Consider the following 131,269-nt stretch of genomic DNA (forward strand, 5'->3'; position numbering starts at 1 on the left):
CATCACTACTATATTGTGATCTGAGTCCATATCTGCTCCTGGGTACGCCTTACAATCCAGTATCTGATTTCGGAATCTCTGTCTGACCATGATGTAATCTAATTGAAATCTTCCCGTATCTCCCAGCCTTTTCCAAGTATACCTCCTCCTCTTGTGATTCTTGAACAGGGTATTCGCTGTTACTAGCTGAAACTTGTTACAGAACTCAATTAGTCTTTCTCCTCTTTCATTCCTTGTCCCAAGCCTATATTCTCCTGTAACCTTTTCTTCTACTCCTTCCCCTACAACTGCATTCCAGTCGCCCATGACTATTAGATTTTCATCCCCCTTTACATACTGCATTACCCTTTCAATATCCTCATACACTTCCTCTATCTGTTCATCTTCAGCTTGCGACGTCGGTATGTATACCTGAACTATCGTCGGTGTTGGTCTGCTGTCGATTCTGATTAGAACAACCCGGTCACTGAACTGTTCACAGTAACACACCCTCTGCCCTACCTTCCTATTCATAACGAATCCTACACCTGTTATACCATTTTCTGCTGCTGTTGATATTACCCGATACTCATCTGACCAGAAATCCTTGTCTTCCTTCCACTTCACTTCACTGACCCCTACTATATCTAGATTGAGCCTTTTCATTTCCCTTTTCAGATTTTCTAGTTTCCCTACCACGTTCAAGCTTCTGACATTCCACGCCCCGACTCGTAGAACATTATCCTTTCGTTGATTATTCAATCTTTTTCTCATGGTAACCTCCCCCTTGGCAGTCCCCTCCCGGAGATCCGAATGGGGGACTATTCCGGAATCTTTTGCCAATGGAGAGATCATCATGACACTTCTTCAATTATAGGCCACATGTCCTGTGGATACACATTACGTGTCTATAATGCAGTGGTTTCCATTGCCTTCTGCATCCTCATGTCGTTGATCATTGCTGATTCTTCCGCCTTTAGGGGCAATTTCCCACCCCTAGGACAAGAGAGTGCCCTGAACCTCTATCCGCTCCTCTGCCCTCTTTGACAAGGCCGTTGGCAGAATGAGGCTGACTTCTTATGCCGGAAGTCTTCGGTCGCCAATGCTGATTATTTATCAAAATTTAGGCAGTGGCGGGGATCGAACCTGGGACCAAAGACGTTTTGATTATGAATCAAAGACGCTACCCCTAGACCACGTGCAAACATGTAACTCTTTTGTATCGGTTGTGAATAAATAGTTGGCACTATTTAAGTTCCAACCCTTGCACAAATAAACTATTAATGTTCTTTGGATGTCTCCTCCATGTTCCCTATACTTTTCTTGGTTCCTGGGCAGAGGGAATGGGACATAGTCGCCAAGCCTCAGGTTACTGCCCTTGCCCACTTTGCCCCCGAGCATCCCTTTGGACACCAGGAAGTTAAGATTCGGGGGGGATAAAAACGCGGGTTGTGTCTTTGATATGTAATCAGAATGTCCTCAGTCCCAGGTTCGAACCACAGTACTGCTTAAATTTTGAATAAAAATCAGCATTGGCAGCCGAAGACATCTCGCAGAAAAAAATCACCCTAATTCAACGACCTTGTCAAAGATGACTGATGACTGAACAGGGTTTCAGAGCACGCTCTTGTCCATGAAGTGGGAAACTGCCCCATAAAGGCGGGAGAATCAGCAATGATCAACGCCCCCATTCAGATCACCAGAAGGGGACTGCCAAAGGCGAAGTGACCATGAGAAAAAAATTAAATAACCAACGAAAGGATAGCATTCTATGAGTTGGGGAGTGGATTACTAGAAGCTTGATCATGGTAAGGAAGCCAGAAAGTCTGGAAAGGGAAACTCAGATGCTTAATCTAGATACCGTGGGGGTCAGTGAGGTGAAATGGAAAGAAGACAAGGCTTTCTGGTCAGATGAGTGTAGTGTTGTATCAACAGCAGAAGAAAAAATACCGTGTAATGGACTAGGATTCATTATAAACAGGACAGTGAGGCAGGGAGTGTGTTACCATGAACACTTCAGTGATCGAGTTGTTCTCAGTTGTTCTCATCAGAATCTACAGAAAACCAACATGCCGAAGATGATGAGACAGACAAAGTATATGAGGATACTGAACTGGTAAATCAGTATATAAAGAGAGATGAAAATCTAATCATCATGGCTGACCAGAATGTGGCTGTAGGGGAAGGAGTAGGAAAAAGGGTTGCAAGAGAATATGGAGTTGGTGCTAGGAAAGAGAGAGGAGAAAGACTACTTGATTTCTGTAATAAAGCAAATACTCTGTTCAAGTACCGCTAGAGGACGAGGTAGGAAACGGCCAGGTCATGCAGGAAGATTTCAGTTAGATTACATCATGGTCAGACAGACATTGTGAAATCAGATATTAGATTGCAAGGCATATCAAGAGAAGATATAGACTCAGATAATAATGTAGTAGTGATGAAGAGTAGGAAAGGTCTAAAAGATTAGTCAGGAAGAATCAATGTGCAAAGAAGTGGGATACAGAAGTATTAAGGAATGAAGAGATATGCTTGAAGTTCCCTAAGGCTATAGATGCTGCAATAAGGAGTAACTCAATAGGCAGTGCAGTTGAAGAATAGAATCTAGAAGTTGGAAAGAAAAACACAGGTACAAAAAAGGTAACTGCAAAGAAACGATAGGTAACAGAAGAAATACTTCAGTTGATAGATGAAAGAATGAAGTACAAGAATGTTCATGGAAATTCAGGAATATAGAAGTACAAGTCACTTAGGAATGAAATAAGTTGGTGTTGCAGGGAAGCTAGCACAAAATGACTGTATGAAAAATGTGAAGAAGAAATCTAAAAAAAAAAAAAAATGACTGTCGGAGTGACCAAATTAAAAGCAAGGGTGGTAACATCAAGACACGCAACGAGAATTCCCATGTTAAATGCAGAGGAGGGAGTGGATGGGTGGTAAGAGTACACTGAAGGCCTCTACAAGGGGAGAGATTTGTCTGATGTGATAGAAGAAATGATTGGAAGACTAATAAGGTAGAATGGATACATAACATTCCGTCAGAATTTCTAAAATCATTGAATGAAGTGGCAACAAACGATCGTTCACGTTGGTGTGTAGGGTGTATGAGTCCGGCGATATACCATCTGACTTTCGGAAAAATATCACCCACACAACTCTGAAGACTGCAAAAGCTGACAAGTGCAAGAATGATCGCATAATCAGCTTAACAGCTCACGCATCCAAGATGCTGACAAAAGTAATATACAGAAGAATGGAAAAGAAAATCGAGGATGAGTTAGATGACAATTACCTTGGCTTTAGGAAGGTTAGGCCACCAGAGAGGCAATTCTGACTTTGTCATTGATAATGAAAGCCAGACTAAAGAAAGATCAAGACATGATTATAGGATTTATCAACCTGTAAAAAGTGTTCGACCGTGTCAAATGGTACCAGATGTTTGAAATTTTGAGGAAAATAAGGGTTAGCTATAGGGAAATACTGGTAATATACAACATGTACAAGAACCAAGAGGAAATAAAAAGAGTGGAAGACCAAGAACGAAGTGCTTTGATTAAGACCAATGAGCAAAATAACTAATGACGGACGGAGCAAGGAGGGCATCAAACGTAGACTGGCACTAGCAAAAAGGGCATTTCTAGCCAAGAGAAGTCGACTAGTATCAAACATAAGCCTTAATTTCAGGAAGAAATTTCCGAGTATGTACATTTGGGGCACAACCCTTTATGATAGTGAAAGACTGACTCTGGGAAAGCCGGAACACAAGAGAATAGAAGCATTTGAGATGAGGTACTATAGACAAATGTTGAAAATTAGTTGGACTGATAAGGTAAAGAGTGAGGAGGTTCTGCACAGAACCAGAGAGGAAAGGAATATGTGGCAAACACTTACAAGAAGAAGTGTTAGGATGGTAGGACATTTGTTAAGACATCAGAGTCATCTCCCGTGGAACTAAAGAGAGCTGTAAAGGGAGCATGGCATGAATGATTGTTTGAATGCCTCTGTGCATGCACTAATTATTCTAATCGTATCCTTACAATCCCTATGTGAGCAATATGTAGGGGGTTGCCAATTCCTGAAACTTTATTAATAGACATTCTTGGAAAAGTTTATGTCTATCTTCAAGAGTCTTCCAGTTTAGTTCCTTTAGTATCCCTGTGACACTCTCTCACTGAGTAAAGAAACCTGTGACCATTTGTGCTGCCCTTCAGTCTATCCCTTGTTAGTCTGATCTGGTACAAGTCCCACATATTTGAGTAATTTCTAGAATTGGTCACATGAGTGATTTGTAAGGAATCTCCTTTGTAGAGTGATTGCACTTCTCCAGTATTCTACCAATAAGCTGAAGCCTACCATTTGCTTTAGGGGCCTACCCACAACTGAAACTATGTGGTCATTCCATTTCATATCCCTACATACTGTTAAGGCCAGGTATCTGTATGAGTTGACCAATTCCAGCAGTGACACATTGATACTACAGTGATAAGATACTATGTTTTTCGTTTTGTGAAACGCAAAATATTACATTTCTGAAAATTTAGAGGAAGTTGCCAATCTTTTGTACCACATTAAAATCTTATCAAGATCTAACGTAATATTAATGCAGCTTCTTCGTTATAGATAACTGCATCTCTTGCAAAAAGCCTGATTCTACTACACTACCGGCCATTAAAATTGCTACACTATGAAGATGACATGCTACAGACATGAAATTTAACCGACAGGAAGAAGATGCTGTGATATGCAAATGATTAGCTTTTCAGAGCATTCACACGAGGTTGGCACCAGTGGTGACATCTACAACGTGCTGACATGAGGAAAGTTTCCAACCGATTTCTCATACACAGACAGCAGTTGACCAGCGTTGCCTGATGAAATGTTGTTGTGATGCCTCGTGTAAGGAGGAGAAATGTGTACCATCACATTTCCAACTTTGATAAAGGTCGGATTGTAGCCTATAGGAATTGCGGTTTATCTTTTCGCGACACTCCTGCTCGCGTTGGTCGAGATCCAATGACTGTTAGCAGAATATGGAATCGGTGGGTTCAGGAGGGTAATACGGAACAACGTGCTGGATCCCAACGGCCTCATATCACTAGCAGTCGAGATGACAGGCATCTTATCTGCATGGCTGTAACAGGTCGTGCAGCCACATCTCGATCCCTGAGTCAACAGATGGGGACATTTGCAAGACAACAACCATCTGCATGAACAGTCCGACGACATTTGCAGCAGCATGGACTGTCAGCTCTGAGACCATGGCTGCGGTTGCCCTTGACGCTGCATCACAGACAGGAGTGCCTGCGATGGTGTACTCAACAATGACCTGGGTGCACGAATGGCAAAACGTCATTGTTTCCGATGAATCCAAGTTCTGTTTAGAGCATCACGATGGTCACATCCATGTTTGGCGACATCGTGGTGAACGCACATTGGAAGCATGTATTCGTCATCGCCATACTGGCGTATCACCTGGCGTGATGGTATGGGGTGCCATTGGTTACATGTCTCGGTCACCTCTTGTTCGCATTGACGGCACTTTGAAGAGTGGCATTACATTTCAGATGTGTTATGACCTGTGGCTCTACCCTTCATTCGATCCCTGCGAAACCCTACATTTCAGCAGGATAATGCACGACCGCATGTTTCAGGTCCTGTATGGGCCTCTCTAGATACAGAAAATGTTTGACTGCTGCCCTGGCCAGCAAATTCTCCAGGTCTCTCACCAATTGAAAACGTCTGGTCAATGGTGGCCGAGAAACTGGCTCGTCACAATACACCAGTCACTACTCTTGATGAACTGTGATATCGTGTTGAAGCTGCATGGGCAGCTGTACCTGTACACACCATGCAAGCTCTGTTCGACTCAATGACCAGGCATATCAAGGCCATTATTACGGCCAGAGGTGGTTGTTCTAAGTACTGATTTCTCAGGATCTATGCACCCAAATTGTGTGAAAATGTAATCACATGTCAGTTCTAATATAATATATTTGTCCAGTGAATACCCGTTTATCATCTGCATTTCTTCTTGGTGTAGCAATTTTAATGGCCAGTAGTGCATTAATATTGTCTGCAAGGTCATTAATATATAACATGAAGAGCAAGGGTCTCAACACAATCCCTGGGGCACACCAGAAATTACTTCTACATCTCACAATGGCTCCCCATTGGAGACAACATGCTATGTCCTCACTATCAGAAAGTCCTCATTCCAGTCACAAATTTTCACTTGATACTCCATATGATCATCCTTTTGACAATCAGTGTAGGTGAGGCATTGAGTCAAATTCTTTTCAAAAATCAAGAGATACTGCATCTAACTGACTGCCTTGTTACAAAGCTTTCAGTATGTCATGTGAGAAAAGTGAGAGTTGGTTTTCACATGATTGATGTCTTCAGAATTCTTGCTGGTTGGCATGGAGGAGGTCATTCGGTTCAAGATACCTCATTTATCTTTGAGCTCAGAATGAGTTCTAAGCTTCTGCAACGAGTTGATGTCGAGGGTAATGAAGGGCAGTTTTATGTATCACTTCTACTACCCCTGTTAAACAAGTGTGACCCGTGCTTTCACTCAAGAACTGGGCATGGTTTTTTGTTCAAGGGACCTACAGTAGATTATAGTTAGAACAGGAGCTAACTCAGTCGAAAATTCAGTGTAGAATCTGACAGGTATTCCATCGGGCCCTGGAACTTTGCTCAATTTTAATGATTTCAGTTGTTTCTCAACACTACTGACCTAATAGTTATTTCATTCATCTTTTCAGTGTTGCAAGGATTATATTGGGACAGTTCTGCTGGGTTTTCCTTTGTAAAGGAACATTTGAAAACACATATAAGAATTCCAGCTTTTGCTTTGCTACCCTCAATTACAGTTCCTGTCTCATTCAGTAGGGACTGGCCACTAACATTGGTGCCACTAAAGCCTTTATATACAATCAGAATTTCTTTGGGTTTTGTGGAATATCATGTTACAGTAGTCATTAAAGGCTTCATGCATTACTCTCTTGACAACCAAACACATTTCATTCGGCATATCTCAGTATATAGTCCCATATGTTGTTTTACACCTGTTATGCAGTAATCTCCATTTCTTTAGAAGTATCTTTGCAGTGACTGTAAACCATGGAGGTTCCCTCCCGTTATGAACTGTTCTACTGGATAGATATCTATCCAGTGTATGGTCAACTATTCTTTTAAACTTGAGCCAGAGTTCCTCTACATGCTCCTGCTCTCTGCTGGAAGTTTCAAGTTCCTCATTGAGATATGACACCAATGATTATTTATCTAGTTTACTAAGCATATATATCTTTCTGTTTGGTTTAGTTGTACTTTGGTAATCATTGTAGTCACAACTGCATCGAGGTCACTGATATCAGTTTCAATGTGTACATCCTCAAAGAGGCCAGGTCTATTTGTTGCCATTGGATCCAACATACAGGGTATTTCAAAAAGAATATATGTATTACAAAGTATTATTTTGTCCAAACTATCAATCACTGCACCTCAGCTCAGCTATTGGAAAAACAAATGCATAGTCTAGTTTATATTAATAGCCACTAGATGTCAGTTGTCTTCTGTTTTGCTTGGTAACTGTCATACATTTAAAATGGCTTCTCCACAGCAGGCAATGATAAAACTTTTGCACGACGCATCGTGTTCAGTGATGAAGCAACTTTCCATGTTAGTGGTCAGGTAAACAAACATAATATTCGAATTCAGGGCCTAAAAAACCCCCATGCAGCCATTGAACACGTATGAGATTCACCCAAAGTCAATGTGTTTTGTGCGATTTCCTGATCATTTGTTTACAGCCCATCCTTCCTTGATGGAAACACAGTTAACGGTCAGCAGTACCTTGCTATGTTACGAAATTGGATGTTTCCGAGGCTGCATGAAGACAACTTCATTTTTCAACAAGATAGGGTACGCTTCAAGTGTGTGAATATCTGAATGAAACCCTACCGACCATTGGATTGGTCATCAAGGAGCTAGCGACTTAGCATCTCTCAGTTGAGCTCCATGGTTACCGGATTTGACACCTTCTGCTTTATTCCTGTGGGGTTTTGTTAAAGACAACATTTATGTACTACCACTCCCACAGAACCTGGAAGAGTTGAAGAACCAGATCTGCACTGCCATAAAATCAGTGATGAAGGACATGCTTGCCCAAGTATGGGAGGAATTTGAGTATCAATGTGATACTGTTCATGTCGCTGATGGAGGACATACTGAACATCTTCAATCTGAACTTGAGAGGTTCATAAATATGGGTGTAAAGTTTCATATCCATATGTCTTAAAGTTCAATAAATATATCCATTTGAAATACACATATTCTTTTTGAAACACCCTGTATTTCCATCATTAGAGGGGTTTCTAACTGTCTGTTCTAGATAGTTTTCAGAGAAGGCATTTACTAAAGTTTCACGAGATGTCTTATCATGCCCACCACCAACAAACTTGTAATTTTCCCAATTAATTGTTTGATGATTGAAATCTCCACCAATAATTACAGTATGATTGGGGAACTTCCTTATAAATCCTTATAAATCACGGGCACCGGCAGATTTTGAGACAGAGCCCAAACATGAATCTGCCCTGGGCTCACACAGAGAGAGCGGTTATAAAGAATTGTTGTGAAGCTGCTGTCCTAACAGCCTCACAATGCAGGAAAACATCTTAAGAATGTGAAATTCTGAGAAAGACGCCAATTCACGAGGCACATGCTAGCGCACACCAGATAGGAAATTTTCACCCCACATGGAGAGGCATGGTGATGAAACAGTGATCTGTCACTGGGCTGCATTGAAAACTTTGTCTGCCAATGACAATGCTGAAAATAAGAGTATTTTGAAGAGGAGTTGAGCTGGGAGATGGAGGAGAAGAGAGGAGAGGGAGTCGTGGAGACACTGCAGAAGTGAGAGGACATGGGCGCTCCTCCACTCATCTTCAACATCTGCATTCCAATTCCGCGATAGCACAGCTTCAGCCATGTGACCGACAACTGTCAGACAACATTGAGATTGTACCTGGCCCCCGCCGCAATTGCTGATGAGGGCAGTAGACTTGCACAGCAACACTCCGAGGTGACACGCCATACTGGCACAGCACCTGCCACCGACAGCAGTACACAACAAATGATAACGAAGAACGGCAAGACGATTTGTTCCCTCCTCCTTCCCCTTAATAACTGAGTCATGTCCATGCCCAGTCAAACCAACCATGAGATTTGTAGTTTTGTTTTGGCTTGTGTAAACGGCATGAAAATAAATACATTTCTCTCATGGTTTGATCATATAAGCAATCTTTTACATTCATACGGGAAGCCCTTAATTTTGTGCCCTTTGTGTTTGATTTCATTTAATTTCTAGAGATCACTACATTTTTGGCACCCAACGTGGGGCCACCTCATTGGTAATTCTCATGGTATCTGATTTCACAAAATAGTTTCTCGGGATCACTACAGTACCTTGCCATTATCTTCAGGTGATACCTGGAGAACGAGCATCTTTGCTACATCCTGCCTCCTTCATATGCTTATCATCCTCCACCACTTCCTCCACTGCTGGTCACATTCCACAATGGGTGGAGTAGTGGTCGGACCAGCACCACAGGATGCGAGGAGTGAACTCCTGTGGCTTGTATTGGGTGTGGAAGTCACTTTCAGCCAACACTGTAATTTTATTTGGCTGAGCGCTGTGTCCTGAGCTTTGTTGAGAGTGAGCCCAGTGTCTCTGTTGATGAGCCTGTCAGCCACTTGTATTTCAATAGCCTCCTTCAGAACACAGTCCCAAAACGACATGGTCTGTCTCTGCACGTTCATATTTTCATACCTCATGAAGTCTCCTGTAGCCATGCAGTGTTCTGCAGCTGCAGATGTCAGTTGCTTAAGTTTGATGTGTCTTCTGTGTTCCTTGCACCTTTCTTCCATTGTCTGTACAGTCTCCTTGATATACACCTTACCGTAGATACATAAAATATGGTACACTTGGTCTACAGCACCCAAGTCACCTTTCACTGTACCTAATGGGGCACAAACTTTTGGAAGTAGACAGAAAATGCATTTAATGTTATTTCAAGCCAGGATTCTGCTGATTTTGTTTGATACTTTGCTGGCATGTGGCATATGCATCATTGTCTTCTTCTTCTTCTTCTCCTCATTCTCTATCTGTTTAGCTTGACTTTTCTGCCTGAAAGGACATTGGATTTGTCTCTCATTGTAGCCATTCTTCTTGAAAAAGTGCTTAAGGTGGTTAACCTCCCTTGGTAGGCTTTCTTCATATGATGCCAGCATATGTAGCACACTCTTATGTTGTGAAGGATGGCTTCATTCAGATGTCCAACAAGGGGAGTTCGCCATTCTCTTCCACCTCCATGGTGAATTTTATAGTGGGTTACAGAGAGTTCAGATATTGGAGGAACACCTGAAGTCTTTCACTCCCATGTGACCACATCATAAACATGTCATCAACATATCTGAAAAAGCATATAGGCTTCAGTGCAGCTGTTTCCAGAGCTTTCTCTTTTTAGTTCCCCATAAAAAAGTTTACCACAACTGGTGACAGGACACTCCACAACACCATCATCCATTTATTCACAATAGTTGCCACTGAAGAGAAAGACTGTTGATGTGAGGACAAATTTGAAGAGATTAGTCATTGTTGGGTTGAATTACTCCATGATCAACTTGAAGTAATCAGCAAGTGGCATTCTGGTAATGAGAGACACCACATCAAAGCTCACCTTAAGGTCCTGGTCATAGAGTATTAGTATTTGCACCTGTTGAATGAAATGTACAGAGCTGCTGATGCAGTGCTGACATTTACCAATGTTGGGACTTATTACTGCCTTTAGATGTTTGGCCAGCTGGTACATTGGTGTGGCTATGTTGCTTACAATAGGATGTAGAGGGACAATATTTTTGTGAATATTTCGCAAGCCATAGTGCATTGGAGGGGCAGCAGCTGGTGGTCAAAGCTTCTTGATGATTTCCTTCGGCAGGGACTAGCGCAGAAGCTGAACAGTCTTCTTCTTCTTCATTCTGCTCGTCAGGTCTCCCTTCAGTTTTCTGTATGGTAGATCCTTGAGTAAGTCATACATTCTGCTATTGTACTCTGACAGCAGTTGTAGTACACTGGCATTTTCCTTGTCCACAGGTAGAATGACTATTTCAGGATCTTTCTGTAGTTCTCGAATGGCAGCATTTTCTGCTTTCACAATGGGTCTAATGAGCATGTATCAGATTTACCAATTTATCTCCTACGCATCATCACTACGGAGGGTTGAAATTACTTGTTCTATACCACCGATGAAATCTGCAACAGGAATAGCGGTCGGTGTTGGTGCGATGATAAGTCCCTTTCCCAGAACAGATTTTTCTGCATCTTCAATCTCTTTTCCATGAGGCTGATTAGGGTTCATCGTTGCTCTTCTTGTGGCTGTTGTTGTCTTACTGCCACATGTTTGAACTTGGAGACTTGTTTGTCAGTACCACTGCATCAAGATCAGTCAGCATGCACCCAAGAAACAGCACCAGCCCACTCCCAAGAATCAGGCAAGAGAAACAGGCCATCTCTAAGTGGAGTGCAAGTGGTTCCTTAGATGTTGTATCCAGTTCCCGACATGTGTACTAGATTTTTTCCCTTGCAAGTACCAGACTAGCTCTTTTTGTGATCCAGTGGGCTGCCATAGTTTTTATATGGTGGGCAATCCTCATGAATGTTGGTATTCACTGTAGTCATGGCACCTCATCAGGAAAATGAGAGAACTGAGTAGACACTCTTTTCAGTTGTGAAATTTATCTAGCTTCTTAAGGCTCTGATGCCTCTCCTCCCCATACAGGAATCTGATGTGTGATCTTAGACTTTAGCAAATCAGCTGTTTGTACTGTTGTTGGGTGTCCAGTCAGGTGCAGTTTTTTCATAACATGATGTTTTGACGGTATACCTTGCTATATCATCTTCAGAGTTCATGCTCAGAATCCAGGGGCGCTGGTCTCCCCACCACTCCATCCATTGCAGCAGCATGCGACCAGCATTGGAGAGAGGGTGGGGAGGGGGGGGGGGGGCTATAAAAGTTAAAGGAGGAAGGATATAGCAAATATGCTCGTTCTACAAGCATCACCTGAAGATGACAGCATGGTACACTATTGAAATATTGTGTTACAAAAAGAACTGCACCCAGCTGGACACAAGACAACAGTACAGACAGTTGATTCACTGGGAAAGCCTAAGCTCACACATATTTCATATACATTTCACATATTTCACACATATCTATATGCAGATTTTACCTGTATCTAGAGTGAATTTTGTCTAGCTGTTTCCTTTCCACACAGCTCAATGTTTATGAGAGTCATAAAAAAATTAGACGTCATGCTTCATCTGGCAGTTTTACAGCATGAACAGTGAAAAGGTAGTACGGAATAAAAATTTTTCCTTTCATCACTTTGTTGGGGTTGTCAGTGAGAAAAAGTTTTGTAAAAGTTTTAAATTATGTTTAAAGTTTGTTGCAACACCCTAAATGCTCTCATTCTCAAATACTGGATGACTAATGTATGAATTGATATCCACGCATCATGGGCTACACTGCTTTTTCACCCTCATCTCCACCCCCCACCACTTTGATAGGTAGATGAATCTTATCCCCACAGGCACTCTTTCCAGACAAAAAGTGGTATGTGTACCAAGTTTTATTGAAATTGGTCCAGTGGTTTAGGAGATATGGAACATATATATACACATTTTATAATGTGTATAGATTGTTCAGGCTTCTCTGGCCATCTGTTGAAATCTCGAGATGTTGGGTGTTCTGCCATATATCAGTGTTGTCCATGCACAATATTTTGACAAAGCGACTACTTGTCTTCATCAGGTGCTACCTGAGACTGCTAGTCGAGTGGAACGGGTCCAGTATTTATACCTACCACCTTCCCCCTCCATGGTCCATTGTAGGTGCCCCATCTGCAGTCTGGAGAAATGTCCTGAGATATCCTTCCTTTGGTCCATTGCAAATGGTTCAAATGGCTCTGAGCACTATGGGACTGGTCCATTACACCTGACAATGAATTCACATTCTGTTCTCAGTACAGTACTTATGGTGTATCATCTCCACATTCTCAGTCCTTCTTTTTGTTGAGTTTTGCTGCTGCTACCATTGCATTTTAGCAACTCCAGTGCAGAATCCCAGGCTTTGCCTGCAGCAGGCCGATTATGATGAGAAAGTCCGTCAACTTCTGGTAGATCCAGCATACAGACTTTACAAACGTGACCCTATGTCCAAAGTGAACAAGAAGACCAGGTCTCTCTTGAAGGCAACAGGCATATCTGACAAGATCATCACCAGTTATGATCTAGAGCACCCGTTCCACCTAGAATGTATGGAATGCCAAAAATGCGGGTGTGCAGCTATGCTCAGTTGTGCATCAACATACCCAGCAACTAAATATTAGAAGAAATTGCTGTTTGCCCCTATGAGGAAAAGTGTTTTCATCACATCTAAAAGTCAGAGGATTTTTTGCTGTGTCTCTTGCAACTATATACAATGGAATCTGATATAATGGTCTGTTTTGATGTTGTCTCCCTGGTTATCAAGGTACTACTGATAGACTCATTAGAACTGATTGCAGAAATCTGACAATGCCCTGATGGACCTGTTCAGGCATATACTGACTTCAACATATTTTCTGTATAGGAACCAATATTACGAGCAGACATGGGCAGTCCCCTATCACCAGTGGTTGCCAATCTCTTTATAGGGAAATTTAAGCAGGAAAAATTAGAGAAGGCTAGATACAAACCCACACGCTTATTCAGGTATGTGAGTGATACCATTGTGATCTTACCTCATGGTCGGGAGAGACTCAGTGAGTTTTTGGAACATCTTAACTCATGCCACCCAAATATAAATTTCACCATGGAACGGGAAAATGCTGGTCAGCTATCATTCCTGGATGTACTTGTCAAAAGGAGAGTAGATGGGTCACTTGGGTACAGTGTGTACTGAGTTATATGTATAAGCTAGGTGCTGTCATCATCCAGTGCAAAAGAATGGAGTTCTAAAGACATTGGTCCCCAGGACACACACCTTTTCCAACCAAAATTGTTTGACATCAGAACTAGCCTCAGTCTTCTATGCTCAGTCTTTGCAGAAATGGATACACAATAAAACATATTCAGAAGAGCTTTCAACTAGCCAGTCAGCCACATGATAGTGAAGAAGAGCAAGATGAAGACTGATACTGCCTTATGCATGATTTATTTCAACCAAGGCATATACTGACTTCAACATATTTTCTGTATAGGAACCAATATTACGAGCAGACATGGGCAGTCCCCTATCACCAGTGGTTGCCAATCTCTTTATAGGGAAATTTAAGCAGGAAAAATTAGAGAAGGCTAGATACAAACCCACATGCTTATTCAGGTATGACATCATGTCTTTAGTGTGCCCATCTACCAAAATAAAAGGACTACTGGAAAATGTGAAAGATGACAAGATCCACACAAACCAGTAATTTATAATATATCATGCTAATGTGGCATCTCGTACACTGACTTTGTATGCAAAGAGTATCACAGGCTCACCTGGATGAGACAGGCAACTAAATCAGCCAGTGTGAGCACTTTCTGGAACTTAATAACAACATGAACTATGATAAACAAGGGTTCTGGAATAGACATCTAGATACTGGGTCAGTGTTCCAAGAGAGTCAATAGAGATGAAGGTGGTGGAAAACCTCATGAATTGTGACACTGTGTATCAACTCAGCAAACTGGGGTTCTGCACTCAAGTTGCGAAAAATGCAACAATGGCCACATCAGAACTCAACAAAAAGAAGAACTGCGAATAAACAGAGTGCCAGATTACTGTCTGGCATGCCAGATTAAAATGGAATGCCAACTGGCTGGCAGATGCACTGGATCAAAGATGACATGTCTCTGGACATTTCTAATGGGAATGGAGAAAAGATGGAATGCCTAGAAACAATCATGGAGACACACCAGACCAAAAATGGAATGCCAGTTTGCTTCTGTGCTCACCAGACTGAAGACTAAATATCTCAGAATGCTTCTAGTGGGAATGGACCACAGATGGAACACCTAGACCCGACCATGGAGCAGGGAGGCAGAAGATATAAACTCTGGACCCTTCCCACTCAATTAGCAGTCTCAGCTAGCACCTGATGGCAATAAGACACGTTGATGAAATATTACATCTTTTTATTGTCACTATATTCAATGTTCTCTAAATTTCATAAACAACATTCTGAAGAAGATTCTTTACATTTAAAACAAAAGCTTCAGTCACTAGTTTGAAACACTTTTTAAAAATATTTCTCTAAATATGAATTATCTTAACTATGTAGATCCAGTTCTTGACATGAGTAAGGTAACTGCAAAATATTTTCTCTCTGTACTACAGGTGGGCTACCAGTGGCCCATAGGCCATATATAGCCTGCGATTGGCTTCAGTCTGACCTGCAGAAAAAGTTCATGGGACAGAAAGTGAGGCACTGTAGAGTTTTGCAGTGTTAAACACAGCTACTGCAAAGCATCATTAGTAAACAAACAATGTACATGATGTGTCAATAAATATAAGCATCCGAAGATGGGGTGAACATAAAATGAACATATTCTCCATGTTTCGAGGCATAATTTTTTGGCATGACATGTTGGGAAATGGGTTCCCTTTGTATTGGTGCATTACCCCATAAACATTAATGTCATAGATGATATAGTTTTGAACACTGCTGTTACACCACTTGACAAGTTGGCTCACTAGCTTGATTAAGTGTGTGAACCAGGTCCACAAGTCACCAAAGGTTTCCCATGCCTGATCTATACCAATAGTAAGCCAAATCACACAAAATATATTTGCTAACATAAAATGTTGACAGACTTTGGAAACTTTGTTTAAAGTCACACTTACTTCTGATTGACTTGTACATCATTGTGTAGCTTTATTTTTTGATTTCTAAAATCCACATTCATAACTGATTATATGGAATAGTTGTACTGGCATTCATTCAAGCAATACACTTTTGCATACTCAATCTTTGAGTATTTTATCCATCTTCAGCAACTGCAGTCATACATAATGAAATAATAGGCAACCAGTTGCATAAAAGAAATTCAATTTCTTTACCAGTTTTGGGCATTTAATGCCCTTCTTCGGAAGGTTATGCCTATCACATTATTTGCAAGTGTCAATAATAAAGTGGATACAGCACAATGTCATGAACCCAAAAAATATATGCAGGAGCAATAAGTAATAGAATACTGAATCCATTAATGCAATAAGAACTCTTAGATTCCCTTGTGTAGTTCACAGTGTCTGCATAAAACTAGTGGCTGATGGGCTCATGTTCTGGTGTGATATCTGCACTTACTGTATTACTGGATTCAGTATTCTATTACTTATTGCTCCTGCATATATTTTTTGCCATCATGGCATTGTGCTGTATGCACTTTATTATTGACACAAATAATGGGATAGGCATAAACTTATGAAGAAGTGCCCTAAGTGCCAAAACCGATCAAGAAATAAAATTTATTTTGTGCAACTGGCTGCTTATTATTTCATTCAATATTTGAATTAACTGAATGCTCATCTCAAAACTTTACATTTGCTTTGTATGTCAGATAAGCACTCTGCATCTTCTGTTTATGAGTTCACCTTTAGTCAAGTCTATGTATGATGATAACTTTCATCTGGCAGTGTTGTTAGCAACTTGCAACTGCAAAGCACACAATGCGACATGTGAAGACAATACCCATATATAGAACTAATGCATTGTCGTAGAGACATATGTGAAATTGTGTTATGCAATTAGTTGAGGTAGACATGCAAAGTGGCGACACCCAGCCCAATGCAACTATTAGGAATCTTCTTCCGTCTATTTGACTATAGCAACCCTCGCATACCTCCACAGCAGTGCTGCCATTGGCAGCTTGGTTAGATTGACCAAATATAAGAAATAAGTGAGGTGTTTTTAAAATTACCATAAATTTAAAGAAAAGTGGTGCTCACTTTCATACAACAGATCACTTTCAATGAGCACAGGGATAATAGTAAAACTGCTGTACTTCCTAATCACATGTGTCACACTCGATGAACAATTGCTAGCTAACAACACTCAAGGGTGTGTATCCAGGGTGGCTACTCTGAGAATTTCAGATGTGAGGAGAAAGGAGGAAGATTGTGTCAAGAATCTCCTGATAAACTTATGGTGAGCAGAGGGAGAGGGGAGGGGCAGCATGCCATAGTAATGACTTTTATTTCCTATTGGCTGAGCTACATACCAGGCATAAGCAATAGTTTAAACACAGTTTTTAAATCAATAATTTATATGGAATAATATTTATATAATTAACACACTTTGAAATATTAAGTATTTTAAAATTTGTGATTTATAAAACTCAGTAAAATTTGTTGTTAACATTAGGTTAAAAATGCAGAATTCCGAGATTTTATAGAATTCCTGAAATTCCCTGAGACTTCCCTGGTTTTCACATATAAAATGCAATTCTCTGCAAATATCCAGAAGAATCGCCACTCTGGTATCACACAGATGCCAGTTTCCACATTTCTAAAAGGCAGCAAAAAGAGGACTGCACTGCTGCTGCAGTAAGTCAAATGGAAATGAAGAGTAGAAGCTTTCAAAGAAGAACCAACAAAGGTGGGTTCTGAAGAAAGGTCTAGTAAAAATCTAATAGAAGTGGTGAGACAATGCAGTGGAATAGTATCAATATTATGATAAATGAAGCAACATATGAGGTTATTTATAAGAAAATCAAAGCCCTTCAGTAAAAAAAAAAAAAAAGAAAAATTCTAGAAGAAAATCTGTAGTAATAAAAAATAAAGAGGGAATATTACTGATAGACAAGATGAGGTATGTGCATGTTGAAAAGAATTCATAGTAACTATATGATAAGGCCTTCAAGAATGAAAATAATCCAACTGTTGACATCAGACAGTCTAACCACAACCACGAAATCCAGCAGGTGAACTAGCAGTAGCAGCAATTTCTGCTTATTACACAAGATTTAGTTTAGTTTTTACTTCATATATTTGTATGAAGATGTGAATTGTATCTGTGTTTTACTGTTTTGATCAGTGTATACTAACTTATTCTCGAATAAATTTTAGTGCATTTGGATTAAGTGGGTGACTGGAGTGTAGTGAAAACCAGTAATAGTAGAGCAGCAGAACTTAGATTGCAACCAACGACTCTTGGGTTAATGTTATATCACTTGTGATATAGAAGAAAACTTATTAAAGATGATTAGGAACTGGAGCTGTTGTGTATGGTTGCAGGAGGAATTGGCCACCCCCTGTAAAAACTTGGATAATGCTGCTCTGGGGTGTGGTGGCATTTGTGTACCTGAGATGAAAGTGCTGGCATCACTGGAGCCTCTTATGTCACCTGGGATTCCTGATGTCACAGTATCTTTCAATTTGCATGTCCCACCCAGTCAACATTTACTTGATGGTGAATAGCAAGGTCGTGAATCTGTAGCCTGAAGATGAAAGTGAGTACCAGCTGCACAACTCTCCTGTGCCTTAAAACAGGTTTGAGGTATTGCTCATTGCCAAAAGTACATCAGAGCCAGCACAGGACTCATCATTGGGACTGGGGCTGATCTTCCGAAAGGTCTCAACAACTGTAAAAGGTGGGATTCCTTGTTTCTGGGAGCTCCAATGTTAGGTGTGTGGGTAGTTGTGCCCCTTAGGCAAATACCAGACAGGTCAGCATCCACTGTTTGCTTGCTGAGAAGATCATGTCTGAGATGTGGAGGAGGCTTTTCTGGCAGCAATTGAACACACTGGATGAACCAGCTGCAAATCACATTCCATGACAGCACGAATCACACCTAATGACTGTATGTGGAGGCCTTCCTCTGACCCCAAAAGACGCTAGTTGCTTTGGTAAACACAGCTATCCTCCCTCATGGAGTGGAAGCAGAGCTAATATTTTCCTCTATTGTTCCCAGAACCGATCACAGTCCTCTGCTTTGACGATTTTGGACATGGATTTCTCAACTTCCGCTATCAAGTGGAGGATTGTAGGACTTCCCCTTAGAAGGTTGGACATGCATTAAGGTTAGCCAAGTACATCTGGAGTGTACACTCAACAGCAAAAAAAGTGGGTCACGCCTGAATTCCAACGTGTAGGCTGCACCTGAATGTATGCAACCAACATAGCATATCTGTGTTGCACATCGTCGCAACCCTGCACAGTACAATCGTTGTAAGATACCCAATGGGTACCGCTAGAGACTACTAGAGAACACCGGTCTTTATGACAGTCCATCCAGATGTAAAGTAACACCATGATAGTACAGAAGAAATAAGACAGTCCTTAACGTTTTTAAACTAAACTTAATTACAATAAGTGACATTTCAAACGTTATGGGACAACTAATTTTGTCACATAAATCGTTCAGTAATCCTTAGGCACAATTAAATATTTGAGACAGTATATGGATTTATAAAGTTGTATGGCTATTGGAAACAAGTTCTTTGCTGTCTAAAAGGTTTACCCAACACGTGCTGAACGTTGTTCAACGTTCAACGGGGAGGGATTTCGCATCAACTTTATGTAATACTAAGCAGTTAAAAGAAAACGTGATTAACGGCGGCAAGCATTCTACGGAAATCCCAACATTAACAGCAAATCACAAGTAATACGAGGGCAGTTCAATAAGTAATGCAACACATTTTTTTTCTGAAACAGGGGTTGTTTTATTCAGCATTGAAATACACCAGGTTATTCCCCAATCGTTTAGCTACACAACACTATTTTTCAACGTAATCTCCATTCAATGCTACGGCCTTACGCCACCTTGAAATGAGGGCCTGTATGCCTGCACAGTACCATTCCACTGGTCGATGTAGGAGCCAACGTCGTACTGCATCAATAACTTCTTCATCATCCGCGTAGTGCCTCCCACGGATTGCGTCCTTCATTGGGCCAAACATGTGGAAATCCGATGGTGCGAGATCGGGGCTGTAGGGTGCATGAGGAAGAACAGTCCACTGAAGTTTTGTGAGCTCCTCTCGGGTGCGAAGACTTGTGTGAGGTCTTGCGTTGTCATGAAGAAGGAGAAGTTCGTTCAGATTTTTGTGCCTACGAACACGCTGAAGTTGTTTATTCAATTTCTGAAGAGTAGCACAATACACTTCAGAGTTGATCGTTTGACCATGGGGAAGGACATCAAACAGAATAACCCCTTCAGCGTCCCAGAATACTGTAACCATGACTTTACCGGCTGAGGGTATGGCTTTAAACTTTTTCTTGGTAGGGGAGTGGGTGTGGCGCCACTCCATTGATTGCTGTTTTGTTTCAGGTTCGAAGTGATGAACCCATGTTTCATCGCCTGTAACAATCTTTGACAAGAAATTGTCACCCTCAGCCACATGACGAGCAAGCAATTCCACACAGATGGTTCTCCTTTGCTCTTTATGGTGTTCGGTTAGACAACGAGGGACCCAGCGGGAACAAACCTTTGAATATCCCAACTGGTGAACAATTGTGACTGCACTACCAACAGAGATGTCAAGTTGAGCACTGAGTTGTTTGATGGTGATCCGTCGATCATCTCGAACGAGTGTGTTCGCACGCTCCGCCATTGCAGGAGTCACAGCTGTGCTCGGCCGGCCCGCACGCGGGAGATCAGACAGTCTTGCTTGACCTTGCGGCGATGATGACACACGCTTTGCCCAATGACTCACCATGCTTTTGTCCACTGCCAGATCACCGTAGACATTCTGCAAGCGCCTATGAATATCTGAGATGCCCTGGTTTTCCGCCAAAAGAAACTCGATCACTGCCCGTTGTTTGCAACGCACATCCGTTACAGACGCCATTTTAACAGCTCCGTACAGCGCTGCCACCTGTCGGAAGTCAATGAAACTATATGAGATGAAGCGGGAATGTTTGAAAATATTCCACAAGAAATTTCCGGTTTTTTCAACCAAAATTGGCCGAGAAAAAAAAGTGTTGCATTACTTATTGAACTGCCCTCGTATCATTGGTCACAGTACTCATCAACAGTTACTTGTACACAAAGTTGTACTTTAAATGACATGACCATCGTCTTCATTCTCGATCCGGATGCAAACCCAGAACGTATAACCATCGTTAACCAAGCAAAGCTTTGTGCCTTATCAAAACTCGATCACTAGGCAGAAAGAGACATCAAATATTGATGTTTGCACCAGTATCAGTTATCAGTTCTATACTTGAATCTAAATGAAGATGCTGTTTGAACGAAACCAGGAACCCTAACATGACAATTACCTTCTTGGTAATTAACCTCAAAAGACGTTGTATATGCACAGGTATTGAAATGCCATCATGTAATGCTGGTGACAAGGATGTGAACCCAGCACCTAATCGGATTGTTGAATAAGTACGTAAAAATCAGAATGTAGATATCACAGTTTGTCACCAGTAGTGAGGCTTAAATGATGACTGAAGTTGTATTGTCTGACCGGAATTCGAACCCAGTGCCTACCTCCTTTGTTGTCTAACCAGGAACAGATGCGAAATGTCTAATGTTGGTCCACCATTAGCGAGATGTGCGCACGTTTAACTAGAAATAAGACGCCGAAAATGTCTAAGCTGACTGAGAGTCGAATGCCGCACACATGGTTATGAAAACACATTAATAATCAAATTCTTATTCAGTAGTAGCATGTTTAGTTGCAAACCTTAAGTCCTTTCTCATCCCTAGTAACGTGTTGCCTAATATCTGTGATATCATGGTGTTAATTTACAAGTGGATTGACTGCCGTAAAGACCAATGTTCTCTAGTAGTCGTGTGTCATTGAGATGCAAATGATGTGCCTCAGCAGAAAGTAATTTCCGTCATGCAGCACGTATTGTTTCAGAGACACTGAGTACATGTTATAAGTGCACAAAATGTGTATTATATACTACATATATACTATTATTTGGAGAAGCTGCCGCCAAACCTTTTTACTTTTACATTCCGCTTAGTTGTCATGGTTGAATACACGTTTTCTTAAGGCTACATCTAATGCAGAGCGCTTACAAGAAAGAATAGTTTCCTGCGTCATGCTATTGCTAGCTAGGTGAAATATTTTGTGGTAGCTATGTATAAAATGAATGTATTTTTGAATGCATTGTTTGTCAAATATTTGAATGAATCGTCAACTGTAGGTGTGCCTGCATATGTTATTGCATAATAGCTGTAGCTGCGTTAGTTTATACTACAGACTTGGGTAGGTTAAGTGTAACTTTTGATCATTCAAGGGGTGGTTGTGGCTTTGCAGCCATGGCTCACGAGCTACAGGCCAGGCAGGCTGGCCTAGGCGAGACGGAAGTGAGCAAGCTGGCGGTGGCATTGGTGGGCCAACAGACCGGGACGAGCCAGCACGACTGCGCCACATGCCTCTGCCTCTGCCTCTGCTGCTCCGTTTGACGTAAATACGTTTACCTCCTCTCCTGGCATCAGTATAAGAGCGGCAAGCATAAATACACATCAGGCTGTCTGCTGTAATGGTTCACTGGGAGAGGTCTCTTCAAGATAGAGTCGTCGCTCTCATTGGAGAAGGAGGATGTTCCATCAGAGAAGCTGGCAGATGGTATGGCGTACCACGTACCACTGCAACGAGATGGTGGAGGATCTGCCTTGAAAGAGGCACCACCAACAGGGCTCCTGGCTCAAGCAGGAAGAGGGTGAGCTCACAGCAGGAAGACCTAGTGTCTAGGAGCAGAGAAAATCCCTTTCTGAACGCGAAGCAGTTGCGGTGGGTTTCAACTTCCCCGGCTCCAGTGACACGATTCACCGAAGGCTGAGGGACGCTGGACTGCATGCACAACGATCTGCCGTGAAACAAGAGCTCAGTGAAGACAACATTTTATACCAGCTAGCATTTGTGGAGCTCCATCTGAGAGCGTCGTGGGACACCATCATTTTCACTGATGAGAAGGCGTCTTCCACCCGCGACGGGCCACAAATTGTTTACAGGCTGCAAGGGACTTGCCATCAACGTGAATATGTAACCATGACGAGAAGAACTGGCCGGCTATCTGTTACCTGCTAGGGTTGGATTTCTGCGAGAGGGGCGGGAATTCTTCACAGGATAGAAGGAACTCTGGACAGCGTGCACTATGCCCACATATTGGAAAATGTGATGCTTCCATCAGTGAAAATGCTGTACGCAGAAGGGAACATCACATTGCAAGAGGACCATTCTCCCATTCACAAGTCTGCATTTGTTCAGCAGCGGCTCTCCACAATTGGCGTCAACGTCATGGACTGGCCACCACGGGCTGCTGATATGAACCCCATGGAAAACATGTGGGCTGAGGTTGCCAGAACATTAACAGAGAACTGGCCACAAAACCAACCAACTACTGTGGATGCTCTTTGGGACTGCGTCCTGGAAGCCTGGGAGGAAGTTGCTTCTTCAGGCTGTTACGTCCGTCTTATACATTCTATGCCAAGATGCATGATAGAAGTACAAAATAATGAAGGATTCTGGACAAAATATTAAAGTTCTTAAAATGTTTTGTTATGTCTTCTTTTTAATCATTTTTCCTCATTGGGAGCTAGTGGAAGATCACGTGGCAACAGAAAAGATACAATATGGGTTAGTTTTCCTTTGAGTTGCCTTTTTAATTCAAGTTGGTTTCTTTTGAATACACAATTTGTTAAATATTCTATTTTGATTTCATTTATACCCTGTCTAGATACTTACAAACTAATCAGCGTAGATGGCCTCTGTCACAGTTGTTTTTGTTATTTCAAATACATCTCTCTCTTCCCCTCCATCCATGAGTATACCCTCCGTCCTCCACACAATACACAAACAATTTCATATTATGTTTACTCATTGATAATATCTCTTCTATTCTCTCACACACTCTCTCTCTCTCCGACACTATTGCCGCAAGTGCCCTTCTATTCCATTCCCCCAAAACTTTATAAACAAATCTAGCGGTTTCCATTGACGCTACATTTTCACTTTAAATTGCTGCTGTCTTTACTATCATCCCTCTCAACACCTACGAAACCGTATTCTTTGATCTCCCCTTCCCTGAAACCCATTCTTCATTCTGAAAACAGTCTTTACTTATCTCTTGGTCCTAAGATAAAACAAACTGTGGCACACATCTAAGTAAGCAATACTTTGCAAGCATTTCACGCTTATATTTTGCACTTCTGCACTTCTATCCATTCCCAGATCCCGCCCTCCTTCCTGTTACCCATCCCTTGACATCTGCATCTACATCTAAATGAATGCTCTGCAATTCATAATTATGTGCTTGGCAAGGGGCTCTGTGGTCCGGTGGATTAATCTTGTATTGATGTGTAAAACGTGTAGGTTCACATCTCACGTCAGGCATAGATTTTTAACACACACAAGTAACTCTCCTTCAACCCTAGTAATGCCAAGTGCAGAACGCCAGTAAGCTCCATAGTTCAATATCCGCAGTAAAAATAACATCCCTTCACTGCCGACTGGGGCAGAGCAGCATTCGTTTGAGCTGTGAGAGATGAAGAAACCCCGGAAGGCAGAGACTCTGTCACCAGCAAGCCGTCATAAACTAGAAAACGTATTTCATTTAATGAACCAATGGCCATGTAAGTTCACAAGGCTCTTACTTTATCTGAAACTGAGACGTTGAAAATTGTGGTGCTGGACTGGGATTCGAATTCGATTTCACTGTGTTCCCTAAGATTGCAAACTCTTCTAGGCCTCCTCAAAAGGCACCTATCTGGTTTTGAATCCTGATCAGCACAAAATATTCATTATTTCATTTCAAGCCCTAGCGTGTGCACTCTGAACTACCAGTGAAAAATAGTTGCATTTTCAACGTCTCTTCATGCATTGTCAGCTGTAACGTGTTCGTTTCAACTCACAGCCACATGATGAGCTTTTTATCACAACATTACAAGATCAAACGTTTCCTTACATCTTTTCAAGTTCAAACATTCCTCTCCATCCTACTGGCGAAAACGGATTTGGGTTTGACGTTGTGATCACCGACGACGATATGTTGTGGATTCAACTTCTAGCCAGCAGAGTATTTTCCATCACATCATTGAAAGTAAAAACATGCCACTTCTAGCTATTATTGGACAAGAATTTGATAGTTAAAGTGTCTTCATGACCACGTGTGCACGGTCTGAATTCCATTCAGCACAGAACTTTTCGTCGCCTGATGTCTAGCTAAACATGCACACATCTTGCTACTGGTGAACCAACAATAGCTATTTATCATCTGTTCCTGGCTAGAAAACGACAGCACTAGATGTTGGGGTCGAATCACAGTCAGGCAAAAACAAATCTATCGTCATTTAAGGTTACAACATCTCGCTATTGGTGAAAACATTTGATATTTAACTTCTGTTTTTACATACTTCGTTAAAAATCCGATTAGGTGCTGGGTTCGCATCCGTGTCACAAGCTTTACATGATGGCATTTCAATTTGAAACATGAGCATACCTTGTTCCTTGTGAATGACACCATATTAAACATCGTTGGGGGTAACTCCCAGGAAGGTAACTATTATGACAGGATTCCCAGTTCAGTATAAACATTTTCGTCATTTATTTTCAGGATCTGAATTGCTAACTGATACTGGAGCAAACGTCTATACTTCATGTCTCTTTATGCTTAGTCATCGCATCTCAATAAGGCACAAACAAAGCTTAGTTTAGTTAGTAATGGCTATAGGTGCTGGGTTTGAATCCAGGTCCAGAACGACGACGTTGGTCATGTCATTTAAAGTTCAAATTTGTGTACACGTAGCTGTTGATGTGTTATGAGAACTATGATATTAATGGTGATTCGCTGTTAATGTTGAGACTTCCATAGAGTGCTTGTTGTCATTAATCGTGTTTTTTTACTGGCTCTTCCAATACCCAGTTTCTAGAGCCACTCATTGTTGAGCGACGTTCAGCACATGGATGGAAAACCTTTTCAAGAGCGAAAAACTTTTCTCCAATTGCTGCACAGCTTTGTAACTCCATATATTGTCTAAAGTATTTAATTTTGACTAAGGATTGTTGTACGACATATGTAAAATAATATATTTTCTCAGAAATTTTGGAATGTCACTTGTTGTAATTAAGGTTAGTTTATGAATGTTATGGGGTGTCTCATCGCTAAGAACGTGTTTCCTAATATGTTTTGTATGACAATATTAGTTGACGCTTAGACTGACTCTAGTAGTCTCTTGCGGTACCCACTGTGTGTAGTCCAACGACTGTACCCCACAGGGTTTTGGTGTTTAGAGGACCTGCAACACAGCTACGTTATGTTGGTTGTATTCGGCAATGATCCACTTTTTTTTGCTGTCAAGTGTACATATTGATTTTGTAGAATAAAGAAATCCATCCAGAGGTCCAGTAAGATACATTCTGATTTCAGGCAGGGAAGAATACATCCCCCATTAATTAAAGAGAGTAGTTTTCATCATGACAAATCAGAGAAAGAAACCAGAAAGCTGGTTGAAACCAGATGTCACTAGCAATGAAATTCTACTGAAATTCTATGAAACTGGAATGTACATCGCAAAGATGGGTTGAACACCAGTGGTGGAGGACATGGAAAACAGTGCAGTCATTGTTGTAATCAGAAATGGAGCAATTTACCTGACATCTAAAAGGGCACAATAACTGGCTTTCGGGCCAAGGAGAGAAGCATTTCTGAAATGGCTAAGTTTGTAAACTGTTCAAGTGCTACCGTGCTCACATTAAACAGTGCATGGCAAAATGGAGCTAACCAAAATCGGCAACGAGGCAATTCTGGTGCACTACAATCCATAGATGACAGGAGAACGACAACTGCAGAGATACTTACAGGCAAATGGACATGCAACTGTTGAGCAACTGACCACCCAGATGTACTAAAGGGCTACCAACAGTGTCTCCTCAATGACTGTTCGGTGAACGTAGTTGGGTATGGGCCTCTGCAACAGGTGCCTGATTCATGCACTCATGCAGACTGTATTCATATGCAATGGAGGCAGGAATTTGCATGCCAATATTGCAACTTGACATCCACCGAGTAGTGACAGGTGGCCTTTTCAGATGAATCACATGATATGCTCCATCGAACAGATGGCTGGTTGCATGTACAGCATGAAATGTCTGAAAGCAAACACTTTGTCACAATCATCAGGTGATTTATAGTCTGGGGAATGTTTTTGTAGCATTCCATGGGTGATCTCTTCTTTCTGCAAGCATGATGGATCAACATAAGTATGCACCTACTCTTAGGGACCATGTCCACCTCTACATGAAGTTTGGTTTTCATCGAGATGATGACACTTACCAGCAGATCATTGCAACATATCACACAGCTCACAATATGTGTTTGTGTGGTGTGAAGGGCACCAGCATGATTTTACCGTACTCACCTGGCCACCCAACTCCTCAGATTTAAACCTAGTCGAGAATCTGTGGGACCACCTTGATCAGGATGCTCCCAGCTGAGAAACCTAGCACAGGTGGCCATGGTACTGGAGTCAGCATGACTCCATATCCCTGTCATCACTTTCCAGAACCTCACTCTCTCCCTGTGTGTCTGTCAACAGTCCGTGCTGCATTCAGGACTTTTACAGGTGGTCACATTAATATGGCTGGGCAGTGTATAAACAGTGTAGAGGATACACTCAGAAGTTCCATGAGGTTTCTCGTGGATGATGCTGGTTTGTATATAGAAATCATAATGCTAGGAAATTGTAACAAAATGCAAGAAGCCCTGCAGAGTATCAGTGCTTTATGCAGGGATTTGCAATTAAGCCTCAACAAGAACAAATGAAACATATTGCATGTACATCATCAGAAAGATGCATTACTGTATGATTATATAATTGCCATTGCTAGAAACAGTCCCACCCATAAAATAACTAAGAGTGTGTGTAAGGAGTGATTAAAGTGGAATGACCCCATGAAACTTATCACAGATAAGGCAAATACCCGATTCATTGAAAGAATGCTCAAGAAGCTTAGTACTCCTGCAAAGGAGATAGCTTTCAAAACACTCATTTGGACAATCACTATAAGACTTCATGTCAGTCTGGAATCTGTACAAGATAGGATTGGCACAGGAAAGGTGGAAGATCAAAGAAAAGCAGCAGGTATCAAAACAGATTTATTCAGTAAGCATGCAAGTGTCACAGAGATGCTCAGACAGCACCAATGGCAAACACTGGAAGGGAGGTGTTCTGCACCATAGGATGCAGATCCAAGAGCATCAATCCCTAGAAGAGTCAGTCAATTTATTCCTTCCTCCTACGTATATTTTGAGGAGATTATTCAGATAAAATCAGAGAGATTCGAGCTCACAGAGGCTTACAATCAATCATTCTTGAACAAACCATTCATGACTGAAACAATGCAAGGGGGAAGTGACAGTTGTGTATAAGTACCCTCCATCGCACATCGTAACATGGATTGCAGAGTATAGATGTAATACAAATGAGTGGAAAATGAAAGTAATGTCCCGCAGTCATGAGACATTAATTTGCACATGCCCTTAGAAAGAAAATCAGCCAGTGTTGTTGACATCCCTGCAGAGTTGCTGAAAATTTAGGTACCAACTAGAAACATGACTTACTTCGTAATCTCATAAGTAAGCTTTTGGAGCCCACAGCTGTTGAACTTCGTAATCAGGGAAATATACTACCACAAAGTAAATAAATTGGTAATGATTCAATTTTTCCTTGGTGAAAATGTAGAATTATGATTATGGTGATTTTGGAGGCAGGGGGCTCAACATCATGGTGATCAGTGCCCTGACGAAAAGTCAGCAATTCATTCTCACGGGGGGAACGAAGACTTTCCCCATGTGTGGAGTAGTTTACAATGCATTAAAGTGTGCCTCTCTGTCCCGGCACTTTAAGGATGAGGCCCAACAGTTCATGAAATTTCATAGTCCATACACCACAGGTGTCAGTATCAGTGAGGATGGTGGGCACATCCTAGTCAAACCTATGGCTGCCTTGATGTCAGTATACAAACAACATGTAGAAAAAAAAATATGCTGAACTGAAAGGGGCACACCACAAACTTCACAGAGTGGTGGATCTTACTGCTGGAGGAGGAAACCATCTGTTAAAGAGTTATAGTCTGTGCCCTGTCTTGAGAGCAGCACTTCCTTACATCGGTGGAGTTGGCATAAAGTCTGCCATGCCTGTAAGGTTGATTTGCGTGACGTCATTTTGTTTTCAGGCACTTCCAAGCATTCAGTTTCCTACTGACACATGATTTGTCTATCACATAATGAGATGACAAGGTGTACGGAGCTGGCACATTGAAGTATAACACCATCCTGACAAGTTTCTTTGGATGCTTTGTCAGCTATGTAATTTTCCTGTATCCTTATGTGCGCAGATATCCAGCAAAAGGTCACCTCCTTGCCACAGTGCTAGAGAAGCGCTAGATCAGCTGGTCTACCTGATACATTTGGTAGACCACTTGTAGCACAGAGAATGATTGAAAACAGACAAGAAACCATGAACTTTGATTCTTATCAATCCACTCCAGTGCCACATGACTCTGCATCAGAATTAGTAAATTGTTCCAGAAGGCACACTTTAAAAACCCTACCAGGGAAAACAGATGAACAACTGTGGGCATTCTCTTGCTGGGATCCATCTGTATAAACAACAATGAAACTGTGGTACATATTTAAAAAGGAAGAAAACAGTTTTGTAGCAACTTAATCTGGAGTAGAAATTTTCTTGAACTGTTCAAGCTTAAAACCACTTTGGGCCTCTGAATAAGCCAGGGTGGCAATCTGTTCCATTCATGGCTGTGTATTCGGAGGTCTGATATATCCGGATTCTTGACAAACTCAGCAGCACTTACCCTGAGTGACTATATAGCTAAACAAATTTGGAGTGAACTGTCACACTAAATGCCAATGAGTGAGACAATGCTGAGATTTTCAGGTCCTGTCAATACAGAATGACGCATCACTGAATCCAGAGTTGTGATTCACCAGCCTCAGCAAACAGATTCTGGGCTGGTCCGATAGGCTCCAGACGATAGCCAAATGCCCTCCTGGTTGACAGTGCCTAATATTTTTGGGTAAATAATATGAGCTGATCCATAAACCAAGTTGTTGTAATCTAACCATGGTTTGACAGACACCCTATAAAGCTGCAGAAGATGGAATTTGTCACCTCCTGTCACCTTTTTGCTGAAGCATTTCAAAATATTCGATGATTTGGAGCCCTTTAATTGCAGATCTCTCAAGTTAATTTCAGGTATTCCAAAAAAGTGCACTGTCCTTAAAATGTAAAATACTGTCCCCCACTGTGAGTTCCCCATAATTGAAACTTCGAAGAGCATGGTTAAAATTGACACACAGAGTATTCTGCAGTGAGAAGATAAAACCAGTTCCATTAGTCCAAGGTTCCACCTTCCTGAAGGCTAGCCATAGTTGCCTTGGGGTGGTGTTGTAAAATCAGAGGAGAAATAGAAGACAGCAATGTCACCCACAAAGAATATAATCATTCATATGGAACACACATGCAGCTCATTCATAATGTGTGATGAATGTTATTGCATAAAATGACAAAAAATTAATATCTACATTCCTAATCCATTTCCCTGCTGTGGCATTGGCATTCCTAAAATCATTCCACGTGCCCTTACGGCATCGTTTGACACGCTCCTCTCTTATATGTCTGGTAGATTTTTCAGTGCACCACAGTCACAACTTGAAGACTCCACAATACAGCATTTATAGATTGAGTCAGAGCACTGTCCAAATCCAGTGATGATTCTATTTAATCTGATGTACAGCTTTCTGTCAAATTCAACATTAACAGTATCACAGTTATATTTTTCCAACCATTCCCATTCTTGGTAATTTCTGATGTATTGATAGTTCTTGTTCCAGAGGTCTCTTACTTCACTGTTACTTGTAGCTAGCTGTCCTACATCTGTACTCTGCAAACATCTGTGAAGTGCATGGCAGAAGGTACGTCCCATTGTACCAGTTGCAGCATTACGGTTTCTTTGAGTTACATTCATGTATGGAGCATGGGAAGAATGATTGATTGAATGCCTCTGTGTGTGCTATACTTATTCTAATCTTACTCGTACTGTCCGTGTGTGAGCGACATTTAGGGGATTGTAGTATATTTCTAGAGTTATCATTTAAAGCCAGTTTTTGAAACTTTGTTAGTAGACCTTCTCAGGATATTTTACATCTATCTTCAAGAGCCTGTCAGTTCAGTTTCTTCAGTATCTATGTGATACTTTCCCATGGATCAAACAAGCCTGTGACCATTCATGCTGCCCTTCTCCGTATACGTTCATTATCCCGTTAGCCCTGTTCGGTACGGGTCCCACACATTTGAGCAATATTCTAAAACAGTCGGCACAAGTGATTTGTAAGCAATCTCCTTTGTACACTGACTGCACTTCCCCAGTATTCTACCAATAAACCAAAGTCTGCCACCTGTTTTACTGCAACTGACTCCATTTTATATCCCTAAAAAGCAATATATCCAGGTATTTGAGTGAGTTGATGATACTGACAGTGACTCATTGATATTACAGTCATAGGATACTATGTTTTTTTGTTTTGTGAAGTGCACAAATTTACATTTTTGAACATTTAAGCAAGTTGCTAATCTTTGCACCAGCTTGAAATCTTATCAAGAGCTGACTAAATATTTATGCAGCTTCTTTCAGACAGAACTTCATTATAAGTAACTGCATCATCTGCAAAAATCCTGAGGTTACTATTAATATTGTCTGCATGGTCAATTTACAGACAACATGAACAGCAGGGATCCCAACACACTTCCCTAGGGCTCAGCCAATGTTACTTCCTCATCTAACAATGACTCTCCATCCTCCATCCAAGATAACACGCTGCATCCGCTCCCTACCAATAACTCCTCAATTCAATCACAAATTTCACTTGATACTCCATATGATCACACTTTTAACAATCAGTGTAGGTGTGGTACTGAGTCAAATGCTATTTGGAAATCAAGAAATACTGTATCTACCTAACTGCCTTGATCCACAGCTTTCAGTATGTCATGTTACAAAAGTGAGAGTTGGTTTTCACATGATTCCTGTCTTCAGAACTCTTGCTGGTTGGCATGGAGGAGGTCATTCAGTTCAAGATACCTCATTATGTTTAAGCTCAGAATGAGTTCTAAGATTCTACAACAAGTCAATGTCAAGGTAATGGAAGGCAGTTTTGTGGATCACTTCTACTACCTTTGTCAAACAAGTTTTACTCAAGACCTGGGCATGGTTTTTTTGCTTGGGGGACCTACAATAGATTATAGTTAGAACAGGAGCTAACTCTGCCAAAGATTTAATGTAGAATCTGACAGGGATTCCATCGAGCCTTGGAACTTTACTCAATTTTAATGATTTCGGTTGTTTCTCAACACCACTGACCTAATACTTATTTCGCTCATCTTTTCAATGGTGCAAGGATTATATTTGGACAATTCTGCTGGGTTTTCCCTTGTAAAGGAACATTTGAAAACACATATAAGAATTTCAGCTTTTGCTTCACTACCCTCAATTACAGTTCTTGTCTCATGCACTAGGGACTGGACACTAACTTTGGTGCCACCAACAGCCTTTACATACAACCAGAATTTCTTTGGGTTTTGTGAAATATCATTTGACAGTATTCTGTTATGATAGTCATTGAAGGCTTCATGTATTACTCTCTTGACAACCAAACACATTTCATTCAGCATCTCTCTATCAATAGTCCTATATGTTGTTTTATACCTATTATGCAGCAATCTCTGTTTCTTTAGAAGTTTCTTTGCAGTGACTGTAACCATGGAGGTTCCCTCCCATTATGAACAGTTCTACTGGGTAGATATCTATCCAGTGAATGGTCAACTATTCTTTTAAGTCTGAGCCAGAGTTCCTCTACATGCTCCTGCCCAGTGCTAAATCTTCAAGTTCCTCATTGAGATGTGACACTACTGATTTTTTATCTGATTTTTGGAAGATATATGTCTTTCTGCTTCTTTTTGTTGTCCTTTGTTCCCTGGTAATCATGGTTGCCACAAGCACTTCATGGTGACTGATACTAGTTTCAGTGTGGATATCCTCAAAGAGGTCCGATCTGTTTATTGCCATTAGAACCAATGTATTTTCATTGTGAGTTGAATTCTTATCTATCTGTTCTAGGGAGTTTTCAGAGAATGCATTTAGTAATATTTCACAGGATGCCGTATCTCACCCATCACTAACTAAACTGTGATTTTCTCAATTGATTGTTGGATGATTAAAGTCTCCATTGATGGTTACCACACAATTGGGGGACTTACATACAAGTGAACTGAGCTTTTCTCTGAGTTTTCTGTTACACCAGGAGATGAATCTGGTGGGTGATAGAAAGATCCAATTATCATTTTATGCTCATCCCTTATCTACATCTACATCTATACTCCGTGAGCCACCTTACGGTGTGTGGCGGAGGGTACTTATTGTACCACTATCTGATCCCCCCTTCCCTGTTCCATTCATGAATTGTGCGTGGGAAGAACGACTGCTTGTAAGTCTCCGTATTTGCTCTAATTTCTCGGATCTTTTCGTTGTGATCATTACGCGAGATATATGTGGGCGGTAGTAATATGTTGCCCATCTCTTCCCGGAATGTGCTCTCTCGTAATTTCGATAATAAACCTCTCCGTATTGCGTAACGCCTTTCTTGAAGTGTCCGCCACTGGAGCTTGTTCAGCATCTCCGTAACGCTCTCGCGCTGACTAAATGTCCCCATGACGAATCGCGCTGCTTTTCGCTGGATCATGTCTATCTCTTCTATTAATCCAACCTGGTAAGGGTCCCATACTGATGAGCAATACTCAAGAATCGGACGAACAAGCGTTTTGTAAGCTACTTCTTTCGTCGATGAGTCACATTTTCTTAGAATTCTTCCTATGAATCTCAACCTGGCGCCTGCTTTTCCCACTATTTGTTTTATGTGATCATTCCACTTCAGATCGCTCCGGATAGTAACTCCTAAGTATTTTACGGTCGTTACCGCTTCCAATGATTTACCACCTATGGCATAATCGTACTGGAATGGATTTCTGCCCCTATGTATGCGCATTATATTACATTTATCTACGTTTAGGGAAAGCTGCCAGCTGTCGCACCATTCATTAATCCTCTGCAGGTCTTCCTGGAGTACGTACGAGTCTTCTGATGTTGCTACTTTCTTGTAGACAACCGTGTCATCTGCAAATAGCCTCACGGAGCTACCGATGTTGTCAACTAAGTCATTTATGTATATTGTAAACAATAAAGGTCCTATCACGCTTCCTTGCGGTACTCCCGAAATTACCTCTACATCTGCAGATTTTGAACCGTTAAGAATGACATGTTGTGTTCTTTCTTCTAGGAAATCCTGAATCCAATCACAAACCTGGTCCGATATTCCGTAAGCTCGTATTTTTTTCACTAAACGTAAGTGCGGAACCGTATCAAATGCCTTCCTGAAGTCCAGGAATACGGCATCAATCTGCTCGCCAGTGTCTACGGCACTGTGAATTTCTTGGACAAATAGGGCGAGCTGAGTTTCACATGATCTCTGTTTGCGGAATCTATGTTGGTTATGATGAAGGAGATTTGTATTATCTAAGAACGTCATAATACGAGAACATAAAACATGTTCCATTATTCTACAACAGATTGACGTAAGCGAAATAGGCCTATAATTATTCGCATCTGATTTATGACCCTTCTTGAAAATGGGAACGACCTGCGCTTTCTTCCAGTCGCTAGGTACTTTACATTCTTCCAGAGATCTACGATAAATTGCTGATAGAAAGGGGGGCATGTTCTTTAGCATAATCACTGTAGAATCTTACGGGTATCTCGTCTGGTCCGGATGCTTTTCCGCTACTAAGTGATAGCAGTTGTTTTTCAATTCCGATATCGTTTATTTCAATATTTTCCATTTTGGCGTCCGTGCGACGGCTGAAGTCAGGGACCGTGTTACGATTTTCCGCAGTGAAACAGTTTCGGAACACTGAATTCAGTATTTCTGCCTTTCTTCGGTTGTCCTCTGTTTCGGTGCCATCGTGGTCAACGAGTGACTGAATAGGGGATTTAGATCCGCTTACCGATTTTACATATGACCAAAACTTTTTAGGGTTCTTGTTTAGATTGTTTGCCAATGTTTTATGTTCGAATTCGTTGAATGCTTCTCTCATTGCTCTCTTTACGCTCTTTTCCGCTTCGTTCAGCTTTTCCTTATCAGCTATGATTCGACTACTCTTAAACCTATGATGAAGCTTTCTTTGTTTCCGTAGTACCTTTCGTACATGATTGTTATACCACGGTGGATCTTTCCCCTCGCTTTGGACCTTAGTCGGTACGAACTTATCTAAGGCGTACTGGACGATGTTTCTGAATTTTTTCCATTTTTGTTCCACATCCTCTTCCTCAGAAATGAACGTTTGATGGTGGTCACTCAGATATTCTGCGATTTGTGCCCTATCACTCTTGTTAAGCAAATATATTTTCCTTCCTTTCTTGGCATTTCTTATTACACTTGTAGTCATTGATGCAACCTTATACTGAGTCTTGCTCTAATGATCTCACCATTCTGACTCAATTTCTGTCGTGCTGCAACTGCAACATGTCGTGCTGCTGCTGCAACATAACCTCCATTTCCCATTTGCCTATCCTTTCAATATATGCTTAAAATTTCCCCAAAAATCTCAATGCTGTCAATTTCAGGTTTCAACCAGCTTTCTGTACCTAACATTACGTGAGCTTCACTGCTTTCCAGAAGCACTTGAAATTCTGGCACTTTACTGTGATCGCTTCAGCAGTTAACCATTAGTATTTTAATACAATCACCTGTGGGAGGCATTTCTTTTGATATTACCTTGATACTTTTGGGTTTCCTACAACTATTATTATCTGGACTGGTTGGAGAGTTGCCTAATCTAAAAAGTTCTTGTATGCACTCCACACACAGTCCACTATCAGAGTAAAAGCTTCGAAGTCTCTGGTTCAGTCCTTCCACTCGGCTTGGCACCAAATGGCCACAATCAGTTCCAGGGATGATGCAGCAAATTTTTGAGATTTGTTGAAACTCCATATGCTAGGCTGGTCTTCTCAACTTCCTCTGCTGGTTCTTGGAATAACCCAAGTATGACTTCAGAACCCAGATGACAGGTATCCCATGTGCGCCACAGTCTGCAGTTGGTTGTACTGTCTCCTCAATGGCTACCAGAGAGCCTCTTTAACATGTTGAATGAGTCTCCCAAGCATACTCACTGAGTGTGCCTGATGTTCTATCATGTTGCCATTTCCCTATGGGGTACCATCATTCGCATACATTTGAACTGCCAATGATTAATAGAACCCTACCTTTTGCATTTACCTCATCTTTACATTGGACAAAACATGTTTCCCCAAAACAGGTGAAGTGAGTTCCACTGCCTCAGTTTAAGTTTCAGTGAAAGACAGCACTCAAACTTCTTGGTTGAGGGAAGCAGTACAACACTCTGAGAACTCCCAGGCCCCCATCTACCCTGTACAGGATGCCTAGTTCTACCATTAAAATGCCACTCGCAGTCAAGTGAACAAATAATGATGGATCCCATACTTTCTGCAGAGGAGACAGGATCCACAGGAAATGATAGTACTGGAGGTACCTTTTGTACCGCCACCACAGGTACAGGGCTCTTGAAAGCTCTTCTAACACAACAACTCACAGCAGCTGCCAATCATTTGTTAGTAGTCAGGGCGATTTCCAGCTGCTTATGGATGTCAGCCAGCTCATTCTGTGCTCGAAAACAGCATCCACAGTGGGGCTGCATTTTAACTGGTGTGATGTATTATGGGACAGTGAACAAATAATTAAGTTAAATCCACTGATTATCTTTTAATCTCTTGAGCTACAAAGTTGCTAATTTCCTACAAGAAAGAAGCAAATACACAAAATGAGATTTCTATTAACGCAACAGAAAAGCTTGTGATAAAAATTATTGGTTTCCTAAAACCATCTGAGTTTAATTATAGTTATTAGCAAACTCAAAAATAGGGTTAATTTATAATAAATGTGTGTAATATATACCTCTCTTTAACAGAAAACTAGATGTATCACAATATGTTAGTTGGAATATTTGCTACAGTAACTGAATCACAAATGTCAGTTTACTAAAAATTATATTATGCACAGGACAATGATAGCTTCCAAAAATTCTCAAAACTTCACGTCTATTTGTGTTGATACACAATGAAATTCAGGGGTGATCTATTCTTTGGCAGTAACTACAAACCACAAATGCTGATTTACTACAATAAAAAGTTACGTATCCAAAATACTCATACTGGGAACTTACGAAAATATAATTTTGTAAGCATACAAAAATTCTCAAAAATAACCTAGTTCCTACATAACTGTACAACAAAATTAAAGAACAATTGTTCTGTAACAAGTGTCTCCAACAAAGCCTATTCTTCATAAGACAGGTATGTCATGATGAATGGCTGTTCCTTATTCTCTTGTATACGTCGGTAATCTCTGAGCAGGGTCTCAGTTCTGGAGATCTGTAGTGGGTAGATATTGCTTAGCAGGGGAAGCCAGTAGGGGAGATGGTCTGATCGTAGGAGTAATCCAGTGCATGTTGGTGGGTTGCACATCGATGAAGCTGGAATGACAAATATGCACCACTGCAGCACCTAACTCTGTAACCAAAAAAACCATTGCAAAAGCCATTGTATGCAACATTTGCATTGAAGCACCCAAGGTTGTGCCACACAGCCTCTGAATGATGTTGTTGGGAGTTTTTATCTTGGCTGACATATTTTTCAGATGTTTCTTATAAGATACAGTGCAGTCAAGTTTAATGCCAAGATACTTAGTTATTTGTGATGGAGAATATTGCCATAAAACTGCACCTTGAGCTCATTGTCAGCTTGTTTGTTGTTAGGGTGAAACACACTTGCTGCTACTGGGCTTCAGTCTCCATGTTTTGAAATATGAGATTAAGGGCTGCCGATCCTCCATTAGTATTCCTTCTGACTGACCAAGCTCTTTTGACTGACAAGCCAGACCAATGTCTTCTGCATAGCAGAATTTCCTTGAAGATATTTTTGGAAGGTCAGAAATATAGAAGTTGAAGAGGAAAGGTGTGAGAACTGAGCCCTGTGGCAGACCATTATTTAGTTTCCTTACTGAGCTATTTTCACCCAAGCAAACCTGAAAGTATCAATTGCTTATCATTATTCAGTCCCAAGCTTGTGCAGTGGACATTGACCAATTAATGGAAGTCATGACTTCCTTCCAAGAGTTCCTCTTTCGTTCGTTCATCATGTGCCTCACTTGTGCTCATGCAAATCAAAAGTTATGAAGGTTTTCTGTAGTTGTGTGGTGTTTGAATTTCTGCAAAGCTGCACACTTGGCTCTGACTGCCAAGTAACAACCATCATTTCCCAACAAGTAGGCCATCAAGGTGGTTGCTACACTGGGGAATGGAATCTGTGGCAGCTCATTGGATGTTACAGTTGACAAGGCCCACCATCTCCTGAGAACAGTCCTGATGTTTGAAGATAGTCTGCTGACTGTACTGCAACCAATTTGCCATTTCAACCATCCATTTTTGTGGACTCTTGTCAGCCACTATCCAAGTCGGCAGATGAATCCACACAAAGAGGTCTCTGGAATGCAAATCTGTGGCACTTTCCTCTAAACTGAGTCTGCAGCAGCTGGGGAGCAAAAACAGAGGCCCATTGTTAAAAATTACTCTGTAGCTATGGAAAAGTGTGTCATCTGACCAGAGTTCAAAAGGAAGATGTTCTCTGAATGGACAATAATTCCACTCCTGGAGCAAGTGGTAGTCGAGCCCCACAGCATGTTGTGTGCACTGAAGGAATTTCATGCATGGATAGAGAGAATAGCTTAGTGGGGTTCTCATGGTGTGCAGCGGTATGTGGCTGAGGTTCCATGTCTGTCAGCAACGGCTTTCAAATGATTTCAGGTTCAAGTGTTGCTCTTGTCCCACAGATACACTGGAAAGTACTCATACTTTAATCTGTTCTCTAGGTTTGTGTGTAGGCATCTCACTTGACATGTGGCTTCCTAAGGCCAATGCAAAAGTAGTAGCACACATCAGAGGTTCAATAGCTTTGAAAGCTTCCACCATAGGTTATGCGTCTTATAATTTTCAACGCGAGAATTTTCATTTCCTTGTTATACACCTCATTCTTCCTTCTCCATACCGGGCGATTCCCAGAGCAGTTCATACATTTCAGAAGAACGTACAAGAATTACCCAATTCATGAGTTAAGCTTCCATTAATTTTCACATGTAATCCTCTCGCTACATGCCATAAGAGTATGACTAAATCTTTGACATTTGAAGCATCACATTGTGTTGGGAACAAACAGACGAACCTTAAGACGAATGAAGTTTGCAAGAATACGTCCATGTAATTCTGGATTATTGACCATTAGAATAAATGCTGTAGTGTTTCCCAGTGTGCCATTGACTGTCCTCTCACAGTTTTGCACTTCTTGACACCTTTATTTGCCCTTCTTCGTGTAACTCTTAAGTTTCTGTCTCCATTATATTAGAGCAGGTAACCACTCTAACAGAATTCGAGGGTGTTATGCAACTCAGCCACTACAAGGTACTATGACCTTGCATCCCAGAAGCTTAGATATTTGGTGTGACATGACAGTTTCAATTAAAAGTGTTCCATTATGAAGTTATTTGACACTTTTAGGATGCAGCAATACCCTCCAATGCCTTTTTAATGTAGAAAGGGAAGACCTTCGCAAAGTTTCCCACTCTTGATTACAGTGAAAGATTATGGCAGACTAATGCCATGTTACTGTAATGTGACCAACGAAGATCAGTTCTGGGTTGGTGTAGCCACTACCTGACAGCAGACATATCCTGAGTGGATGTGAATTTTGGTCATTCCATATGTATTCTAAAAGCTGCTACGGAAATAAATGTCGATCCACAGAGAGATGTGCCTGAGCAAGTATCACACAACTAGGAGGCAGCAGGTGCCCCAGGGGCTGCCCACTACAGACTGCTTTACCTCGAATGCCACTCACATCATCAGCACACAGCACACCTAGAGCTTTAGGGGATCTTTACAGAACTGTGTGCATTCCTTTTGGTCCAGGCAACATAACCAAGGCCCCTATTCCCCAAGACACACATTCCACTGCCACACCTAACAGTGGTCCCTCAAGTATGTTCCAAGATTACAGTAGAAGAGATCTGGCCAGAACTCAGGAAACACAGTGTTGCCATCTCCGTACCCAACCACTGCCAGCAGAGCTCCTTGGGTGGGTAGGGAGTAAGAGCATTCCCTTTTCAGAGTTGTGGGACATTTTGTCAGCGATCCTCTGCTGAGGCCTGTCCGGTTTGGGTGACCCTGCCAGTAGCTATGCTACATCCAACACAGCCTGCAGCATCTTTGAGGCACACAAAACCTTCCACCCAGCACTGAAGATGTCTACAATTAGGTAGTGTCCCCTGGGAGGATGGAATAAGGATACAACTTTTGGGGAAATGTGAATAAATAATTATTCTAAAAGCACCTTTTTGAGAACACATTCAGTTTATATACAAGTAGCAAGAATGTTAAATACAGCGTCACTGGAAAAATCCAATGTCAGACATGTACAGTTCTATCATCAGCCAACTGGAATACAGGTAATTTAAGAGATGTGAAAGTGCAGCCTCTTGTACCCAAAATTTGGATCTGCCATGTGATGCATAAAAAATAAAAATATGCTAAAATTACCATTACTTCTTAATACAAACGTATGTCATTCATTTAGCATCTCTCCAAAAGTTAATTACCACTGATAACAGAATGGGGTCGTCAACAATCGTAATATCATAAGCCTACCTCCAGTATAATACACTAAGATATGTTGTGTAGTCCTGACTTCACAGAGGTTTTAAAAATGTAGCAATTGTTGGCTTTCATTTGTCCTAACTTCAACACTGTGTTGTCCATCTTTCATCAGATCATTGCCAATTTTTATGTACATGGCTGCATGTTCAGAGACCGTGAATAGTTACAATTTAAAGAAAATCAGCCCTCGGTCACTATTTTTAACAAATTAACCTGGTTTTGACACTGGTAGGAGTGTCTGCTTCAGAATTTCTTTGTTTTAAATTCTGAGGAAGGCACTCCTAGCAGTGTCGAAATCAGGTTAATTTGTTAAAAATAGTGACCGAGGGCTGATTTTCTTTCAATTGTCATTGTCAATTTCAACAATACTTCAATAATTTTTTATATTGTAGGAACCGGCAAAGATTCTGCTTCATCTTTATCTTCAATTTCTTCTTGTTTCTCTGGCATCTTTCCTGCAAGACTTCTGTAATTGTCACAGGTTGCCAGACAGCAACACTGTCACATTCACACACATGCAGCGAAGATAAGGTAGTCTGCCTTCTCTACTTTCCCCATAATTTGCTGTCATTGCTCAGCTACAATTCCTTTGTTTTCTGGCGTGATGCCTTCCATAAGTACGCAAAAGCAACTATGGTCATACGTGCCCAAGTCAGAACTGTAGAACACCAAGGGCAAAAAAGTGTTAAAAATAACTATTCATTAAGCCCAGTTGATGGAAGGAAAGACAGCAACAAAATGGGGACCATAATATACGCCACAAAGAAACGGAGGTCCTGAACTAAAGATTAAATGTCCTTTGCCATATTGCTACTACACATAACAAGTAAAACGCTGTTGACAGCACACGCACCATTCACTAAAATGGCTGGTAACTAATGGCAAACATAAACGAGGACATAAGTGGTTAAAAAGGGGCATTCTGCCAGAAAATGGTGAACTGTCAGAGGTTGAGGGCAATGAATACATAGTGGTGGGGGAGCACCACTTAAAAAATGGCGATGGCTAAAAAGGTAGTGCCCAATACACAACCTAGTTAAAATGATCCCCTCACAGCAAGACGGCCGAGAGGTGGTCATCCAAGCCGTTGACAGGCTTAATTCCCCAGAGCTTGTTCCCATGAAGGAAGGACCAGTGCTGATGCCTAAGTGGTACCACCTGCTGCGGAAGGCAACACACTGAGAATTAGATGGGATGGAAGAACTAGCGGGCCAAGGTACGAGGACTGCAGCCTTGGCAGCAACATCAGCAGCCTCGTTTCCCGTCAGACTGAGGTGACCAAAAACCCACATAAACATCAAAGTGGCTCCATTAAGAGTGAACAAGTGACAGCTTTCCTACACATTTTGCACTAAGGGATGGATAGTGTACAGAACACTGAGGCTCTGAAGCACATAGTCGCAGCAGATGACACAATTGAGAAGCATGTGTCACCGGATGTACTGCGTGGCCTGATGCTGGGCAAAGAGCTGTGCTGTAAATATTTAGCAGTGTTCCAGAAGCCAACACAGAAAACATCATTGTCAATGACAAACACACACCCAACACTACAGAGCCATCAGTGTACACAAAGATACTATTGCAAAGTTCCGTGCAATGGTGAGGGTGAAGCTTACAGTGATAGAGCGAGGCTGGAGTAGTGTCTTTAGGGAGTGAATGAAGGCCAAAGTTAACACAGCCCATTGCAATAAGCCAGGGTGTTGCAGCATTCACACCCACTGGAAAAGTGGCAGGTAGCATGAAGTTAAGCAGCCAGAGCCAGAGCTGAAAGTGAACTCCAGGAGGTAACAGAAGAGGGACGCACCCCATACTGGCGATCAGAGGAGAATGGGTGGCCAGGCATGGGAGACAAACAGCACGAGTATCTGCCGAGGAGAGTCACGGTGGTATGACAGCGGTAGTCGGCTGCTTCAGTATACAGACACTCAAGCAGGCTAGTGTAAAACGCGTCAATGGCCAAATGAGTGCCATGATGGTGGACAGTATTGAGACGGTGTAAGAGGAACGGACATGCAGGTGCATAAACCAAACACCCATAGTTAGTTTCAAATGGACAAGGGATTGATACAAACTGAGGAGGGTGGTCTGATCCGCTCCCCAAGAAGTACCGCTGAGGACACATACTACACTGAGTGACCGCAGGCAACAGGTGGCAAGGTAAGAAGCATGAAGGGGACCAAGTAAGTTTCCTATCGAGCATGAGCCCCAGGAGTTTTGTAGTTTAACAAGCAGAAGAGCAACAGGCCCAAGATGTGAAGACACAGGAAGAAACCAATTGCACCACCAGAAATTCATACAAACTGTTTTATCACTGGAAAAGCAAAGTCATTTTCGATGCTCCATGAGTAAATACAATCGAGACATCGCTGAAGACACTGCTCAAGGAGACAAGTCTGTGGTGCTGCAATAGATGGTAAAATCATAAACGAAGAAGGAGCCGAAGACGCCTGGCGGGAGACAGGCCATAATAGGGTTAATGGCAATAGCAAAGACGACACGCAGGACAGAACCCTGAGGCACACCGTTTTCCTGGGTAAAGATGTCTGAAAAGACAGAACCCCCACGTATGCCACCACGGAAGCCCCATGTGTAGAGAGTGTGAAGGATACCATTCCTCCAGCAGGTCTTGGACTTTCTCCAAATCGAAACACATGGTCAGTCTGGTATTTCCACACAAAACTATTCATGACATTGGTTGACAAGGTGACGAGATGGTCAACTGCAAAACAGTGTGTTTGAAATCCACACTGTGTAATGGTTAGTAAATTGCAAGATTTGAGCCACCATATCAGCCAAGTACGAATCATGCGTTTCATCACCTTTTCAAAAACAGTTGGTGAGAGAAATGGGGCAATAACTAGAAGGAAGGAGTTTGTCCTTGCCGGACTTGGGTATGAGTATGACAGTGGCTTCATGCCAGGGTCTGGGAAGCATGCTCTCTGCCCAGATGCGATTGTACTTATCAAGGAGAAATTGCTTGCCCCAAGGGAGAGGTTCTGCCACATCTAAATGTAAACATCGTTAGGCCCTGGGGCAGAGGGTTGGGATGGAGGGAGAGCACCATCTAGCTGCCTCATAGTAAAGGCGGCATTACAGCAGTCATGATTCTGAGATGAGAAGAGTATCGTCTGAGTCTCCCCACTCATTTCCAATGGAGGAAGGCAGAGTGATGGTGGGTGGAGCTCAAAATCTCCACAAAATAGCGATGCAAGGTGTTGGAGATCATAGTAGGGTCCACTATGACATCGTCTGCTACTGTCAGCCCAGGAATTGGGGAATAGACCTTGGTCCCAGACAGCTGTCAATGGGTTGCCTACATGACTGAACACGGTGTGAAACTTAACAGAAGTGGTAAATGAAATCCAGCTAGCTTTTCTGCTATCCTGAGTAATGAGACAACCGTGCATACAACTGTTTGTAACAAATGCAGTTTGCCATTGTAGGATAACTGCTAAAAATGCATGAATTGCATCACAGGATGCCTCAGTCCACCAAGGAACGGGGACACAGCACAGTAAAGAGAAGTGTGAGAAATGGAATGCTCGGCAGTGGTAAGGATAACACTGGTAACATATTCTACCTGATCATTGCAACTGGGGAAATGTTGTTCGTCGAAGGTCGCCAGTGAGGAGTAAAGCCTCCAGTCAGCCTTAGAAAGATGGCATTTGGGTGTGCATGTAGGTGGAGGTAGGAGTCAGCAATCAGATAGCACACAGGAAATGCTTGCTCGAGCGCGTATCAGAGAGAACAGACCACTTGAGATCATGGGCGTGCAGGGCAGTGCAGAAGAGGTCCAAATGGGAATAGATGTGACGAGTCTGAAAGGAACGTAAGTGCTCCCATGTTAAGGCAGATGAAGTTAAGCTGATTGAGAATGTTAGCCAAGAGGGCACCTCTCTGACAAGTTCTGGGCAAGCCCCAATGGGGATGGTGTGCATTAAAGTCACTGAGCAGCAGAAAGGGATGAAGAAGTGGCTACTAAGCTGAAGATTGTCTGCCCTGGTGACAGCAAATGATGGGGGAACGTAATGGTATTAAGGAAAAAATTCAAGTGAGAAAGGAAACTGTGGACCGTAACAGCTTGAAGCCAAGTATACAGAGGGATGGGTTCACTATGAATGTCATTCCAGATGAGCAGCATGACTCCCCCATGAGATGGGATGCCGTCCTCAATGGGGGGGAGTGGGGGTGGGGAGGGGGAGTGGGGGAGGGGGAGGGGGAGTGGGGGTGGGGTGGGGTGGGGGAGTGGGGGTGGGGGGGAGTGGGGGGGGGGTGGGAGGTGGGAGGGTATGGTCAGGTCAAAGCGGACCAGCAAGAAATGCAAGAGCTCAAAGCGGTTGTAAGGATGCAATTTTGTTTCCTGGAGGCAGAGAACAAGCAGACACTGTGATTCTAAGAGCAGCCCTACATCCTCTTTTTGGGATTGAGGGCCACAAATGTTACATTGGAGGAGAATAAGAACAAGGAAAGGGGAGCAGGGAAAAAAGGAAGGGATGTCACCTCAGCAGCTGCCGAATGCCAGCCTTCGAAGTCTCACTGCTATGCAGATGCTGGAGGATCCTGCTCCATGAGATCTACAGAGGTACTGGCATTCTCCCTCTGTCGATCCGTGGGCTCCAGGTGTAATGGAACTGACAAATAGAGGCCATTTTGTTATATTATACACTAATTAAAGTTGTTTCCAGGGCTCTCGGGTGTCCAGCCAGATGCAATCATTGAAGTCCCACGATATTTTGGCAAATAATCTTTCCGCCATCATCAGGTCGTTCTGATGGAATGGTCTGTCTGCTCATTGTCGGTGTTATTTATGTCCGTAAGTTGGGCTTCGATTCCCTGCGCCGACGGTCCAATTGCAGCTGCCGACAGTCCGATTGCGAGCGCTGACACTCCGATTGCGGCTGCCGACCCAGGTCCACACCGTCCCAAGCGTCGCGCCGCTGCTTGGGAACTGGACACAGCGCGAAATACGAAGAGACCAAGATTCTGGTCCCTACCAGGCTCTACTGGGACAGCATCTTCAAGGAGGCCATTGCACTTCGTGTAATGGACAATCTCATAAACAGAGTCACAGGTTTTCAGCTGAGCAAGGCATTGATACCCTTACTTAGCTCCATCAAGGAGTCACACCTCAAACGAACACAAGATCTTTCCATGACGGCTACCGGGGACACTCCCCAGGATTTTGCATCTTCCACCACGGCGGCCACAATCGGAGCGTCGGCGCTCACAATCAGAATGTCAGTGACCACAATTGGACCGTCAGCGCAGGGAATCGAAGCCCGACTGATGGACATAAATAACACCGACAATGAGCAGACAGACCATTCCATCAGAACCACCTGATGGTGGGAAGGTTATTTGCCGAAATATCGTGGGACTTCAACGATCACATCCGGCTGGACACTCGAGAGCCCAGAAAACAACACATAAGCCGGAAAGCCTCCGATCACATACTAATTAAAGTTGTTTTGAAAAACATTTACTTTGTATAATTTTAGGGTAGGTGTTGCGATCAATAACCGATACAAAAATTGTAAGTTCTTTGTCAATATGACTGTGATGTTTGGTCAGCAACAGGATTTCAGCCACATGCGTTTTGGCCACAATCTAGAGTAATAGTTTCAAGTTCTGGGAATAAATATGTGTTTTTCTAAACAAAAAACTGTGGAATCTTGCTTCATGATTTCGGTAGTCTGGTGATAATCAAAACCTGCACCCTTTTTCCTCCAGAGTAGCAAAGGAATCAATCATCACCTAGACAAAGAAGGCACTTGGACAACGGATACTCAGCAGCATCAAGATATGTGGCATTATGATGATCTCTACAAAGTACTTTACAGCCATTAGCCACACCGTAATGGTGTCTTTATCGAAATAACTTTGCAGCATAGTAGAGAGGGTCCATGATAAGACATTTATATATACACGGATTGATGAAATCTGTGTGTCGCAGAAGCCTTAAAAAAATTGTCTCGTGTCTAATAGCCACGTGGTGCAATGAAGTGCAAGACACAGAAGTCAAGAGAGACGAAACGAAACAGTAAAGTGGACTGACCACAGAGTGAAGACCCACTGCAAAGGTAAGTACATTTGCATAATGCTTTTTATTCTTTTATTATTTTGTTTGTCAAATTTTACGCAAATGACCGTTGTAAAAGAGGAAAGTGGTGGTGGACTCGATCAGGATTGTGAAAATTTGTTACTCTCTGGAAACTTTGACGTGCCGATAAAAGCTGACGAAGAGTCATTCAAAGAAGTAGATCAAAGTCTTACTCCATCAGAATGGGAGATGTCAGACATAAAATCAATGTTACAAATGATGGAACAATCGTTAGCTTTAAATCAAACAGTTGCAGCATGCTTACAAGCTAATGAGGAACAGTTACAAAATATGAATCAGAAGGCTGCGGACAACTTTCACGTCATAAATCAGAAAGTATCACTTCTGGAGGGAGTGATAAAAAAAATTGACAATCTTACTTTGGAGCAATAAACTTTGCAACGACATAAAGATAGACAAGAAACTTAGCAGGGCAGAAACACAGATTTTGGCGGTAGAATCTAAAGTGGGAGAAGTAAAATCTAGTCTGAGTAACAAAATTCAATCAGTAAAAAATGAACTGGTCACAGACAGACAAATGCAAAGTGTTTTGTTAATGTTAACAGACAAATACACTCATGCTCATAAATTAAGGATAATGCCGATACATGGTGAACCAATGCTCTGGTGGACGGTTTGCGGGTTTAAATCACCTCAGGGTACGACCATGCAGTGCATTTGACCTGCAGTTGTCGCACAGTGGCGCTGGCAGCAGTCCACATACGCAGAGGTGTATTGGTGCATGTCTGAGAACGGTGCAGTGAGTAAGTGTGCAGACGTTTTCAGATGTGCTAATGGTGACTGTGTGTTGAAAGTGGCTCAAAGAACACATTCTGAGGGGTAGAATACAAGGGCGACTGGAGGCTGGTCAAACAAAGCAGGTCGTAGCACAGGCCTCCGTATGCCACAGAGTGTGATCTCAAGATTATGACAACGATTCCAGCAGACAGGAAACATGTCCAGGCACTACAGTACAGGACATCCAGAGTGTACAACACCACAAGAAAACTGATATCTCACCATCAGTGCCAGCAGACGGCCACGGAGTACTGCAGGTAGCCTTGCTTGGGGCCTCACCGTAGCCACTGGAACAGTTGTCTCCAGACACACAGTCTACAGACTTCGTTTATTTGCGTGGAGACCTGCAAGGTGGATTCCACTGACCCCTGGTCACGGGAGAGGCCATAAAGCCTGGTGTCAAGAACACAGTATATGGTCACTGTAACAGTGGTCCCAGGTTACGCTCACAGACGAGTTCAGGTATAGTCTGAACAGTGATTTTCGCTTGGTCTTCATCTGGCATGAACCAGGAACCAGATACCAACCCCTTAATGTCCTTGAAAGGGACCGGTATGGAGGTCGTGGTTTGATGGTGACGAGTGGGATTATGATTGGTGCGCGTACACCCCTGCATGTCTTTGACAGAGGAACTGTAAGAGGTCAGGGGTATAGGGACCCCTTTTCAGAGGTGCAGTGGGTCCCATCTTCCTCCTGATGGATAACGCACGGCCCGACCGGGTTGCCATCGTGGAGGAGTACCTTGCAACGGAAGATATCAGGCGAATGGAGTGGTCTTCCTGTTCTCCAGACCTAAACCCCACTGAGCACGTCTGGGATGCTCTTGGTCGGCATATCGCTGCATGCCTTCAAACCCCTATGACACTTCAGGAACTCCGACAGGCACTGGTGCAAGAATGGGAGGCTATACCCCAGCAGCTGCTCGACCACGTGATCCAGAGTATGCCAACCTGTTGTGCGGCCTGTGTACATGTGCATGGTGATCATATCCCATATTGATATCGGGGTACATGCGCAAGAAACTTGTGTTTTGTAGCATGTGTTTCAGGGCGGTTTTCTCAACTTATCAACAATACTGTGGACTTCCAGATCTGTGGTGTGTGTGTTCCCTGTGTGCCTATGCTATTAGCGGTAGTTTTGTATAGTGCCACATTGTGTGGCACCACAATCTGCAATTATCCACGTGTAGATACAATTTGTGTAAATGTAAAATCTATGGCTGCAGATCGTGAAAGTAGAGTAGAGTAGAGTAGAGTAGATTCGAAACTAATTGTTGTGAATGAAAGTGGAAACAGTCAGTACCACTGTAAAACTCCATGAGGTTGAAACTAAGACAAATGTTAGTGAAGTAAAAAGTACAATATCAAAGTTAAACCATAAGTCTGAAATACTTAGCAATGATGTAGCTAACAAACTTTTCTAATGAGTGTAGTTTGTATCCTGTCTACTTTCTGCTGAGTTGTAGTGACGACTTTTTGCCTAATTTGAGTGAAAGTTTGAAGGAGGGTGAATCTCTGTGATGGACCAATCAAAATTTTCCTGTGGACATGTCTTTTGCAGAATTTGAAAGAGAGTTCTTAAAACAGTTCTGGTCTCAAACTTAACAAGCCAGGATAAAGAATGAGTTCCTGAATGGACCAAGCTGTAGGAAAACAGAAGGGACTATGAAACAGTTTTGTAAAAATCAATTGAAGAAACTTCTACATTTGAGTAAAACCTTTGATGAGCTCCCAAAAGAATATTGCCAACTGATAAGCAATGGGACCTAGTTTATGGACCTGATGACAACATTGAACAATTTCTGAACTACGTGGACAAAATAGAATTATACTACGTGGACAAAATAGAATTATAGATAAAGTGGAGAAACCACAAAACTCAATCACACACAGAGAAGTGGGGATCATAGTTGGGGAAACATTAATTTTATCAGTAATGAAAACAGTAAGTCTAACAACCATAGTTTTCATCATAGGGAACAAAATAGTCAGAATAATAATAATTTCCATTCAAGGGGAAACTATAATTTCCATTCAAGACGACAATCTGGGAACAATTAGAACAGAAATAATAACAGGGAGTTTGAAAACAGGAACACAAATGGGCATGAACATAGGGACACCAGGAGTCAAAACACTATGAGAACTCATGGAGGTAAAAAAAGTAGCATGCACTCCATTGTTGGTCCACAAGGTAGGGGCGAAAAACTTAGATCATAGATGGACCAATAACAGTGAGTACACTGTACCAAAAGATACATCTGAAGTAATGAGTAGTTATCTTACAAATGTGCACTACCCTGTAAACACACTATCCATTAAGAATGACATTTGTTCCTCATCCAACACTAACAATGCAAGTACGAGGAATGAACACATTGGTTGTAATAAAGAGCTAGAGGAAGTAATTCACTTAGTTGAATTTTATGAATGGGCAGAAACTTTTAGTTTGTCAGAGGACCAGCAGGTTAATCGTTTACAAGATTTAGGAATTGAAGCACTGATGACAGAACCAGGTGAGCAAATTGTTGACACTGACTTCGTGATCATATTAAACACACTTGGGCATGAAAGCAATGTTGTAAGTTGATGATTGTAGTATTTGGGAAAATGAAGATTTAATGGTACATGATGATAGTGAAAAATATTTTCCTTGCTTGAAAGAGGAAATGGAAGCATTAGGTGTTGTGGGAGAAACTGATATGCATGTTGTAGATATACCCAAGGATGTTGTTAACAATTTAAGTGATGTTAATGTCAGTGTCACAACCAATAGGTTCTGTAATCAAAAATCTTATGAAGAAACATGTGTAGATGATAAATATTCTCTGAATAGTAAAACAGACTCTGCAAGTAGGCTACCATTTGCAATGAACAAAGGTGAATTATTTCTATATAATATGTGGCTAAATAGTGATTCAATTGGAAATGATAGTAATTTTAGAAAAATGATTCTTAACGTGTCAAATTTTATATCCTGATTGGTGGCGAAATACTAAACATATAATTGTTGAACAACTGAAGGATAAGTACCTTAATGACGAACAATGTTATACTCATGAAAAGGTTTGGATTAATGAAATTATCGATGCAAGTGACAGCGTTAATGATGTGTATATTAATGTAATGACAGTAGGTAATAAAGGTGACAGTAATATAGGTAACTGTAATTCAGGAAGTCATTGTTTTAGTGAAATTGAAAATGATTTGTTGTGTGAATATGTTCAGTCTTAAAAAGGTGATGACATATGTAGTCCATTCATTACACTAATAGTTGGTACCTGGGATGGCAAGTGCCTTATAGGTACAGGGAATCAAGTGTCAGGAATATCTGAAATACTAAGCAAAAAGCTTAAGTGCAAGAAAGACTACATTGAAATGGCAGTCATTGGGGGTTCAACAGTAAAACACAGCAACAGAGTTAAAAGTCAAACTATGTTATCTTTTACAATTGCGGGAGTCACATTTACACATGGATGCCTAATCATACCAGGACTCAGTGAGGAATCTATTCTTGGGACGTCATGGATTAGAAGTGTAGATGCAAGATTTAGCTGTGGAGGACAAAAACTTATCATAAAAGCACCAAATGGGGGATGTATCTTCACCAAGTATGTCAGATCAAATACAGTTTCGTATAACGATAAATTTAATACTGTAAGTCTTGTAAAGGAAGAAAGATATGTTGACAAAGACATACCAGAACTAGACTTAAGTGAAGTAGATTTCAAAACACTTGTAAACATTAAGATTTCAGAAGGTAGTGGTCTAAAAGATGGACAAAAACAGGAACTAGAATCTTTGTTATGGGAATACAGTAATGTTTTTAGCAACATTTCAGGGAAAGTTAAGAGGTTACCAATGTACTTTGCTAGTGCGATGTCATGATCCATTTTTCATAAAACCATATTGTGTGCCCACTGCAAAACTTACAGTGGTTGAGAAAGAATTACACTAGATGGAAGTGTGTGGCATTATTGAAAGGCGTATCAGTGTGTATAATAACCCAGTGGTGGTTGTGTCAAAGAGATATGGGGAGTGAGAATAGTTCTTGACTTTAGGCCTTTAAACAAGATGTTATACAGGGAAACAGACCACCCTGAAAACCTTTATGATCTGTTGCACAAGTTCAAGAATATAAAATTAATGTCAAGTTTAGACTTAACCTCAGGCTTTCACCAAGTACCCCTGGCACCCAACTCTAGGAAATACACCGCTTTTCTATACAAAGGTCATTGCTATCAGTATTGTGTAGTCCCTTTCTGATTGAACCTATCAGTAGCAGAATTTATTAGAACTTTAGACCATGTACTTGGGCAGGAATGTGTATCCAAATTAGTGATTTACACAGATGGCATTTTAGTAAATGGTCAAGATTGTAATGAGTAAGTTGGGCTTTTAAGACAGGTGTGTGATAAACTTACAAGAGGAGGAATGGCACAAAAACTTGAAAAGCCCAAATTTTCAGTGCCAGAGTTAAACTTTTTGGGACATGTCTTAACAGAAAAACGAATTTTGGCAGATCCAGACAAAATTAAAGCTAGTTCAGAGTTTCCTATACCCCGTAACAGAAAACAATTGAAATCATTTTATGGGCCATTTGAATTCTACAGAAAAATTGTGAGTAAACCAATCTTAAATGCACTTTAAGTAACTTATTAAAGAAAGACACTGTTTGGATATGGAGAAAAGATTGTCAAGAGGCTTTTGACAAAATAAACAACTGAATAACCAGAACCTGTTACACAGACCAGATTTCAGTTTATCTTTCTGTTTACATACTGAGTAATGATTATGGGTTATGTGATGAATTATTTCAAGAAAAAGAAGTCAATGGGGAGACAGTTCATTCTACAATTTCATTTGCAAGCAGAATGTTATTGAAGCAGGGAAAAAAAACTATACAGTCACAGGAAGAGAGTTATCAGTCATAAAGTGGTATGTTTTCAAAATTCAGGACCTATTTACTTGGACATAAGGTAATAGCGTACTCCGATCATAAAGCCTTAAGCTATTTACAGGAATGCAAGCTCTACCATGATAGAAGATGAGCATTGTATTTACAACAATTCAACTTCGAAATCAAGTATATTAACGGTAGTGACAACATAGTTGCAGATGCTCTATAGAGGTTACCAGTAGGAGGGGAAACAAATTTATCAGAATGAAGAAAAACAGTTTAAAATGAGGTCTATTAAAGGGGCCACAGATTAAACCGCTGTTAGATCATTGCGCGAGAAAAATCAGGAGCCAGAACTGGACGCAAATTGGAAATTAATATATTAGGTATACACATGAGAGCTATGGTCATCGTGGCATTCAGAAATGTATGCAGAAATTACAAGGAAATATATACTTCCACAATATGGCCAAGAAAGTTAGAAAATAATTGTTAACTTTTAAGTTTCAATGAGTCAAACAAAGCAACAGAAAATATCGAGGCGAAAGGCAAAACATTACTCCTGCACAACCTCTAGACTTAGTCGCTGTTTATTTCTATGGGCCTCTTCCAAGGAGGAGGAGTGGCCACTGCTACATTTTTGTCATAGTGGATGTATTTTCTGACCTAATCAAGTTATATCCTGTCACAAAAGCCACAGGTGGAGAGGGGGTGGGGTGGGGTAGGGGGGGGGGGGGAAAGAGAGCGATTTTGTCGGATAACGGTTTGAGGTTTTGGCAAAAGTATAGAAAGCCTTTACTGATAAATCAGGAATCAACCATGTTCAAATATCTGTATATAATCCGTCGTCAAACCCAGCTGAGAGGTATATGCGCGAAATTTGGTCGTATGTATTGCAGTCATAAACGTCCTACAAGGTACGACCATGTACTAGACTTTGAAGATGTCATGAACAGCTAGCAACGTACTTCCACAGGATTTTCACCTTATGAAATTATGTTTCATCTAAAACCGGACAACATTGTCACTGAACTCTTAGAATTTCCAGCACGCACAATGATGACACTGCGTGAACGTGAAGCCATAGTGAAAGAAACCATGATGAAACAGGAAGACAAGAGAAAGACGTCATGATTGCAAGATCAAAACAAGCAAGTTTCAAGTTGGAGATTATGTTTTAGTAAAACCATATCAAAAATCAAAAATGTTAAGTTCTGAAATAAAGAAATTCTTTGATATCTACACGGGTCCATTCAAGACTGGAGAATTCACACTTTAATGCATACCTGTTGGTGTATCCTAAGCCCAGGAAAGTTCTCGGGCTAAGGAATATTGTTTCGTTAAAACTGTATAAGCTGAGAAAGTTAAAAGGTCACTTGACAAAAGTTTTTCACTGGAAGTTATGAAATGTTGTGTATAAAAATTGACTGATTTCGATATAGTTTTGTCCTTGAAAATGTTTATTATTTCTTTAAAATGTATTTGCTGTATGAAGTGTTTGCAATGAATTGTCCTTGTGTAATATGCTTATCGTGTTAGTTCCTGATATTTGTGTGTGTGTGCAATTTGAATGATATTTGATAATGTGTGTAATTTTAGCTTGTGTAACATTCTCACACCACACTTATTGAGACATTTAAAATGTAAACCACTAATCAGCACTAAATCTGTCTTGCAACAATTACCAGGTTTTTTTAATTTTTTGTCTTAAAGGTAGAGTCTTAATTACTACACACTTAAGTTGTTGAAATGTCCAACTACACAAGGGGGAGAATCGTTTTAAGTTAACAACATGAATTGCTGTATATTTGTTTCCCACCACTGCAAAGCATAGGCACCAATATTTTTCCAATTTTGATATATACATATCATCCTAAAACTTTCAAACAACCATGACTCTACCCTTGCACTTTTACTGTCAATATGAACCCTTGTAACAGACTGTAGCTTTACTTTTGAAAACTATTTAATTTTTTGTTTATCCTTAGTGTAAGTGTTACAGTTTGCAATAAGACATTTTACACCCAATATGTTAACGCATTTGTACTACAATGTTTATTGAATTTATTGTTAGTTAAAGGATCCTTTTTGGGCTAGTCCATACCTGTGCAGTATTACTCAGAGATCCAATTTTATGTTTTCCTTTACTTTGTGGAACACAATTTCAATGTTAAACCTAATATCATGCCAACTGCTATGGGCAGAAGGTTGGCAAAATTCAAAGAAAACAGTCCTATTAAAAATTTTAATTTATTTAAAATCATATTCTTGGCATTTCCATTATTCTGGTGTCAGAATTTTGTTCGCATGTTCATACTTACAAAATTCTTGGGGGGCTATTGTAATGGAAATGACGGAACCCATTTTGTTATATTATACACTAATTAAAGTTGTTTTGAAAAGTATTTACTTTGTACGATTTTAGGGTAGATGTTGCGATCCATAATCGATACAGAAAGTGTAAGTTCTTTGCCAATATGACTTATCTTTGGTCAGCGACATTATTTCGCCGCTTGTGCTCTGGCTGTGGTTGAGAGTTTTTTATTTTTTAAGTTCTGGCAATAAATGTGTGTTTTTTTCTAAACAAAAAACTGTGGAATCCTGCTTCATCACTTCAGTAGTCTGGTGATAGTCAAAACCTACACCTTTTTCCATTCAGAGCAGCAATAGAATCAGTCATCGCCTAGACAACGAAGCCACATGGACAATAGATATTCAGTAGCATCAAGGTAAGTGACATTATCATCTCTACAAAGTACTTTACATCCATTAGCCAGACCGTAATGGTGTCTTTATGGAAATAACTTTGTAGTGTAGTAGAGAGGGTCCATGATACAGGGCAGAAAAATGGTTGGTGGTGTACACCAGTGACACAAAGGTCAGCTGGGCGAGGGTATAACGTGACAACAACATCGAAGAGGATCTTCGAGTCAGCAAATGAGAAGACCATTTGCCTCGGTTTGACTCTTTAGAGACTTTCGGGTTGGCAGAGGAAGATTCAGTCTTTCTTTTCATACCTTTAAGACAATGAGTGGGAAACTTCAGTCCTGGAGGAATTTAAATACCATATGGCAGATTAGTAGACAGTTCCACATATGTTTGTTATGAGATACCACAGTGCATGAAGAATATTGTTAGCTACAAGACACGAGCAGAATATATTGGAGAGCACTATAGGTGATCACTTTAAAAACAATGACATGAAATAAGGAAGCCTAATACTGAAAGTGCCCCACTCATGTTTTACACTGTACCTCATATAATTAAATTTTGCACTGCTTATGGGAAGAATCTGAGAAGATTAAGATATACAAGGTATAAAGGTAGCTGAGAAGTCTTTGAAACCAGTTAAGTCACATAAAAGCTTAGTTTGAAATAGTGGATAAAAACAACAGCCGAGTAATGGAAGAGTAGAGTAATAGTAATTCCTCTGCTAAATGTAACCAGAGTAGCAGTCAATTCATTGTATACTTCATGGAGGTAGCCTTTACTGTTTGCTTCTGCATGTTAACATAAAACACTTTCCACATACCTGAGGATTCTCCATGATAGGATTTACATAACATGGTGTATGAATTACTCTATTAACAATTGTGGGTTGACTAAAATTTGTAACACAAATTTACCTTTAAAAATTTATTTTCTTGCAATTTAATTTTGTAGTTTTTTTAATCTGAATATGATCAAAATACTTATGTTGCCAAAACAATCTTGCACTTTACAATAATATACAGCATTCAGCACACAAGGTCAATTTCAGCTAACCACAAAACCAATCATTCACATTTATGTTAAACTTTACGTAAAGAACAATTACAACCAGTCTCACAAATTTTCTACCTGATGTATAAATGTATGGTAAATATAAAATGACAAACTTTGTACACATACAAAAACCACGAACAAGGCTTCACTGATAATAGGCACATGTTTCACATATGTTACTACCTTGTTTTTCAGTACAAATTTACTTTCAAACAAACAGAGCAAATAAAATCACATAGAACAGAGTGTCAACATCACCAATCACACTAATATTTATGGTTCACAATGTGTTAAAAAGTTGCACGATATGAGTATTTTTCTGTTTAAATATCACACCCTGTAAAATCTCTCTCACTAATCCAACCCTAACATTATTCATCACTTTGTTTACGCAATAGCTGAACACTTAAATCATAGAACCAAGGTGTCTTCTTCTCTCACACCACATTTCCTTACATAACAACAAATGTCTTTGTTGAATGACTGTGTACCACAAATCATAACAAAAACAGAACTTTTCCCTGCAAGTTCACTGGAAACAACTTCTGAAGTGATCCTTCCCGATGAAAGATCCTCGCCATACCATTTCTCCAAACCTGTATCATTATCTTGTGTTAATACAGTTTTTGAGGTAAAATTCCAGTTCTCTCTGAGCTTTCGAAGGGGTTGTCTGAGCAAAATGTTATTTCTAGTCCTGCACGAAAAAATAATCCTAACAAAAGTCTCATCTAATTCATTGGATGTAACATAATGAGCCAATGCGAAACATGGTGCTAGCCCTGTTCCAGCACAAAACATCACTATATGGCTGTAGCTATTGGGATTATAGTGGAAGCCAGTCTCATATGGTCCTTTCCATAGCACCACTTCATCACAATAAACCTTTTTCCAAAACTCTGACATCAGGCCACCCTCATAGAGTTTCACAATAACATTGAACTGACTTGCAGTTTTGCCAGGGAGAGGGGTGTAAGCTCTGGATATGGAAACATTTAAGTTACTTTGAGCTACCAAGTATTGCCATGGAGAAAAATTTATACTCCTGTCACATTCTGTTGATTCAAAGCAGTACACATTAACATTGACTGCCTCGTGTTCTACAGAAACACAACGAAATGGAGACCACCGCAATGGAGAAATGATTTCAGCTGTATCAGTGTTGTATTTTGAAGCTTCCAGTCTTCTGCATTCTGCTTCCCAGGCCCTCATTTGCTGCTGATAAATGTCAAATATGCAAGGTTGACAACCTTGCCCACAACAGTCTTCCACTTGTGGTTCTTCCGGTTTGGGTGGAAGAGCCAGAGAGGGACACGGCACATGTACCTTTGGATGCACAGAACTATTATTAACTTCTTGCTCACCGCTGTATTGATTCATCTTGTCAGCTTGCCTTAAATAATGTTTTATTACTGCAGTCTTGCTTGCAAAATTTGCAATTGAATGTCTTAACCACTTTCTTTGCAGCACTTTTAACAATGTTTCACAAATAAACAACTACATCTCCATGCTTGTCTCTCCAGAAGCTAATATACTAGCCCTTATAGGTCCACCATCCAAACTATTTGCTGTCATAGTTGCCTCAAGGGATGAGCGCATGCCATTTGTAGTACTTCCACTTTCCATCACAGCAGTACCATTCTCGCCACCTCCATTACTTGTTGCTCTACTGGGGTTGTCATCCCAGTCAACCTATGGAACAAAACAAACAGTGGGAACTACAGATTGGAATATCTATTATAAAAGGAAAAGGACTGATTGCTACTCATTGTAAAGATGGATCAGCAATCTCAGCTGCTGGAGATGGTGGTCGTGTGTGCATCAGGCGTGGCTGCTCGTGTGAATGAATGTGTGGGTTTCCTTTTCAGAAGAAGGCTTTGGCCAAAGCTAAATGCATGTCATTTTGTAGTGCCTGTCTGCAACTCAACTTGTCATCTTTACAGTGAGTAGCATCTGTTTTTTCCTTTTGCTAATGGAACAATAGAATTTTTTAAATTATTATAGGAGACACTGTTACAATATTAAGAACTACTGATATCAACTTAAACTACCAGAAAGTTCTGCAATTGTCCTGATTCAATCTACGACATACATTATCTTTTCAGGCTTCAGAATTACAAAATAGAATTACTATTAAACTAAATAAGGTGGAACAAAGTGACAAGAAACAGCAAAAAGTAAGTCACTGAAATGTACCATGTCCTCTATAAATTTTTGAAGTATCTACGAAATTGCAATTGAAGCACCAAAGTAATGAATATTATTGGCTAACAAAACCCTTTCAAAGCCACTTACCATCCTCCTTTTTGTTTTCAATTATGATGCAAATTTGTTTACACTAACAGCTTTACACAATATTTACAAACTTCAAAAAGTGTGAAGTTAAAATGAAACAATAAACTACTGTATACAAGTTTTAAAGTGAGGTAGGGGGAAGAAAAATACCTTGAAACGAGTTACTCGAGGATTTGTTGCGAGAATATTGCGTTGCAGTTTGTCGAACTGTGGTGTTGCTGGTGGCTGGGCCTGCAGCTCAGGGTCCGTGTAATCGTTATTTACGTAGTAACCAACACGGATGAATTCCTGGCCCCTAAACATAAATATGTCACTGAAGTAATTGCAACAATTTACAATCGACAACAAATAATGTTAAAAGATGGAAACTACTTAGTAATTCCTCACCTATATGAACATGTGAGCAACACAACAGTGACACCAACAACATCTGCCACTGGTATTTTTTTTGGATCTGGAGGTTCTGCTTGGAATACAAACATATGCCGTCCCTCTGGCACAGGTCCCACATACACAGTATCTAGTACCTGGACAAAAAGTTCATATTATTTCAAAGCAGTATTAACATCAATATCACAGAGTTCATTTCTTCAGCTTCTATGTCAAAAAGTGAGTATAGACTAGTACAGCAATTTGGCATTACATTAACAGCAGGAACTAGTGGCTGCAGAGCAACAAAACATTTTTCAGAATTTTAAATAGCTATTCTTTAGAATTACAAAATTGTATTGCACAGGACATCCCGCATAAAACCAGTACACTTCACGTACTAGTTAATCATCTCTACTCAAATCGATTGTGAAGCGGCAACACTGTCTCAAAAGTTGGCTACACTGCATTTTCTCGGAAAAATAAATGTTGCTGTGTGTTCGTGCATCAGTTGTGTGAAGCTTGTGTTGTTGAGTTGTTACAGAAATGGGGCACTTTGCATTAGAATAGCAAACTGATATTCTGGAGTGTTATATAAAGATAGGCATCATCAAGGAATGTTTCATGCGAAATATCTTGGTAGGAAACTCCCCACGATCAACACTATTCATGATATGTATGAGAAATGGAGGGTTGTAACATCCATTCAGAATGTGCAGAGGAAAAGATACGAAATTAAAAGCCTACTGTGCAAGTGTTGTGCAAGAACTAAAATTTGACGATCAGGCAAAGAGAGTACATTATTGTAAATGACTTAACATCATTTGCCAACTGTAACTTGGACCCCTTGGTTTACTTAATGTCAGATGAGACCTTGTTTCATTTGTTGTTTTTGTTTTTGGGGAAATAACTAGTCATATGCACCCATGTCAGAACCACATGTGGTGAAACAAGCACTGTATCATTTGAGAGATAGAGGCAAGCAAGTGCGCTGGTACTTACTCCAGTTCACTGCTATTAGCGCCACATCACCATAACATGTCTGTGCCTAGCACAGAAGTATTGCACCATAATTTAAGAATGAATTTAAAAATTAAGTTTTTTTTCCAAACTTTGTCAACATATGCTTCAATATATTAATGTTTAAATTGGCAAATCTCTGAGTGATTGGATATCTTTCCCTAAATACACAGTTTTAAACAGAAGAAAACAAGTGGCACAAAATAATAAAGCCAGAAATTGGTCAGAATGTGCAAATGGATGTCAAACTCAAATGTTATAAGTTTCAGCTTGATTGGAACAAAATTTTAGCCAGAATTCATGTATTTACGAAAAATAAATGGCGCTAAATGATAAAGCTAGAAGTCAAAAATTCGTATGAAGCCTCAGCTTGATATGAAAACGAAGTACCTGGCCTCATTAAGATACCTCTAATAGTTTTTGAGTAATTTACTGAACACTGAATTTGGAACAAAAATTGCCTTATTTGTAGTGGATTAAATATTATTTATATTAATGATGGAAAGTTTTGATTACAGCACCACATGACATCCATTAAATAAAGCTATACCAAGTTTCAAGACTTATGTAAATAACACTTAATACAAAGTCTCAAAGTTGTAGTTCAGAGGTCACATTCTACTGTCAGTTCCGTTCTAAAAATTCTAGATGGCAAAGTTTAAATGCAGTCGAGCTAAATCTTTTTCTGTGATTATAACCAACTTAATTCCATTCATACAAAAATTGCAAACATTCTAAATTAATACACAACAGTGTCATAAAATAATGTGTGTCCGAGGAAGTGGTCATTAACATTTTGCTACTTGGGTACAGAGCGGATGATGGCAGGTGTTTCCGTCAGCTGTCTGCTGCGCCCATATATTAATACGGCTGGAGAGGCAGTGACTTCACTTCACTTTGCACCCAGCTACCATATGGTCCTCAGTCAAACGCCGGCTTATGCGCTGTCTCGGCCGACATCACACTCATACTGCACTAAACTCATGTTTTTGGTGCAAATAGAGTTGAACTCACGAGGACTGTACACCATCCTCGATCACTTAGATTTTGCTAAAGTAACTGTTTGTGTGCTGCTCGTAATGTTAACAAATCCACGTGGCAAGCGGTGAAGATTATTTTCCACTTTTATGGTGAGCAATTATTTTGATCATTAGAAGTCAGAGCGAAACACCATTTAATGGCAACTTACCTTAAAGGTAAGTAACTGTTCCTAATGCTGTTTAGGATACACACATTTATTTAGTCTTATTGTCACAAATACTACTATGTTGTGCGTGTGAAAGCTGACTAAATGTATCAATTAAAACTCAAAATCTTCATTTATAATCATAGTCCCTGATCCCAGTGAGTAAACGGAGAATATAAATATTTCTTTCAGTGCGCTGGACAAGAATATGGATTTGCAGACTGGAAACTATGGTCAGTATGTTCACCGCTTTCTGGCTAACCAAAGAAATAGTTTTCAGGCTCTCGTAAAAGACGGCAAACAATATTCTAATATTTCCTATATTATTAACCCATCGTACCACACACAACATGAAGACTTAAAAGGATTTAAAAACGACTACTTGTGAAGCCCAAGTGACAAAAGGAGAGAGAGCTAAAAACAGGGACTTGGAGAAAGCTCCATAAAATAAACCATAGAGACACTGGAGGACCTGAAGTAAAGATTAAATGTCCTTCACCATATTGCTACAACAGATAAAACGTAAAATGTGATTGATAGCCCGCGTGTCATTTGTTAAAACAGACGGCTGAGGGCAGTGAGTACAACGGGGTTGGGGATCACTAACATGTGGCAATGGCTAAAAAGACAGTGCCCAATACGCAACCTAGCTAAAATGATCTCCTTGTGGGAAGAGGACCGAGAGGTGGTCAGCCAATATGGTGGCAGAGGTTTCATTCCCTGGAGCTTGTTCCCATGACGGGAAGACCAGTGGTGATGCAAAACTGGCACCACCTGCTGACAGATGGCAATACAGAGATCAGAGGAAGTGAAGAACTAGCGTGTCAAGGTATGAGAACTGTAGTCTTGGCATCCGCAACCTCATTTCGCTTCAGACGAAGGTAACCAGGGACCCACATAAACAACATAAGTGTTGCTCCATCAAGGGCATTCCTGGACCCGTTGCATTAAAGTGTCAGCACACAGAGGCTCTGAAGGGCACAGTGTGTTTGATCAGTGGACAACTGAAAAGCTTGTGTTGCCGGTTATACTGTGTGGCCTGATGCAGGGCAAAGAGCACGGCTGTAAACAATGAGCAGTGTTCCGGAAGCCGATACTGAAAATTGTTGCCAATGACAAAAACACACCCATCACCATGGTCAGTCCAAGAGCCATCAGTGTACACGAAGGTACTATCACGAAGTTCTGTGCGAAGGTCGAGAAACTTACAGTGATGGACTTAACTTGGTTCTGAAGGACACTACTTCAGTCTCAAAGGTTAATACAAGCCACCACACAAATCCAAGGTGGTGAAGAGTTTACACCCATCGGCAAAGTGGCAGGTAGCATGTAGTTGATCTGCAGGAGCAATAGCCGAAAGCGAACTCCAGGAGTTAACAGAAGTGGGACGCGCCCCATACTGGCAGTGAAAGGAGTCATCGACGAAGGAGATACAGGATGCGTGGCCACGCACGGCAGATAAAGGGCATGCATATCTGCTGAGCAGAAAATGACAGCAGTATGACAGTGGTAGTGCGCGCGCGCGCACACACACACACACACACACACACACACACACACACACACACACACACACACACACACACTGGGCTACTGTAGAAGGCACCAGTGGCCAAACACTCTGCAATGGTGGATAGTACTGAGACAGCGTAAGAGTGACAGACGTGCAGATGAATAAACCACACACTTAGTCTAATTTTGACTGGACAAGAGACTGATACAATCTGAGGAGGGTGGTCCGATCCACTCCCCAGGAAGTACCGCTCAGGACACGTAGGACATTCAGGAACTGTGTAAACAGGTGGCCAGGTAAGATGCATGAGAGGACCAAGAAACTATCCTATCAGGCATTTACACAAGAAATTTTGTAATTTCAATGAACAAAAAGAGCAACAGGCCCAAGATGTGAAAACGATGGAAGAAACCAATTGCACCTCCAAAATTTCATACATGCTCCACAAGTATAGACAATCAAGACACCACATAAGGCATCGCTCAAGGAGACAAGTCCGTGGAGAACTTTAATAGATGGCAAAGTCATCAACAAAAATGGAGGCTGAGATGCCCTATGGGAGACAGGCCATAATAGAGTTACTGGTGATAGCAAAGTGGACGACACTCAGGACGGACACTGGGGCACGCCATTTTCCTGGATAAAGGTGAGCAACATGGCAGAACCCACACGTTCCTTGGAAAACTGGCCATTAAAAAATTCCTGGAGGAAATGGGGCATGTGGATTCAAACCCCCATGTGTAGAGAGTACAGAGAATACCAGTCCCGTACCAGGTCTCTTAGGCTTTCTCGAAATTGAAAAACACAACTCCAGTCTGGTATTTATGTAGAGAACTGTTCATGACATGGATTGACAAGATGGTCAACTGTAGAACAGAGTGCTCAAAAACCACACTGTGCAGTGGTTAATAAACAGAGACTCTAGCCACCACAATAGATGGGCACGAGTCATACGTTCCATTCTCTTGTGAACACAGCTGGTGGGAGAAATGGAGCGATAACTAGAAGGAAAGTTTTGGTCCTTGCCAGGCTTGTGTGTGGATATGACAGTGGCTTCACGCCAGCATCTGGGAACTGTGCCCTCTGCCCAGATGCGATTATACTAATGAAGCAGAAACTGCTTGCCGGCAAGAGAAAGGTTCTGCCACATCTGAATGTGAACAGTCTGGTCCTGAGGTGGAGGATCAGGACGAAGCAAGAGCATGATCCAGCTGTCTCATGGTAAAGGCAGAATTGTAGCTCTCACATTCTGATAAGAGAAAGGTATCGCTTGAGCCCCCTCCACTCATTTCTGATTGAGAAAGACAGGGTGATAGTGCATGGAGCACACAATCTCCACAAAATAGCAGCCCAAGATGTAGGAGATAGTAGCAGATGATGTAGTGGACCCTACTATCATGCTGAAATTGGTAAATGGACCTTGGTCCCAGACAGCCATCAGAGGTTGGCCCACATGACTAAAGATGGTGTGGAAGTTAACAGAACTGGTAAAGGAAACAAAGCCGAAATATTATGGCAGGAAGTTTCAAAGATCAGGCAGTTCTCCTGAAATTTTGTGGAACAAAGCTAGCTTTTCTGCTATCCTGAAGTATGCGACTACACTGTGCACGCAACTGTTTGTAACAAATGTAGTTTGCCATTGTAGGTTGACTGCTAAATTGTGCGAATTGCGTCACGGCATGCCTCAGTGCACTAAGGAACAGGGACACAGCATGGTAAAGAGGAATTGTGAGGAATGGAACATTCTGGGGTGGTAAGGATAGCTTTGATAAGATACAACTGGGGAAATGTTCATCGAAGGTTGCCAGGGAGGAGTACAGCCTCCAGTTGGCTTTACAAAGCTGCCATTTGGGTGTGCATGTAGGTGGGGTAGGAGTCAGCAATGAGACAACACACTGGAAATGGTTGTGCAAGTCCGTGTCAGACAACGGACCACTCAAGATTATGGGCAAGCCAGGCAGTGCAGAAGAATAGGTCCAACTGGGAACAGGTTTGAGTTGAGTCTGAAAGAAATGCACATGGGGGGAGTTGCTGGTTTCAATTGCCAGGTTATGTAAACACCAATGCGCAGAATTGCGGAGACTTGTCACAAGACACTCCAGGTATTTTGCATTAACAGCTTCTCCACTCAAAGAAGGTAAGCATTTTGTGTGCATTGTCCAGCTCACACGTTACTGGCCACTTTGAACAGTGTAAGATATCTTGAGGTCTTTGACACTTTCTATACATAATTAACAGATTTAGAGAAATTTTATACTGTATTCCAACAAGATGGTGCAACTCTCCACACATCAAACCAAAGTATGGCTCACGTTACCAACATGTTACCAGAAGATAGACATCATTAGAGAAATTAACAATAAGCCTGCAGAATAATGGCTTGTTGCTGGTAATGTTACCACATGAAGTCAGAGATGACCGGATGACCGTGGCCACCCCTTCCAGTATCTCTTACAAACATAACTACATTTTTTTAAAATGTTACCATCACCTATTCTTTTTTAGGTAGTTCATTGTTACTTTAATCTTGGGCATGAGGTGTGCCAGTTTTATGTAGGATACCCTATATTTAGAAATGCCATCAGTGGGAAACCAATCTAACAGTAACCATTTCTAAATGAAATATTTACCAATAGTCACTGCAGCCATAAGATCACTCTTAGATATAAGACAGAGAGAGACAGACTCTCTCCCTCTACTGTAAATCTCCAAATTCTCAGCACCACCTTCCACAACACACATGGGACCAATTTATTACGATTACTATGACAGATTTTCTGTGGACTCTCAAATTCCAGATTAGTACTAATAAAGAGGCTGGGTTTTGAAACTGTTAGAGATGAACTCCCCTCAAAACGAAACGTTTTTATTAGCAGCCTTCCATTACTTTAGCATTACAGCCAATCATTTTGTTAAAGCCATTAATGGCAAAATATACTGAGCATTAAATCCTCCTCTATCTTGCATTACAATCCAACGGATGTTAATTTCTTCCACTTTTTTAATAATATTTTGTGACATTTACTTACCACTCATCCTTTATAGGATTGTTTAAAATCTATGGCAATATGCTTTGCCAACTAATTGGGAACCAAATGACTGGCCATGGATAGATAGTTATCATCAATTTAAAATTAGCCGCTCCTGATGAATTTTCCAAAATTGAGTTCAATGGTAAACAGCGTACCACAGTATAAAGTTGTAATTGCCTCACATGTACATCATCTGATTCACAAATAATGTTCTGTAAGGTGTATCACAATGATTACGTTAAATGGACAATACAGTCTATAATACAATTTCCACTATGGTCACACAGCTTGACCATTAATTTGTTATGCATCTGTAATCCAATTACCTTCCTCTAAACCAAATTGCCCACATGCATGAGTATGGCATATTCTCCCTCTCAGATCTTTTGACATGCTCCTTTACCTTTTGACATATATCTTTACCCACAGTGAAGTTCATTTCTAATCTTAAATGGAAATGTGTATCTTAATATCCTTAACAGTTCTATCTGCTGGGCAGATACGAGAGGTATTATGTAAACACCCTTTGGGATTTTGAGTGCAAAAGTTGCTTCTTTCTATAATCGTCTACTCCCAGTGCTCTCAGGATCACAGAGACTTCGGCAACAAAATCTAAAGTTTGGCTTTAAGTGGGTGCGGCAGAAGTAGTTAACATCCAGCAGTGTCCCTGTTTTGGCCATAGTTTATATTTAAACTCACAGTATTAAGGTTAATGTAAACATTTAAGAAATTAGTCTTCTCCAAAATCACTCTAGAACTTTTAAATAACAAGGATGGTAGATTGCTACAACCTTATACTGGCTTTTAAACTTGTTACACTTAGACTTCAGGTTGCTTCTCTGATCAGGTTGTAAATGGCTTGCATGCTCTTCTAAGCCATAAACATGCAAGCACTAGAAAGTCCAATGAATTGCTGATTGCACTTTGTACACATGCATGGTTGCAGAAGGGTGAAAGTGCGTAGATGCAGATGAAAACACAGGCCGAGTCAGGCCTACCATACAGACAATTTTTCCAAGTAACAATGCAGCCAATCTTTGTGCTGTTTTGGTCATACAATAAAAAAAATATTGGAGTTTATGAATTTAACAATTTTTTGCTATTTTAACACTTACATTACTATCTCCCTCATCTTGTGTTCCATGTCACTATTGACAATGTTTTTTCCGTGCATCATGAAAAAAAAAAAAAATCAAGAGAAGTTAAATCTGGTACTCTGGTGGCAAAAATCACTAGCTCTAGTCTAACATTTCACGAACAGTACTGTCAAGGAAGGAAAATTTGGTGAAAAGAATCATGTAGTCACAAATCCGACAATCATAAAAATAGTATTTCACCAGTATAAAATTAATGTTTGTTCTATGAAGTTGCTTAATGACAAATATTAAATGTGTGCATTACCTCTAAATACAATAGAACTGTATTAAGGGATTGTGTTCTGGTGATGTAACAGGTTGGAAGAGAGGGTAAAGACCTAAAGTAAGGTAGGCCACCAGAGTGTTGTCATTTACTTCCCTTCTTCATAATTCTGCAAACTATAGGACAAGCAAGTGATTAGTCACTCCACACCATTGCCACTTCTGCAGCGTATCTTATGAATCACTGGAGGCACAGTAGTATATTTTCCACAAAGTGCATTAACACTACTGGGATTAAAGACAAGTTACTAACAATGTAATAAAAGAAATGCATATCAGCACATTCTATGTAAATCTTGGCTAATTGTGTACACGACTGGAAGGAAATTTATTCTTAAGTCACCCTGTATCATAACTAACATTTTTCTGGGAAATACAATTTTCCAATCACAAGTGCTGCTTGCTCTTCAGTTTGCAGATTTTTTTATTCCTCCCAGCATTTCATAACCATCTTCCCATATGAGTGGACAAAAATAACTTCACTTAGCTCATATTTATATACAAGAGCTTATTCAGCTTATTGAGTGAGTAATTATTTACAGGTTTTAGAGGAGCTATTATCAACACTCTACCACAAAGAAGAGCCTGACCCAAGTGTAACATGCTGATAATATGCATTTAACAATACTGATTTCATTCTCTCCACTAACAATGGCTGATACTTTTTACAAGATGAGGGCCATCAAAAGTATCTCCCCAGCCTCAGCCCTGCCAGTATCTGAAGAGACCCACAGGCTTAAACTTGCACTCTCTGTGACAGAAGTACGTCACCTTTTGGAACTTCAGATAATTCAACCAAGTCAAGCAACATATTTCAGCAGGTTAGTGTTCTGAACTAACATGATCAGTCCGTTTCCATCAGACATTCACACCCACCTTGGAGGTACACTGTGGGCGTGTGGTAAGTGACTCCACTTAGTTCAGCCCACTCTGGAAGTGCCAGCAATTCCTAAATGGGAAAAGTTATGCAGTATATCAGTAACAATTAATGGTTTCTTTTGTTGGTTTTGTTTCAGAAAACGAAAACAAGTAAGGTCATTAGCACCTATGAATCTTGGAACACTAACACGAAAAAGAAGTTAAAACAACTACATGTTAAGCCCAATTGATAAAAGAAAAGAGCTAAAAACAAGGACTCCTCTGGGAGAAAGGTCCACAAAATACACTGGTCCACAAAATACACTGTAGAGACAGCAGAGGTCCCAAACCAAAGATTAAATGTCCTTCGCCATGTTGCTAGAGGGATAAAAAGTAAAATGTGATTGACAGCACAAGTGTCATTCACTGAAATGGCTGATAGCTGACGGCAAATGCACTAAAACGTAAAAAAAGTTCATTCGGCCAGGAAACGGCAAACTGCGAAAGGTTGACAATAGGCACTAAGTGGTGGGGGATCACCACTTAAATGACGATGGCTAATAAGACAGCGCCCAACACACAATCTAGTTAAAATAAGAGGGCCGACAGGTGATCAGCCAACCTGCTCAGAGACATTTAATTCCTTGGAGCTTGTTCCTTGACGAGAAAAACAGAGGTGATGCCAAACTGACACCATCTGCCAACAGATAGCAACACAGATTATACGAACAAACGGAAAAGCTAGCTGGCCAAGGTAGGAAGACTGCAGTCTTGGCAGCAGTGTCAGCAGCCTCATTTCCAATCAGACTAATGTGACTAGGAACTAATGAACATCACAGCAGCTCTCTCAACAGCGAGCAAATGGAAGCTTTCATGGACCCATTGCACTAAGGGATGGACTGCGTACTCTGAAGGCCACAGATAATCAGAGCATATGATGCAGTTAAAAGGCCTGTGTCACCCATTTACTGGATGGCCAGACAGAAGGTCAAGAGCTCTGCTGTAAATAGAGCAATGATCTGGAAGCAGATACAGAAAATGGATTGTGCCAATGACAAAAGCCCACCAAACACAATGGTCAGTTGTAGCACCATTGGTGCACATTAAAGAGCTATTGCTAAGTCGCATGCAAAGGTCAAAAAACTTACAACAATTTATCATATCTAGAGTAGTTTCCTTAGGAAGCGACTGAACTTCAAGATGGATACCGGACACCACACAAAGTGATGGTGATGGCAGGTACTGTGAAGTTTTATCTGCCAGAGCAACAGCTGAAAGCAAAATCTGGGATGGCAGTCAACGGGGTCACTGAAAAATGAGGCATAGGGAGGGTAGCCAGGCACAGCAGACAAACAACATGCTGATCAGCTGAGGAGACCATCATGCTGGTATGACTGGCAATGCGGCAGCTTCCACGTAGATTCTCAACCAGGATAGTATAAAAGGCACGAATTGCGGTACTGCAAGCAGACAAAGGGAACTCCACTGTCATCTTGCAGCGGGTGGATTATGATGAGAAAGTACGCCAACTTCTAGAGGACCCTGCATACAGAATTCTGGAGTGTGACCCCACGGACAAGGTGGCCAAGAAGACTAGTGCTCTCTTGAACGAAACAGGGATGCCTGATAAGATCATCAGACAACTACGGGAAAAAGCGCCAGTGCCACCTAGACAATGGTCTGCCTAAAATACACAAGGAGGGCGTGCCCCTACGTCCAATTGTCAGTAATATTGGGGCACCTACGTACACAACAGCCAAGTACTTGAAAGGTCTCCTGTCTCCATATGTGGGCACATGTATTCACCATATCCGCAACTCAGATTTCCTGCAACGCCTCAAGCAACTGCACATCACAGATTCGGACATCATGGTCAGTTTTGATGTGGTATCGCTGTTCACCAGGGTCCCACTGAAGGACTCACTAGAACTGATTGCAGAGAAATTTGACGGTGCTCTGTTGGACCTGTTCAGTCATACACTGACATCCACATATTTCCTGTACAGAAACCAATATTACGAGCAAACTGAAGGTGTAGCTATGGGCAGCCCACTGTCCCCTGTGGTTGCCGACATGTTTATGGAGAGTTTTGAGGAGAGGGCATTGGAGACAGCCACATTTAAACCCACATGCTTCTTTAGGTATGTGGATGACACCTTCGTGATCTGGCCACACGGGATGGACAGGCTCAATGAGTTTCTTGAACATCTTAACTCATGCCACCCTAATATCAAGTTCACCATGGAACTGGAGAAGAATGGCCAGCTGCCATTTCTGGATGTACTAGTCCAGAGGAAAGCAGATGGATCAATTGGCCACAGTGTGTACCGAAAACCAACACACACTGATTTATATCTGCAGGCCAGCAGCTGTCACCACCCTGCACAGAAGAATGGGGTTCTGAAGACTTTGGTCCACAGAGCACATGCCCTGTCAGACCAAGAGAATCTACCTATAGAGATAGAACGTCTCAAAACAGTTTTCTCCAAGAATGGATACACAGACAGACAAATTGAGAGGGCACTCCAACCAGCCACCATACCACAGGTTCCTGAAGAAGACCAAGATGAAACAAAGAAGGTGGCATATCTGCCCTATGCTGGCTCTATTTCTGCCAGAATCAGTAGGATCCTCCGTAAAAACAATATCAAGTGTGTTTTCTGTCAATCCAACAAGATTGGGGGACTGCTGGGGAGTGTCAAAGACAACCTGGGGTTACGAAAACCAGGGATTTACAATATACCTTGTCAATGTGGCAGGTCCTACATTGGCCAGACGACAAGAACTGTGGAGATCAGGTGCAAAGAACATCAGAGGCACACTAGATTAAGACAGGTGACTAAGTCAGCCATTGCTGAACACTGTCTAGAACTAGATCATGCCATGAAGTATGAGGATACCAGGATTCTAGCACAAACACCCAGATTTTGGGACAGTGTTATAAGAGAATCGATAGAAATTAAAATGGCTGACGATCTTATGAACCGTGACACAGGGTACCAGCTAAGCAGAGCCTGGGATCCGGCTCTGGAATTGTTAAAGGAGCAACGGGGCCAGCTGCAACACTGCACAAACAGAAGAACCAGATACATGGAGATGGAAAACGAGCCCCTGACGGACTGCCAGGAGCACCAGACCGAAGATGGAACACCCAGAAGTGGGACTGGTGGGCGCGGACCGCAGAGGGAACATCCAGAGCCACAGTGGACGAAAAACGGAGCGGCAACGCTCCAACAGGTCGTGGTGAGCGGGCGCGGACCGCAGGGGGAACGCTTGGTACCCCAGACCGTAGATGAAACCCCCAGGAGCGGGGTTGGTGGGCGCGGACCGCAGAGGGAACACCTAGAACCGCAGCGGACGTAAAACGGAGCAGCAACGCTCCAGCAGGTCGCAGGGAATGGGCGCGGACCACAGAGGAAGCGCCTGCAGCCGTTGGTGGAGGGGGAAGGCCATAGGCATAAATACTGGACCAGGTCCACTCGAGGAGCAGTCTCAGGTCGCACCTGATGAAGGTTACGAGCTACGTGACCGAAATATCGTGCAAGTACGACGCTGATATCCAGCAGAACACCCGACAACCCAAGATGTCATTAGATCACCGGGAAAGCCTGAAGAGTTACATCTATAGTCTAGTTTCTAGACAAAGGACTACGTACAAACTGTGTAAAGTGGTCTGACCAGCTCCCCAGGAAGTACTGCTTAGGATATGTAGGATGTTGAGAGTCAGGATACAGCAATACAAAACAGTTTTGTCTGTGGAAAAGCCAAGGCCATTGTTGATGCTCCATAAGTAAAGACAATCGCGACATCGCTGAAGTTGCCACTAAAGGAGGCATGTCAATGGAGAATTGCTATAGATCACAAAGTCCTTGATAAAAATGGAGCCAGAGACGTATGGGTCATAACAGGGTTAATGGCTGTAGCATAGAGAACATAGCTCAGCACGGAGCCTTGAGACAGCTCGTTCTCCTGGATGAAGGTGTCCAACAAGGCCGAACCCACATGTTCCTCGAAAACTCTGACAAATTCTTGAAGGAAATGGGGCAAGCAGCCTCAGAAGCCCCACGTGTAGAGCGTATGACACAGCCACAGTCTCTTATTTCTCAAGAAAAGCGTTCTTGAGATGGGTTGATGAAGTGACAAGATGGTCAACTGCAAAACAGCACACTGTAAGTCCACATTCTGCAATGGTTAGTAGATTGCAAGATTTGACCCACCATAGCAACTGGCCACAAGTCATATGTTCCATCACCTTACAATCACAGCTGGTGAGAGAAATGGGGTGGTGGTTAGAAGGAAGCTGTTTGTCTTCACCAGGCTTAGGTATGGGTATTACAGGGGCTTTACACCAGCATCTGGGAAACATGCCATCCACCAATACGCAATTGTACGTATAAGGACAAAGTGCTTGCATGCAATAGAAAGGTGCTGCAACATTGAATGTTAACATTGCGCAGTCCTGGGGCTGGGAGGACACGAGAGCATAATCTAGCTCCTGCATAGTATTGTAGCAGTCACGATTCTGAGAAGAAAAGGGTATCACCCAAACCACCTCCACTCATTTCAGAGGGAGGAAGGCAGGGTGACATTCGTGGAGCTCGAAATCTCTGCAAAACAGTACCAAGAGGTCTTTGTGACAGCAATAGGATCCACAATGACATCTGCCACAGTCAGGCCAGAAATATGGGAATGGACCTTTGTCCAAAAGAACCAACAGAGGTTGGCTCATAAGACAGAAAAGGAGTGAAACTGTTAAGAGAACGCGTAAGTGCAATTCGGGTAGCTTTTTTTGTACAAAAGAATGCAATGACACTACATACGAAGCTGTTTCTAACAAAGCCAGTTTGCCATCATAGGATAGCAGTTACGAATGCGTAGAGCGCATCACCACGAGCGAATCGCATCGCAGCATGCCTCAGTCCACCAGAGGACCAGGACACAGTGTGGTAAAGATGGGTGCGAGGTATGGAATGTTCTTCAGCGGTAAGGGTAACGTTTGTAAGGTACTGTACTTTTTTTATCGCAACCAGGAAAATGTTGTGCATTGAAAGTCGCCAGGAAGGAATACAGCCTATAGTCAGTCTTAGAAACCTGCCAATTGGGTTTACATATAGGTGGGGTAGGAGTCAGCAATCTAAGAGTGAATGAGAAATGGTCGCTCAAGTATGTGTCAGAGAGAATGGACCATGCTAGATGACGAGCAAGCTGGGCAGTGCAGAATGAGAGGTCCACAGGGGACCGGAAGGGAATAGGAGAGGTCAAAGCAGTCATGAGGACGCCATGTTTTTTCTTGGAGGCAGAGAACAAGTGGACACTGTGATTCCAAGAGCAGCCATATTTCCTAAAGGTTAGGTGGTATGCACTGGCAACACGTAGGCCAGCCAGGTGTGGGTATTATGTGGCAACACCGCTGAAGACTATCTCCACGCCGGGGAATGAGAAGGCCTTTTGATTTCTTAGAGCGTTTGTGGTTGGCAGATGAAGACTCAGATTCTGTTGGCTGGAGAAAAAGTCTTCATGGAGAATACTTTTCCTTTTGCCCCTTCTGGCTTGCCAGTTGTGTACTAGGTGATTTTGTTGCCTGGGATAAAAATTTGGTGGCTTCTTGTGCACCTGTAAGAGAAGGAGATTGGGATGCTACATTGTACTGGGCAATTTTACAACTACAGTGCCAAATAAGAGGCCGCAAGTTTGCATGGGCATGTTCTTCATGGAGCAGGGCGTAGCAAGAACAGTACTGTAATTGCCAGATGGCAAGATGCACAGCTTTCAACTAGCCACAACTTGTGGGCAAAAGAATAAGGTACTTTCTTCTTCACTCGGATAGCCCACTCATCTAGAGACACAGGATATTCTCGGGATGAGGCAGCATGGCCAGAGAACTTCTGACAGAGGGACTAGTTGGCAATTTGGGATGGTAGCAGCTCAGGCAATCACCCCTCCCTGGGCCTGGTCTGTATCAGGAGTATGTGTGTACTCTACCTGTTTACCCAGGGTTGACAGTAACCTGCTATGAGTCAAATACATGAGCCGGCCTTCAGAAGGGCACAGAGAGGAACACGAAATGAAGAGAAACTTCAAACACCAAAGCGAACGAAGAATAGGAGATTGAGAACGACGAAAGAAAGAAAACAACGAAAGACATGTGATGAACTGTTCCAATGTTAGGCTATAAAGACTGCAGAACACATTCCTAAACATATTCCAGCCATGTTCCCAAGGGAGGGAAAAAAAAACAGCAGGGGATAGGCATGCAACACAAAGGGAAGAGGTGCTGCACAGGCTGGTGCCCTGTGGTAGCACACACAGTCTCAGAGAATGGTTTCAGTTCTCAGACTGCAGACAGACGTGTGTGTGTGTGTGTGTGTGTGTGTGTGTGTGTGTGTGTGTGTGTGTGTGTGTACTGGCTGACAAAGGCCTTAATGCCTGAAAGCTATAATTGTGCGAATCTTTTTGTTGTGCCTATTGTGACTCAGCCTCTCCGCTATATGGTAAGCAGCAACTTTCCTTCTCTGGTATTGTTGGACTCAAACATTTATGAAGAAACCTGAATATGGTACTACACAAATTATCCAATTTTTACCACTGCCAGAATAAGGTTAATCACCCAAAAATCAAATGGGATAATATAGTTTTGTAAGTGAAAGCACAACAAGAGTACCCATGAAAACGACCATTTCATGCCAAGTGGTGTAAATTAAGAAAAGTTTTTTCACGAAAGATTTATAAAAAAATGGCTCTGAGCACTATGGGACTTAACTTCTAAGGTCATCAGTCCCCTAGAACTTAGAACTACTTAAACCTAACTAACCTAAGGACATCACACACATCCATGCCCGAGGCAGGATTCGAACCTGCGACCGTAACGGTCGCGTGGTTCCAGACGGTAGCGCCTTTAACCGCTTGGCCACTCCGGCCGGCGAAAGATTTATAGATTTTGCTGAAATTTTGTGTGAATTTTCACAGGTTCCCAACGAATACAGGTATAATTTTAATTTTACTTGCAGAGATATAGGAATTGTCTGCCTCCATAGTGCAGGTTTCAACAGTGCACCCCTGATTTTTTGGTGACACAGTATCTCCGGCAACATTTTCTATAAGGAAACAAGACTGCCATCTCTTACAACTTTCTGTGCTCTCTTAAACTAAATTAAGATTTCTTGAGCAATTTTCATATAAATTATTTGAAGCAAAGTATCAAGAAAAACAGACTCTTGAAAAAATAAAGTTTAGCTAATTATTGTATTATGCTGAAAAATGGATATTTTTAGCGCAACTATTTTCATTAGTAAGATCATGTTCTAAGCTACCTACAAAACAATTTCGTTTTTCATTGCAAGCATTTTAGGCCCTTAAAGAAAGAAAGTCGGTCCCGGTAGAGGTGCATTTAAAATATGCCCATATTATGCTAGCACTCAAATCTGACATCTTATCATAACCTAAAATTCTTTAGGGAAAGGTAATATCAAAAGCCTTCATGACTATGAAGTGAGGTAGTCAGGAAAAGAAAAAAAGGAGGGATGGTTGTAATGTCATGACTCGATATATTTCAGCCTCTTTTTGCTATAATCACAGAATCAAACTTACTTACATATGCACACTGAAGCAATGTATGAAAATTTATAACAATGCTGAGATTCGAACTCTGGTCTCCTGCTCACTAGGCAGATACACTACTCACTGTGTTTCAGGCAGGATCCCGTTTTGTCCATCGCTGAAGTGCTATTCTGTGCGAGCTTAGGGGGAAAACCAAGTGGGCTGAGGCAAGAATGGGAATCTGGATTGAGGAGGGAAGCAGGAAGACATGCTAGTTACTCTGTGCAGTTGTGCAAAGCCACTGCTCCTGGGTGGCATAGTGGTTAGCATATTTGCCTAGTGACCAAGAGACCTGGGTTCACATCCTGGTCTTTGTACAAACTTTCATTTGTCACTTCAGGCTGAGTATTTACATCATGTGTACGAGACTTGAAAAGGTCTCTGAAGTCCTAGTTTCATTTGAGAAAAACTGGCTATAAAAATTTTGGCGAAGTTCCTAGTAGCCTGTCTTGACATTTTTTGAAAGGATTCACAGAACTCAAAATTCTCTGCATGTCTATTGTGCAATACTATCGATCTGGTAGTTTAATTCCAGTGCTGACCCCATGGCCTTCCTATCCGCATCCTCCATGGAGCATGACACGGCGGTCAGATGGTCCCGGCAGGCCATTCGTGGCCTGAAGACAAAGTGCTTTACCTTTTTTTTTAGTAGGATATTGTGTGTTCACACATATGCAGTTTATGCGAAACAGTGCACTGATGAAAAATTAAATGCATTGCTACGGTACATGGAGGCTTAACCACTACTCGTTTCTTTAACATTACTCAACCACACGTCCATCACCTTAGATGTCACGTATGATAGCTGTACAACAGCAGCCACGGGTGGGTTTCTTTACTAGCTTCCCAAGCCTGATAAGGGTTTCTTTGCAGAGGCTCTTAAGTGAGATGGCAAATTTCTTTGTCAGAAGCCAAAGCTAGAAGAGGTCTCAGAGCCGAAGCTTATGTTTACATCAAGCTACTGTTAATTTTTTTTTAATGTTTCATTACCTTGCTTTTTTTTTTAGGGCACAAAACTGCTATGGTCATTAGCGCCCGGTCCGTGACTTAGGAAACAGTAAAAAACCGAAAATGGAAACCAGCAGCAATGGGAACGAAAGTCATAAAATTGGAGAAACTAAAAGCAGAAGAAATGCTTAAAAATCCACTACAGAAAGGGGTTGGTTGTCCCCAAAAAAAGCTTCAAATGACTGACGTCATTTCACTGGCACTAATAAACTCGAGAACGCGATCGGCTGAGCGCGTGTCATCTGCTAAAATGGACGATATATCAGGCGACAGCTGTAGACGGGAGCGTAACGGATTAAAATAGGGGCACTCAATTAAAAGGTGTCTTACCGTCCACAGCTGAGAGCAGTGGGGACAGAGTGGGGGAGGATCGCCGCTTAAAAGATGTCGATGGCTAAAAAGACAGTGCCCTATCCGGAGTCTAATTAAAATTACCTCCTCCCGACGACGCGTTCGGGAGGATGAGGTCCAAGCACAAGGAAGAGTTTTCACGTCCCGCAATTTATTATGGGGAAGTGTCGACCAATGGGCGTGCCATAAAAGAACAACTCGACGACATAAAACGCTCTGTAGATCGGCGAAGGGAATCGATTGAATAGCTGGCCGAAAAAGAGAGACTGCAGCCTTGGCTGCAATAGCGGCCGCCTCATTTCCACAGATACCAACGTGTCCCGTGAGCCAGAGGAACGCCACCGAGACGCCCCCCAGGTGGAGCAAGCGCAGACAGTCCTGAATCCTGTGGACCAGAGGGTGCACAGGGTAAAGAGCTTGGAGACTGAGGAGAGAGCTGAGAGAACCTGAGCAGATAACATACTGTATCCGCTGATGGCGGCGGATGTAGTGGACAGCCTGGAGAACAGCGTAAAGTTCCGCAGTATAAACCGAACACTGGTCGGGAAGCCGAAAGTGATTTGGGGTGTCACCAACAATATAGGCACTCCCTACACCTAACGATGTTTTCGAGCCATCGGTGTAAATAAATGTGGCTTCCGTCATTTGTGCACATAGAGCAGCAAATGCCCGACGATAAACAAGTGAAGGGGTACCATCCCTGGGAAATCGACAAAGGTCACGGAGCAGGCAGATCTCTGGACGGAGCCAAGGCGGTGCTGTACCCCAAGTTGTCAAGAAGGTTTTAGGAAAGCGGAAGAAAAGAGAATGGAGCAGTTTACGGAAGCGGACTCCCGGTGTTAGTAGGGAGGAGGGGTGGCCTGCATACCCTACATCAAAGCAGGCGTCGAAAAAAAATGTCATGGGCTGGATTAGGAGGCATGGAAGACAGATGGCTAGCATAACGACTCAGAAGGACTGCTCGCTGATTGGACAACAGAGGTTCAGCAGTCTCAGCATAAAGGCTTTCCTCAGGGCTGGTGTAAAAAGCTCCAGACACTAAACGTAATTCACGGTGGTGGATAGAGTCGAGACGCCGAAGAATAGACGGCCGAGCAGAGGAGTAGACTATGCTTCCATAGTCCAATTTCGAGTGCACTAAGGCGCGATAGAGGGTGAGAAGGACCACTCGGTCCACTCCCCAGGAGGTACCATTCAGGACACGGAGGGTGTTGAGGGATCGCAGACAGCGAGCCGAAAGATAGGAAACGTGGGAGGACCAGCACAGTTTTCTGTCAAACATAAGACCCAAGAATTTAGCAACGTCTGAAAACGGAAGGTTGGCAGGTCTTAGATATAAGGAAGGTGGAAGGAACTCCTTACGTCGCCAAAAATTAACACAAACGGTCTTACTGGGAGAAAAAACGGAAGCCGGTTTCGATGCTCCAAGAGTAGAGGCGATCGAGACATCCTTGAAGACGTCGTTCAAGAAGGCTGGTCCGTTGAGAGCTGTAGTAGATCTCAAAATCGTCCACAAAGAGGGAGCCCGAGACATCAGGAAGGAGACAATCCATAATTGGATTGATGGCAATGGAAAACAGTACAACACTCAGCACTGAGCCCTGGGGTACCCCGTTTTCTTGGGAGAAAGTACGGGAGAGAGTAGTGTTCACCACACCCTAAATGTGCGCTCTGCCATAAATTTGCGAAGAAAAAGGGGTAGCCAACCTCAAAACCCCCCAAGAGAACAGTGTGCGGAGGATGCCTGTCCTCCAACAGGTATCGTATGCTCTCTCCAGATCAAAAAATATTGCTACTGTTTGGCGTTTCCAGAGAAAATTGTTCATGATATAAGTGGAGAGAGCAACAAGATGGTCAACTGCAGAACGATGCTTTCGGAATCCGCATTGGGCAGGTGTTAAAAGACTGCGGGATTCCAGCCACCAAGCTAAACGGTAATTCACCATACGCTCCAAAACCTTACACTACTCTTGAGAGAAATGGGGCGATAGCTAGAGGGGAAATGTTTGTCCTTTCCAGGTTTTGGAACAGGAGCAACGATAGCTTCCCGCCATCGTCTGGGAAAAATACTGTCGGTCCAAATTCGATTATAAAGGCGAAGGAGGTAACACAGACTGTGGGTTGATAAATGCAGCAACATTTGGACGTGGATACCATCCGGTCCTGGGGCGGAGAAGCAAGGAGGAGTGCATATTGGAGTTCCCGCATGGAGAAAACAGTATTTTAACTTTCGCGATTTTGAGAGTAGAAAGCAAGATGTCGCACTTCCGCTGCACGTTTCTTCAGGAGAAACGCTGGCGGGTAATTTGGAGAGCTTGAAATCTCAGCAAAGTGCTGACCCAATGAGTTAGAAATTGCGACGGGGTCCACTAATGTATCATGCGCGACAGTGAGCCCAGAGACCGGGGAGAAACTAGGCGCGCCTGAGAACAGCCGAAGCCGACTCCAAACTTCAGAGGAGGGAGTCAAGGTGTTAAACGAGCTAATAAAGAATTTCCAGCTTGCCTTCTTGCTATCGCGGATGACACGACAGCATCGCGCACGGAACTGCTTATAGAGGATACAGTTGGCCAAAGTAGGATGGTGGCGGTAAACCCGAAGAGCATGTCGCCGCTCACGTATTGCGTCACGGCATGCCTCGTTCCACCAAGGAACTGGGGGGCGCAGGAGCAATTCGAAGGTGCGTGGTATTGAACGTTCCGCAGCTGTAAGAATAACGTCGATAATATGTGTGACCTCATCGTCGACGCTGGGAAAGGGACGGTCATCGAACATCGCTAGAGACGAAAAAAGTGTCCAATCGGCTTGAGCAAACTTCCAGCGTCACGGGCGCATATATGGCAGTTGAGGCTGCAGTCTAAGGACACAAGGAAAGTGGTCACTCGAGTGTGTATCATCAAGGGCGAATCATTCGAAGCGCCGAGCTAGCGGAACAGTACCGACCGCAAGGTCCAAATGAGAGAAATATGTCGTGGAGGCAGACAAAAATGTAGGGACCTCAGTGTTGAGGCAAACTAGATCCGCCTGGTGGAAGACGTCTAGCAATAGTGAGCCACGTGGACTAGGATCTGGAGATCCCCAAAGCGGGTGGTGGGCATTGAAGTCCCCAACCAGCAAATAGGGGGGTGGAAGCTGACCAAGAAGATGAAGGAGATCAGCTCGTGCCATTGGTGTGGACGATGGAATGTATACAGTACAAAGAGAAAAGGTATATCCAGAAAGGGAAAGACTGACAGCGACAGCTTGGAAGGAAGTGTTTAAGTGGATTGGGTGATAATGGAGAGTATCATGGAGAAGAATCATGAGTCCTCCATGGGCTGGAGTGCCTTCAACAGAGGGGAGATCAAATCGGACGGACTGAAAATGGGGGAGAACAAAGCGGTCATGGGGACGCAGCTTTGTTTCCTGAAGACAGAAGATGACCGGCGAGTAGGATCGTAAGAGGATCGACAATTCATCCCGATTGGCTCGAATGCCGCGGATATTCCAGTGGATAATGGACATAGGGTGAACAGAAAATGGAGGAATGTGACCAAGGTTGCTGTCAACTCAACGACTGCTCAGAGTTTGCGACTGACAGCATGAAATGGCAGTCAGCCGAAGGCAGAAGATCCTGATCCATAGGTTGTTCAGGAGCAGCTCCTGCCACCAGCGAGCGGCCGGGTGATCGGCCGCCAGCAGTGCGCCTCGGCGACACAGAAGACGGCCAAGGGCGATTTCTGCCAGGTGGAGCTGTAGATGAGACACACCTTGGCGGAGAAGGAGATGAACTGGGTTTCTTATTAGCCTTCTTGGAAATATGATGTTTAGATGAAGGAGGAACCGGTGGTTGTGAAGTTGGGGTATGTAAAATATCTTCACGAGTATGCTCATTTTTCGAAGTCTTTGTGTCTGACTTTTGGGCTAGAGATTTAGCAGAACCCGATGAAGGGTGAGCCAGAGAGTGGGAAGGCGAAAGTGGTGAGGTTGAACGGGCGATCTTTGCGCTGGCCGATCTGACAACCATTGCACTAAAGGTGAGGTCGCAAGTCTGTGTGACCCCCTCCTTTGTTGGCCGAGGAGAAGCAAGGACAGTGCTGTATTTTCCAGTCGGAGGCACGGTGGGCTGTCGACTGGCGAATAATTTTCGAGCAGCAAAGGTCGACACCTTTTCCTTCACTCTGATTTCCTGGATGAGCTTTTCGTCCTTAAAAACGGGGCAATCTCGAGAGGAAGCAGCGTGGTCACCCATACAGTAGATGCAGCGAGGGGATGGAGGTGGACAAGCACCCTCATGGGCATCCTTGCCACTCTTTACACATTTGGCCAGGTTGGAACAGTACTGGCTGGTATGACTGAACCGCTGACACCGATAGCAATGCGTAGGGTTTGGGGCGTAGGGGCAAACGGAAATTCTCATAGCCCGCTTTTATTTTCGATGGGAGTTTAACTATGTCAAATGTCAAGAAGACAGTACGGGTTGGAACGATGTTCAGGTCAACCCTTTTCATGACTATGAACAGCCGTTACGCCCTGGTCAGACAGGTAGTGTTGAATTGCCTCGTCGGACAGTCCGTCGAGGGAGTGTGTATAAACGACTCCACATGAGGAATTTGAAGTGCGGTGCGCTTCCACCTGGACAGGAAAGGTGTGGAGCAGTGAAGTACGCAGCAATTTTTGTGCCTGGAGGGCACTGACTGTTTCTAACAACAGGGTGCCATTCCGTAATCTGGAACAAGACTTTACAGGACCTGCAACTGCATCGACACCTTTCTGAATAATGAAGGGGTTGACGGTGGAGAAGTCGTGACCTTCGTCAGACCGAGAAACAACAAGGAACTGTGGCAACGATGGAAGAACTGTCTGTGGCTGAGACTCAGTGAACTTACGCTTGTGAGCATACATAGTGGAAGGTGAGGAAACCATTGCGGAAGAATCCCCCATTATTACCGGCGTCTCTGATGGCGCGCTCCTCCCTTGTGGGGGCCCTCTCTGAGGGCACTCCCGCCTTAGGTGATTGTTCACACCTCAGGTCACACCTCCCGACAAACGGACGGAGGAACCAATTGGCACTTTCTGAAGTTATCAGCTCGGGTAATCACCCCTCCCTGCGCCTGGCCGTTACCAGGGGGTACGTATGTGTCCTACCTGTCTACCCGGGGCGGGGAATTACCCGTTACTTCGTCACCGGCTACGCACAAAAATGCGTGGGTCGGCCTTCAGACACGCACATGGAGGAAGAAAGAGAAAGGGAAAAACAAAGAAAGGGAAAGGAAAGAGGAGAGGTCTCAAACGCCGCAGCGGAGAAAAGGGTAAAGAGAAGAGGTAAGGAAAAGAGAAGGACAAAGGAAGGATGAAGGCATACAAGCAGAGAAGGCGAAGAATGCGGTACATTTACGAGCGTCCGTCTCTGGACGTAGGCACAAATCATTCTCCCAGAGGGGGAGAAAGGGAAGAAAAGAACTAGAGGTGAGGGGAGGAGGGGCGAAGATGGGGGAGAGGGAAGGATGCGGAAAAGGGAGGTATGCAGCCCGGAAAGGAAGGAGGGCCACATTAGCTCGGGGTCCCGTGCTCGCTACGCACGTATCCACAAGAGTTGTGGACCCCCTGGGGGGGGGGGGGGGGGGGTCATTATCTTGCTGTTTAACGTCATGAAGAAAACTGTACTATCAGCCAGATGATGTCCTTGATTATGCTGGAAAAACTGCAGTAATGTGTTTTTCCAGAACCCATCACTCTTCAGTCCTTGACAGCCAATGAAATGAATTTCCTTAGCCATGCGAGTGCATAAAACTAATGAAAACATCCTTTTCAGCAGAAGTCTTATTTCCAACCCACCACTCTTTCATACATGTATGCAGCATATTGTCCTGGCTGGAGGTCTGATCTGTTTCACTTCAGCATTGAGAGAAGTAACAGCATTAATGTTTGTTTTATCGGCAAAGACGACTGAATGACAAAGTGTTATAAGATGTGGGGTTTGAACATGAGCATAACCTAGCAAGAACTACAGAAAATCTTGTTTTGCAAGCTGATGAAACAACTCAGGTTAGCGGAATTTCGAACAGTGCGCCTTCTTTTCTGGCCAAAATTGGTGACCTTAGCACAGGAGATATATTAACATCACGCCTCCAGGCAGGACAATATGCTGCATACCTTTATGTAAATGAATGGTGGGTTGGAAATATCTGAGACTTCTGTTAAGCAGATGGCTGCTTTAATAAGCTTTATGCACACACATGGCCAGAAAACTCTTTATTGGGCATCAAGGAGTGACTAGTGGTGGGTTCCAAAACAGTGCATTATTGCAGTTCTTCCAGCATAATCAGCTACACTACCTGGCCACCAGCAATTTTCCTCATAATGTTCAGCAGCACATTAATAAAAAAGTAAAAAATTAAATGTAGCTTTACATAAAGATAAGCTTAGGCTCTTAGAAGAGACCTCTTCTAACATTGGCCTCTAACAAAAGTATCTTAAGGCTTGGACTCTTATGTTAAGAACCCAACTTTGGCTGCTGTTGCACAACTGTTTGGTGTGGCTCCTATGGTGATGGATATATGGTGTCACTTTAAAAGAAATCAGAAACAGTTAAGCCTCAGTGGACCACAGCAACATATTTACACAGTTTTTCCACCAGTACACCAATAAATTACTTACTTTCGCAATTATTACACTGGCAAAATTAAAACTGTACCTATGTTCATTTGGAGCATGTGCGAAGGTTTACACAAAATTTTATTAAATCCATAACAGGAATTTGGGAACCTCTAGTCAACTCCGCAAACAATGCCAGCACAATACTACATACTTTCTACTTAGAAACAAATGTTACGATAGATATAAAAAAAGGAGCTACTGAACATATCAAAGAAGGATAGTACAAATCATTGAACATTTGAGAGAATCACAGAAATGAAAACCTGAACTGTCAAAAAACTGGTGCCAACCATCAAGCAAAAGTCTACAAACCAAGTTCCAAGGTGGAGTATTAAGTGAAGAATCTACAAATACATTATAGATTAGATTAAAACTAGAGTAATTACAGTACACACAGAGGCATTTAAGCAGTTATTCTCCTCATGCTTCACATGCCAACAGAACAGGAAGAAACCACAATATATTGTTCAATGGGAAGTGTCCTCTGCCATTGCAAATCGTCGAGAACGAAGGTAAACTTAGTTTTACTGAAGACAGGATGTATATGTCAACAGGGAAAGAAAATTCCTGGATTTTTCCCAGGTTTCCCAGTTAAAAATCAACTTTTCCCCAGGTGAAAATACAATTTTTTGAGCTAAGTGACAGTATACTTTCCTTTGGAACTGTAAAACTTAACAATCCTTTGAATGATTAAGGTTTTATACACGAGTGTACAAATTCCCGGAACTTTAGAAAACTAAATCCGGGGGGGGGGGGGGGGGGGGGGTGTTTTGGATAGATCTTGGACATGCAGCAACATGTACGCTACATACTTTTGTATTACTGAAGTATAAATTCAAATTCCACCAAACACAGCATGTTAGTTTCCAAGCATTGAAATCGAGATTGCGATGTGCTTTTGTAAGCCAATCATAGATCACGTCACGTGATCTCGCCAGCCAATCACTTCACATATTCACAGCATGCACCACGTGACATAGCCAGCCAATAGCAACATCACTTATAAGTAGCACAAACACACAAATAGGAACAAGTTAACAGAGATAATATATCATGTCATAAAAGAAACAGTGCATGAAAAAATGCTTCATGAGCATCAGAATTTCTTAAGCCATACTAAAATGCATTTGGCTTAAAGTACACATTTGTATGTCCAGATACCAATTATTATGGGTTAAGCCGGTGGTAGACTTTGGTTTATTGATAGAATATTGGGTAAGTACAATCAATCTACAAAGGAGATTGCTTACAAATAACTCTTGCGACTGGTTCTGGAATATTGCTCAAGTGTGTGGGACAAGTACCAGATAGGACTAACAGGGGATATTTAATGTACACAGAGAAGGGCAGCATGAATGGTCACAAGTTTGTTTAATCTGTGGGAGTGTCACGGAGATACTGAAGGAACTGAACTGGAAGGCTCTTTACGATAGGTGTAAACTACCCCAAAAAGGTCAAAAGTTTCAAGAACTGACTTTAAATGATGACTCTGGGTATACACTATAATTCCCTATGTATTGCTCACACAGGGATTGTGAGAATAAGATTAGAATAATTACTGTATGCACAGAGGCATTCAAAGAATCATTCTTCCCTTTGTCTGTAAGTGAATGGAACAGGAAGAAATCCTAGTAGCTGGTACAATGGGACTTGCCCTCTGCCATGCTCCTCATGGTGGTTTGCAGAGTTTAGATGTAGATGTAGAAATAGTCCCCAGCTTGATATTAAGTTTTTCAGTGTGGATTTTGAGACACACATTTTCTTTGAGCATCAATACTGTGTCTTATGTTTGGTCCTTTATTATGGCATAATGTGATATGTGCCAGAAGATGAAAATGTGCACTTTATAAATTCAGCAAACAGTTTAAAGTAGCCAATAGTATGGAACAAAATACTTCACTTCAAATAGATCCATTGCCTCAGTGGAAAAGATTAATGAAAGCCAAATTTCTTTACAGAACCGACAAAAGTAACTTCATTTTTCTGCAAGGCAATTAAGGCCTGACTGCCAAAAATACGGAAATAAAATCAGAACATGAACTATTAACAAATTAAGCCTTCCCTAATTATGTGAATGTATTTTAATTCACTTGATAGCACCCGGCCACAGAAATCAGTTGTTTTCATCTGATGTAAAAACTGTAAGCAAAGAGGAAACAACAAAATAACTTAACGTAAACACTGGTCACATGGAGACTAGTTCATCCACTCAGCAACCCTCACTGCTCTGTGCATGTGCGAACCTGGCAACTTGAGCGTGCCCGAAAAATTCTTCTGGGTAACACCTGGTTGTTTGGCCCAACTGCTGACATAGCTAACAGCCAGAATGGGAGACAGTACGGTTAATACGCAACTCAACTGCACATGCGCAAGAGCCCACTACAACTGCTGAAATTAAACTAATGCAAACAGTTGTGACGTCATGCTCAACAGAAGCAGTTTATTGTTATGAAGTATTGCGTGTATTTCCTTTGCAACTTACGTTCCTGCAGTGGTGGGATACAGTAAACTTCTTTGTTAGAGTAACAGTTCTTACTGGTCAAGATTACAAAATTTTAACTTAAAACTAAAAATTCCACTCATGTACACACACACACACACACACACACACACACACACACACACACACACAGAGAGAGAGAGAGAGAGAGAGAGAAAGAGAGAGAGAGAGAGAGAGAGAGTTAACCAATAGTCTACAATTCCTTTAGGCAATTTAAGTGATATCATCCATTATCAGGAAGAATTTGAAGTGTAATGGGAAAAAAAAAGAATTGTTTTCAGACAAAGAATGGTTTTGACAGCTTTTTTCAATGGCACTCATTTCTTCCCCTCATGCACCTAACAAATTTGGAAGAAATATTCATTTTCTCCATTTTCTATCTGCTTACAAGAAATGCACAGCTCACCCTTCTATTTACTTTACTGATCAGCATAAACCATTTCCAAGGTAAATCACTCATTTAAGAAGTCTGAAGACTTTAGGAAAATAGATGTAACACTATAAAAATCTTAACACTGTAGAAAGGTACAATCACTGCAGCCCATTTGACTATTTAGTAATTTTAGCCTTATCTAATAAGAATGAACGATTAATGAATGAACTGAAATGTGGCACACTATGAATGGCTGTCTTCTGACAATGCTCACCAGCTTCCCCACAGTGCCTGAGAAAAGGCTCATGCAATAAAAGCTAGCCAATGTGACAGCACACATACCAACACTACCCCTATGATAAGAATCTTTAACAGCTGACAATTTTCACGAGTCATTTTGCTGTGAGCAGTTGTTTGTGTGAATGCATTACAAAGCATTACAAACTTTGAAACTATACTCATTTGGTTAGCCAGCCCTCACAGTTTATCAAGATTTTTAAGTATCGTCTATGAGGGGTATTTCTTTGGGTCTCACACAGTTATCTGGATTGGATGAGGAACTGCACAATATAAAAAATCTTATACGAATCCCACTCAAGTTAGTGATGTGTAGTGCACCATAGGGCACTGTGTGGTGCATGGTAGAGGGTACCTGGTACCAATACTTGTCACTTCTTCTCATATTCCAAATAGAGTGAGGGAGGAACTCTAAAAGCCACTGTACAGGCTCCAAATTAACACTATCTTCGAACCAAACAGTGAGGTCACCGGTTCCATCAGATTACAAAACGATGCGGAAGGAAGTCTGCTGTTCCCTTTCACAGGAACCGTTCTGGTATTTGCTTTAAGTGATTTAGGAAAATCAGAGAAAACCTAAATCAGGAGGGTCGGACACGGGTTTGAACCATTGTCCTCCCGAATGCAAGCCCAGTGTCACGACCACTGTGCCACCTCGCTCTGTAAACAGCGATGCCAGTAGCGTGAATTTTCTTATCAGACATATCACAAACAGCTGCATGAATATAACTTCAAAAGAACGTTTACACATGACCTGGGAGGTGTATAGAGGCCAATCATCAGGATGGAATGCTCAGCAAAGTTATCTGGCCATCAGGAGGCACAAAGGGAACAAAAAAATCAACAGAAAGTGGCCACTACTGCAGAGGTCATTTTATGTATCAGTGCAACAAATGAAGAAGGGGAGGGGGTAGTGAGCGAAAGATCAGTGGCAGCGAAAGTGCCACATGTGGCACTAAAATGAATAGGGGAATCATCATTAAAAAAGGCACAGGTCATGGTCCACAGATATTGGTAAATGAGGAGTGCCGACTAGACAAAAGCACTGCTCCAAAAAGTGTTATGGGTATTAAGGTTCGGAAGGGGGGAGGGGGGAGGGGGGAACTGCTGAAGAAGGGCAGCACGTATAGCTGGCCTGTCAGGAGAACTTCCAAGGGGTGGTGAGATCTTAAGTAAAATGAGATTCCCAGAGAACAACACAAGCTGCCGAGTAAAAGGAAATAAGGGATTGCAACTCCGGGAGGTGACAGTAGTACCCATTGAATAAAAATGGAACGGAGATCCAAATGAGAGGCAATGGGCTGGAGCCAATCAAGCCACAAGGTCACCATCTGTCACCAATGAGGACAGGGCGACATCCATACATACACAACGTGATCAAAAGCATCCGAACACACCCCAAGAAACATACATTTTTCGTATTAGGTACTCCATATCAGCAACCTCAGTAGTCAGACACTGTGAGAGCAGAATGGGGCACTCTGCGGAACTCAGACTTTGAATGTCGTCAGGTGATTGTGTGTCACTTGTCATATGTCTGTACACGAGATTTCCACAATCCTAAACATCACTAGGCCCACTGTTCCTGATGTGATAGTGAAATGGAAATGTGAAAGGACATGTACAGCACAAAAGCATACAGACCGACAGACTGCAGACAGTTGAAGGTCATAATGTGTAATAGGCAGACATCAATCCAAACCATCACACAGGAATTCCAAACTGCATCTGGATCCACTGCAAGTACTATGAGAGTCAGGCAGGAGGTGAGAAAACTGGGATTTCCATCATCGAGCGGCTACTCTTAAGCTACACATCCGTGCCAATAAATGCAAAACGACGCCTTGCTTGGTGTAAGGAGCGTAAACAATGGACGATTGAACAGTGGAAAAAACAATGTGTGGAGTGACAAATCACAGTCCACAATGTGGCGATCCGATGACAGGGTGTGGGTATGGCAAATGCCTGGTGAATGTCATCTACCAGCATGTGTAGTGCCAACAGTAAACTTCAGAGGTGGTGGTGTTACATTGTGGTCATGTTTTCCATGGAGGCGACTTGCACCCCCTATGTTCTGCATGGCACTATCACAGAACATGCCTACACTGATGTCTTAAGTACCTTCTTGCTGTTTAAGAGCCATCTGGGAAAGGCAATTTCATCTCAACACGATCGAGTACCTGTGCATATGCACAGCCTGTGGTGGAGGGGTTGTACAACACTAACATCCCTGTAATGGACTGGCCTGCACAGAGTCCTGACCTGAATCCTGTAGAACACCTTTAGGATGTTTTGGAATGCTGACTTCATGCCAGGCCTCACCGACTGACATCGATACCTCCTCAGTGCAGCACTCTGAAGAATTGGCTGTTATTCCACAACAAACTTTCCAGCAGCTGATTGGATATATGTCAGAGAGTGGAAGCTGTTATCAAGGGTAAGAATGGGCAAAGGCCATATTGAATTCCAGCATTACCAATGGAGGGCATCACGAACTTTTAACTTATTTTCAGCCAGGTGTCTGAATACTTTTAATTACATAGTGTAAGAGGTCAGACTGTTGTTGTAAGGGGAGACAGCACCTCAGATACACACCACCACCACCACCACCACCACCACCACCACCACCACCACCACAGGTTGAGGAGGGCAGCATGTTTCTGCAAGATCCAGCTGCCGAAAGAGAGTAAGCATCATTAGAGCACAGCAGAATGTGTGTCCCACAGCTGAGTTGTGGTAGCAGTCCTCCAGCCTGGCAGACATCCAGAGAAAAGGGAGGGGGGGAGGGGGGGAGGGGGGGAGGGGGGACTGGAGGGGAAGGGGAGAGGAAGATGGGGGGGGGCGGGGGAAAGACTTGGGTAGGAAGGAGGTGGAAAGGACATACTGGAGGTAAAATTAGAATTCATCAACAGACGGTCTAGTTGGCCATATTTCAGATGAGTCTAAAGGTAGGATAAATAATCAAGGGACTTTTACTCCTGATCTTTCTTTCCTTTCTTATAACCTGGGCAATCTGATGAGCCTGAGGAGTGACAGCCGTGACCAACACACAAGCAGGGGGACACAGGTGCTTCCCTCAGGAGTGGGTGTCCGCACTCACCATGGAGAGGGCTCACCATACAGCAGGAAGACATGTGCCCAAACCACAAGCACCTCATGGGTGGAGGGACATTGCGGCTTCACATCACACCTGGAAGACATAACCTTCACTTCTGAGCTGGCACCTCCCTCAATCAGTTTGAAGGAAGAAGTCTCTATGAAAACGACTTCATGAACCAGATTCAGAACTCTCTGAATTGGCAAGGAGTAATGGATACCAGCCAGTGTATATATATCCCCCTAAGGTAAGTCTTTCCGCTCCCGGGATTGGAATGACTCCTTACCCTCTCCCTTAAAACCCACATCCTTTCGTCTTTCACTCTCCTTCCCCTCTTTCCTGATGAGGCAACAGTTTGTTGCGAAAGCTTGAATTTTGTGTGTGTGTGTGTGTGTGTGTGTGTGTGTGTGTGTGTGTGTATATATATCGACCTGCCAGCACTTTCGTTCGGTAAGTCACATCATCTTTGTTTTATATATATATATATATATATATATATATATATATATATATATATATATATATATATATGGAAACATTCCACGTGGGAAAAATATATCTAAAAACAAATATGATGTGACTTACCAAACGAAAGCACTGGCACGTCGATAGACACACAAACAAACACAAACATACACACAAAATTCAAGCTTTCGCAACAAACTGTTGCCTCATCAGGAAAGTAGTCTCACTTTGTATTCACCTTCCCCTTTTTACCGTAATCTACTATACAATTTTATCCCGCCTATATATACTCAATAATATGTAACCCACTTCCAAACCATAACCAAAAAAATTTTATTTTCTGCTTTCAACACCACCGCTGCTATAAAATCCACTGTTTCTAGTTCAATAACAGCTGCTTTCACGTATAAAACAACCATTTCGGCTAGTTCTAATAACTTTCACTATATTTCCACTTCCGTTTTTATCACTGATCATTTTTAGCCGCTCACCACAGGTTTTAACGTCATTATTTACAATTGTTAGCCCCATTTTCGTAATCTTTCACCACAACACCACTCCTTTTAATAAGTCTTTAAATATGTCTGCTTGTGTCTGTATATGTGTGGATGGATATGTGTGTGCGTGCGCGCGCGAGCGAGTGTATACCCGTCCTTTTTTCCCCCCTACGGTAAGTCTTTCTGCTCCCGGGACTGGAATGACTCCTTACCCTCTCCCTTCAAACCCATATCCTTTCGTCTTTCCCTCCTTCCCTCTTTCCTGATGAGGCAACAGTTTGTTGCGAAAGCTTGAATTTTGTGTGTCTATTGACCTGCAAGTGCTTTCGTTTGGTAAGTCACATCATATAATTACAGATTCCTGTAGTTTTATATACAAGTTTGGATTATTATTATTATTATTATTATTATTATTATTATTATTATTATTATTTCTTTCCTTTCTCAGACCTTAGGTCTGGTTCGAAATGAAAGTGACGCGGACCTTGATCAAGCGTGACTTCCTTTTAACTGTACAGTATATGTTACATTGCGTTTAGGAACTTTCGGGTAATTGAACATGTATCAATAATTACGGATTTCTGTAGTTGTATATATATGTTTGGATGTAGCTGTATTGCGTTGATGTACTGGTGGATATTGTGTGGTATGACTCCTGTAGTTGATAGTATAATTGGTATGATGTCAACTTTATCCTGATGCCACATGTCTTTGACTTCCTCAGCCAGTTGGATGTATTTTTCAATTTTCTCCTGTTTTCTTTTGTATATTTGTTGTATTGGGTATGGATATTTCGATTAGTTGTGTTAATTTCTTCTTTTTATTGGTGAGTATGATGTCAGGTTTGTTATGTGGCGTTGTTTTATCTATTATAATGGTTCTGTTCCAGTATAATTTGTATTCATCATTCTCCAGTACATTTTGTGGTGCATACTTGTATGTAGGAACTTGTAGTTTTAAAAGTTTATGTTGTAAGGCAAGCTGTTGATGAATTATTTTTGCAACATTGTCATGTCTTCTGGGGTATTCTGTATTTGCTAGTATTGTACATCCGCTTGTGATGTAATCTACTGTTTCTATTTGTTGTTTGCAAAGTCTGCATTTATCTGTTGTGGTATTGGGATCTTTAATAATATGCTTGCTGTAATACCTGGTGTTTATTGTTTGATCCTGTATTGCAATCATGAATCCTTCCATCTCACTGTATATATTGCCTTTTCTTAGCCATGTGTTGGATGAGTCTTCATCGATGTGTGGCTGTGTTAGATGATACGTGTGCTTGCCATGTAGTGTTTTCTTTTTCCAATTTACTTTCTTCGTATCTGTTGATATTATGTGATCTAAAGGGTTGTAGAAGTGGTTATGAAATTGCAGTGGTGTAGCAGATGTATTTATGCGAGTGATTGCTTTGTGTATTTTGCTGATTTCTGCTCGTTCTATAAAGAATTTTCTTAAATTGTCTACCTGTCCATAATGTAGGTTTTTTATGTCCCCTTCCTCCTTCCTTTCTGCTTAATGTGAATCTTTCTGTTGCTGAATGTATGCGATGTATTCTATATTTGTGGCATTGTGATCGTGTAAGTGTATTGAGTGCTTCTAGGTCTGGGTTACTCCATTTCACTACTCCAAATGAGTAGGTCAATATTGGTATAGCATAGGTATTTATAGCTTTTGTCTTGTTTCTTGCTGTCAATTCCGTTTTCAGTATTTTTGTTAGTCTTTGTCTATATTTTTCTTTTAGTTCTTCTTTAATATTTGTATTATCTATTCCTATTTTTTGTCTGTATCCTAGATATTTATAGGCATCTGTTTTTTCCATTGCTTCTATGCAGTCGCTGTGGTTATCCAATATGTAATCTTCTTGTTTAGTGTGTTTTCCCTTGACTATGCTATTTTTCTTACATTTGTCTGTTCCAAAAGCCATATTTATATCATTGCTGAATACTTCTGTTACCTTTAGTAATTGGTTGAGTTGTTGATTTGTTGCTGCCAGTAGTTTTAGATCATCCATGTATAGAAAATGTGTGATTTTGTGTGGGTATGTTCCAGTGATATTATATCCATAATTTGTATTATTTAGCATGTTGGATAGTGGGTTCAGAGCAAGGCAGAACCAGAAAGGACTTAATGAATCTCCTTGGTATATTCCACGCTTAATCTGTATTGGCAGTGATGTGATATTATCTGAATTTGTTTGGATATTAAGTGTGGTTTTCCAGTTTTTCATTACTATGTTTAGGAACTGTATCAATTTAGGATCTACTTTGTATATTTCCAATATTTGTAGTAACCATGAGTGGGGTACAATATCAAAAGCTTTTTGGTAATCAATGTATGCATAGTGTAGTGACCTTTGTTTAGTTTTAGCTTGATATGTCACCTCTGCATCTAGTATCAGTTGCTCTTTACATCCTCATGCTCCTTTGCAGCAGCCTTTTTGTTCTTCATTTATAATTTTGTTCTGTGTTGTATGTGTCATTAATTTCTGTGTAATGACTGAAGTTAATATTTTGTATATTGTTGGTAGGCATGTTATGGGGCGATATTTAGCTGGGTTCGCTGTGTCTGCTTGATCTTTAGGTTTCAGATAAGCTATTCCTTCTGTAAGTGTATCAGGTAATGTGTATGGGTCTGCAATGTAACTGTTAAATAATTTATCTGAAACAAAGATGATGTGACTTACCAAACGAAAGCGCTGGCACGTCGATAGACACACAAACAAACACAAACATACACACAAAATTCAAGCTTTCGCAACAAACTGTTGCCTCATCAGGAAAGAGGGGAGGAGAGGGAAAGACGAAAGGATGTGGGTTTTAAGGGAGAGGGTAAGGAGTCATTCCAATCCCGGGAGCGGAAAGACTTACCTTAGGGGGAAAAAAAGGACAGGTATACACTCGCGCGCGCGCGCACACACACACACACACACACACACACACACACACACACACACACACACACACACACACACATATACAGACACAAGCAGACATATTTAAAGACAAAGAGTTTGGGCAGAGATGTCAGTCGAGGCAGAAGTGCAGAGGCAAAGATGTTGAATGACAGGTGAGGTATGAGTGGCGGCAACTTGAAATTAGCGGAGATTGAGGCCTGGTGGATAACGGGAAGAGAGGATATATTGCAGAGCAAGTTCCCATCTCCGGAGTTCGGATAGGTTGGTGTTAGTGGGAAGTATCCAGATAACCCGGACGGTGTAACACTGCGCCAAGATGTGCTGGCCGTGCACCAAGGCATGTTTAGCCACAGGGTGATCCTCATTACCAACAAACACTGTCTGCCTGTGTCCATTCATGCGAATGGACAGTTTGTTGCTGGTCATTCCCACATAGAATGCATCACAGCGTAGGCAGGTCAGTTGGTAGATCACGTGGGTGCTTTCACACGTGGCTCTGCCTTTGTTCATGTACACCTTCCAGGTTACAGGACTGGAGTAGGTGGTGGGAGGGTGCATGGGACAGGTTTTACACCGGGGGCGGTTACAAGGATAGGAGCCAGATGGTAGGGAAGGTGGTTTGGGGATTTCATAGGGATGAACTAAGAGGTTAACTGCGCGTCGCCTTCGAGGTGGAAGGACGTGCTTTGCGTCAAATGTGCCACGGAAAATGGCGATTGCGTGTGTTGGGAGAAGGGGCGAACGCTCCTTGTGCCGTGCGGCTACGTTTTAAAGACGCCAACGGCCATACCATGTTGAATACACCGGTTCTCGTCCGATCACCAAAGTTAAGCAACATCGGGCCCGGTTAGTACTTGGATGGGTGACCGCCTGGGAACACCCCATGTGGAATGTTTCCCTCTATTAATTTATATTGTTAAATAATTTAGTTAGATGTGAATGTGTTGAGGTGAACTTCTTTAGCCAGAAATTTGCTATTTTATCTTTTCCAGGGGCTTTCCAATTGTGAGTAGAATTAATAGCTTGGGTGACTTCATGTTGCAAAATTATCACTTCAGGCATTTGTGGTATCATCTTGTATGTGTGTTTCTGCTTGTATCCACCGTGCATGCCTGTTATGTTGTACCGGGTTTGACCATATGTTGCTCCAGAAGTGTTCCATGTCTTATGTTTGGTGGATTGTCTATTTTAATGTGTGTGTTATCTATTGTCTGGTAAAATTTCTTTTGGTTTGCGTTGAATGTTTGGTTTCGTTTCCTTCTATTTTCACTTTTATTTGTATCTTCTAAGTCGTTTGGCCAATGCTTGTAATTTCTGCTTCTTCTCATCTAATTGCTCTATCGCTTCTTGTTGTGAGATTTTACCTAACCTTTTTCGTTTTTTTCTGACATTCCATTTCTTATAAATTGTGTTAGCTGTCCGATGTCCTTTCTCAGTTTTTCTATTCTGATCTGTAGCCTGTGTTGCCATGCTGGTTTTGTGGGTTTCTTCCGTGTGTTGGTTGGTTCTGATCTCTGCCTAGCGTGTATATTTAGTGTAGTGAGTGCTCCTATATTTTGTTGTGTATGATTGTGTTGATAGTTTTTATTGTTGTTTCGACTTGTGGGTTACTTGGCAGTCTATGCAAGAATGGTCTAATGTCTGTATTTGTGTCTTTGTATTCTATATATGTCAGCTGAAATTTTTCTTCCATATCTAACATGTGTGTCACTGTGTTCTATTTGTGATTGTTCTGGTGGCTGTCTCAAGATTTCGTTTTCCTCTGATTGTTTAATTGATGCATGTTGTTCTTTGTTTGTTTGCTCTGGGATGTTTGAGTCCATTACTCTATTTTCTTCTTCTTCTTTTTGCACATTATTTTGTTCCAGTATTTGTTGTACTTGTTTGATGTTTTCTAATTCTGACTGGGGTATCCTGTTATTTTTGATTATTACACGGATCTGATCAGCTAGTCGTTGTTCTGTTAAAAATTTAATTCTGGGTATCTGGTAATAAATGTTGTGTATACTTGTGATCTGTATCCAGTTGTGTTGGTTCCTAGGTTTGTTGCTTGGTAATAACAGAACATGAGGTGTCTATTAACTTCATCTGACCATCTCATCCTCTGCCTTTGTTTTCCTTCCAGGGTGGTTGTAGGAAGCATATCCTGCAAAACACCTATATTTGGATTTAAATCATTTTCCAGTTGGCTAGCAGTGTCGTTACCATTGTGGGCAGGCATAGGGTTCAAGCGTCGTCCCCGACCACGACGGCGCTTGTCCGAGGCCTCTTTAGTTCTGTCCTGAACCACTAAAAGGGGGGTTAGCCCTATTAGTGGTTTGTTCTTTTCGTCGCCTTTTACGACTGGCAGAACATACCGGAGGCCTATTCTTTTCCCGGGCCTCCACGGGGATTATTATTATTATTATTATTTCTTTACTTTCTCAGACGTTAAGTCTGGTTACGAATGGAAAGTGATGCGGACCTTGATCAAGCGTCATTTCCTATTAACTGTACGGTATGTGTTATATGGCATTTACGAACTTTCGGGTAATTGAACATGTATCAATAATTACGGATTTCTATAGTTGTATATATATGTTTGGATGTAGCTGTATTGCGTTGATGTACTGGTGGATATTGTGTGGTATGACTCCTGTAGTTGATAGTATAATTGGTATGATGTCAACTTTATCCTGATGCCACATGTCCTTGACTTCCTCAGCCAGTTGGATGTATTTTTCAATTTTTACTCATGTTTTCCTCTGTATATTTGTTGTATTGGGTATGGATATTTCGATTAGTTGTGTTAATTTCTTCTTTTTATTGGTGAGTATCTCAGGTTTGTTATGTGGCATTGTTTTATCTGTTATAATGGTTCTGTTCCAGTATAATTTGTATTCATCATTCTCCTGTACATTTTGTGGTGCATACTTGTATGTAGGAACTTGTTGTTTTAGAAGTTTATGTTGTAAGGCAAGCTGTTGATGTATTATTTTTGCGACATTGTCATGTCTTCTGGGGTATTCTGTATTTGCTAGTATTGTACATCCGCTTGCGATGTGATCTACTGTTTCTATTTGTTGTTTACAAAGTCTGCATTTATCTGTTGTGGTATTGGGATCTTTAATAATATGCTTGCTGTAATACCTGGTGTTTATTGTTTGATCCTGTACTGCAATCATGAATCCTTCTGTCTCACTGTATATATTGCCTTTTCTTAGCCATGTGTTGGATGCGTCTTGATCGATGTGTGGCTGTGTTTATTATTATTATTATTATTATTATTATTATTATTTTAAAGTACTACTTCTCAAACCACCATTAGTAACATTTTTTCACAACTTATCAGGAATAGTTTATCTGAATAGTTGCCAGAGATCACCAGAAAACAGACACTAGTGCGCGAGCACAACTATGATAACACAAAGCTTGTGCTTGCTCTGTTCATACGCCTTTTGTTGGCTTTCTGTTTGGAATTTTGTTGGTAGTGTGGCCAAGTGACGTGTACAACATGTTGTTTGGGTGGGGCATGTATAGTTGTTATACTTAGGGCAAATGTTTTATTATATTCTATCCCTATAAGGAATGACAAATAAGGAAACAGCACTTGGCGCATTATCAGACCTTTCATTGTGGCTAAAGAAACAGGAGCCCCTACCTGGTATTAAGCTTCAGGATAAGAATCTGTACACATGAAATTCATCAAAATGTTGAAACTGAGCAATAATATGGAATGAAACACTCCATTTCAAATAATAAAACAAAATATAAAATCAGAAAACAAATGGCCTGAGGTGCTGGAGTTGGTTGAGTGGGATTTTTTCTTGTCATTAGCATCCGGTCTGTGACTTCGGAAAAGGTAAAAAACGAAAATGGAAACCAGCAGCAATGGAAACGAAACTAAAAAAATTGGAGAAACTAAAAGCAGAAGGAAAGCTTAAAAGTCCACTACAGAAAGGGGTTGGTTGTCCCCAAAAAGAGCTTCAAATGACTGACATCATCTCACTGGCACTAATAAACTCGAGAACGCCATCGGCTGAGCACGTGTCATCTGCTATAATGTACGATATTTCAGGCGACAGCTGTAGACGGGCGCAGAACAGAGTAAAATAGGGGCACTGAAGTAAAAGGTGTCTTAGCGTCCACAGCTGAGAGCAGTGGGGACAGAGTGGGGGAGGATCGCCACTTAAAAAACGTCGATGGCTAAAAAGACAGTGCCCTATCCGGAGTCTAGTTAAAATTACCTCCTCCCGACGACGCGTTCGGGAGGAAGAGGTCCAAGCACAAGGAAGAGCTTTCACATCCCGCAATTTATTATGGGGAAGTGTCAACCAACATGCATGCCATAAAAGAACAACACGACGACATAAAACACTCCATAGATCGGTGAAGGGAATCGTGTGAATAGCTGGCCGAAGAAGAGAGACTGCAGCCTTGGCCGCTATATCGGCCGCCTCATTTCCACAGATACCAACGTGCCCTGGGATCCAGAGGAACGCCACCGAGACGCCCCCCAAGTGGAGCAAGCGTAGGCAGTCCTGAATCCGGTGGACCAGAGGGTGGACAGGGTAGAGAGCTTGGAGACTGAGGGGAGAGCTGAGAAAATCTGAACAGATAACATACTATATCCGTTGATGGCGACAGATGTATTGGACAGCCTGGAGAACAGCGTAAAGCTCCACAGTATACACCGAACACTGGTCGGGAAGCCGAAATCTATTTGTGGTGTCGCCAACAATATAGGCACTCACTACACCTAACAATGTTTTCGGGCCATCAGTGTAAATAAATGTGGCTTCCGTCATTTGTGCACATAGAGCAGCAAATGCCCGATGATAAACAAGTGAAGGAGTACCATCCCTGGGAAATTGACAAAGATCACGGAGCAGGCAGATCCGGGGTCAGAGCCAAGGCGGTGCTGTACCCCAAGCTGTCAAGAAGGTTTTAGGAAAGCGGAAGGAAAGAGAATGGAGCAGTTAACGGAAGCGGACTCCCGGTGGTAGTAGGGAGGAAGGGTGGCCTGCATACCCTACATCAAAGCAGGCGTCGAAAAAAATGTCATGGGCCCGATTAGCAGGCATGGAAGACAAATGGCTAGCATAACGACTTAGGACAGCTCGCCGATTGGACAACAGAGGTTCAGCAGTCTCAGCATAAAGGCTTTCCACAGGGCTGGTGTAAAAAGCTCCAGACACTAAACGTAATTCACGGTGGTGGATAGAGTCGAGACGCCGAAGAATAGACGGCCGAGCAGAGGAGTAGACTATGCTTCCACAGTCCAATTTCGAGTGCACTAAGGCGCGATAAAGGTGGAGAAGGACCACTCGGTCCACTCCCCAGGAGGTACCATTCAGGACACGGAGGGTGTTGAGGGATCGCAGACAGCGAGCCGAAAGATAGGAAACATGGGAGGACCAGCACAGTTTTGTCAAACATAAGACCCAAGAATTTAGAGACTTCCGAAAACAGAAAGTTGACAGTTCCTAGATGTAAAGAAGGTGGAAGAAACTCCGTACGACGCCAAAAATTAACACGAACGGTCTTACTGGGAGAAAAGCGGAAGCCTGTTTCGATGCTCCAAGAGTGGAGGCGATCGAGACAACCTTGAAGACGTTGTTCAAGAAGGCTGGTCCGTTGAGAGCTGTAGTAGATCGCAAAATCATCCACAAAGAGGGAGCCCGAGACATCAGGAAGGAGACAACCCATAATTGGATTTATGGGAATAGCAAACAGTACAACACTTAGCACGGAGCCCTGGAGTACCCCATTTTCTTGGGAGAAAGTACGGGAGAGAGTAGTGTTCACCTGCACTTTAAATGTGCGCTCTGCCATAAATTCGCGAAGAAAAAGGGGCAACCGCCCGCGAAACCCCCAAGAGAACAGTGTGCGGAGGATGCCTGTCCTCCAACAGGTATCGTATGCTCTCTCCATATCAAAAAATATTGCTACTGTTTGGCGTTTCCGGAGAAAATTGTTCATGATATAAGTGGAGGGAGCAACAAGATGGTCAACTGCAGAACGATGCTTTCGGAATCCGCATTGGGCAGGTGTTAAAAGACTGCGGGATTCCAGCCACCACGCTAAACGGTAATTCACCATACGCTCCAAAACCTTACAGACACTACTCGTGAGAGAAATGGGGCGATAGCTAGAGGGGAAATGTTTGTCCTTTCCAGGTTTTGGAACAGGAACAACGATAGCTTCCCGCCATCGTCTGGGAAAAGTACTGTCAGTCCAAATTCGATTATAAAGGCGAAGGAGGTAACACAGACTATTGTATGATAAATGCAGCAACATTTGGATGTGGATACCATCCGGTCCTGGGGCGGAGGAGCGAGAAGAAGAGAGTGCATGTTGGAGTTCTCGCATGGAGGAAACAGTACTGTAGCTTTTGCGAGAGCAAGAGGTCGCACTTCCGCTGCACGTTTGCTCGGGAGAAACGCTGGCGGGTAATTTGAAGAGCTCGAAATCTCAGCAAAGTGTTGACCCAATGAGTTAGAAATTGCGACGGGGTCCACTAACGTATCATGCGCAACAGTGAGCCCAGAGACCGGGGAGAAACTAGGCGCGCCAGATAACTGTCTAATCTGACTCCAAACTTCTGAGGAGGGAGTGAAGTTGTTAAATGAGCTAGTAAAGAATTTCCAGCTTGCCTTCTTGCTATCGCGGATGACGCGACGGCATCGCGCACGAAACTGCTTATAGCAGATACAGTTGGCGAAAGTAGGATGGTGGCGGAAAACGCGAAGAGCACATCGCCGCATGCCTCGTTCCACCAAGGAACTGGGGGGGGCACCGGGACAATTCGGAGGTGCGAGGTATTGAACAATCCGCAGCTTTAAGAATAACGTCTGTAATATGAGTGACCTCATCGTCAACGCTAGGAAAGTGACGGTCATCGAATGTCGCTAGAGACGAAAAGTGTCCAATCGGCTTGGGCAAACTTCCAGTGTCTCGGGCACATATATGGCAGTTGTGGCTGCAATCTAAGGACACATGGAAAGTGGTCACTTGAGTGTGTATCAGCAAGGGCGAACCATAAGAAGCACCGAGCTAGCAGAACAGTACCAACCGAAAGGTCCAAATGAGAGAAATTTGTCGTGGAGGCAGCCAAAAATGTAGGGTCCCCAGTGTTGAGGCAAATAAGATCCACTTGGTGGAAGATGTCTAGCAATAGTGAGCCACACGGACAAGGATGTGGAGATCCCCAAAGCGAGTGGTGGGCATTGAAGTCCCCAACCAGCAAATAGGGGGGTGGAAGCTGACCAAGAAGAAGGAGATCAGCTCGTGCCATTTATGTGGACGATGGAATGTATACAGTACAAGGAGAGAAGGTGTATCCAGAAAGGGAAACACAAACAGCGACTGCTAGGAAGGGGATTGGGTGATAATGGAGAGAATTATGGAGAAGAATCATGAGTCCTCTATGTGCTGGAGTGCCTTCAACAGAGGGGAGATCAAATCGGACTGACTGAAAATGGGGGAAAACAAAGCTGTCGTGGGGGCACAGCTTTGTTTTTCTGAAGACAGAAGATGACCGGCAAGTAGGATCGTAAGAGGATTGTCCATTCAGCCCGATTGGCTCGAATGCCGCGGATATTGAAATGTATAATGGACATAGGGTGGACAGAAAATGGAAGAATGTGACCAAGGTTGCCGTCTATGACTGCTCAGAGCTTGCGACCGACAGCGTGTAACGGCACTCAGCCGAAGATCCTGATCCATAGGTTGTTCAGGAGCAGACCCTGCCACCAGCATTCGGCCGGTTGATCGGCCGCCAGCAGTGCGCCTCGGCGACACAGAAGACGGCCGAGGGCGGTTACCACCAGGTGGTGCTGTAGATAGACACGCCGTGGCGGAGAAGGAGAGGAACTGGGTTTCTTATTAGCCTTCTTGGAAACATGATGTTTAGATGAAGGAGGAACCGGTGGTTGTGAAGTTGGGGTACGTAAAATATCTTCACGAGTATGCTCATTTTTCGAAGTCTTTGTGTCTGACTTTTGGGCTAGAGATTTAGCAGAACCCGATGAAGGGTGAGCCAGAGAGTGGGAAGGCGAAAGTGGTGAGGTTGAACGGGCGATCTTTGCGCTGGCCGATCTGACAACCATTGCACTAAAGGTGAGGTCGCAAGTCTGTGTGACCCCCTCCTTTGTTGGCCGAGGAGAAGCAAGGACAGTGCTGTATTTTCCAGTCGGAGGCACGGTGGGCTGTCGACTGGCGAATAATTTTCGAGCAGCAAAGGTCGACACCTTTTCCTTCACTCTGATTTCCTGGATGAGCTTTTCGTCCTTAAAAACGGGGCAATCTCGAGAGGAAGCAGCGTGGTCACCCATACAGTTGATGCAGCGAGGGGATGGAGGTGGACAAGCACCCTCATGGGCATCCTTGCCACTCTTTACACATTTGGCCAGATTGGAACAGTACTGGCTGGTATGACTGAACCGCTGCCACCGATAGCAATGCATAGGGTTTGGGGCATAGGGGCAAACGGAAATTCTCATAGCCCGCTTTTATTTTCGATGGGAGTTTAACCATGTCAAATGTCAAGAAGACGGTACGGGTTGGAACGATGTTCAGGTCAACCCTTTTCATGACTATGAACAGCCGTTACGCCCTGGTCAGACAGGTAGTGTTGAATTGCCTCGTCGGACAGTCCGTCGAGGGAGTGTGTATAAACGACTCCACATGAGGAATTTAAAGTGCGGTGCGCTTCCACCTGGACAGGAAAGGTGTGGAGCAGTGAAGTACGCAGCAATTTTTGTGCCTGGGGGGCACTGACTGTTTCTAACAACAAGGTGCCATTCCGTAATCTAAAACAAGACTTTACAGGACCTGCAACTGCATCGACACCTTTCTGAATAATGAAGGGGTTGACGGTGGAGAAGTCGTGACCTTCGTCAGACCGAGAAACAACAAGGAACTGTGGCAACGATGGAAGAACTGTCTGTGGCTGAGACTCAGTGAACTTACGCTTGTGAGCAGACATAGTGGAAGGTGAGGAAACCATTGCGGAAGAATCCCCCATTATTACCTGCGTCTCTGATGGCGCGCTCCTCCCTTGTGGGGGCCCTCTCTGAGGGCACTCCCACCTTAGGTGATTGTTCACACCTCAGGTCACACCTCCCTAGGAAAGGACGGAGGGACCAATCGGCACTTTCAGAAGCTATCAGCTCGGGTAATCACCCCTCCCTGGGCCTGGCCATTACCAGTGTGTACATGCGTGTCCTACCTGTCTACCTGGGGCGAGGAATTACGCGTTACCCCGTCACCGGCTACGCATGGAAGTGCGTGGGTCGGCCTTCAGACACGCACAGGGAGGAAAAAAAAGAGAAAGGGAAAACAAAGAAAGGGAAATGAAAGAAGACGGGTCTCAAACGCTGCAGCGGAGGAAAGGGTAAAGAGAAGAGGTAAGGAGAAGGACAAAGGAAGGATGAAGACGTACAAGCAGAGAAAGCGAAGAATGTGTTACATTTTCGAGCGTCCATCTCCGGACGTAGGCACAAAACATACTCCCAGAGAGTGGGGGGGGGGGGGGGGGGGAAAGAGCCATAGGTGAGGGGGGGGGGGGTGAAGATGGGGGATAGGGAAGGATGCGGAAAAGGAAGGTATGCAGCCTGGAAAGGAAGGAGGGCCACAGTAGCTCGGGGTCCCGCGCTCGCTATGCACGTATCCACGAAAGAGTTGTGGACCCCCTGGGGGGGGGTTGGTAGTGTGTGTGCGTGCGTGCGCGTGTCGGGGAGGGGGGGGGGTGAGGGGAGTACTAGGGGGGTTGGTAGTGTGTGTGCGTGCGTGCGCGTGTCGGGGAGGGGGGGGGGTGAGGGGAGTACTAAAGATGAGGCCAAAAGCTGTATTTGTCTTCATTGGGCACGTCTGCAACTTTATTCATCTTTACTTTAAGTAGACATCTGTCTTTTCCTAGACTGATGCAGAATACGAATGGAGTTTCCATTGTTAAACAACACATTATAGTCTTCTGTAATTATGCAATTTTATTTTAATTCATCTGAAAGTCCTAGTGCAGACCAAGTTGCAGGGAAAGTATTTCAATGCAAGCCAATGAGGCTGGCCCTCCTCCCAGGGTGTACCCAGAGAAGGGAAGACCACAGAATCATAAGAAGCAGCACTGAAAGAACCATTACCAATTGCATAGACAGCTGTAGGCTAATGACTAGCTGTTTGGAGCTTGATACATTTCTTACAAATACCATTTGCTATGATACCATCCACTCTGATCAGGGGCTCTCCCCACAGGCGCCATCCAGCCACAGCAAGAGCTATCTGGCACAGTGATTGTTGCCAGGAGTTCTGATGTCCCAGAATGACAAGCAACTATTCCTAGGCATACAAGGGGAGGCAACAGCTCAGGTATCAGAAGTGTGGTCCCTGTGCTGTCGGCGAGCTTGGCCAGATGAGTACTTAATAGCCCCACCACGAGGACTGGCTAAACTTGCTGGTGACCAAATGGGACAGAGGGGACTACAGCAGGAAAGAAAGATGGAAGGAGAGGAGGAGGGGTATCCACACCGTAGATGTTAGGGAGAGATTTCTTCCCCAAATGGCTCACATTATAAAGAGAAAACTGGGAAGTGGAGATCAAACCCTGAAGGGGGACCAAAAATGCCAAAAAGGTAGGACTGAAAAGAAATGGCAAGGGGAACAAAAATCAGAAGGAATACAAGAGACTTGTTGGATAGTCAGGTCAGCGTAAGTAACACCAAGAGAGAAGGAATGTGCACAGGGAGTGGCACTGGGTAGAAAATTCAGTCCAGGAAGAAAGGGCCACAATAGTTCCAGGACATGTGTGCACCATGCACTAAAGAACTGGGAGCCCCAGGAGCGGAGGGGCAGGATTGAAATTATATAAAGACGAGTGATATATAGTCACAGTGTAAATTTTGAATAGTGGCAATGCTAGACAGGGCATTCATCTGTTAAAATACATAGATTATCGATGAAACAATGGAAAAGCCAGGACGGAATGTAACAATATTATGACACTTGCATAGTCACACAAAACCACAGTCTCTGGCAGCTGAAGCCAGTTTGGCTTATATTGTGAAAGTCCTTTTGTTGTGGCTCTCTGTGACTCAGCATCTCCGATATATGGTAAGTAGCAATATCCTTTTTCGTAATACTGATAGATTATCTATACATAGGCAATGGAAAGATGGTTATAAAGATGCAACAAAAGCAGGCATAAAGGCAATGTAATTTGCACACCAAAATTGAAATCTTTGACAACTATAACTTGTTTCAAGTTGCATTTAGTCTTGCAAGGCTGCCTTAAATTACTCTGACAAAACTATTACATATTCCACGTTTGGAATGGAGGTTGTGATGACAGATCTGTCTGTAGCAAAGGCTAGGTTGGCAGTAATTAGTACAAGATACTTGTGAAGACAAAATTGTGTGCTGAGTAGTTCAGCTACAGTTACTCATGTAGAGTGTCCTTAAAATTAGTTTTATTGTTTTACTAAAAATCACAAAAATCTTATGATCAGAACTACTCTATGGTAATATTACTACCAGGATTTGGCACTATTACAACTCACTGCTACAAAACATGTCTGCCTAAGTTTAGAATTGGGGCATTGTTTCGTGGAGTAAGAGTTGCAGCCTTCACCACTGTGGTATGGGAGCACAAGAAACTAACAGCTGGTAATAAATGACCAACTGAGAGCTCTTAATACTGTCACACTACAAACTTTATATGCACAGCACATTTCCTTTATTTGGGTATGTAGCATTATCTTCAACTTTGATATACCTGCAATGTCCCTATCAGCAAGGTAAAGTCCACCACAGTGACCAAGACTGCAGTAGCTAATTTTAATGTTTGGAAGAGAGTTTGTGGTAAAGAAAAACAAGTAGCTCTAAATAAAAAAAAAATTTTTTTTAAACCCTCACTCAGTTAACAATTTATGAAACAGTCAAATGCACTGTGCAACATAATTAAGGAAACAATGCACTGTTCTACCACCTTCCAAACTGGATGCCTAACAGTACGGGTAAGGCAATGTAATGCTGTCTTATCAAATTATCAACTTTACAGGAAATGGAAAATTAAGTCAGTACCAGGAAGTTGCTGTAGTTATTGCTATATATTCCGAAGGCCACATTGATGGCAAGTGGGGAAAAATGGTCAAGAAATATATCAGCAGGTTCAATGAACATCAGCAGCGGCATGTTTTCACATTTTTACACTACCTGAATTAACTATAAATGCTAACCTGCTTATATTTTCAGTACTAAATAATTAATGTACAGTGTTTTCAAAACCAATGACATTTGTGGAAGTATAGCACTGAACACATTTGTTAGGTTTCAATTTTCCCCCATCTCACTGGAAGTCAACTTATCCCAGAATATTCTTGTTAATTTTAATATTTTTTGTGTTTCACACCATTCATTGATACATTTCTGTCAATAGTGGTATGCTAGTTTTGCCCTGTAATATACTGAGCTTAAAGCACTTCTGCTTACCTGATCAAATGCTTCACTTTCTGCAGAACCAACATAAATTATTTTCCATTCGAGATCTTCCTGGAGATCTTCTACACACTCAAATGTTATTTCAAACTGAAATGGATTCAAGAAAGCTGACGGATTGTCGAGTACAACAACATTCATCACCTGGACTTTAGCCATGTTTAATGCACCAATGTTCCTGTAAAGAATAAAAAAGTTTCCTGAGCGCTTGTACAATTAAAGAACAATTTACATTCTCATAACACACACACACACACACACACACACACACACACACACACACACACACACACACACTCTTCAACAATGTTTCCAACTACTAATGGGTTGTTGATATTTCCAACATGTTATTCCTGAAGTACCAATCCACATCACAGGAAAATGTTTCTGGGCAGCTACTGCATGGCACAGCAAATTCTGATCTTTAGGCTGGGTTGAGATTTTTGTATGTGGTATGAAAATTGAGTAGGTCTGGCAACTAACACTAACTGGCACCTAAGTAGGCGAAGGTATGTGGAATACTAAAAAGTACAAAAATAAGATTCACTGCATAAAACAGTCTTAAGACGGAAAGGACAACAGTTGCTTGAACAATAAATTTACAAGCCAATACAGCAGTCTTTTTTTTATTAAATTCAATAAATAACATATTATGAAGATAATTTCATTCTGTTATCTTTACATAATCCATTGAGCCTTGAACCAATGCTCCTCTTCTGAAGGTACTATCTGAGATGCTGTTTTAAAATGCAAGCTATGAAATTAATTTTTTTGTCAAAATATGTAAGTCCATCACAGCATGAAATTGGTTTTCTGAAATTTCAAGTATTTCTTTGAAAGATATAGTGTTACACATGTGCCAAAAATTCTAGACACAAATAGGTCATTCAGGTCAAGTTGCAAAAAATGAATGCAATCTTCCAGTCATCTTTCCTTACAAGTTATTCCCACTACTACTTATATAGTATGTTTTTGTCAAATAAACCCACCTTTTAAAAATTTACTACAACCTCTGAGTATTAATAACCAACAGAACTTCACTACATATGTAACTCATCACTAGATACTATTGTGAAGCAAATGACAACATATTACAATAAAAACTTCCTGCTATTACGGATAGAGCCTTAATAAGAAACCGAATTACACACATGCACCCAACAATTACAGGTTCTAGTGGTATCTTTATAGCACGAGCATAAAATGGTACATATTTGAGCAGTGTATTGGTAGTAAATTTCAAAATTAAAATGTATTAAAAGGGCATTAACAGTTCACCAACAGCCTACTAATAAATTATAAAACAAGGAGTTTAACTACTTACAACACCAATTATCCCTTTTATGAAACAATGTAATACCTTTTCAATTGCCAGCAGGTTTGTGCATTGTCCACACGTATGTTTGTCCTACACCACCTGTCCCTACAAGATGATATCCCAGTTCCTCCAGAGAATCTAGGACCTCACGTGGCACTTTGTCACAGACGTAAACGTAGCTAAAAAAGAACTTCATAGACATAAACAAGTAAATGGTTATCAACCATAAAAGTTGCCAGATAAACCAGTCAGGACTTACAAGTTATTCCCAGGATCAACTTTTTTAACAGCACCAAGTTTAAGCATTAACTCCGGATCAGAATTCTCATCACCGACAATCGTTGGGCCTCTTTCCTATATAAAAGAAATAACAACTCAAGATTAGTCATGCCACAGCTCATTCATTAGATACAGCACGCTTTTCCACAGCAACACTCCGGCATGTAACTATCGTGGAAGGACAGGAGAAACTGGCTGAAGCAATGACAATATACACAACGGTTGGAAAATTTCTAGGCAAGTAAGTATGCACAATGCTTAAAAACCGTTCACAAGCTATAGGCATAGTGTGCACAGAATAAAAAATGTACTGTTTACAACAGAACATCATAGTTTTACAAGTTACTTACAGAAATAGGAAGCCACACATCAAATGGGGAAATTTGACAAATAACAAGGCAACATACAATCATTTAAGTGAGAAGACATCTTTGTCTTTTTCTCACAAGGAGACACAAAAGCATAAATAGCAGAGAAACTAGCAGTGTTAAATACATACAAAACTGCTGTTTACTTAAATATTTCAAGCAAATTTCTGGACTAATTTAGAGTTATATTCCAGTAATAACACTTCCCTGCGCAAACTACAAAGGAGTTCGTAACTTTATTACCGCTTAATTCTTGTGACAAACCGTGCACCTAACATTTAATTTCACAGTAGATATGCTCTCAAATAACACGGCAATGTCCAATACAATACTACTGTTTCCGCAAATTCTGTCTAAACGATAATTGTGAACAACTCAGGAGTAATTTATTCGTAAATGAAACTGGGTTCTATCAATAAGCGCAGTGGAAGTGGAGCTGAAAATAACGGGTTTTCGCTCCCCACAAACAGTTGTTTTGCAGTGCAACGGCGCTCAGATTTTAAAAACATAATAACCGCCACGATATACGAAACTTCGGTGTCTTCATTATACTCTCACTACTTCCAACATGCACAGACTTCAAACGCAGTAAATACTCTTACCAATCTTATCTGTGTAGAAACTAATACATAAGGCATACTGAACGTAAGGAGATTGCTTAAGCAACGCTGGAAAACCACATTACACACTAAATGTTTAACACGGTATTACTCTTGCCTGTTCAAAGTTCAGCAACTTCCGTCCACACGACCCCTGCAGGAACGCGGGAAACTGCCGCAGCGCGAAAAACTTGAACACATATATTCACACCCCCCACCTCAGTGATCAAGGATGACTACAATATTTATACCGATATGGATCTTTGATACTATAATTATAATTAGCCGCTGAAATTGTAACAAAAATATTTTATATAAATAAAACATATATCGCTCGAATACAGTTAGAGATGTCTTTGGTGCGAAGTTTGAATCACTCATTTCAAAAGCTAAATGGTAGTGACTAATTCATTCTAGATGTCTGCATTTATTAATTGCCTATTTTAGTCTCTTTATCAATTACTCAGGATCACTTAAAAATTATCACAAGCTCATGGAAAGAATCGCGCTGCTGAAATAATAATACTTAAGCCCACTGAATTAGCAACATTAACAATATATCTATATAAACTATTATGTTAATTTCAAATCAACAAATATTATCTGCGGAGAAGCAACGTAATAAGCTTGGGCTATTGTTAGGAACCTTACTGCTGCTGCGTTTAAACCTTTTGCGAAACCTATGGAAATGCCAAATCCAGAGGCCACGAATAGGTAGCAGTCCTGAGTCCCATTTATAAAACACTTCTTTCCTAGTTGTTATTCATTACAATGATTTGCAGTGACATAAACCACCACAAAATGAGTACTTAGTTGTTCCTGAAGACAGCCTTCAGCTAGAGCTTCCAAACATGAAGTGTGTCACTGACCATCTTTACTTCCTGTGCAAGTGTGCAAGGTTGTCGAAAATGAGTGCTGCAGAATGACACTCCTTTCTGAACAGTACGCGAGCACGATGAAATTTTCATAATTGCGAGTCGCTTCTTAATACTTTTTAAGTGCTCATTAAAGAGCGCCATAATATGCTTTGATTCTCTTTCTAAATTATTGCCATTATGACGCTGCTAATACACTAAGATGTAAATTATTTTCTTCTTGATTCGTGAATATAGTCCCAAGATTATATATATATATATATATATATATATATATATATATATATATATATATATATAAGAATGGATAACACGATAAGGAAGTAGGGATATATGAGGAAAAAATGCATTGAGATTGTAAAAGGCGAAATATAGATACAAATAAGGGGAAAAATAAACTGTGGTGGTAATAATATGTTCATAATTTGCATTCCTGACTTTGCAGCAGTGTTTATGTATTATGGACAACTCACAAGACAAAATGTATGATTGCTTGTTACAGTTTTTCCTCTCATAATGCCTGTTTGTAATGCACAGGAATGCTGTTCAGTATAGTAGTCGATGACAGCTGACACCGCTACGTGTAAATACTCTCTATTCTTTTTCGAACTCGGTAAAGATTCACACACAGAAATATCGGCCATCTTCTGAGGTTCTACCCACTAATATTTCCGTTAGAACCTTAAAAAGACAAAACAAATATTGTGGAAACGTTGTAAAGCTTGAACAAAAACTTGCATCTTTTAAATTTTGTTAGTAGAAAAAGTGAATAGGCCAAATCACAGTCCAATCAAAAAAGACAGTAGTTTCTCAGATCGATGTATATATGTGTCTATTGTTATAATCTTGGGTCTATATTCACGAATCATTAAGGAAATAAATTACATCTAAGAGTAATAGCCAAATCACAATGGTAATAATTTATAAAAAGAATCAAATCATATGTAAAAATATACGAGACCTTACATTACTTCCACAATGAAAACATAAATCGATCTTAGAAACTACTGCCTTTTTGACTGGACTGTCATTTGGCCTATTTACTTTTTCTACTAATAAAATTTGCAGGCTTTAGTTCAAGCATTACAACATTTCCACTGTGTTTAGTTCGGCTTTTTAAGGATCTAACGGTCTAGGGGTAGCGTCTTTGATTCATAGTCAAAACGTCTTCGGTCCCGGGTTCGATCCCCGCCACTGCCTAAATTTTGATAAATAATCAGCATTGGCGACCGAAGACTTCCGGCATAAGAAGTCCCCCTTATTCTGCCAAAGGCCTTGTCAAAGAGGGCGGAGGAGCGGATAGAGGTTCAGGGCACTCTCTTGTCCTAGGGGTGGGAAATCGCCCATAAAGGCAGAAGAATCAGCAATGATCAACGACATGAGGATGCAGAAGGCAATGGAAACCACTGCATTAAAGACACGTAACGTGTATCCACAGGACATGTGGCCAGTAATTGAAGAAGTATCATGATGATCTCTCCATTGGCAAAAGATTCCGGAATAGTCCCTCATTCGGATCTCCGGGAGGGGACTGCCAAGGGGGAGGTTACCATGAGAAAAAGATTGAATAATCAACGAAAGGATAACGTTCTACGAGTCAGGGCGTGGAATGTCAGAAGCTTGAACGTGGTAGGGAAACTAGAAAATCTGAAAAGGGAAATGCAAAGGCTCAATCTAGATATAGTAGGGGTCAGTGAAGTGAAGTGGAAGGAAGACAAGGATTTCTGGTCAGATGAGTATCGGGTAATATCAACAGCAGCAGAAAATGGTATAACAGGTGTAGGATTCGTTATGAATAGGAAGGTAGGGCGGAGGGTGTGTTACTGTGAACAGTTCAGTGACCGGGTTGTTCTAATCAGAATCGACAGCAGACCAACACCGACAACGATAGTTCAGGTAATGCAGTATGTAAAGGGGGATGAAAATCTAATAGTCATGGGCGACTGGAATGCAGTTGTAGGGGAAGGAGTAGAAGAAAAGGTTACAGGAGAATATGGGCTTGGGACGAGGAATGAAAGAGGAGAAAGACTAATTGAGTTCTGTAACAAGTTTCAGCTAGTAATAGCGTATACCCTGTTCAAGAATCACAAGAGGAGGAGGTATACTTGGAAAAGGCCGGGAGATACGGGAAGATTTCAATTAGATTACATCATGGTCAGACAGAGATTCCGAAATCAGATACTGGCGTACCCAGGAGCAGATATAGACTCAGATCACAATATAGTAGTGATGAAGAGTAGGCTGAAGTTCAAGACATTAGTCAGAAAGAATCAATACGCAAAGAAGTGGGATATGGAAGTACTAAGTAATGACGAGATATGTTTGAAGTTCTCTAACGCTATAGATACAGCAATAAGGAATAATACAGTAGGCAGTGCAGTTGAAGAGGAATGCACAACTCTAAAAAGAGCCATCACAAAAGTTGGGAAGGAAAACATAGGTACAAAGAAGGTAGCTGTGAAGAAACCATGGGTAACAGAAGAAATACTTCAGTTGATTGATGAAAGGAGGAAGTACAAACATGTCCCGGGAAAATCAGTAATACAGAAATACAAGTCGCTGAGGAATGAAATAAATAGGAAGTGGAGGGAAGCTAAGACGAAATGGCTGCAGGAAAAATGTGAAGACATTGAAAAAGATATGATTGTCAGAAGGACAGACTCAGCATACAGGAAAGTCAAAACAACCGTTGGTGACATTAAAAGCAACGGTGGTAACATTAAGAGTGTAACGGGAATTCCACTGTTAAATGCAGAGGAGAGAGCAGATAGGTGGAAAGAATACATTGAAAGCCTTTATGAGGGTGAAGATTTGTCTGATGTGATAGAAGAAGAAACAGGAGTAGATTTAGAAGAGATAGGGGATCCAGTATTAGAATCGGAATTTAAAAGAGCTTTGGAGGATTTGCGGTCAAATAAGGCAGAAGGGATAGGTAACGTTCCATCAGAACGACTATTCACGTTGGTGTGTAGAATATATGAGTCTGGCGACATACCATCTGACTTTCGAAAAGCATCATCCACACAATTCTGAAGACGGCAAGAGCAGACAAGTGCGAGAATTATCGCACAATCAGCTTAACAGCTCATGCATCGAATCTGCTTACAAGAATAATATACAGAAGAATGGAAAAGAAAATTGAGAATGCGCTAGGTGACGATCAGTTTGGCTTTAGGAAAAGTAAAGGGACGAGAGAGGCAATTCTGACGTTACGGCTAATAATGGAAGCAAGGCTAAAGAAAAATCAAGACACTTTCATAGGATTTGTCGACCTGGAAAAAGCGTATGATAACATAAAATGGGTCAAGCTGTTTGAGATTCTGAAAAAAGTAGGGGTAAGCTATAGGGAGAGACAGGTCATATACAATATGTACAACAACCAAGAGGGAATAATAAGAGTGGACGATCAAGAACGAAGTGCTCGTATTAAGAAGGGTGTAAGACAAGGCTGTAGCCTTTCGCCCCTACTCTTCAAGCTGTACATCGAGGAAGCAATGACGGAAATAAAAGAAAGGTTCAGGAGTGGAATTAAAATACAAGGTGAAAGGATATCAATGATACGATTCGCTGATGACATTGCTATCCTGAGTGAAAGTGAAGAAGAATTAAATGATCTGCTGATCGGAATGAACAGTCTAATGAGTACACAGTATGGTTTGAGAGTAAATCGGAGAAAGACGAAGGTAATGAGAAGTAGTAGAAATGAGAACAGCGAGAAACTTAACATCAGGATTGATGGTCATGAAGTCAATGAAGTTAAGGAATTCTGCTACCTTGGCAGTAAAATAACCAATGACAGATGGAGCAAGGAGGACATCAAAAGCAGACTCGCTATGGCAAAAAAGGCATTTCTGGCCAAGAGAAGTCTACTAATATCAAATACCGGCCTTAATTTGAGGAAGAAATTTCTGAGGATGTACGTCTGGAGTACAGCATTGTATGGTAGTGAAACATGGACTGTGGGAAAACCGGAACAGAAGAGAATCGAAGCATTTGAGATGTGGTGCTATAGACGCATGTTGAAAATTAGGTGGACTGATAAGGTAAGGAATTAGGAGGTTCTACGCAGAATCGAAGAGGAAAGGAATATGTGGAAAACACTGATAACGAGAAGGGACAGGATGATAGGACATCTGCTAAGACATGAGGGAATGACTTTCATGGTACTAGAGAGAGCTGTAGAGGGCAAAAACTATAGAGGAAAACAGAGATTGGAATACGTCAAGCAAATAATTGAGGACGTAGGTTGCAAGTGCTACTCTGAGATGAAGAGGTTAGCACAGGAAAGGAATTCGTGGCGGGCCGCATCAAACCAGTCAGTAGACTGATGACCAAAAAAAAAAAAACGGGAATATTGGTGGGTAGAACCTCAGAAGAAGGCCGATATTTCTGTGTGTGAACCTTTACCCACTCTTAAAGAGAATAGGTAATATTTACACGTAGCAGTAACAGCTACCATCGACTACTATACTGAACTGCATTCCTGTGCATTACAAACAGGCATTACGAGAGGAAAAGCTATAACAACCTATCGTATGTTTTGTCTTGTGAGAGTTGTCCACAATACATAAACACTGCTACAAAGTCAGGAAAGCAAATTATGAACATATTATTGCCACCACAATGTATTTTTCCCTTATTTATATCTATATTTCGTCTTTTACAATCTCAATGTCATTTTTGCTCGTATATCCCCACCTCCTTATCGAGTTATCCAGCCATTTATCTCTCTTTCTCCTTCCTGTGCGTTGTTTACTTAATCGTTTCCTTTCATTCTTTCCAAGCAAATTCATTCTTTGTATCGATGTCAATGAGAAAGGTAAGTTCACTCTTCATGATATGAATTTTATGATGCTGCATAATCTAACATCAGTTGTAGAGTTAATTTTGTACTTAAAAATATGGAAAGTAATGGAAAAGTACATTTCTGAACTAAAATTCACAATTTCTCCTATGGTAATAGGATACTACATGATTTGGATATTTTGATGTGAATTGTGTCCCAAAAATTGTCGAATCTCATATATTGCACACAATGAAAACAGGAATATGCGCGATCCATTATGTTTGAGCGAACACTGGTGCAAGGCAACTGAAATTTCTTATTGTGTATTAGATGATTTCCAGTTAGTTAATACTAGTTTCAGCAGGGAGTTGCATATTTATCGAGGTGAGCCAGTTTATACTAATAAAGCTTTATTAAATGGTAGTACTGGATTATAACTACATAGTAAGTTGCACTTTGAAACGACAAATATATATAGTTTAAGCATTTAGAAATTGTTATTTTATCACTTTATAGGTCACAAAATGCAGATCCAGTAACGTTTTTAGAAAAACTGGAGAATTAATTTAATTTTTTAGTCAACAGATAAGAAAGTATAGTACTGTGATTGGTGGCACATAAATATTGCATTTGAAGTAACAAAAAATATACATAATGTAAATGAAATTAAAAATCTGTTAAAAACAAGGAACTTTGATATCGTCTGTAATTACTAATGTCAGATTAGTTACCTTTGTTGTAAATTGACTGGACATTATTGATTTTTTAGTTTTTTGGGAAGGCTCCTGTGCTAAATGATGCATTAATGATATAAGACACTTGGAAGGCTATGTTGCTTTCACTGTATTTTATTAGGTTGTTTGGAATCCCAACATTCCTAAATTACTTTTTTAATATATCTGTAAGTCTCATACATCATCTAATATACTTACGGTATGGAGAAACATCGTATTGTCCTTCATAGGTTATTAACTCTCAAACTAGAATGAGATTTAGTTTGAATCATGTGTTAGTGGAATATCCTGGATATCAGCAGTGATTCCTTAGCAGTTTTGCCTTTACTTTTTACAGTAAAGTTGGCATTTCTTTTCCTTTTTATTACTTCCCAACATGTTTTCATTTTGTAACTATATTTCTTAATGTAGGGGTGATTGTCATCCGTTGTATGTAGTACAAAAATTTTCTTCTGCTTTAACTGCTGTAAATTTTTACATATGGTTCAATGCTTCAGTTTCCCTGGTAGATTTAGTTAACATTCTGAGTATGTCTGTTACTTTTCTGTTCCCTGGATTACTCATATGTTTGACAACACCTAAGAAAATGGTGGGATTTCAATGCTGAGCTTTACAGGTCTGACCTCCATCGCAGAGGGGTCAAGAGGAAGGGTGAGACGTAGGTAAGAGGAGGTATGACGACCCCTATCCGTCGAGTGACATGTCGACAGTGGAGTTGGGTGGAACTGTAGTGAAAGTTCATGCCAATGTGAAGTCGTTAATGCACCTTACACCTCACTTGATCTTGTGAACTCTGGCCTTTCTGTAGTTTGTCTTGCTGGTTGAGGCTTGGTTGAATTACAGGCTGATGTTGCAGAACACCATGCTTGCCATTATAGAAGAGGGTTGTATACATGTGAGCCAAATTTCATAGTTCCCTGTCACACTAGGAGAAAATAACGAGGTTTAAAAAAAAAGTGACTCCTTAACCCTTTTTTGCAATGTTATTACGAATCCTTGTGCTGTCAGCATTAATTAGCCTCTTCTCTCTCTCTGTATTTATCATTGACCAATACATTATTCTCAGATTAAATATTCAAGATCAATATAGCTTTGATTTCATTGACATATTCAAATTTGTGCATGCTCACAATTACTTGGAATTATTGTTTCAGACCCATTTATAAAGCTATAGTGTCTTCATATCCATTCACTGTTATATTAAAACACAAAAACAAATTGATCAGTTGTTGTAGTTTAACATAGTCATTTTTTAAATTAACTTAAAAAACTCCTAGAATAGTTATACTTTTCTTCATCTGATAGAGAAATGCTTCTATTTACAAGGAAGGCAACTGTTCAGAGTTAGCACACAATGTATTGCAGAGATCTTGTTTGACTATTAATTTATTGATGTGCTTAGATACTACATCATCAGACATAGAATGAAATATAAAACCACATCAAACTGGATACATAAGGCAGCTCAGTCTGAAGTGGTATGTTTTTCATTCTATGTCTTATAATTATGTATCAAACTGCATCAATAAATTAATTTGCGACAATGACCTTTCACAATTCATTGCATTCGAATTATATTTTTAGTTAACACTGCTGAATTTTGTAACCAAACTTTGTATTAATGTAAAGAATCACCAATACGATTGTGCTAATAAAAGTACTGTTGCATTTACATGGGAATGAAGGTATAGACAATTATTCCCAGTTCATTGTCATACTTACACTCAGTGGCTAATCTAAACTATAGTAATATTATATTGAAATCAAAATACCTCTACAATATTTTTAAACATCCAGTACTGTGCACCTCAGCAAGTGCATATTGTCAATTACAACACATTTTAAACATCTTGCATTACAGTAAATAGTAATGTGTTACTTTAACATTAGCCAGTGATTAAAAGGATTTACTGCAGCCTGGAATAAGATACCTATCACAATGTGTATGAAAATTTGGCACATTAAAAAGTTTTTACTTTTGTAGATGAAGGCAAAACCTGCTTTTGCTGTAACACTAACTATTCTCATACACAAACAAACGACTCAAAACTTACACCATTGAATAAACAGAAGCATAACAAGAGCAGATCCATCTACTGTTACTTACTGAAGCTCTTGGTAGGCTACAGGAGAAGTTCACAACACCTGTAAGCTAAAGTAGTAACTATGTGGAAATGAAGAGAGCAGTAGAACACAGGAGGACATGGAGAGAAATTTCCTGCTTCACGCACAACACATGTCATGCTAGAGAGCATAACAGTGATCGAGTAGGGTTGAACAGAACCTGTCCTGCCTATGTTACTTACATCTCTCTCTGATGAGCTCAGTGTAGTGTTCATAAATATAAACTCATAACCATAGATTAAAATGATCTCGTATTTAATATTTAAACAAAGAGGATCGGCGCCTGCTTTATAATGGAACAATGCCACAGTGAGACCAATTAATTACAGATGCTTACATTCATTTTTAAAGTGTCACCTAACCAATATTATTTTATAGTACATGTATACATCATCTGTTGTCTGTTGTTACTAATATTTGTAAAATATGAATTCACACAATAACAAAAGGAATCTTGGCTGACAGACTCTGAAAGAAATTTGCATGTTCTGACTAGTGTCAAACAATCATGATGTTTTTCATTAAGCAAAAGAGCCACCAGACAAGAATATGATGCATGAAGTACCAAAACTGAGGGAACTTTAAATCTCAATGCACACAATGTGATATGCTATCATTTATATTATTATTATTATTATCATAAGTCAAGGTTTAATTATGTACATTCCAATATGATGAGTACATTTGATAACTTTTTTATTGTTTTGTAACCAACAAATTTCATACCTGAGCAAGTGAGAATGAAGAGAGTAAAATGAACAATAATCTTTAGGATCTCAAGCATAGTGCATGGAGAATACTGTGGCCAGTAGATGCACAGTCAGTGGGGCATGCGTGTGGAGAGTGGTGGTGGTGAGGATAGTGGGCAGCCCCTGTGGGGGAAACGACAAGTACTAGAGAAGAAGTGAAGTGCTGTCCTAAACTGAAACCTACGGTTGCACTTTTTGTATATATTAAGTGGAGCACCTACGCACTCACACTTGCACAATGGATATTCAAAAAATCTACTGTAACTGCTACTTTGGTCAGCATCTAGAAAGAATTCCGCAGAAATGCAACAAAAATGACAGAGAAACGTCATGAGTGGCGAATATTTGAATAGAACCTACACTTCTCTTCCAGACAAGTTAAAATTTGCTTCTTTAGCCAAAACACAGCGGATTTTACACAATGTCACTTCACTAACATTCTGTGCAGACGCAATTGCGAGAGAATGGTAAATCAGTGGTTCATTAATTTTATTAAGTTAGGAGCTGAGGAAACAGTAATGTCAATGGATTATGTAAAAGCACATCCTCAGTACAAAAATAAACGTGTGATATCTTAAAGTATGTTGTTCCAAAACCGACAGGATTCCCGATTCACCAGCTACTGATGGCCCTTAAAATTACATTCTTTCATCTAAGAAATCTGTAGGTAGTGAAATAACATGGTATATAATGAAGTTTTGTATAACAACCATATGGCAAAGTACCCTCCTCTTTGTGTGCTATCAATAGCGAAAATCTTATTTCGATATCTCAAACCGTTTATGAAATATGATGAATGTTGTGGATATTTTATTCTGGCTCTATTATAGGCGGGTATGCTCGCAAAATAGTGTGCTACATTGGATAAAGTTTCTCGAGACTGGTAGAGACTTCCATGCAATTCTAAAGAAAAATTAAATACGTTAGCTAAGTTTCATTTGTAGCAACACATAATGTAATATGCACTAAACCCAAAACCATAGCGACGCCTATTTTAATTGCAACTTTCTTGAATTTCGCATAGTGCCTTACTTCAGTGCAAGTATCATAATAACTACAACTATTATCGACATGATGGGCATGTCATCATGAAACTGACATACAAAACAATAAGTACATCAAAAATGATTTTTTTATGGATTGATTTTTGTAAAATAGTTTGAGAAAGACTGCAGGATGTGCACATCGATTCTGTCATCGCAATATATACACTACATGGACTGTGTGTCCTAACATATCACAGGTGAGTCCAGACTAAATTGATGGAGAATATCTACTCAACGCAACTCGATAGTCAGAGATGTTGTGTTGTGAAGTTTTGCTGGTCGCTTCCACACAGAGGTCCCTCCTCCATCCTCCCATTTAATGTGGAGTACGGGATGAGGAGAGAAGAATTGTGTAATATTAGTGAGTTGATCTTTGTGCAAATGCATGTGACCACCCATGTCGTGGCTGGCTGTGAGACAGGGCGCAGATAGACTGTTTATCGTGGTATGGAGGTGCAGACGCCTGTGATCAGCTGTATTGTAAGTGTTGGTGTGAGGCATGACCGAACAGTTTATCACAGAGATTGTATGGTGTGAGTTTTCAGGATGAGAATTCATAACTATGCCAGGGATGGCAGACCCCGTGACCTGTAGTGCAGTTGTCATCTGCTGTGAGAGAGTGTTGTTTTAATAGAGAAAATTGTATGCCATGACTTTGTCACACAGCTATTGCAGTCATTCAAGAGGGAACAAATGTTGTGGAGACAGCTTCTTAGTGTAACTAGTTACCTATTATATGTCAGTGGAACCTTGGTACGTTACTGGGACGTCAATGGAGTAACATTCTCTTCCATATGGCGCAAATACTGCAGTTTGACGTCGTTGAGGGTGTTGTCGTATCTAGTAGATGGATGCCTTGGGTAGCTTCTGGGATTCAGCATGTGCAATGCGGTTCGCACAACACAATGGTGAAGTGTGCATAACTATTGACATGCCTTTATTTGTGTATACGGAAATACGGAAGCGTCCGATCCCGCCCGTCTGCATTGACCCATGACGTCACAAATATGGTGGAAACAAAATCAAACACACACACTTTCCACAAGAAGCCTAATGACACTAACGGGACAAGCGCGGGAAATGGGGTGTTTTGGGTGGGGGGCAAACTAAATATAAACAAATTTAGACGCCTTACGTAGCTACAACGTGTAAGTGAAGACAGCCATGCATGAATACCCACCCACCTCCCCAGGGGTCGTAACCCCTGCAACCCATAGAAGATAAAGATGCTTCAGTAGCTGATTAGTGTTTTCTGTCTTTTTTAAAAAAAAATCTCACGGGATAGAACGAACAGATCAGAAAGATAAATATAATAAACTAAAACAGAAATTGGAGGAAACAGATAATTAAAATAAATAATAAGTGTTTTTAAATTTAAAAAAAATCTCACGAGATAGAACGAACAGATCAGAAAAGTAAATAAAATAAGATAAAACAGAACTGGAGACTGCCACACTCAAACCAAACTCCGCGCCGTCATGACGTCACACACGATAACACCCTTACATCATGGGTCAAAGCCGACGTGTGGGATCGGACGCTTCTGTCGACCCGTGTATACATCACGAGAAGAACTGTGGCTGCACTGCTTTCAAAGATATACTTTGGCTGAATCACCTGGAAGATGCCATATTGGATCTCGTCAAGCACATATTTAGTGTGTTTTATATTATAACGAACTTATGATTTAAGTCCTGTAAATAAATGCTGTTCCAAAGTACTAGTGTCACACAGTCTGATGCGCCTTGTCATGGTCCAAGTGGCTCCCTCCCCCGTCAGAGGTTCGAGTCCTCCCTCGGGCATGGGTGTGTGTGTTGTCCATAGCGTAAGTTAGTTTAAGGTAGATTAAGTAGTGTGTAGGCTTAGGGACCAATGACATCAGCAGTTTGGTCCTGTGAGACCTTACCACAAAATACTAGTACATTGAGGATCTCTCGAAAAGGTACAATTTATTGATACTGATTGTCAAATAATGAGTTATCAGCATTTGCAGGTGTCAGTGGCCATATGACACAGAACAAATCCACACATTACAATGCAACACTATGGTGTATCGGATAACAAGAGTAGATGATAATTAAGTTGTATGAACTGAACTGTTGGTCCATATCCTACAATCCGCAAAAATTTTAATATTCACATCATGTTTCGGTCATTTTCTGTGACCTGTCATTGTTAGTCATTTAAAAATCAAGCATGAAATAGGAAAGTGAGAGTGAATATTCAAAACACATCTATTATCTGGTAAAAACAAACTACCTCTCATCGTCAGAACAAAAAAGAAACAACACTGACACATGTGAGAAAGAATTAAAAGGCGATTTAGTCTCACTGTCAGCATAAAGTATAAAAGAGAAATTACGAGCTAGTTATTTTAGGAGACTTCTTTTCCAGACAATAATGTCTTCAAATTAAGCACATATGTGTATGAAATATATTCTAGTAATGATGCAGGCATATTTCTGCTGGTGTTTTTCATAGTTGTTTCTGTTACTTTCAAGATGAAGGGAAGAATTTTACTTTCCTGCCAATGAATTGTAATTTTTGTGCATATTAAAACATTCTTCACACAACCAGCACAATTATTTAGCTTCTGCATAAGTAATTTTTGTAATACATATCGCTAAATAAATAAGTAGCATGTAGTTGACAGGTTCTCACATCCAAAGGAAGAAAATACACTAAACCTTGCAAGTTATGCACAAATTAGAACACACTTCACACAACCAGCACACTTATTTAGAGCTTCTCTATTTAAAGCTACAATGAATTAATTTTCTATATCAAAAGCATTTTGTGCATAAAGTATATATAATTCTAAAAATGTAATGTATTAATTTATTTAAGGAATAATGAACTCAAATACCTATAAACTACATTCTTTTCCTACTAACAGATTTGCAAACATAAGTGTATTTCCCATGTAAAGCCAAAATTCATGTATTGCGTGTATCAAATGCTCAGTCAGTATTTAATCTGAATAATATCATGTACATGTATCTAAGGTATCACACAGAATATACTTAAACTACCAACAATAGGACAAGCAACCTGCTGCTGAATACCATGTATTGTACTGACATGCAGTACTCCCAGTAATAAACCAATACACACAAACACAGTAAACATACATAGGCACAAACCATTGCAGATGAGAATAGGTCGAGGTTCTACTGAGACCTTCTCACCCGAAATAGGTAGAAATAGGCCATTACCAACCAACATGCTACATAAGCTATATTACACATCCAGATACAGTATATCACTTCCCTCTACATATTGTAAATTTTTTCCACCATGCTCATTGTATCACTTTTTTTCTTTGACATTTGCATGTATCAATTATATTCTCACCAACTAAGCAGAAACAAACTGTATAGAACCATTTTAACAACCGTTAAGCACTCAATTCGTTGTAATCTTATAGAAATTTTTATATTTTGTTCCTTATATTATTTCAAAAAAGCATTAATAACTGTATTCTTATAACATTGTAATACTGAGAAGTTTTTGCTGTTGGATTCAGAAGCATCTGATCCACCTTACATTTCAAGGCGGTGGGGTACCCTGTACTGTTAATGAAATAAATAAATAAGTAAATATTCGCACTACATGCCACTATGTAAATAATGAGTATGGAATTGTGCAGAAGGTCACTTTCAAAGAAAGAAGAGACATAATAGTTCCCAGATTTGCAATGAGCGAATCAGCTGAACATATGAAGAGCTTGTGCTTTAATTCGTCTGTTAGAATGGCTGCCGCAGTCATGACGATACCTTGACAACAGACATCTGTCGATGTCTTCGAGAAAACCCATGTATATATTTGAAAGGAGCGCAGCCACAGTGCCTCTCGTGATGTACATACAAGTAAAGAACGTGCTCATCGCCACTTGCGTCTGAAAATGATGTACACTTAGATATAGAAACGCCAGTGGAACCAGCTTAGATGTGTGGCTTGGGAGAGAACATTGATGTCCTCCACGCGACGAGTTGTTGTGTCGTCCAGCAGCCGCTTGTTCCCCACAGATAAGTAGGATTCTTAGCCACGTATGTAATAGCTCTTTGGAGCAGGAGAAAAAAAACCAACTTAAACGTTAGTGTCATGCAATATTTTGTGTAATGTAATATCTTATACAGACATCTTTTAGTAACCTGACACGTTCCATATCATTACGGAGTGTCGTATTCATGATCTATGGAACAAGTATTAATCCAATCTAATCTCTAATCTAACTGTAAGGAAGTGTCATCCCAACGTGAGGTGGTGATTGGGCCGAGTCGCATCGCCTTGGCGTCGTCCGGACGAAAACGTGACATCACGTGGTGGGGTACTCTGTACTGTTAATGAAATAAATATAGATGATTAGGTTTCACATACTACACTCATCGCACATTAAGTTGGCTCCATTTAGAGGGGAGGTGGTAGAGATAGAGACAAGTGTGCTATGCCATTACACATAAATTAATGAAACTAAGCTGCATAACCAGTAGTACCACTCCCCACCAAACTAAACCAACGATAATTTTTCTTCAGAGTAGATAATTTCCAGCATATGTAATGTTTGGGCATTTACTACATTGGTACAATTATCTGCAATGTACTGCAGCTAGCAACCAAATTTGTGTTACCAAAATCAATGTGACAAGCTGATCAAATTTTTTCATCATATGGATCTAATCAAAATAAGTAAAAGAAAACAGGATATTGACAAGGGATGTGGTGTCGGGAATAATTAAGAATGTCATCAATTAACATTTTGTATCACTGGTACTCCAAGAAGTGCCGACCACAAGTGGGAAGTAGAAAGGTGTGACTCAGCTTCATCCATTAAACTGATGTTTTTGGATAGCCTGCAGTTGTCATTCATTCTTTAAATATGGTAATGAAACACTACACCACTTATGTATTTTTTCATCTTTGCACAATGCATCTCGAGAATTACCCATCGTCGTGATAAAACATTTACATTATTATTTTTGTGTTATGTTGTCTGTCTTGCACTGTAACCGTCTTTTTTGTGGTGATAAGATACTGTGCCTTCTGAGTTATGCAGAAAACATGACACACGCAAACCATCAATGTTGCTGTTTGTGAAATTTCACAGTGTGTGTGTGTGTGTGTGTGTGTGTGTGTGTGTGTGTAATGCGTTAGGCACAGTACTGTTCCGTAACCTTAAAAAGACGACACGCATACAAACAGCACACAAACAGCACACAAAATACGTATGTAAATATTTTCACTAGACAATGAGAATAAATTCGCGAACGCGTACTGCTAAGCATGAATAAGGTGAGAATCCAGTGCACTGTTTCATTATTTAAATCAGAAAATTTGAGCAATGCGAGGGGAACAGAGGTGTCCACTAGCGCTACAGGCGGGCAGATAACGAAACATGCAAAATATGCTTTCAAGTAAATCCAAAGGGTTCTGACGGTCGAAACAATCATGAAGTGCAATAGAGACAGTTTGGAAACAATAACTATCGGTTGTGGTAGCTTCACTCGACGAACATATACTGACGAGCGTATCGTGATCGGTGATGGTCGGCTCAATGCGTGCGAATTGGGGCTTTTGCCGTCACGAGACGAGTGGAGATAGCAACGAAGCAAGATGACTGCAATCGTTGACGGCCTCGATTATATAGTCGATTGTACAAAATGGTTCGGCGGAAAATAACGTTCAAGTACTATTCAGCCTTGCACAATAGTGAAAAAATTTACTATCCGAATGCGAAGCATTCGAAACAGTATCGTCGATAAGAGCGCGTTGTCTAACTAGTTGGATAGCATGTCTCTGTCCAGCACTCTAATGACACTTCGTACCTGAATTTAAATTCCGTGGAGAGTGTTGATTGCGCAGTTGTGGAGAACCAATCATTTCAATTATATGTTCCATGTCCAAAAGAGCCATCTCTTGCGCACTAATATAGGGCGGAATACTGTAATGCACTAGACGAGTGGTTCACTACACTGTTGTGACGTTGCTTCAGGTCTGAACACAGTTTGATGCGCTCCACATGAATATTCTTCGTCATAGCGTGGCATGGAAAACAAGGATTGAGGAAAATCTCTGTCAGTTCGCGCGAAAAAAAAGTGTAGCGACGGAATGCGATAATGGCGATATCGCCACTGCGCAGTAATGGCTTGGTAGTACAGTGATAATCGGTAATCGGCGTCACCAACGTAGGAACTTGGGCACGGAGGGTGCGAACGACATGAATCCATATATTAGAGTTCACTACTTTATTTATGCCATGTATGTACACTATGTGGACTGCATGTTCTAACGTAACACATGTCGAGCCCAGACCAAGATGCAGCAGTCTCGAAATCGGGAGAAAAAAAATCTCGATAAAGCAGGAAAGCAGGAGATGGCAGTTGATACGAGAAAGCCTATTCCACACTATATACTGTAATAATAGACACACACAAAACTCACTCTGAATTAGGAAATTACTATTACAGTGGCTTCACAAGTAATGTTCCTAAAATTATAGCTCTTTTGACTATGTTGTAATCAATACTTCAATTTAGCTACACTTTCCTACTGGATTTTATAGTTCTGTGTGTTCTTCACTCTTTTCCCCAGCTCTGGGTGCATTTATCTCCGTGTTTAACTCCACGAAAATAAAGTATTTCAAACCTTTCTACCTCAACTGTTGTGTTAGAAATATACACCACACGCAACAACAGCAAGCTTGTAAGAGGTGTATTGCTCATGCGCTGCCTGCGATATGCAAGGTATAAGAAAATCTCTGACCATAGAGCAGTGTTGACTGCAGTAGGAACTGTGTAGCTGTAGCAGTAAGTTGTTGCTAGTCTGGAGTCTGCTCTGGTCTGGTCTGGTGTATCGTGTTGGCTGGCCCGGTCGCGGTGCAGCGATGCCGGAGTCTGAGTATTATTGTATAAGGTAAAAAGCAGCCTCGTGCATATGTAGTAATGTTATCTCAAGTCCCATGTAAATGTTTTAAGAATCTCGTAATAATAATCTTGCTCATAAAAAGTAACTTTTAACAACCATTCATTTCAATTTAAAGAATTTACTAATTTCTCCCATTCATGATCATCCCAATTATTGCAACAGAAAAATCAGGTGCTTCCTTTCATAAATGACAGATAGGTCGGCCAGCATTGCACGGAGCTGTGCTGGAAAAATTTATTGTAAGAGCAGATATATCCGGCGACTTCATTGAGGTAAGAATTTTTCCTTTTTTATTCAGAATGATCTTTCAGGGCCATGACGCAGCCCTGCTGTCATCCAAAATTTACCAGGTTAAATTCACAGTGAATTATTGAAAAGTCATAAGTGAACTACAGTTTAATTGAGAGGTTAGTTACATTGTATTATTACCAGGTTACTGAATTTATTTTTTTATTGGGACGTTACACTGAATGTGAACGATGTAATTATAATTTTACTGTTGAGAGGTTTAGGAATTTTTCTGTTTTGAGCTTACACTAAACGTGAATATTATTTATGTTAATATTTTCTGTTTTGAGGTTACGCTAAATGTGAATGAATTTTGAGCTTAGATTAAATCAGAAAGAATTTTTGTGGGGAGATTAAATGTGAATGAATTTTGTAGGGAGGTTACAAATGAGAAAGCATTTTGTGGGAAGGTTACAAGCTTATGCATCTTAACTGCGGCAGTGAAATGCAGTAAACCAATAACTATTAGCAATATGTGCCGCGATAACCACCTACATTAGTTACGGCTTGAAATCCTTCACTCCTACCATTCCAGAACTCAAGACAGATGACACCAAGTGTTACATCTCGCCATCATATTACTACATATATAGGGCGAGGAAAAATTCGCACACTCAGACTTTCCAGCGCAATTCCTCGCATGCTAGCAATACAAAAACATCTTCACAAAATTTCGTATTGCACATATTTAGAGCAGTAAATGGACGTTAAATATTGGCAATCTGGCAACACTGTAATCAATCAAGCTTTACTGTTAGTGCTGTGCAGTTGGCGCAATGGATAGTGTTTTGGGTTAGCATGCAGTAGATCAAAGGTGCGATTGTCAATCAAGGCTTATTTGTTTTAATTTGCTAAATGTAGTATGCATGGTATGCTGTCTAACATCTAAGTCGTCATACAGCGATTACATGTGTCTTGTACAAAACATTTGCAGTTACGTACTACAAACACAGAAACGGAAATACAATTGTTTCCATTAGTCAGCTTTTATAGAAAACTTCTGTACCTCATGCATACGAATTGTGTCTCCAGTGCATCTCCTAGATTCCAATTTATTTTGTGTGTAGCCAGTGGTCCCATCGACTAATACCGACTATTATTCTTGCCACATTCAGGCCCATTACATATAGTTAGATTTGAAATCTAGTAGATGCAACGGCGGGAAACAATTCGCGCCCACGACTTACAAATAGCTTCTTTAAAAGCTGACCAATGAAAATTATTTGTACTTCTATTTCTGTCTTCATAACAAGTAACTGCAAATGTTCTGTAGAAGAGCCACTGTAATCGCTGTAAGACGATTAAGACACCAGATACCATACTAGGCAGACTACCTTTAGAAAATAGAAACAAATAAGCCTCGACCTAAAACTGAACCCTTGGCCTCTTAAATGCTAACCCAGAATGCTACATATTGCATCAACTGCACAGAACTGCCCTTATTGCTCAGAGAGGCAGTTACTGTACATGTAATTACAGTGTTGCTGGGTTGCTGATCTTTAACGTCCATTTACTGTCTGAAGTATATGCAGGACGAAATTCTGTGATAGAATTTTTGTATTGTTAGTACGCGAGGAATCGCACTGGGAAGTCCGATTGCACGAATTTTTCTTCGCCCTGCATAGTACTTTGACACTACAGCCTTGCAAGGGTGACAATTGTTGTTACCCACATTTTTCGGAAAATTCGAGCTATAAAAAAACAGATGCCATGTGAGCAGCTTTACTTTCTTGTAAGGAAAAACGAAGAGGCTACTGCAGACTTGTTTTGTCAACATTATATGGAAATAAATGACAGACATTATATTTCCAGCAAATTTGTTACGAGTTGTTACAGTGTACAATAAAAATCTGCTTAGCTTCTCATTGTCAGGCAGAAGGTGGTTATCTTTGCCCGGGAACGTGTTACAAATAAAATAAACGGAGGTTTTAAATGACGTCCGTGCGAGTAATAAACCCGGAGCAACTTGACTCAGTACTTGGATCCTAAAAGAGAAAAGTTTCTTGTACTAGGATTCACAGAAGGAATGTACAAGGCTTAATTAGTATAATCGAGCAGCGTCCGACACTACATCTGTTTCGTGCTAGTGCGGGGTAATGAAGTGTTCGCTTAGTGTGTCTGTGCGCAGTGTCGCGTGATGTAACAGCAGATTCGTGGCTGTCGAGGTAGTTCTACGCTGGCCACCAGAGGCGTTGACTTTCACGTGCAATCACGGAGCTCACTGCGTGTAACAGTGAACCGCGGCTGTCAAAGAGTTCCACGCATGGTCGTCAGGAGGGCTGACTTTTTATTTTTTGTATGTGTTTGTGCATTCTACCTACGCGATTTTCATTTCTTGTTTTCTTTTTCTTTCTTAAAGTTCCATATTTTTTTATTTTGTTTTGTTCTGTATTTACGCTCTGGTTTACAATTCTATTAGCCTTCTGTTTTCACTGAATAAAGAGTTTCCTGTCAAGCTTAATCCTTTAGCGTTGGATTAATCAGAATTATGAAATCGATTAATTTTAATTGCTCCGATCCCGACAAGTGGTTGACTCTGACGTAATCCTCGAACTGAAGGAACTGAACAATAGCCATTTTTTCCATTGAGCTGAGGAGATGTGTGATGAATACAACGTACCGAGACTGTTGGTCCGTTTGCCAACGTTATGGCCCGATATCCCGTCTTAATAGTTTGCGCAGATGGCAGCAAGCTTATGTTATGCTGGAATTACAGCTGCTACCACAATTTAGCACTCGTTGCGAGCTAGTTGGTCCACCATTTCACTGCTGAAATGCAAGACAAAATCACTTCACCCCCATCGGCGGATTCCTAGGAGCAGCTCAAGATGGAACTAATATGGAGAGTCGCTGCTTCGCAGGAAGATCGAATTCGACAAGTTCGTACGCAAGAAGATATCGATGGTTGTAAGCCGTCACAGTGTCTGAGGCATCTGTGCAGTAACGTGGACACTCTTACTGTGTCAGACTGCCTACTGCACACAGTGTGGAGCAGCAGATTACCGCTTCAAATTAAGGAAATAGTAGCATCACAAAGCAACATACCATCGGACGCTGTGGCGTAGTTGGCAGCTATCTAGATTAGCGCAGTCGCGGCGAAAGCAGCAGTGCAACAGCCACAGTTACGGTTGCGCGCGCCAATTACGACTCACTCGTAGCAACAGTAGACGTATTATCCGCACAGGTCAACGCATTGTTGTCACAATGTGGCTTTCGAAATAACGAAGGCAGAGGGTGTCATCCAGGCTCCTCGCCTGTTTTCGAGCAACACTACGTCTTTGCAAGGTGAGCAGCCTGTGTGTTGTTACCGTCGCAAATTTGGCGAGAATGCGTGAAAATGTACGTCGCCGTACTTCCACACAAATGCCGGCGGCTATCAATTGTAGATGCAACAGACTGCCCATCACCATCCAGGCGCCTGTTCATTAGCGATTAGAGGTTATCGCCTGAAATTTCTCGAAGACGCTCATCGAACTTCAGGATCCTGGAATGGCCTTTGTTGGATTGCTGTAGGCCACCAACTGCCTTCTGTCTAACAGCTCTCAATCATTCGAGTATTGCGTCCTATTGAACCCAGTGAATATAGCTGAACTTAGGCAAACGTTGTCCATTGACATGAAATTTCACTGCTGTAGATGTCATGGAAGTGATCATCGGTGCAGATCTCCTGGCACATTACAACCTCTCGCTGGACGTGGCAGGCACCCAGTTAGTGGACAGTGTTACTGGTTTAACAGTCAATGGTTTTCATCACAGAGCAACCATCCACGGTGCAAGGCTTATGCAGGCACCTGAGGGTGAATATGCTTCACTATTAAAGCAGATTCCGAATTTGACCAGGTCACTGGGTGTCTAAGGAGAATCAACGCAATATAGCATATCACATTAACCCAACGGCTGTACCACCATGTTTAACATTGGATCGTATGGAATCGCGAAAGCTGAATTTGATGCCATCGTGTGGAACGGCTTTATTAGGCCTTCAAGAAGTCCATTGCCTTGCATCTGCTACCAAAAAAAGTAGGTCCTGGGACCTGAGTAGAGATTATCATGTGCTGATCACGAAAACAGTATTGGACCAATAGTAGTACGATAAGGGCGGAATGAGGACAATTTTGATATCAGATTGATGTGAAAATTAACTAAATTGATCTAATTACCATGGCCGCTACGCCTACCCACCCTCACTCCCCTCCCCCACCTATCCTATTGGAGGGACCAATTTTGGTGGGAATATAGAATTTTGATGGGAATTTCAACAATGGTTGGAATTTCTTTGTCCAATGTCTGTACTGACGTCTCACCCCACCCACCCCATCAAAAATGGCAGTACCCTTTCTCTGACTCAAACCCTGGCCTTTCTCAATCCCAAGTGCACCACCCCCTCCCCCAACATATGGAAACCCTCCAGATGCGGAAGAAGGAGGTGCAGTTAGTGTTCTTAATTTATTTTGGTTGTGAAACTGAAGTAAATATCGATCCTAATTACGTAATTAATCATAAAGACCAGTCCTTATTACGCAATTGTATGCATAACGCTACCTAAGGAATGCTTAAAATCGCAATGTTGCTCAAAAACTGACGATACTGTACAGCTGATGTTATCCTGTTGGTCAAAAAATTCACAATACTACTAGAAACTAGAGGCAGACACACTCAAATATTACCCTTCATCTACAAGCTGGCAGGAAAAAGACTGGGATGTAAGGTATTATCTTTATTCTTTTTGGTGGGAAATATGTTCCGCTGATGAGATGCTGGTACTGGACAGAGAGGAGTTTGATAAGTGGGCAACTTACAGTTGCTGACTGTCTATCGCTGTTTGATATCAGAGTTCGCTACAAATGA

The 131,269-nt window shown here is 41.5% G+C and overlaps 2 protein-coding genes and 1 pseudogene across 4 annotated transcripts; 1 reads left to right on the forward strand and 2 right to left on the reverse strand.

Moving 5' to 3' along the window:
• Nucleotides 1–56,291: 56,291 nt before the first annotated feature.
• On the reverse strand, nucleotides 56,292–57,812 carry LOC126203692 (NADH-cytochrome b5 reductase-like). The gene has a single exon (XM_049938061.1). The coding sequence runs from the start codon at nucleotides 57,810–57,812 to the stop codon at nucleotides 56,847–56,849; it is 966 nt and encodes a 321-aa protein (XP_049794018.1). The 3' UTR covers nucleotides 56,292–56,846.
• On the reverse strand, nucleotides 57,794–109,120 carry LOC126203693 (histone chaperone ASF1). 3 transcript variants are annotated; one of them, XM_049938063.1, is made up of 6 exons: nucleotides 109,014–109,120; nucleotides 107,909–108,003; nucleotides 106,326–106,509; nucleotides 59,115–59,254; nucleotides 58,878–59,022; nucleotides 57,794–58,124 (listed from the first exon to the last, which is right to left on the reverse strand). In XM_049938063.1, exons 2-6 carry the CDS (start codon nucleotides 107,953–107,955, stop codon nucleotides 57,930–57,932), a joined length of 711 nt encoding a protein of 236 aa, XP_049794020.1. In that variant the 5' UTR covers nucleotides 107,956–108,003; nucleotides 109,014–109,120; the 3' UTR covers nucleotides 57,794–57,929. The 3 variants fall into 3 exon arrangements, with proteins under 3 accessions (XP_049794020.1, XP_049794019.1, XP_049794021.1); XM_049938062.1 differs by having other exon boundaries at nucleotides 108,899–109,029; XM_049938064.1 differs by lacking the exons at nucleotides 107,909–108,003; nucleotides 109,014–109,120 and adding an exon at nucleotides 107,692–107,828.
• LOC126204630 (5S ribosomal RNA) lies at nucleotides 94,637–94,755 on the forward strand (annotated as a pseudogene).
• Nucleotides 109,121–131,269: the final 22,149 nt, after the last annotated feature.

The sequence above is a fragment of the Schistocerca nitens genome, chromosome 9 (assembly GCF_023898315.1).
Source record: "Schistocerca nitens isolate TAMUIC-IGC-003100 chromosome 9, iqSchNite1.1, whole genome shotgun sequence".
Classification (NCBI taxonomy): domain Eukaryota; kingdom Metazoa; phylum Arthropoda; class Insecta; order Orthoptera; family Acrididae; genus Schistocerca; species Schistocerca nitens.

What these genes read in the sequence shown, in the direction of transcription:
- LOC126203692 (XM_049938061.1), bottom strand. Translation starts at nt 57,812, where the DNA reads ATGAATCAATACAGCGGTGAGCAAGAAGTTAATAATAGTTCTGTGCAT.
- LOC126203693 (XM_049938062.1), bottom strand. Translation starts at nt 108,934, where the DNA reads ATGCCTTATGTATTAGTTTCTACACAGATAAGATTG. An exon ending in AAAGTGAAGCATTTGATCAG is followed by an intron (nt 59,255 to 106,325) that starts GTAAGCAGAAGT and finishes CTTTTTGTCCAG; the next exon opens with GTACTAGATACTGTGTATGT. An exon ending in TTGCTCACATGTTCATATAG is followed by an intron (nt 59,023 to 59,114) that starts GTGAGGAATTAC and finishes ATTTATGTTTAG; the next exon opens with GGGCCAGGAATTCATCCGTG.